At 40.9% G+C, this 128832-nt stretch overlaps 5 protein-coding genes and 1 non-coding gene across 7 annotated transcripts; 2 read left to right on the top strand and 4 right to left on the bottom strand.

The window, feature by feature from the left end:
• Window positions 1–29514: 29514 nt before the first annotated feature.
• On the bottom strand, window positions 29515–34248 carry sod2 (superoxide dismutase 2, mitochondrial). 2 transcript variants are annotated; one of them, XM_030720941.1, is made up of 6 exons: window positions 32936–32954; window positions 32642–32739; window positions 31858–32063; window positions 31577–31693; window positions 30214–30393; window positions 29515–30091 (listed from the first exon to the last, which is right to left on the bottom strand). In XM_030720941.1, the coding sequence occupies exons 2-6, from the start codon at window positions 32668–32670 to the stop codon at window positions 29946–29948; spliced, it is 678 nt and encodes a 225-aa protein (XP_030576801.1). In that variant the 5' UTR covers window positions 32671–32739; window positions 32936–32954; the 3' UTR covers window positions 29515–29945. The 2 variants fall into 2 exon arrangements, with proteins under 2 accessions (XP_030576801.1, XP_030576800.1); XM_030720940.1 differs by lacking the exons at window positions 32642–32739; window positions 32936–32954 and adding an exon at window positions 34027–34248.
• Window positions 34128–40450, top strand: wtap (WT1 associated protein). The gene is made up of 8 exons (XM_030720939.1): window positions 34128–34268; window positions 34846–34883; window positions 35009–35064; window positions 35151–35209; window positions 35372–35499; window positions 36587–36765; window positions 38989–39143; window positions 39269–40450. Exons 2-8 carry the CDS (start codon window positions 34854–34856, stop codon window positions 39925–39927), a joined length of 1266 nt encoding a protein of 421 aa, XP_030576799.1. The 5' UTR covers window positions 34128–34268; window positions 34846–34853; the 3' UTR covers window positions 39928–40450.
• Window positions 40451–40987: 537 nt separating this feature from the next.
• acat2 (acetyl-CoA acetyltransferase 2) lies at window positions 40988–46279 on the top strand. The gene is made up of 9 exons (XM_030721254.1): window positions 40988–41106; window positions 41895–42029; window positions 43038–43219; window positions 44179–44296; window positions 44390–44533; window positions 44648–44770; window positions 44875–45029; window positions 45111–45221; window positions 45376–46279. Exons 1-9 carry the CDS (start codon window positions 41058–41060, stop codon window positions 45544–45546), a joined length of 1188 nt encoding a protein of 395 aa, XP_030577114.1. The 5' UTR covers window positions 40988–41057; the 3' UTR covers window positions 45547–46279.
• A 44-nt stretch (window positions 46280–46323) lies between these two features.
• tcp1 (t-complex 1) lies at window positions 46324–52656 on the bottom strand. Its single transcript, XM_030721182.1, has 12 exons — window positions 52504–52656; window positions 51934–52019; window positions 50516–50644; window positions 50122–50219; window positions 49921–50031; window positions 49629–49810; window positions 49143–49269; window positions 48568–48743; window positions 48314–48437; window positions 47267–47459; window positions 47018–47181; window positions 46324–46722 (listed from the first exon to the last, which is right to left on the bottom strand). Exons 1-12 carry the CDS (start codon window positions 52574–52576, stop codon window positions 46509–46511), a joined length of 1677 nt encoding a protein of 558 aa, XP_030577042.1. The 5' UTR covers window positions 52577–52656; the 3' UTR covers window positions 46324–46508.
• Window positions 52115–52253, bottom strand: LOC115774983 (small nucleolar RNA SNORA29). Its single transcript, XR_004019254.1, has one exon. It is a non-coding gene; the product is annotated as a small nucleolar RNA SNORA29 (small nucleolar RNA).
• A 4414-nt stretch (window positions 52657–57070) lies between the features above and the next one.
• LOC115774774 (pleckstrin homology domain-containing family G member 1) lies at window positions 57071–91693 on the bottom strand. Its single transcript, XM_030722181.1, has 17 exons — window positions 91684–91693; window positions 81854–82425; window positions 78144–78244; window positions 76313–76382; window positions 69803–69849; window positions 66855–67005; window positions 66358–66489; window positions 65436–65618; window positions 65238–65333; window positions 64784–64870; window positions 64135–64168; window positions 63059–63151; window positions 62828–62889; window positions 62543–62731; window positions 62257–62376; window positions 60292–62155; window positions 57071–59955 (listed from the first exon to the last, which is right to left on the bottom strand). The coding sequence occupies exons 1-17, from the start codon at window positions 91691–91693 to the stop codon at window positions 58970–58972; spliced, it is 4797 nt and encodes a 1598-aa protein (XP_030578041.1). The 3' UTR covers window positions 57071–58969.
• Between the last annotated feature and the right edge of the window lie 37139 nt (window positions 91694–128832).

Raw genomic sequence — 128832 nt, 5'->3', positions numbered from 1 at the left:
TGAAGTGAGTACTCCACTTTTTTCCGGCTGAGAACCATTCCCTCAGACTTGGAGATGCTGATTCTCATTCCTGCAGCTTTATGGGGAAATTATAGTTGGAAGTCTGTGGGCAGCTTCAGACTGGCCATCTACCTGCAGAGAGGATCTGTTGTCAGAAGTGTCAAAAATATGTGGTACAACCAGTCTGTGCTCTGTCGACACTCTTCCTTCCGCTGTTCTTTGTTCAGTCAGCTGCGGAGAAGAGTAAAATTATAACATACAAATGTCATGTTGCGGCAGCATGGCAGGCAGGGTTTAGACCCAAATGCAGGACTCCAGGGATGGATGCAGTTCAAGAGCAGATTTATTAAAGAACTTCCAAACACAGCTGAACTGTAACTAATAATCAAAACTGAGAGTAACAAGAAAACATAGAACAGGGAGACACACTACTATGAGGGAATGAGGGATGACATGACAAAGAACAGAAGGAAAACTCAGGGCTTAAATACATACTGGGATAATCAGGGAAATGACTAACACAAACATAGCTGAAAATAATCAGGGAAAACAAGACAAAGGAAGCAAAGCTAAAGACGACACTCACGAGACACAAGACTAACAAAATAAAACAGGAACTACTACCAAACAGAGATGGAGACTTGACAAGACACAGGAAACATAGGGAAGGCAGGACAAACTGAAACAAAGAATCAGAGATAAAGGGCAGCACTGGTGGAGTCCAACCAAATAGCGCATAACAATGGGCCAGACACCCTGTACTCCTCAAACATTACCCAGTGAACCCCCCTGAGGGGCGTGGTCAAATTTTTTTTTCCAAGTCCACAAAACACACGGAAACTGGTTGGGCAAATTCCCATGCACCCTCGAATATCTTATAAAGAGCTGGTTCAATGTTCCACAGCTGGGACAAAAACAACATTGCTCCTCCTGAATCTGCAGTTCGACTAACAGGCTACCTTGGTGATATTTGAGAAATACACTGTTCAGAAAATTAAAGGAACACCTCGGATCTCAATGGGGGAAAAAAAAATCATGCTGGATATCTATACTGATAAGGATCAGGTAATGAGTTCAGAATGAATGGATGCCACATCGTTTAACAGAAATGAAAATTATCAAGCCATAGAGGGCTGAATTCAAAGACACCCCAAAAATCTAAGTGAAAAGAATTATGGCTAGTCCATTTTGCTGAAGTTTCATTGCAGCAACTCAAAATTGTATTCAGTAAATTATATGACTCCCACATACTTGTATGCATGCCCGACAATGTCGAGGGAATGCTCCTAATAAGACAACAGATGGAGTCCTGGTGGATCTCCTCCCAGATCTGGACCTGGGCATCACTGACCTCCTGGACAGTCTAAGGTGCAACCTGGCAAAGTTGGATGAACTGAAACATTGTGTCCTAGAGGTCTTCCAGTGGATTACGTCAGGTGAGCATTGGGGCCAGACAAAGGTATCAAAGGTTCCTTCATCTTTCAGGAAATGCCTGCTCGCCACATGAGACCGGGCACTGTCATGCACCAGAAGGAACCCAAGACCCACTGCACCAGCGTAGGGTCTGACAGTGGGTCCAAGAATTTAATCCTGATACTTAATGGCAGTCAAGGTGCCATTGCCTTGCCTGTAGAGGTCTGTGTATCCCTCCATGGATGCCTCCTCAGACCATCACTGACCCACAACCAAACATCATATTGAATGATGTTACAGGCAGCATAATGTTCTCCACAACTTCTCCACACCCTTTCACATCTGTCAAATGTGCTCAGGGTGAACCTGCTCTTATCTATGAAAAGCACAGGGCGCCAGTGGTGAACCTGCCAATTCTGGTATTGGCCAAATGGGTTTCACAGTGCCGGGTGTGAGCACAGGGTCCACTAGAGGATGTTGGACCCTGAGGGCACCCTCATGAAGTCTGTTTATGATTGTTTGGTCAGAGACATTCATGCCAGTGGCCTCTTGGAGGTCATTTTATAGGGCTTTAGCAGTGGTCATCCTATTTGTCCTTGCACAAAAGAGCAGATACCAGTCCTGCTGATGGGTTAAGAACTGTCTATGGCCCTGTTGACCTCTCCTAGATTAACTGCCTGTCTCCTGGAATCTCCTCCATGCTCTTGAGACTGTGCTGGGAGACACAACAAACATTCTGACAATGGTATGTATTAATGTGCCTAACCAAATGCAAAACTAGTGGGAAAAAAAACAGTTTTGTTTTGGGGTTGTCTCATTGTTGCCCTTTTGACAAATGTAGCTGTGATTAAAATTTCACTTGAATTAGCTCTACTAATATTGTAGATAGTGCTAAAAAAAAAAAAAAAAAAGAGACAGCATTACTTTAATTCTTTTGCAGAATTGAGGCTGTTGATGAATTTCACTTCCCTTATTCAAACAAAGGTCAAAGGTCTAGACTGCGGTCTCTTATCTGAGGAGTACAGGCGGTCATTTGTTAAGATTAGCTCAAATGTGCTGTGGCAGCCAGATTTTAAAAACAATGAATGCATAGGGAGATCTGGGAGGGCATGAATATTTCCCGTGGGCAATGACTAAGAGATAATGGTTGTTTTTGGAATCAGTAGACCAATTTGTCAGTGCTTTAGTGGGTGGTTGTCAGATTTCAAACATAGTTTCCAGGTACACCGTGTGGCTGAAAGCCTCTGCTACCATATGTTTTCAGTGAGTGATGAGAGCCCCTTTGCCCCAAAATATTTTCCTTGGCTGCAGTCTGTATTGCCATTTGACCTGAGTGGAGAATAATGTGATATTTAATTCTAAGCAGATTGGGGAACTCCATCCTTCTCTGGGACCTGAGATGTCCATTGAGACAAGGCAATTCAATACCAATCTTTATCTACACAACAGGATTTTGATCAAGAAAAATATCGCAGGATCAGAGAAACAGCAGAATATATTGCTTTCAGGCATTCAGTTTTAGAGAGATATTTAAATAACTAATGCCTTGTCAAAAATGTTTCGGCTTTTGTTAGCTCACTAAATGCAGCCAGTTTGAAAAGTTCCTTCCATGTGCAATACCAGCATAGAAAGTTACTTGCTTAATGTCAGAGTTTATACAGATTTATACTAATTTTATAGCAACAATAGCTATAATTCAGGTTGTGGCTACCAGTGATTATTTAAGATAAAGTTGTTGTAATACATATCCTTGGCACTAAGCACATTTACAGTCATGAAAAAAAAAGTTTTCAAAGGACTCTATGCAGTCCTGTGATAAATTAAGTACACCCTTATTGCTTCCACTGGAATTAACAGAATTAACAGGGTAAGTAGTAGCCAGCTGCTGCTAATCAAATGCACTTAACTGATCATCAGCAAGCATGACCATCTCTATAAAAGCAGAGGTTTGGTAGGCTGATGGTCTGGAGCATTCAGGTTAACACCATCTTTCCAGAAGTGGATATCCCAGAAAATTCTGTTGAAATATGAAGCAGTAATTTGTTCAATGGTTGTTAATGGAGTGGCTGTTGTGCTGCCATCTGTTGCGTCTGCTAAGTACTGCATCGTTGTTGTTCTGTTGTGTTAAATAAAAATGGCTGCTTTCAACAGGTTATGGGCCCAGAGCGTCGCTAAAAAAGCTCTGTAAACTTAGTTGCTGAGTCAGATAAACGGAGTTGTGGAATTCACAATGGATGATAAGACGTTTATTGACAAGCTGAGCGGACCAGAGAACTGGGCAACATGGAAGTTTCAGATGGAGCATTTGCTGAAAGCTAAAGGACTATGGGGTATGCTAACTGAGACGGATATGCTAACTGCGGATGCTAACGCACAAGCTACGGCAGAGTTTGAGAGACGGAGAGAAAGGGCATTTTCCTTGTTAGTGCTGAATGTGAGTACACCACAACTGTATTTGATAACAAGTTGCCAAACACCAAAAGAGGCTTGGGACATGCTAAAAGGACATTTTGAGAGAGACACTTTAGCAAATAAACTGTTTCTAAAGAAGAAATATTTCAGATGTGAAATGAAAGAAAAGGAAAGCTTAAATGATCATTTAAAACGAATGAAGGAACTGACTGATCAGCTAAAGGCAATAGGTGCTGTAATTGAAGAAGAAGATCAGATCGTAACACTCCTGGGTAGCTTACCACCAAGCTATGCTACAATTGTTACAGCTCTGGAGACAAAGATAGACAATTTGACACTGCAGTTTGTTCAGCAAGCTTTAATAAACGAAGAGCAAAAGAGAGCTAATGTTGATGACTACGGTGCTGCTACATCAGGTGGTGCATCAGCCATGTCAACACAAGTTCACAGAGGAATGCAGATTGATTCAAAAGTAGTGGGAGCTGAAAGACAAAGTTCATGGAGATGTTACAAGTGTGGAAAAGAAGGACACATAAAGCGTAACTGTCCAAGCTGGAAAAAACGAATCAAAAACCACAAAGCCAAAAATGTGATCTGTGAAAATGCAGAAGACTCCTCTGAAAGTGCATTCGTTGCTAAAAATGTGAATCTTACTGAAGGACCAAGACAAATTGAGTGGTTGATCGATTCCGGAGCATCAAAACACATGACGTGTGATAAAGAAATTCTTCAAGATTACCAGCAGTTCTCAAACCCACAGTCTGTAAAACTGGGTGATGGCAGAGTTGTTGAAGCCAAAGGTTTTGGCATTGTTAAACTGAACATGATCTTCAAAGTCAGTGATGCTAAACCTGCCACTATGTATGATGTGTTGTACGTTCCAAAGTTGTCTGGAAATCTCTTTTCAGTGGGAGCTGCTACAAGAAAAGGAAATACAGTGCAGTTCAAAGGATCTCGTTGCTACATACGTGACAAGGATGGAATTCTTCGAGGAATGGGAACACAAAGAGCTGATGGACTGTATCAGTTAGATGTTGAAGGAGCTTCACCTATCTGTTATAGTGCATCAAGTGCATCAGTGACAGCTAATCTGTGGCATCAGCGCTTGGGTCACACTACCAAGCTAAAGGAACTAGAAGGTCTGGTAAATGGAGTGAAATTCTCTGCAGACAAAGAGCTTCCCTTCTGTGAAGCATGTGTGGAGGGCAAGCTGACGAGACAGTCATGTAAGACAGTGGGAGAAATCCGTTCCAAACGTAAGCTGCAACTGATCCATAGTGATGTCTGTGGACCCATGCAGACTGAGTCAATAGGTGGATCAAAATACTTTGTAACATTCATTGATGACTTCTCTCGCTGCTGTAAGGTTTACTTCATGAAACAAAAAAGTGAAGTCTTAAGCAAATTCAAGGAATTTGAGAAAACATACTCCAATGAGTGTGAACACAAAGTTGCAAGACTAAGATCAGATAATGGTGGGGAGTACATTTCAAGGGAGTTTCAAGACTATCTGAAGGCTCAAGGTATCCACCATGAAATGTCTGTACCTCATACGCCTCAACAAAATGGAGTTGCAGAAAGGAAAAACAGAACATTGATTGAAGCAGCTAGAAGCATGTTGTTGCATGCTAAGCTACCAAATATGTACTGGGCTGAAGCAGTAGCAACAGCAGCCTACATACAAAACAGGTTGCCCACATCTGTTCTGAAGCAAGAGACACCTTACCAACGATGGTCTGGCAAAAAACCTGACATCAGTCATGTGAGAGTGTTTGGTTGTGTTGCTTATGCACATGTCCCAGATGCTGAAAGGCGAAAACTAGACAAGAAAGCAGTAAAGCTCAGATTTGTGGGCTATGCAAGGAACGCAAAAGGTTATCGTTTGTTTGATGAAGAGAAGAGAAGAATCCTGATTCGAAAAGATGTCATCTTTAGTGAGACAGAATTTAACTGGAAAAATGAGGTGGATGCTTCCTGTCCAGAAAAGGGAGTGACTATCATCACAGAAGAAAAGGAAACAACTGATGATGAAATCACTGTCGATGAAACTGTTAAAAAAGGGAGTAGAATCAGAAGTGCACCAAAGAGATATGGATATGATGAGTTTGCAGATATGGTGACTATTGATCATTGTGCTAATGTGTGTTCTGTCACAGAACCTGGTACACTGAAAGAAGCATTAAAGAGTCCAAATGCAAAAGAATGGCAAGAAGCGGCTGATTTGGAATACGAGTCACTGCTAGAAAATGAAACTTGGGATCTGGTGGAACTACCAAAGGACAAAGTGGTTGTAGGGTCAAGATGGGTGTTCAAAGTCAAGCATCAAAGTGATGGAGAAGTGGAGCGATACAAGTGCAGACTTGTTGCCAAAGGCTACTCACAGCTGTATGGTGCTGACTACAATGAAACCTTTTCACCTGTGATACGTTTTAGCTCAATTCGTACATTATTATCCTTTGCCATCCAGAATAACCTACATGTGCATCAAATGGATGTTGTCACTGCATTCCTAAATGGACACTTGGAGGAAGAAGTATACATGGAACAACCTGAGGGATACATCAAACCAGGTCAGGAGCACCTTGTGTGCAAGCTAAAAAAATCAATCTATGGACTAAAACAGTCTCCTCGTTGTTGGAATAAAGAATTCACACAGTTCATGAAGGATCTTGGATTTAAGCAGAGCACCTCAGATCCTTGTGTGTTTGTGAGGTCATCACAGGAGCTGGAGATCATTGCAGTCTATGTAGATGATCTGATGTTGATTACAGAGTCAACTGAAAGCATGGATGAGTTAAAACTAGCTCTCCAGGAGCACTACAAAATGAAGGACTTGGGTGAGCTGTCCTATATCCTGGGCATCTCAGTTGTTCAAGACAAAGAAGAAAACTGCATCGCTCTTCATCAGAAACAGTACATTGAAACCATTCTTCAGAAGTATGGGATGGATAAAGCAAAAACTGTTGCAACCCCCGCTGACATCAGTGTAAAGCTGAAAAAGGATGATGGTGTCAGTAATCCTGTCAATCCAAGCACTTACCAGTCCATGGTAGGAAGTCTGCTGTATGCAGCGATGACAACAAGACCAGACATAACACAAGCAGTGAGTACAGTGTCAAAATTCAGTGCAAACCCAAATACTGCACATCTGACTGCTGTAAAGAAAATTTTTCGATACTTAAAGGGCACAGTTAACCTTGCTCTGAAGTATGACTGTACAGGGAACAAAGATCTGATTGGCTTCTCTGATGCTGACTGGGCTGGAGATCAGGATGACCGGCATTCAACAACAGGCAACATATTTCTGCTGGGTGGAGGAGCAGTGAGCTGGCTAAGCAAGAAACAAGCAACAGTTGTACTTTCAACAGCAGAAGCTGAGTATGTTGCTCTCAGTCAAGCAGCTCAAGAGGGTACCTGGCTGAGAAGATTACTAAGTGATCTAGGTATGGTCACAATGCCTACAGTGATTCTGGAGGACAATCAAGGAGCTATTGCAATAGCAAAGAATCCAGTGAACCATTCAAGAACCAAGCACATAGACATTCGCTATCATTACATTCGTGAGTGTGTGCAGAACGGTGAAGTCAAGTTGGAATACTGTCCAACAGATGACATGAAGGCAGATATCTTGACAAAACCTCTTACAAGACAGAAATTTGAGTATCTCAGGAGAGAGATTGGACTTGTCCCGATGTAAATCTGTAATAGAATGTCTTGCTGTGTAAATTTGTTATAAATGGGCAATATTTTTTGTTTGATATAGCAAGACAGAAGTAAACTATAAACCGGAAGGAATAATAGGTTAGTTTTTGCAAGTTGAGTTAAATTTATTATTTCAGCATTACCTTGTGTCTTAGAACCATTGTAAAATTAAGTGGGAGTGTTGAAATATGAAGCAGTAATTTGTTCAATGGTTGTTAATGGAGTGGCTGTTGTGCTGCCATCTGTTGCGTCTGCTAAGTACTGCATCGTTGTTGTTCTGTTGTGTTAAATAAAAATGGCTGCTTTCAACAAATTCACACCAAGGCCACTCTGTGCAGGGCTCAGAGAAATTGTAAAAAACCCAATAGCTACATTATGGATTCAACAGGCTTCAGTCATGACAGTCTTAGCTCTTAGCTCTTCACAGTACAATTACAAAAAGACTTAACAAGTATGGTTTGTTTGGAAGGGTTACCAGGAGAAAGTCTCTTCCCTCTAAATGTACCAGCATGGTTTAGGTTTGCAAATTTGCATCTGAACAAACAATAGGACTTCTGGAACAATATTGCTTGGACAGAAGACACCAAAGTGGAGATATCTGGCTATAACACATAGTGCCACAGGCAGCATATCAGCACCTCACACCAATACTCAAGCATGGTGATGGAAGAGTGAAAGAGGCCAATTCGCAGGCGAGACTGTCTGCTGTGCGCGCACTGCAGCAGTTTCACGCGCCCGTGGGTGCGTGGAACAAATTTCTATTTTTTTGCTTACGCGTGACTTTTGACCTAAATATAATTCCATACTAGGCACCCTGTAGTCACCGAGTTGACCAAGAACTGTTGGTAGGCCAAAAACCTCTTGTTTGTAACTTTGGATGCAATAAAAGTCACTCAGTAGTCAGCTCTTAGTTTTGATTTCTTTATTGGCTTGCCAAAAGCATCCAAATTGAAACACTTAACATAAATTATGGATTCACCTTGCTAACCATGCTAACTAGTTAGGGCCAGCTGACATCTTAGCATATGCCCTGCCAGGCTTCTAACCTGTGTTAGTCATGTAGACAGTCCAGAAATTTTTGTTAAAGTAAATAGGATGGTAAAAACAAAAATGTTATGGAGCTATATTGAACAAGCATAGTATTTTTAACCCTTATATGCCCATCTCTGTACTGTCATTGTCACTTAGCGCTATGCAGCTAAAACCCTGTTAGCTATGAATTCTGTTTCACCAATCACTGCTGGGTCATGGGACCTTTGAAAAAATGTAGGTAATTTTTGTGTCAGTTTGTTCTTTTGGATTACAGCTTGAATCTCAATGAGTAATACACAACAGTACAAGAAGACTTAATCATAAAGATACACACCTTTTTCATGCTGTCAAAGAAGACGCTGTTAAAAGTACTTATAACATCACGTAGCCAACAAAGGCTATTAGGAATATAAGTGGCCGAGACATGAAGCGGTATTAACACTGAAACTGTGAAATACACTCACACAAAAATCTCTGAGCTAATCTATTGTGCCAAAGGAATTTAATTTATCTCGTATTAACAAATGTTCTTTTGATCAAAAGAGTATTGACTGTTGATGGTTGCAGCCTTGTGTAGTTGCTAATACTGACAAACGTCTGTTTACAACCACATTTACGTCATGTATACAGTTGTTTTCATCAGCACAGGGTGGCCTTGTTTGTTTCTTGGGGCAAAAATGTGCCATGCATACCAATTGCCCTGAAATCGTTTGGCTAACCAAGTGCTGCTGTTATTTTGTCTCCTCATTAAGAATTTACTTTCCCATTCAGCAGCATTAGACTTTGGATTTAGAACTGGACAATAATTAACTGCATCTGCTTTGTTCAAAACAGGCAGCCAAAGGCTGACATCAGAAGATAAAGAAGGGATGAAGTGATGGTTCTTATCACCCATGGACACATACAAATACACACATACACATCCTTTAAAATTTGTCCAAAGATGTTGAAATTTTGCTTTTTTTCAGCCAAGTTAACATCATTACACCCATCCATAATGACACGCCACTGAAACATTATATGTCAGCTATTTTCCAGTGTTTGGCACATTCTCTGTAAGAGTTTTCAGTTAAGGTCTCTGCACAGAGCAAACTGCTGATCCTTTATATAAAAAAAGGGCAAAAGGCCATGCTAGCTTGATTGAGTCCAGGCCCAGCTGACTTTCCACACGTGGCTCTTCCATTATAAATTTAGCTACTTCTTAAATCAGCTTTTCAGTAACAGTAAGCCACCCCTGCCATTGCTGTGGAGATTTAGAAAGAGCTCATTTCCATACATTTGGATATAACATAGAATAACTTCATTGTAGGAGCATTAAGAATGTATAAAGGAACAAAAATGTGGTTTAGAAAGAATGCAGGTCTTCTGACTGCTTTCCACATGCTGCTTTTTTTTTGTTGTTGTTTCTCTTTGATAGAAGTGGGTCACACGCTACTTGGACTGGAAAAAGTTAGACTTCATTCTAGAGAGCTGAAATCATTGCAAGAAGAATTAGTTGAAGGTTGAGGAGGGAAAACCAAAAAGAGCAGAAAAGGGTGTGAAACATGCTCAGAACCAAAAAGTTTACAAGCAATGTCATGTTTTATTCCTTTTATTTGTGTATGGAAATATTTAGGCAAGCAGCACTTGATAGGTCATAAAATTGTTACTTCTTTTTTATGATTTGATCACAAGAACTTTGTGTCTCCTGTGTTGTATACACCTTGTAGTCAGCCAGCAAAGCAAAGTTAGTTTTTTTGAAGTTATATTTATTTCACTCAGGAATAAAGCTGCAGCTGTATTGCACTGAGGGGAAACTGGCATCTGCCTTTTGTGTGATGCTGTTTCTACCTTTATAATTACTGCACATCACTGCCAAATGGTGACTCTTGATAGAAGCACAAGGTCTTTGACTTCAAAGGTCAGACACCAAAAAGTTTGCCAATTAACATTTTAAATTCTAAAACCTGCATTCATTCAGTTTACTTTAACATCTGGTAAGCAGACTACCACTGCATAAGGTTCTTGGTTCAGACTATATATGATGCCCTGACTAGTCCAGCAAACCTCCAAGCCTCGGGCAGGACTGAGACACCTCCCTGCCCTCGCTGTTTTGGAAGGGGCTCCTTGGAACACCTTCTTAGCAGCTGCCCATAAGCCCTTGTAGACTATTTTTGGCACCATGACCAGGTCCTCAAGGCTATTGCTGGTAGTGTAGCCATGACCATTAAAGACATCAGAGGCCACCATCAGGTAAATACAATGCCTTTATAAGATTTGGAGAGAAACCTCACACACAAGCTGAGCTCCTCAACATTTGGCATATGGAAGTAGATCTTCACAAGCAGCTTAAGTTCCCGACCCAGATAACGCCATCATGGCTGTGACCAGACATAATCATTGTATCTGAATTCACCCTGGGACTCACTTGGGCAAGGAAAATGAGAGAAAGTACCAGGAACTAGCAGATGCATGCAGAAGGAAATGCATCCATCTGTGAGGTAGGCTGCCAAGGATTTGCAGGGCGTTCACTCTGCAAAGAGCTTCTATTGCTAGGCATCACTGGAAGGATAAAAGGAGGGCCATTAGATCAACTACTGAAACTGCAGAGAAAGCCACTCAGTGGCTTTGGATCAAGAGGGCAGATCCAAGGACAGTTTGCTGCTGGGACGCGAGCTGGAGTCTGATCAACCCCAGTTGTGTTGCTTGGAAAAGGCCATCTGATGGTGAAAGATCTGAATCCCCTGATGATCCCAGGTTACATAACTGATGCTTCACTTCAGTATATCCTTGAGATTTGTCTATCAGTGCAGCGAAATCTAAATCTAGCGCTGTCATAATTTAATGATGTTGCCTTTTGATTGATTTATACATCAAGTAGACAAGTAGTACATTATTCTTTTGTATTTGTTTTTTTATGAATTTTAGTCCAATATAAACTTTTACTTATAGCTCTGTGTCTTTACTAACTCCTGAAGCTTATACGTCTACCTATTATATGTCCCTCTCTGTTCACCAGCGTCCATAATTTGGTATCTGGAAGGCTAACATGATTACCAAACAAACTAGGGAACAAACTACTTGGAATTTCATTCTGTGTTATATTTTTATGCAGTTATTTTTCTCTCTAAGGTGGAATAATAAGATATTCAGAGTTTTAAGGTTAAGGGCGGCTCTAATCAGCTCTAAAAAAAATGTTACCGGCATCAGAAGAGAAGCTGTGCTGGCTGGAGAGAAGATCTGCAGTGACTCATCTAACCGCAGATTACAAACAGGAGCCATAAACTATGGAGGAAAAGTAAAAATGCCCTCTCCCTTTGAACAAGCTCCTTTAAGCTCCCGACTAAAAAGATATATGAATTTCCAATTGCTCAGCGACATATTTGCCAAACTCCAAGATGATATAACATTCAGACCACATTGACAGAGACTCAGTTGTTTTGCTCTCAGCTCACTGTTCTTTTAATTGGGCTTGGATTAAAGTTGTGGCTCTGTTTTATTCACTGCTCTGAGCTCGCTGTAAAATTCAGTCAGGCCTATGAACTCAGCTTGCTGAGCCTTGCAGTTGTATCATTCTCTTGGCACATGAATGGGTCATACATAATCCTGGGAAAGCTCTGCGGGAGGGAAGAGCAAGGTCACTGTAAAGGAGTCAAAAATCATCAATATCCTAAGAAATTATTGGCACTTGTTCTTTTGTTTTTTTGGTTATCTCAGTTTAATGGATGGGGTTACACAGAACACATTAAAGTCTGAAATGTGAAATATGAACCTCACTGTCTCATTTACTATAACAAGAAGGACCTTTTTGTTGCTAGCTTTTGCCAGGAGCTTGCTCGAAAAGATTTTGGTTTTGGTTCCTCTTTATAAAGGGCCTTGAGATAACTGTAATTTTTTTTCTGAATTATTTAATAAACAAATTGAGAGCAGAAAGGTTTTTTTGGGGGGGAAGAGGTCAGTGGAAATTGGAGAGTGAAAGTCTTTAAACTCAGTTCCTATTGCCAACGTTCATCCAATCTACTTTTAAACAATGACCACACTCATAAAAGAAAAACCTATTATTTTATGTGTTGAACACACACACACACACACACACACACACACACACTTTAGAGGACATCATTCGATTCCTATTCTAACTACTTTCCTATCCCCAGCTTTAACCTGACTTCACCTTACCATAACCTCAAAATGTGCATTCACCTTAAATTATAATTATTTACATTATGGGAATTTGTTTTTTGTCTTCATAAGAAAGACATGTTCCCATCATGTGACTGGTAAACTCGGGATATATTTTTAAGGGACGCTAATGTCCAAGATAATCAGGTCAGGCTGAGAAAAAGTGCTCTATATCCCAATTCTGTAAACGGCTAAACTCATTTTAGGACGTTGATGTCTAAAATGACTGTGAGATGGAAATAAAGCTGGAAAAGCAGAGAAAATTTTAGACATCATTAACTCAAGGACAGCAGGGTATTTTCTTACACTTAAGCTTTGACAATCATTGCTTCTGACCATCCTGTGTGCCTGTGTGTGAAGTCTGATGTGCTTTTAATTTCTCTCGTGAGTCGTTATATGCACTGGCAATGTACGCTGCTCATAAACAAGTGCAGATGTATTGATGTATACAAAGTGCTACAGCTCTGTCAGATATGTGATCAAATCCACACAAATCTGATGGCTTCTGGATAATATTCTCTTTTTTGGTTAATAAACCCTGATAGTTGGGTTTAATTTGAGTAATTTGTTAATTTAATTGATTTATTTAATTAATTTAAAATGAGTGATTTGTTTGCTAGCTACCTAAAGCATTACATCATCTTATGTTACACATGTGGGTTGTATAGATCTAATAAAGTGAAAGTGAACGGCTTGGCTGTATGTCTCTGCTGTCAAAGTACATTTTAGACACTGTGATTGACTAATGAGGCTCCTAACCTACTGACTGCCAGGACTGAGAGGCACTTTAAACAAAACTGCAGCAGCTAATGCTTTTTGCAGCATTAGCTCTTAAAAAATCCAGTTCCAGGGAACAAGGAAATAGTACTGAAGGTCAAGTGAAAGAAAATTAAGCTACTAATATCCTATTTCATTGAGAAATTGAACATTAAATTTAATTTATGCTTGACACTCCAGGCAGACACAAAATGTCACATCTAAATTACATAATTAGACCACACTAATATTAACAAAGAATAGAAAAGAGTAATAAAAAAAAAAAGCTAACTTCAGTTTCAGAAAACTTGGGTCTTGTTTTTGTAATCATGCCCATCCTTTCAACTGGTTTTAATGCAGAACTCTGAAAAAGGAAGAGAGTGGTTACACACATACAGACACACACAGCTCAGTCAAACTTATGTGGATGAGAAAACAAAGGCAAAAGTCTTACCCAAACTCTGCAGTATAAATATCTATTATAGTTTACAGACAAACATCCTCTTGCACTGTTGACCCGCTATACTTTCCACAATTGTGTGCACACAAGTTTGGGTGTGTTCACTTTTCAGTGGTTCAGATTATCTAGCTATCTAGCTGAATTAGACCGACATTGTAATAAGCCAGCATTTGTCTCCCGGCAGAATGATCTCAGAGTCATTTGATCTATTGGCAGAAGTGTAACGTAAAATTCAAAATTATGTTTTCATTCATGTTCAATCACTTCAAAAGCAACATTGTTCTGTTTTTGACATTTAGAACACGTCCTCTGTAAAAAAGTATATACTCCTCTTCCACAGATTTGATTGTGTTGCACCATCGTGTTGTTACACTATCCTAAAACAGGCAAACTAAACAGTGGCTACAGAGAGGACCTTTCACATTTTTAACAGGGGAGTTAAGTTGGTTGTAACTTCATTGCTTAATTAGCTAACTGTCCCTATGTTAACACAATGCCACAATCTTTCCAGGAATGGACAGCCAGTGCTCAGAGAAATTGCAGAAAAACCCATGAGCTACATCTTAGACGCTACAGGCGTTGATTAGCATGCTAAATGTTAAAGTTCATGACATTACAATTTGAAAAATACTAAGTCTAAAATCTAAGGAGGTACTTAGTTTTTTGCATAGAGTCCTGTGAAAACTTTCTTTTTCACATTCTCTCAGTCTGACCTTACCTGTAACTGTGGATGGTAAGTGCCAAAAAATCTGGTGAATTTAGTAAAAACAATACAATATATTCAGCTATATCTGATACTGAGCTCATCTGACACTGTTTTCCAGCCCATGGGCACTTAAGGCTCATTAAAACACCTAAACTGCTCTTGTCAATTGCCAAGTTGCTCATATTTTCTATTACTTCATTATTACCCTCCTGGTCCTCACAGCAGATACAAATACATCATCGGAAAAGTCAGTGCCAATGGAAGCCAAGGCCAGGAGCAGCTATTTTGATAGTCAAAACAAAAAGCTGGCAGGGGGTATCATACCTTTGACAAGTTTATTGTTTTGGAAGGAATCTCCCTCTGTGTTAACTTTCCAGCATGGTGCCCAGTTGTTGAGTTCAAAGATAATGATTTCATCACTTATAGTTTTTAAATGGCTCTGATATTAATTCATCGTTCCAAAACACATTTTAAAAATAGTCCCATAATGATTGTTTGCAAAAAATTCCCACAGAGACAAGAACAAAGGGAAAGGTCAGCATTTTGAGAAATATTCAATTCGATTTTGTTGCCAAGAATAGCATCTATCTTCTTAGCTAACTCTTTGGAAGGATAAGCATATATCTTAAAATAAAATATACAATATATTTCCCTATAATGCAATTGCGGCATGTAGCTTTTTTTGTCTGTGGAAAGATAAAGGTAACCACTGGGTAAAATAAGCCTGCACACAGTTGGACAATTATTTGGTTTCCTTGTTTTTCTTCAAATAAGAGTGAGGAAAAGTGATTTGCCTTGTCATATTTGTTCAGTAAATTCTCTGAAGGAGTTCTTCTAACTTTTTAGGCTGTGATCAGACTGAAAATGTAAAAAATTGAGAAAAGAAAAATACATGGAGGCTGTGTTGGTACCAGTGATAAGATAAAATACAAACCAGGAAATCCAGTTTGAAGGCTTATCAGATGCCAAGACTCTGCAATGTAGTTGAGACAGGCCTTTGAGGCCAGACATTACTGTTATGGAAAGTTATCAAGGCAGTAATATTGTATATTCCAGAAGACTCCCAGATAAATGGCCAAAGAGATTCAAAGAGCTCCATATGAGCACCCCAGTCCCCTTTACTTTGGTCAGAATTGTCTGAACTGAACACTCAGATATTTGCACTCTCTTCAAGCACTGACTGATCAGGTGTGGAGATAAGAGAGGAACTGGATGCTTCTTTTAAGTTTTCTCTTTTCATTCTTTACACAATGTTATGTGTCACGTGTAAGCCTTAGTCCAACATGAGTCCCTTTCAGATAGGATGGTCTGAAATTTTGTGACTGTATATTCTTCTCTGATAGCCAGGTTTCATCTTCATTTGGTAGGATGACAAACATCCCATGATTCAGTAGTTTGTAGAACCACCTTTAGCAGCAATAACTTGAAGTGATCATTTTCTGTATGACTTCATCAGTCTCTCACAGATTGTAGAGGAATTTTGCCCCTCTCTTCTTTACAGTTCATTGAGGTTTGCGGGTATTCGTATATGCACAGCTCTCTTAAAGACCCACCACAACATTTCAATTGGGTTGAGGCCTGCACTGGGCCACTGCAACACCTTGATTTTTTTCCTTTTTCAGCCATTCCGTTGTAGATTTATTGCTGTGCTTGGGATCGTTGTCCTATTGCATAATCTAATTTGGACCAAGCTTCAGCTGTCAGACAGATGGCCTCACATTTGTCTCTAGAATATTTTGGTATACAGAGGAGTTTGTGGTCAACTCAATGATTGAAAGGTGCCCAGGGGCTGCACAACAGGCCCAAATCACCACCCCTCCACCACTATGCTTGACAGTTGGTATGAGGTGTTTGTGGTGATATACTGTGTTTGGTTTTGGCATTAAATAATGGCCAAAAATCTCCACTTTCGATTTGTCTGTCCAAAGGACACTGCTGGTAGGACGACAAACTGCATGAACTAATTCCTTTAAACTGTACATTGACATTCCAGAAGTCTTGTGGTTTGTTCTGATGCAACATTGCAAACTTAAGCCATGCTGCCGTGTTCTTTTTAGAGAGAAGAGGCTTGATCCTGGCACAGGACTACATAGAGTCCTGCGAAAGCTTTCTTTTTCACTGTATTTATACTGTAAGCTTAGCTGCTGGGTTGGCAAAAACATATTTAACATTTGTCAAATTAGTAGGATGTTACATCAGATATCTGGAATATGGTAAGAAGGAATGGTGTCACCAGAATAGATTAAACTGTAAACACACTGTAAAGCAGAGTTAGCTCTTTGATAGCATGAAGTAGACATGGCTCTGTATGCAAGTGCAGGATAGAAAGTGCTCTCTTTCTCTCTGCTCATTTGTGGACATGAGAAAATCTGACTTCTTTCTCTGCCAGGTGCTGTATGAAGGTGGAATATGTGTATTATTGTGTTGGAATTTATCCCCATATGCCTCTGAGTTATGTGATAGTGCTTCTCAGCTGCTGTGATCCTTCAAAGTCAATCAGCCTTGGCTGCAGTGGATTAGCATACAGCACAGTTGTTGCCAAATAATTATTAGCATTCATTTTAACCCACTAGAGATTGTGTAGGCTGTCAAGTGCCTATATGTCAAACACAGCTCCACACAAAATAATTTAAAAGAGTAAAGAACTGTTTCCAAATGCAGTTTGACCCAGGCTGGGAAACACCAAACTTGGGTTTAGTGGATTTTTTTTTAATCAAATACTTGAAATTACTGCTATGTGCCATCCACACTCAGTACCAGCTACTCCTCTTTTTTCAAGGTTGTAAGTGTTTCACGGACAACACAAGAACAACAATTACAAACAAGTGCAGGGGGCAGTTTTGAGCAAAGACGTAATAAATCTAGCCCTTGTGCTCACAATAGATGTTGTTACTTATCTTTTAACTGTCATTGGAAAGCACTTCAGGGACAAGATTTATTTATACACAGAGGGATACTGACAGATGTGGAATAAACAGAAACAAGTACTTCCGTGTGTGAGAGCATACGCCACCCATACGCCTGCAGAGATCACACACAAACAATATCAACAGAAAAATACATAAAGACATATAGTGTGACTCATCATTTCAGGGATCTGAAGTGATGCTTGACCCACATGTTGCCTAATGTCTTATAGCCCTCAAACTGGGAATTAAAAATATGCATTGCCCCCCCCCCCCCCCCCCCCCCCCCCCCTTGGCAAATGGATTACACCACTAAATCTTGATTTTAAAAAAAGAAGAAGAAAAGAAAAGCCTCACATCTTGAAAAGCCATTTCACAGCAAAGAGAAGTCATACATGGAAAATTTAGAATGCTGTTTCCTGAAGAGGCTTCCAGGGGAGTATTTTTACTTTAACTCTTATTAATGATTCACTGCTAAAAAACATCCTAAATAGTAGAGCTGGGAGTTGCTGCGAAAGAACAAACTGAGCTCTTCTCAGACTGATTGGTCACAGGTCAGCACGGAAAAGTCACATCACAACGGGAGATGCCTGTGTTGGCTGGCTAAGACAAGAAGATGGCCAGTAAACAGAAGCACATGGGAGAAACAAAGGCAACAAAACATAAGATGCTTATAGATGGGTGCAACATGGTTCACAACCAAAAATACTCACCACATATCTATTAAGGGAGCTGTGAAGTTGACCAGTAAAGATCAGGAGTTAAACAGGAGCTCTTTTTTTTTTTTTTTTTTTTTTTTTTACAAATACATCATTTTTAATGCAACATCTGCATTGAAATATAATATGACTTTAGTATATTTTATTCATAGTGGTGACATTTAGCCGTTTTTTGTTTTTTTTTTCCTCTGTAAAGGTTTTTATTTTGTATGTAGGTTAAAGTCAGTTTTCTATTTTTTATTTCCCCACAAATATGTAGCACCTCAATTACAAAAACAGTTATTTGACCATTGCTATTTTTAATCTCACGCACAAGCACTTTTTACATATTTGGGACATTCTGGTTATGTGCCTGTGAAAGCATGTGTGTGTGTGTGTGTGTGTGTGTGTGTGTGTGTGTGTGTGTGTGTGTGTGTCCAGCATTGCCTGCAGTATGCATTTTGAAATGTGTTATGTTTATATATCTGAAAGAATATGTGTGCACTGTGTTAATTCAATCATCAGGACTATGCGTGTGCGCGTGTGCATTCATGTGTTGACCATAACCCCTGCAGACTGCCGAAGCCCTCCGTGGTGCTCTGGTTAGTAAAACACTGCAGCAGATGTGTGAGGATGAGGTCACTCACGTGCTGCCTTAAAGAGTTACACTGATGCTGAATCACCTCACATGGATAGAGAGCAGCAGAGGGAGAGGGGGAAAGGAACAGCAAGCAAAACAGACAGCTCGCTTATGAGAAATACAAGATTTAAGTTTGCAAGAATCAAACAATACAAATGAAATGCATCTCTCAGATACTGGATGAGTGACATTAACTGCATGCTTGTTGCAGTGGAGAAACTTAATTCACAAAGTGAGAGAGGAAATAGACTAAAGTGTAAAATAGTGCACGCTAATGAAATGGATAAAAGAAAGGCGTTTGTATGAAAAAGGAGGAATGGCAGTATGAAGTTGGCTGAGTGTGAAACTAGCTGGGACAGTCAGAAGAATGCTTTGAGGGCTTCGTTTTCTATGTCTGTCTACCCGAATACTGGTTTGACTGCCAATATTGCATCTGTTTCTGAACACAGCGGTGACTATGGAAAATCCCCTGGCAGGAATAATCTCCAAACTTACACACACACACACACACACACACACACACACACACACACACACACACACACACACACACACACACACACACACACACACACACTGATATATGCAGGGAAACATGGGAATTAAACCTGTAGCTCTACCTTCTGCAGATCTCTTATATAAGAAGCTTTACCTTTACTATCATCTTCCACCAGGTCCTCTCTGGTCTCACATTTCCCTTCCTGTGGCATGAAGTGGCCACATTCAAGGGTTTTAAACTGACTTACAATCAAAGGCTGGTTCATGGCAAAGAGCTGCAGTCTAGACTAGTCTAGACTCATTTTGTCTCATTTAGTCACCATTTCTAATAATGTTCAGGTTTGTGAGGGCAGACAGCAGGAGAATCGAGGATGTAAGGTTATTAGTTAAAACAGCTCTTCCACGCCAGGTCTTTCCTATATTGAAAACTTCTGCTGATGCCTTCATGGAAAAATTATTGTTGCTCTTATCTTATCTTATCAAACTCATTGGACAAGAGGTGAAAAATCTGCCATTGTGACATTGTAAGTAGCTTTGACCACATTTTTTTTCTTTTCTTTTCAAAACCTTACCTTCTGATGTAACCCAGTCATTTTTTCCATGCTGGTTTCTGCTCCTAGTTTTCCATGTGGAGATGTGTTTAGACAGACAATGAAATATAACAGACGAGAATGATGAATGGATTCTGATGTATTCCTGCAAAAATACAGACAACTGTCTCTTCTGTCCAGCATGATCTCATTATGTATGACATATGAAGTCAGCTTAGAACTGTTTCACAGATTAAAATAGCTTGCTATGATTATTGGATCACACTCTAGATCAGTTTCAGGTAATGAGCTGATAATCGAATGCTTTCTGGGGTTATTTTCTCATGTGGCTGGTGGTCAGAGCTAAGTGGAACTGTTGTTTGACCCTAAATCAGGGGTGTCCAAACTTGCAGCCCCCGCCCACTTCCGTTCCGCAAATTGATGTCAAAAATAACATACAATTTGACCCTTTAAGTTACTTTTTTGACATTTCGCTTAACCCTCTTAATTGGAGGGGAAGGCGAAATATGTTATTTTTGACATCAATTTGTGGAACGGAAGTGGGCGGGGCCGGAAGCGGCCCGCGGGCCGCAAGTTTGGACACCCCTGCCCTAAATATTGCTATGAACTTGGTTTTTGGACACTTAAACTGCCATGAATGAAATAGTCATTTAGCAATTTCAAACCTCACTTGAAGAAACTGATGAGGCTTTACTTGACTTTATGCACAATAACTGACTGAAGTAGGTGTGTGAAGAATTAAAAAGAACTCAGAGAAGTTTAAATCCTCCCTTCAGCATATCTGGCCACCGAACAACGTAAATGTTTATTTTCATCCACTTTAGTCCATAAAAATGTCAAAACGCAGAAATATTAAAATAGTAAAAACAAACAAAAACAACCCCACCCCAGTCCCAAAAGATTGCAAATAAAGTGTAAAGTGCGAGCCATTAAATCATGCAATACTCAAGCAAAGCACACATTGCTCAAGCTTCTTCTCCAATAAAAAGAAAAATTAACATTTTCCACTGATTTGCATGCAATTTCCAAGTTTGCACCTGCATGAGTTCTCTCTAGGTACTCCAGCTTCCTCCTCCAGTCCAAAGACATGCACATTAACAAGTGTTTCTAAATGATGTGGCTCTGTGTCTCTCTGTTAACCATGAGATAGACTGGACTCTCACCCAAAGTTAGCTGAAATAATCTCTAGCTGCCCCGTGAGCCTGAAAGAAATGTACGGATTTGATTTGACTGGTGCTGTTTTCTTTTTGTCATCGCAATGAAACCTCTTTTTTAGTGTCTCATCAGATTTTATTTTTAGTAAAAAAATTTTAGTACATCTGGATAGAAATTTGACCATTGTTCTCAGAAAGTATTCCCACTGCGCTCACGTTACCTCATAAACTGTCATGTGGCATCAACATCAGTTTAAAAGCACATTAAATTAAATGCTGATGAAAGTAATCAGCACACACGCATCACAAAGACAGTGTAATAATGTGGTGCGGAGAGAACCCAAGATCAGGGTCAAATGAACAAATAATGAGCTTTTATTCAGCTTGAAATACAAAGTCCAACACTTACACAAAAAATAAATATACAGAAATACACAAACCAGGAGTACAGGAAACACCAGAGGCGGGATTATTTATACATTGAGAAGTAACTGGGAATTGGAAAGGGGGAAATGAGACACAGGTGAACGTAATGATGACAATCAGAAAGAGAGGACGTAAAATAAAAAATGAGACACCAGAGAAACCCAACTATCACTGTAAAACAGGAAACAAGCTAAAAAGACACATACTAATCACGGAGACGAGACTGGCACTAAACATGAAGATGGAGGCGAGGGAACACTGGAGGACAGAAAGACGAGACAGAGAGAGAAACAGGGAAACACTGAGGGACAAAACACGCAAACGAATAGTAGGCTCAAAGTAGGAAGTGAAGGTAACTCAAAAACGTAATGCTAACTTAACAGGCATCCAAAACACCATGAAAACTAAATAGGAACCAAAACTTAAATATTACAACAAAAATGAGACTCACCATTACAAGAATAAGACACTAAAATAGGAATCAAAGAGCAGCCTACCAAACATAAAAATCAAATTTTCAAATGACAGAGGAGCAGTGATACCTAAAAAGAAACCCAAACTCAATCATATTAAGTAAGAATTCAAAGCTCAAAAACCCTCAAAAACCCAGTGAGTGTGACAGACAGAAGTCTACGGTTTCAGTCAGGAGACATGTGCTTTGCTACGATAAGCCACAGCTTACTTTACGTTCTTATTTCTCTGCATGTGTATTTGTAAAATGACCTGCTTTCCAGATGGCGTGTGTTAGAAGGAGATTCTCCACAAGAAAATATATGTGTCTGCTGCTGCTAACACAGCCAGCTTTCCATGGTGAATTGTTAAGCATTAAGAGGGAAAAACTGCAGGCGCAGCATATATAGAATATGTCTTGTTCCACCTCAAATGATCCTCTGATTTTATTAGGATACCTCTGATCGGATCAAAGGTACAATATTTGCTTGTAGTACAAGCTGATAAATAACAAGAAATTTCATTAGAAAAACTGCTAAGAGCTAATTACACATCTCATCTAGGTTTTCAAAGAAAAAAAGAATAATAAAAAAAAAAAGAACGTTAGACATGAACAATGTGAACTGGCCAGACACTTCATTAAAGTACTATTTGCATCTAAAATCCAGCCTTTGAATGTGAATACAGTATATGTACAAAACTGGCAGTGTAAGCTAGTAGTCAAAAACAAGTACCTGAACTATATATATATATATATATATATATATATATATATATATATATATATATATATATATAGACAGAGAGAGACAGAGAGACAGAGAGAGAGAGAGAAACATATACATAAACATAAACATATATATAGAGAGAAACACATATATATAATATGTTATTGCAAATGATGTTTTATGCATAATGCAGCCAGTGAAGTAAGTTATGTAAAAGTATTATTTGCAGGCATAGAGTTTTCTTATTTTTACAGCTACTCTGAGTTATTTTGAAGTGATGTTATAAAACAAGGTCCTTCTCCTGTACGTGTGCGGTGCGTTGTGATGTAAAGTGATCTCTGATCCACACACACAGAGAGCTGCATTCAAGAATTCAAGACAGTTAAAAGTGACATCTTAACTTTCATACCTGCACTCTACATACACTACTGTGCAAAAGTCTTGGGTCACCCCTCATTTCTTTATCATTTGCTTCCAGGGAGGCACAGTTTCTTGTAATTCTTTAAAGTGGTCTTCAGCAATAGTTCTCCAGGCTTTCTGAAAGTGTTTCAATGTTTTTCTTTGTATATTGGCTGCTTTTTTCACTCATTTTCAGTCCAGTCCTTTTACCTGACCAGAGTAATGTTTCTTTTGTTTGTTAAGGTGTTTAACACTAAAATATGAATCATTTAAACATAAAAAGGCATCTAACCTAAGGGATGTGTCATGTCTAAATATAACAGATAACTTAGCAAAGAACCAAATTGTAAAATAGTATTACTGCACCAAGAAGGTGATTCTCAAAGAGCAGTTAGACTAGGTATATCTAAGCATGACAGTGGGTCCTTAAAAAACCTGGGGGAACAGGACAAGTGGAGGACAAATTATCTAAAGCAGATGAACAGTATGTGAACACTATGTCCTTAAGAAATAGGAAACAATACTGCACAGATCTGGCACTGGACCTGAAAAATGTATCTGGCCCTTCAGTTGATCCATTTACTGTTCACTGAATCGTCATCAGAAATGGTCTCAGAGGAAGGGTGGCTGTCAAGGAGCCATTTTTAAGGAAGAGAAACAGGGAGAAAGGGCTGAGGTATGGCAAAGAACTGGACTGAAACTCAGTGGAAACAGGTCTTATGGAGTAATGAATCCATCCAGTAATGAATTTTTGGTTAAAATTATCATCAATATGTATAGAAAAGCCAGGAGAGAGGTACAACAGTGAGCCAAGATGGAGGCTCTACCATGTTTTTTTTTATTACAACCACAAGAGTTGCCCCTGTTGGCAGACCTGCACACTATACCCATCTTGTGTACGGTATATAGTCTGTAGGAAGCACTTAACAATTGTTTATACCCTAGTTATAGTTTCATATATATATTTAAGGAAATCAGCCAAAAAACTCAAAGGGATTCATCTGTTTTGTTTTGTTTTTTAAGAAAGAGAAAGAAAAAATATGTTGCCTGTCATGTCTGTCACCCTTTTCAGCAATCAAAAGAATATTTGTGTGTTTAGGGTTTTTTTTTTTTCTATGAGACCACCAGAACAGACATGATTTTATACATGGTCATTTTGGACCAGGGATAGCTTCATCCCACAAGGAAGTCAAGTCTGCTGCAGATGAAGGCACCTTATTGTATTTTAATACTCTAGTGTTTGGGTATCCTCCAAATTCTCTGTTTCTTTTCAGTTTCTTTCCTCTGACATCCTGAGTACCCAGCCAAAAAGGATCTGCTGAGTGCTGACTCTGTAAAGAAGGAGAGAAGACAGCCAATTTTTTTGACAGAAAAACTTATCCGCTCTCTTGATTAAATCCAAAGAAATTATTGAATCGCATTCAAGCTTAATTGTCAAGACAAATATTAGAGAAACAGAGGAAGCAGCTTAAAAAAAATGATGGATATGGAAAAGGAAAAATACCAAGAAAATATTTCCAAACAAGTGCTTGGATTCAAAACCTCTCACTTTTAAGATTAAAAGAACACACTCCTGATGTTATATATATTCATAAATATGAAAAATGATCCACAAACTATTGTTCATTTCATGGAGACAAGGATCTTAGGCCTACAGCTTGTATCATTAAATGAGCCAGGTTTGGCAGTGAGGTGAACTTTTCATTTTTTAAAAAGAAAAGTCTGTGATCTCATGTGGATTTGTCAAGCTTGGATCAGTCCCACATAAACTCATATGACCCCAGGCCTGCAGTGATTTATCACACTCTGCTGCCTAAACGATGTCCACAAGCCTTTAGACTCACTAGCGCAAGTGACTATTACATAACTGCAAAGAATTAACCAGACACAGTCACACCCTCTCGCTAAAAAGACTCTTTTCCTTTCTTTTCTTTGTAGCTCAGACTTTTCAGAGAGTTTCATTTGTAGAAATGTTAATGCTTACATGAAACACTAACAGAAAGAGAAATATGATGTATACGCTTCCACTTTATTCAAGCTCTTGAGGATGTGTTTCAGCCCGGTCTTTTCCAAAGGCATGATGAACGAGCCACATTCTGATGGACAAACTTTCCCACAAAACCCTGCTGTCTTATACTCATCAAAATGCCTGTTTCCCGGCGCTTCGCGCCTGCTGAAGAGCTCCCTCTCTAAAGCACTCAGTTTCAGGCTCAGACCCAAACGGGTGCCCTGAATTTAGCTCCGTCGCCCTCTCTGCCAGGAACAGCGGACGCCGAATCCTGGAAAGTTTTACCTCTTGAGTGTCGACACCTCACTTTCCAGTCCAAATGGGACAATGACAGCTTGTGTAGGGCAAACAGCACAGGCAGTTCACACAGAGAAACAGCATGGGGCAGCTTTGCTGGTTGGAGGACAGTCTGGTGGATCCTAGAAATGTGATGACAAAGCTGAAAAAAGGTTTGGGAGGCAGAGAGGAGACTAAAGATGTTGACCTCTATTCAGGAAGATGTCATATGAAAAGTATGTGTTGCTTGGATGGAGGTAAATGACAAGTATACTGCAGGTATGAATGCTGTATACCAGGTTTTTCACCTATAGACACATGTAAAGTACAAAATAAAGATAGATTTATGATGCATTATAAAAGTAAGAGTTGAGAAATGAGCACACATGTTACAAGAATTCAGATGTTTATCCCACCACGGAGTTCTCTTTGCCCCCTTTTCTTCATCTACTCTCCCCTCAAGCAGCCAGGCAGTCCCTGAGGCCTTTGGGGAAGCAAAACAGAAGACACAAGGGCTGGGGCATCTAGCTTCAACTTCACCGACCCTGACCCTTTAAGGTCTGACCAAAAATATTGAGCCCTCAGCAAACAAAGGAACCCACTCCAAATAAAACCTTCACATTAAGAACTCTGGAGCGTCCCTTGAACGCATCTGTCAGCACTTTGTGTTCAAAAACACAATAAAAGACTCGAGAAGCGAAGAAAAGTGCTAAGTCTGAAAGAATATTATGTTGTTATTTTTGAAGGTTTCTGTGTTTTTCTTCTTTCTTGGCACATCCAGCATTTGTGGCTCAAATTTGTGACAACCTTAAACAGTGCTTTGGAAGAAAATGTAAAGTCTGCAAGTGTGGAAGTAAAGGCCACAGTTTTAATCAGTAAAGAGCAAAGTATTTGTTGGGCACACATTTCCACTACTTAGGCCCTGACAATAAAAATCAGGATGCGAGACACAGCCACATGCGGGTCTCGCTGCATGCTTGTGTGCAAGAAACCACAATGACAGCAGAGCTCTTTTTTCCTATGAAATGTGTGTATAAAAATGTGAAAAAAAAAAAAGTTCATACTATTTCTAAAGAAAATAGGATAATCAACAAAGCTAAATGTATATATGTGTGCTTGTCTAGATATTACCTGAGTCTTGGCTGCAGTGTTTAGGAAAAAGTACTACAAAGAGTGGAGAGTAGAGGGGTAAAGAAGAAAGGTGGTTTTGAAAAAGGAATTAAACTCAGTGACTGAGACATTTGCCCAAGATTTTCCTCTCTTCCATTCCAGAAGCTAAAGAAACTATCCCGAGTGCGTTCCATCTTTTTTACGACTTGTAGATGAGGGAAATACTTTTTGGCATGCTCAAACTTTTTCAGAGCAAAAGTAGGCCACATTTAGAGTCATCCTCTTATAAATTGGAATGCTTCTGTTTTTAAAGGCTAGCGATGTCAACGTCACAAATGAAACTACTTCAATTTTGTACGAGTTTGCAGTTATAGTCCATGTAAGAGTCCAGTAGAGTCATGCTACATCAGTGAGTAATAACCTACTGATGCATTTTCAAAGAGTTCCAATCAAAAATGACATTTTGATTTTTACTGATTTGTCCTGTAACTCATTCATTTGGCAGACTCTGACCTGACAAATAGCTAATTCAGAAAAAACAAAAACTTTGCTGATTCTATTCTCAATAATGCCCAAAGAAAGAAAAAAAAAAAGTGTCTGGTCACCTTGTGCTTGAAATCACGGTGTCCACTGAAAATCGGGTCATGTCTCTACATGATGATACTGCTGCCGGAAAAGGAGAGGATACCTAGAATGTAGCATTCCCACCGGCAGAGTCAGTCGATGAGAGAAGGACGGGAGACATTTTGATGACATGAGATAAACCAGCTGTAAGCCATTTGTCTAGAAACCTGTCACTGATATCATACTGAAAACAATATCAGACATCAGTGTTTTTAAAAAATGTACTTTAAAATGTGTAGACAAAGGTTAATACATTAAAAATTTAAATGCTTCACAGCCTTGCCTGCAATTTCTTTTGCATTAATTAGTTTCAAGCACTTTTAATATATATATATATATATATGCTATGTTTTGTCCCTTTTGATGTATACCCTCCTGTTTTTACCTCCTATGAATTTCTCCAGATGTCAGTTATTGATTTTTAATGTGGACGGTCTGTCTACCAGAGGTCTGGGAGCTTGAGGGTCCTGCGCAGTATCTTCCCAGGACTGCATTCTTCTAGGCAGAGATCTCAGATGTCGTTCCTGGAATGTAGCTAGCTCTTCTCTGAGAGCTTGGTATTTATCGAGCTTCTCGTATTCTTACTTCTTGATGTTCTTGATGTCTTCCTTCCACTACTATGTCCAGTCTCCAGACTAGTCTCAGCCACCCTTGGGGGCGTATCCCATTCTGACCTCTTGACTTCCAGGATATACTCGGCACAGATGTTCCTGTATGCTATACCAGCCACTTGGTTATGGCGTTCCATGAATGCCCTGACTTCCAGCATCTTGCTCCCTGCTGTTATGTGCTGGATTGTCTGAGCATCTCTGCACAGCCTGCACCTGGGGTCTTGCCTGGTGTGGTAGCCTCTATGGTTAGTGGCTCTGTGCTGTCTGTCAGTCCAGCTTTATCCTGCCATTGGTAGGATTTTTCTTTATCAGCCACTTGTTCTATCTGCCGGTGGTACATGCCATGCAGAGGCCTGTCCTTCCATGATGGTTCCTGTTCTTGCTCGGGTTTATGCTGCCCGAGGTATTCACTAAGCACATGATCCTTTGTGGCCATCTTCAAGATGATCCCTCATTGCTTCAACAAAGTTGAGCTCCGAGTTCTGGGGAGGCCAATCAATGACTCATAGTGATCTACAGTGGAGATTTTTTTCTATCCAGGTATTCTTTTATTGCATTGTGCAGTGTGTTTGGGATCATTGTCACGCTGCAAAATGAAGCTGTTTTTAATCAGATGCTTTCAAAATGGTATTTTATGGTGGATCAAAATCTGATGGTACTTTTGTGTTTATAATTCCATTACTTTTGACAAGACCTCCAACACCACTGGCTGAAATGCAGCACCAAACCATGACAGAAATTCCAGTGTTTTACAGATCACTGTATACATGCACTTATGTACTTCTCCTGTGTAATTTTCTATTCCTCAGCCTTTTCTCCCTATTTCCCTTCCTTAACAGCTTCTTGACAGCCACCCCTTCCACTGAGACCATTTCTAATGAGGCTTTGGTGAACAGTAGATGGATCGACTAATCTTCTCTGGATTTTTTCCTACAGGCATGAATTTCAGATGCTGTTCATCTGCTGTAGATAGTTTTTTTTTTTTTTTTAGGCCTGCTACTTTTGATCTCCACTTGTACAGTTTGCTCTTTATTCATTTTAAGGACACATCACATAAGATGCTCAGGTACAAGGACTGAACTGGAAATGAGCAAAAAAGCAACCAATGTCCACAGAAAGAAAATGAAATGCATCCAGAAAACCTGGAGAACTATTGCCTGAGACCACATTGAATTTAAAAAAAAGAGGGATGGCTCAACAATTTTGCACAAGACTATATGCATAGCCCAAACTTTTAGGAAACACTGCCCTCTTCTGGCAACATTGTATATAACGACCATTATGACAGATCATGCATGGAAACTTTTTCAGCTTCACAGAATCACCAGGTTTATATTATCTTTGTTAGAGTGTTGGAAATTACTGTCCTCCAATCAAGTACTTGTTTTCAACTAAAGTTGGCTTTATCAGCAAGGCGTGTCTGAGCTTTTTCTGCCTGGATTTGAAGCCATCTTGGCTGAACTTTAGAAGCAAGAGCAAGTATGCAGATAGCCATCATATAGCACCACATGAGCCAAAAAGACCTCTTTGATGTTGACTTGTTTCTTATAACCTCATATTCCTTGCTAAATTTTGTAAAAAAAAAAAATGCATATGGTTCTTAAACTAGCATCTTAAATCTTGAGATTCGGTGAGCAGTAATGAACACTGAAATCCGCCCTCTGATGGGGGTCATGGGGATTTAAACTTAGAGAGTTTGGAAATGCATTTTTACTCCAGCTTTCTCTTATAGCTTTGAAAACCACAGTGGCAAATTGAGAATATTACAAATACTGAAAAATGAAGAATCAAGCTTGTACAACTGAAATGCTTTTATTTTATTATAATACATCAAATACAAGGACTGCAACATTGTCTGATTTTATATGCACTCTTGTTATCTTACACCGTGTGCCTCCCATCATTTATGTGAGTGGCAAAAAGTCAGCTCTGACATTAAAGTTGTCCATTGTGCGTTTTGAAAATTACTGGTGGTTAGGAACAGACCAGTGATAAACAGCAATTGCAAAGAGCTTGCCTGCTTGCTTCAGTTTTCCACATAAAATTAATCTGTACTAAAAAAAAGAGGAAAAAAAGCATTTTAGAGACAGTTTAATCAATTTTGATGCCAGTTACGTTCTAAAGGTTTGAAGTCTGATTCTTAAAAATCAGTTTCAGTGCAGGCAGAACAGTTATTTGCAACTACCATATAATCCAGGTCCTAGTGGTTGATGTACATTAGCTTCTACTTTTTGGCCATCTGAAGACGCTCGCTTACATTCTCCCAGTTGATTACACTCCAGATAGCCTTCACATAGTCGGGACGCACATTCTTGTATTGAAGGTAATAGGCATGCTCCCATACGTCAATACCAAGGAGGGGAATGAGACCTAAGTGCCCAAAAAAAAAAAAAAAAAAAAAAATTCATAAATGGCATCATGGAGACTATTGATACCATAGTGCAGAAGGAAGATCAAGCCACATTTCTACTTCAAAGAGATTTTCAACTGACCTGTTGTCCCCTGCAAAGGATCTTGGTTAGCACAAGCAGCAGTGCGAAGTCTTCCACTCTCCTTGTCAAAACCCAGCCACCCCCAGCCTGAGCCCTGCACAGCCACAGTAATAGCAGACATCTTCTCTTTCATCTTCTGAAAGGAGCCAAAGTCCCGTTTGATTGCCTCCATTAGCTCTCCTGCAAGATGTGAAACAGATGGGTGCTTTTCAGCGAAATGGCACAAAACCGAAATCACAAATCACAAGTGTCTTCAAGCATGCTCAATAATCCAGGAAAGGAAATCCCAGAAAATTGATTCTGTTATTCTGGATGGAGTGTTTTCAGTAAGAGAAACATTTCACTCGTCCAAGTGATGATTTTGTGACTACAGCCATTCCCTAACTCTGAACAGTACTCATGGCCACTGATCAAATGTCATGACAATTTGCATAACAATCATCATGAAACTGAGCTTTTCATTAGGCAATGGTGCAAGTTTTGGTTATTTTGCAACTGTACCATTTACAAGGTTGGGGAAACCTGCAGCAACCTGAAATGCTAAAAAAACAAAACAAAACAAACAAACAAACAAACACTTCAACTAGATGAATCAACTTTTTAGCAAAAAAATAAAATAAAAATAATCATAAAATGAACTTACATTCAATAAGAGAGGTGTCTTGTAGTTTCAGAGTAAAACTAAATTATCTGATTAAAGACAAACAAGAAGATACATAATATGGTGGACTGGCCATGAATTATGCCTCTGTCTGATCATAGACCATTTCCTACCACTGGGGGGAAGGAAACTGTAACCTTGGACATACTAGCAAGTTTGCCAAGTTATTGGGGCAACTCTGCTAGAGAACAGTTAAACAGCTACTCACACATCTAACGGAGTCATTTTTGTGGCCTCCTGTTGGTTTTATGTTCAATATCCAGTCCTGAGTAGAAAATAAAATAAATGAAGTTTTGTAAACTGTGTGCATGTTTCTACCTTACTGTAACAAAGGGCTGACCCTAGATCAGCCTTTTCAATGGCACTGGAACCCAGCTGATGGGGGACTGCCGCGCTGCGCAGCATTGTGTGAGCTGTAACATTGTCAGGAAGAGAAGACGAGGGTTCTGGAGAGTGCTAGCATTGTGATCGCTGTTTGTTTGGACCTGTGTGATTTGTAGGTAGTTTCTGGCTCGATGTTAATCCCTGTGTGCGTTCAGTAACAAGTGAGTATTTGTCCAAGTTCTCTGTGTAGCTGCAGTAAGTGTTTGCATTTGTAATTAGTTACCACGAGTAAAACATAGCTTGTGTAATGGCTGCCCAGATAGCCATCACAAGGCATGTGAATATAGTCAGTTAGTGAATGTCCCACAGAACACTTACCTTGTGGTTCACCTCCACCATTTGGAGAGAGATTTGTCCAGAAGATGGTGTGGTTAATGTGGCCTCCGCCATTAAACTTGAGAGCAGGCTGGAGGGCAACCTGTGTTGTCACATCACCTAAAATGCAAACTTCTTAGGTTAAACAAATGTGTTCTTTAAATTGAAAACTAACATAAATATCAGAATATTGACTGCAACTTTACATAAAACAACTGATTTTAAAGTCTTCATTTCTAATTAGAGTTAGAGTGAACAGAACAGGTCTGTGAGTCTGCACATACCCTTTGCAAGTGCCTCTTGATACTTTTCTTCTGTGACGTTGAGGTTGTTGACATATGTTGCATGGTGCTTGCTGTGGTGCAGCTGCATGATCTCTGCACTTATGTAGGGCTCCAGGGCACCATAGTCATATGTCAGGTCGGGAAGAGTGTGCTTCTGCCTCGATGCAGCTACCTTACTGACAGTCTGGCTGAGGCTGGCTGCACACCTAAGAAACAAAATAATAAAGCATGACATCATCAAGACGCACAGTAAGGAGAGAGAGAAAGCTATTAGTCAGTTATTTAGGGACAACTTGCAGCAGAAACTTGTAACCCTTTGTTCCTAGGGGAACAAAAATAAATTTGCTAAGGAGCTATCGCTGGACCTGTGCAACTAAGCCGCACTATTTTAGTTTCCTAAAGAGTAGCTGAGGTGGGATGTTGAGTTAGTTTGCGCTTACTTAAGCAGCTGACGTAAATGTCTGGTGTTGACACTGGATTTACGCAGCTGCTGAAACAGATCATGTACATATTAGTTCACTGAACGGATGGTAAGAGCTCAGTAATAAGACATTCGGTTTAAAACTTCACACATGAGCTCATGACTGCATGGTCACGCGTTAAATAAACAAAACTGTTTTTGGTGCGCCATAAACTAACCTAGCGGAGCTGCTAAACTAAGTTAGCATTCCGGCTAGCTAACAGCAGCAATAAACAGCAGTCATGTTCATGAACAACTGCCCCCATTCCGTGTGTAGTGTGAGAGCAGTACTGGCACCAAATAATCAAATGACAACCTACTTACCTGCGTATCTGTCCAGCTCTGCAAAGCATGTTCCCAGTTGTGCTCAATGAATAGGCAGCTCAAAAGGATACACACGCTGGTAACTAACTGCCCTTGAACTGTACAATTTCAAGTTGAGAGGAGACCGCACCATTATCAGTATGGTGTGGGGGTATTCAGGAATAAGAGTAACAAATAGTCAACGACTACAGGTGAAACCCATGCACATTATTAAAGACATTGAGAGATAAGAGAGAAGGTATTAAAAAACGCATCGCGATACACTGGAATATATAAAAAAAAACTGCTCCCTACCTTCTGTGTCAATTTGCAAGTCACCCTTAGGTAGGTTTTAGTAGTGCATCATATCACTGTGTTATGAATAATGACCTTTTTTCTGCTAGTCTATTTAGTTTATTATAAATCTATTCAGAATTCATGCAAAACAAAGCATATATAACTACATGTAAAATAGTCACTGTGTAATTGTAAATATTTTATACAAGTAAGCTGTGCGTTATTATAAAACCTAAACGCAAAGAGTCACGTGAACTTTTCCCCTACAACGGTGGAGGCAATGCCGGAGATCGTCTATATTAAAACAAATGACTCACTAAGGAGCAACCAACGAGACCTCGAGTATTTGCGTTAAATCCTCAGGTCTGAATTGAGAAAATGTTTAAATTAAGAATACATTTCTATCATGCAAAAGAAGCCTCAGTTCTATGGAAGTTTGTTCCCGCTACTAGGGAAAACAAAACAAAACAAAAAAACTGCCAAGCAGAGCTAAATTTTGAGATCCTAACTTGAAATTGTGACTTATCAATGGCAAAACGATTTTTCTTCAGTGGCAGAAACAAGTTTCCATGAAACTCACGACTGATGGTGCAAAAATAACTAAAGTGACGACACATCAAGGCTTTATGTAATTTATATAGAGATTTATTTATTTAGTTAATTTAAATCACTTGGATTTTGAAGCGTCGTAATAATAATAAAAATATTTCTTTAAACTGTTCTGTCATCCAACAAGCAGCCCAAAATGAAGAGTTTTAAAATATATAATTAAATAGTGTATTTATATTTATTTAAATAAATACATTTTAAAAAAATTAAAAATGACAGAACCTGAAGAAGGAAATTTTCGGAATAATAAGTACATGATTATCCAAACACCAATAACAGACCATCAAAAATATTTAATACCGTTCAACTTGATTAGTAATTGTCCTGGATCCAAACCACACAAGTTTAAAGATGACTAAATTGTGTTTCATATAGACAAAAGTTAAAATTTAATACTATAAAAATAATAATAGAGCGTGAATATGTCAAACACATTTGTTCGAAATCACAGAAAGAATATCGACCTACTGTTACTTGAGTGGTGCATTTTAGGATCTTACAATCGCCGTGGAGGGAGAGGTCCTACTTCTTTTCGCAGCTGTGCTGGTACTCTGCGGTAAGTGCAGTGCAGCGCAGCCACAGCCATTCTGCTCCGTCGTTCGCGAGGAAGATGCTGGTGACCACGCTGAAGGGAGACGACTACATATAAATCCCCAGCAAATTTAACGAAGCCGCAGATTCTCGTCTCATAAAGATATTCTGAAGCTAAGAGGTTCCAGAAACATCGAAGGAAACGGATCTGGTAAGTGTTTTTGATGGCTGAAGGCCCGATATCTGCAACCAAAGAGCCCGCTAGTTTCAGGAAAAGAAGCGCTAGGGAGGGAGTCATTTCCTTCACCGCCATTTTGTGATAACAAGGAGCGGAAAATAGAGCCAAGAATTGTATGCTGCCAGGCTGGACGTACAGAAAAACGTGAAGCTCAGCGCTGCAGTTTTGTTGCGTGTGGTTATTTTGCTAGCGGAAACTGCTAAACCTTATGAGCAGCTCAGTGTTAACCTTGGTTAGCATATTTTCCATTTCTCGCGGTCCGTTGTTGCTGCTTGCCTGTCACACGAGCTAACACAAGGCTCGGCTGCGCTTATAAACTGCTAATATTAACTTTGATTGGGTCTGCGGGGATAGTTAAGATGTTCTTCACACGCAGTCAGGGTCATTGTTAGCTGTAAGCCAGAGCTTTTGTACCGAGTTAGCAAAGTTGTCATACGTATTGTTGTATTGCGTGCTGATAGCCATCGGTCTAAAATATAATGCAGTCCTTTGAGCACACGACTCCAGGCTGTAATTACTGCTGATTTCCTTTCCATCTTTTTACTTACAGGGTTCACAATGACCAACGAGGAGCCTCTACCCAAGAAAGTGAGTTTTTTTTTTTTTTTTTTTAATTTGCCGTTGTTGTTTATCATGTGTCGCGACCCTCCCTACAACCACCCCAATTAATTGGTTTCTTTATGTAACCAGTACTCGGGTTTTCTTTCACACAGGTTCGCCTCAGTGAATCGGACATGAAAACACTGACCAGAGAGGAGTTGTGTACGAGGTAAGGTAACAGCTCTGCTATTAGTGATTAAGTATATTGTAGGGGTGTTTTGGATGAGCTGTTAACACATATTCTGCCCATCTTAGGTGGAAACAGCATGAAGCCTATGTCCAGGTCTTGGAGGCAAAATATGCAGAGCTGTGTTGTAAGTACACGTGCTATAAGACATGACCATGATTTAATCTGGCCAGCACCTTTGACAGCAACAGTTGCAATGTTTTTGTCCAGTGTTGCTGTCTCTGGCAGCCTGTGAAAGGGATTTTTCTTCTGATGTGTTTTGCATTTCTGCACCACTTTATCGCCTCAGCCAATGACGTTCCAGGGTTGAAGGAGTCAGAGGAAAAGCTCAAGCAGCAGCAGCAGGAATCCGCGCGCAGGGAAAACATCTTGGTCATGCGACTTGCCACCAAGGAGCAGGAAATGCAAGAGTGCACAGTATGTATTTATTTCTGTGTTTTTTTTTTTTTGTTTTTTTAATTACTCCTGATATAACATACTTGAAAGGAAAATTGAACCTTTTTAACAGAATAGCTTTTTTTTTTTCTTTAAAATTACTGATGTTCTTATTAGTAAAACCTCATGAATGAGTAGTAATGTGTTACACTTTGCTATTATTGTTTGTTCCTCAGAAGTCCAACAATTGCTGTTAATCATTTTGTCTTTTTAATATATTAAATACAGATTAAAATGGATGTTAAATTGGCTGAACTGGGAAATTATTATCCTATATCCCAAATATAATGACAAAAGATGGCAAGATGCCAGTTGTGGCTTTTCACTAAATGTAAATGAACAAGCAGTTGTATATCAGAAATTAAATTCCTTTAATTTTTTATCACTGAATTATTCACAGTGCTCCAGCAGAGTGCTTTGCTTTGTAGTTGATCAGGATCATAGAAAAGAGGCTAAAAGTAAATTTCGAGCAAGACATCCTCTGCTGTTGTCAGATTGACAGCTCAGTGGATCAAACAGCTGCTTTATGGCAGCGCATGCCAGCTGAAGTGAGCTCAACACACAGGCTTTAAACTTGAAACCGTGCAGTCACATTTAAATGTAAAGCACGGGACACAGTTTTCAAAAGAGCTGCCAGAATGTTGAGCTAGTTGTGTTTGAGGCGCAGTAGTCGTTTTGCTTGCTGTGTAAAAAGATCACTTATGTGGAAGGTGATCATAACTTTGACAGGTGAGTGTCATTTGTTTGGAGCCAGTCTGATCTCCCAGAACAGGAACATAACTAACAGTTGCTCTCAAATAATTGGAAATAATTACTCACCCAGGTCTTTAGTCTTGAAATTATTGTAAATGGTAGGTGCTGTTGCTCTAAGGCGACATGCGTAAATTCCTTGAGTCCTCAATAAAATTTAATAACAGAACATGCTGATTTAAAAATTTATAGATTTATTTATTATTTTTAAAACGGGAAAACATGGAGACTGGAGTCAGACCTAAGGGTTTGCTCTAGAACCAACATGAAACACTTGTTTCTTTACCCACTACTCACGTGTGTTTGTTGTATCCTGCAGACCCAGATCCAGTACCTCAAGCAAGTCCAGCAGCCGAGTGTGGCCCAACTGCGGTCATCCATGGTGGACCCAGCCATCAACTTGTTTTTCCTCAAAATGAAGGCTGAACTGGAACAGACTAAAGACAAACTGGAGCAGGCCCAAAATGAACTGAGTGCCTGGAAATTTACACCTGATAGGTAAAGACAATCAAAATAATCCCCCTCCAAAAAAAAAAAAAAAAGTCAAGACTTCCTCATGCCCCCCACCCTCACTCTCACTGCAGACATGCAGGAACAATGGTGGGGGGGAAGGCTGACAAATGCTGTACTCACCACGAGATTCAGACTTTACAGAAAGCCAGTCACTGCAAAAAAAACCCAAACTGTTTTTGTACTCTTGCACTGTGCCAGCTACATATCACATAACCTAAAGAGAAAAGACAGTATGGTCAGGTGACACTTGTGTTTCAGCTCTCTCCCCTCGAGTCCCCTCACCGTCCAAGGGCCTGAAGGAGTCCGGACTGTTCCCGAAGAGGTGGTCACTCACTTCCCGACATGGATATGGCCTCCCCGCCCCCTCTGCTCAAACCAGACAGTTCACATATTAAAATAGGGAGGGGGTTATGGTGGAGGGTGAGTCAGGCAGGGAGCATCCCTAGCCTAAAACAGCAATTGAACATTTTAAAGACAGTTGCCATACTTGGGTTAAAAAGACATTAACTGTGGAATACACCACACAGATACCTGCTTAGTCTGCCTGAGAAATGCAGAGACTGTTTGGATAGTCTAGATACATTCCAGTAATATGAGGAAAGTTTCTAGGATTTAAAAGTAAGACTTTGGGGGGAAGAGCCACTAGAAATGACATTAAGACTGTGAGCGGAGCCAGATCCTCGGTCCACCAAGGACTATGGTTCAGGCATGAGGGTCCACTCGCCTGTGTCTTTGAGCATGGGCCTACACACGGTAGAGTGTATTTACATGTTTTATTTTGTGACTTGTTTATTTTTTATTGGTATTTAATTTGATTTTGTTTCTCTGAAACAAACACTTACTGCAGTGTGTGCAATCTAAGATACACGATTGGCCTTCCCTGAATATGTGTGTGAACATTTGCACAGGATTTAATGGTGAATTAAGCTTTACTTAATTTCTCATACCAAAACACACTGCTGTAGGTGCACTGAGTCCTGTTTTCAATTTGTGACTTCAGATGTCTTTTAACAAGTGATGTTATGAGTTTATGAGAATGTATTGATTGTATTTCTGTGTATTTTTGTGATTGACCAAACAATCTCTCCCTCAGCCATTTACACAAATGGATGATTATATTTTCCTTTCTCACTTGTGTAGCACAGCTCTTAGCACTGTGCACGCTGTGAATCCCTCATGGAGTCTGTCTGTCTTTATAAGAAACAATTTTTACTCTGCTCCCTCACCACTAAAGTGGGAGTAGGATCTGAACATCTTAAAGCACATTTCGTCCTAGCTGCAGAGGCAGTAATGGTTATAATGAGTAAGAATGGAGGTGAGTTCCAGTTAAATGATAATTGATGTAAATGCATAATTATATTGTAATGAGTATAAATAACACTCGTTCTTGATCAGGGTTCTGAGGTACTTTGAAATTACCATCATCAGTTCAGTTACTTCTTGATTAGGGCTTTTTAAAAGAACAACCACAATACCTTCTAATGTAAAATGGTGTGCTGGACTGTTGCTCTGTTTATTGACCTTTTTGTAATGCTGAGAAAGCAGCACCTAAAGCTATTTGAGTTTACTGTTGAAGCACTTACTTTGTGTGTATTTGAAGTGGTTACAGAAAACTTGTGCCTGGTTTTGCGGCGCACAATTGCTTTTTGATACTCATAGCAAAGGATGGTATTTAAATTGTCGTGGGTCATCCTAATATTACTCTACTGTGTTACATTTTTTTTTTTCATTATGCCTGTTTCTCACATCTAGTGAGGAAAAACTATTAGAAATTGAAAGTTTTGGTAGTGACAGAATTGCTACTAAAATGCTCACATTTTCTTCAACATACAGTATGGCCAGTTAAGGTAAAGTGTAACAATGTGTTGAATTTCAGCCACAGTGCAGACCATTTTCAGTACCTATCATTCAGCTTTTATTTTCACTTACAGAAAAAAAAGTCTGTTTTTCCTTCTTTTACAAGAACTAATTGACATGTTTGTACCGGACAGATTTGTGTCAGTGGGTTCCTGATCATTTTTACTTTGTTTTGAAGTCTAAAAGACTCAATGCAATTTTTGTTGTCATTAGATCAATTTAGGGACAACCAGGCTGAAGAGTTTCTGTTGACCCTTGGCAAATCGCAAAGTGGGTCATATCAACGGGACCTCTTTGCCTGTTGTTTGTCTCCTGGTTCACTGTGTGATGTGAGACTTGTTTCCCTTACAGCCAAACAGGGAAGAAACTGATGGCCAAGTGTCGAATGCTGATTCAGGAAAACCAGGAGTTGGGTCGGCAGCTGTCCCAGGGACGCATCGCCCAGCTGGAGGCTGAGCTGGCCCTGCAGAAGAAGTACAGCGAGGAGCTCAAGAGCAGCCAAGACGGTGAGAATACTGCATCTACATCTGATAGCCTGGCCAACTGATTGCATCTCGTATGTCTCTTTAATGTTTTTACAGTGGTGTTTACTTCTAACTTTTTTTGTCTGTTCCTGAATTGTCACCCCTAGAGTTGAATGACTTTATCATCCAGCTAGATGAGGAGGTGGAGGGAATGCAGAGCACCATCCTTGTCCTGCAGCAGCAGCTAAAAGAAACCCGTCAGCAGCTCTCACAGTCTCAGGGGTCTTCAGCTGGGGCAGGACCCAGTAGGACTTCACCCACTGCTTCCAGCTCATCTGTTGAACCATCCGCTCAGCCTGAGCAGGCCGGTGCGCCCTCTGAACCAATGGGCAAAGACTACGGGAGGGTCTCCAATGGTCCAAGCAATGGTAGCTCATCCCAGAGGAGTGAGACCACTACACCCAGCCTGTACCGAGAGGTCAGCAGCACAGAGGAAGACTTTCCCATGTCCCCCATGGTCTCAAGCCCTGGCGAAGCTGAGACCAAACTCTCCAACCACTCAGAGGAGGTGCCAGGGAGTCAGACTGCTGCGGGCAGAGTTGGAGGACCTGTGGGTTTCGGGAGTCAGCTGAGCGCGGGGTACGAGAGCGTGGACTCTCCAACAGGCAGCGAGACATCATTGACTCAGCACTCGAATGATACAGACTCCACCACTGACCCCCATGAAGACAAGGCTGCCCTGGTGACCAAGGGCAGCAGGACTGCTGGGTCACGGCACGCTCAGAACGGCCTGGACACCGGCACAAGCGACAGTGCGGTTTTGTAATGTACTTTGACATGTATTGTCATAATCTTTTTTTATACCGTATACAAACAAGGCAACAAATGCATAGTCTTTAACACAGCGCTGCTGTCCAAGATGTTTTGTTTTCACCTTTCTCTCCCTGCCTATTGTGATGCCTCTGTCGCATTTTTGTTGCTACACGGGGATATAACAGGAATGGTTTAATGTTAGATTTAAATTACATGGATGTATGATTCTGATGTTTATTTGAGCACGTCTAGGCTGTTCTTGTTTTAGCTCTTGACACTGAAATCAGACATCCGGTGTAAGTCATTGTCAAAAGTCAGTAAAATCACTGAACTACAGTAGCTTCGCTATATTCAAGGTCATTTTTAGATGTTGGCCTGTGTTTTCTTTTTTTCTTTTTTCTTTTTTTTTTTTTTTTTAAGTGCAATTTAAATTTTTCATTGGCATAAAAAAAATTGTTAAAAAATTATGTTGAAATGTGAGTAGTTCATATGCGATGTTCATATTATTCTGACTTCAGTCCTTTTTGTGTACTGACCAAATACCAATAAAGATTTTTAATACTATGAAGTGAAACCCATTATTACTGCATAAATGTGGAAGCTCTTTATTTTATGCAGCCATATAATCTGATGAGTCAGAGAAAACCTAAATATGTAAAAGGACTCTGACCAAATAGCATCCCCCCCTCCAGTAAATTTAGTGTATTATGAATATAAAATTAAAAACTTTATATTATGTAGAGTCCAAATTTCCTACATTTGGGTGAAATTAATTATACTATGTAAATTAAGTATAACAAACAGGCTGTTACTAAGTAGAAAAAGCTATAAAATTAGGGCATGAATTTTAAGTGCAACTTCCTCGTCATCCAGATTAAAATGCAAAATAAACATTTTAATCAAGCTTAAAGTGCAAATAATCCAAAGCACACTAAATATAAATAGTAAAATAACCTGTATCAAACAAAACGTAGTTAAATGTATTTTTTATTACTTTTTTAATGGCAATTATCCTCCGAAACACATGGGGGCGCTGTGGTTTCTCCGCAGTTCCACTTGTATAGATACCATTCAGATATTAGAGCGAGCAGACAGGAACAGCGCCCAGAGCGAGGCTACAGCTCCGAACACTTGTCTGCCAGTATGAACAACGAGAATGTTGTCATCGTTTCTGCCGCTCGGACACCAATTGGTAAAGTTTAAACCGCATTAAGTAAAAACTATCATTTATTAAGAGACGCTCCTCTTACATTGCTGCTTCACTGTTGCTATGATACGGCTTGCTGCTGACACAAGCTCCACTGGTATCTGCTGTTATTACGTTTTTCATTATTTATTATTTATTTTAGCACGAGCTGCCTTCGCTTGTCATTTTTTAAATTTATTTTCGTCCTTTAGTTGACGTCGAGTCATGCAGACCTGCTATTGGCTCACTCTTATGTCGAAAGCGTTTTCTTGCCACTGATTGGTTCATTGGTCGTAGTGCCACGGAGTGCAAACCTGCTCCCATTGGCTACCTACAACGTGTACTGTGTGCGTGTGTGTGGAGCGAGATGAGCGTGTTTCCCTGCCAGGATGTGAATGTTTTAATTTGGCAATAGAGTCCGTTATTTAACAAACTATATAAACTATAATTTTGCTACTATATGCATTTTAATATAAAATTGTAATCAACTCTAGATTTGATTTTAAGCGTTCAAATTAAATATGTTTTGACTTTTGGAAAGCTGAATGGGCTTTGCAGGGGCCAAGGACCGTGCTACAAAGGCTGAAATCGTCCCATCCTAAAGTGAAATTACTCACATTTAAGTAGTCTAAACCATTTTAACCACATGTTTAGAAAATCTTTTTCTCTTTAATGTTTGCTACGTTTAAGGATGCTGTATTGGCTTAAGTGTGTGGCATAAGTCTGCTCGCTATGTAAATGAAAACAGAGTTTCGAAGTTCTTTATTTATTTATTTTTCCCCGTTTTTACGAAGGGTCCTTGAACGGGGCTCTGTCTACGGTGCCTCTGCATGACCTGTGTTCAGCCGTGATCAAGGATTCTCTGAAGCGGGCTGGTGTGAAACCAGATGAGGTTTCCGAGGTCATCATGGGACATGTCCTGACAGCAGGTAGAAACTCCTATACACGCTGTGCTAAAATAAATATTGCCCAACATCAAAGATCTGACATCTTTTGCAGTGTTTCCACCAGTGACGTGCAGTCAGGGGAGGCAGGTGAGGCACGGCCTCACCTGTCATCGTGGAAATATAAAATTAAAAAATAAATTAAATGGTTATATTCATTCAGTGATTTGTATTTTAAAGTTCTTTTCCATTTAACTACACCATTTTTAGATTAGTTTTTTTCAAAATTGTTGAATTTTCGCATTTGCCGGTCAAATACTAAGAGACGAACGGTGAGGCACCAGCCCGGCGAGCCGCACCACGGATTGCGCAATCCGTGGTGCGGCTCAGTATAGTCATTGCCAATGACTACTAACTGTGCTGGCATGCTATGCAGTGAGACCGGATTACTTTCCCTTTGCATGTGGCTATTAAAATGTTCTAACACTTTTACTATATGAACTAAATTTCTATATTTTAGCTGGTGTATATAATGCACAGTTTTTTTTTTTTGTTTTTTCATTAACAACTGTATGTGTGTGTAATGCATTCTTGTGTTGAGCGATCATGAAACTGCTGCGAAGAGACACTAGGTGAGGCACGCAGTTCTCGTGCCTCATGGTAGGGGGCGCTGGTGATCCCAGGGACTCTACGACTCCTCGGCGGCAAGCTACCATAAACAGTTAGCAAGGCCAGTTAGTTTTTCCTGTTGCTTGGCCTTATGTTCAACATGGAAGATTACATAACTCAACTGAAAGAATTTTCTAAACTGGACTTTCAATCGAAGCAGAAGATAATAATTAAAGGAAGACCAACACCGGAGCTAAAAGGTTTGCTTCAGACTATGTTAATGTTAAACAAAACAACTGTTGCCAATCAAATGGTGAATAAGCTATATGTTTGTAAATCTGATGTGATGACGTCAGTGCCTCACCAGTTACGACCCTCACCGCACGTCACTGGTTTCCACCCAGCCATGAAGCTTGTATCACTTTTTGCTTTTCTCTCTTTAAGGTCATGGGCAGAATCCAACACGTAAAGCTAGTGTTGGGGCAGGTATCCCTTACCCTGTCCCGGCCTGGAGCTGCCAGATGGTGTGTGGCTCTGGGCTGAAGGCTGTGTGCTTGGGAGCTCAGTCCATCCAGAGTGGAGAGTCCACTGTGGTGGTGGCAGGGGGCATGGAGAGCATGAGCAGGGTAGTTAATGAATGATGGAGAAGGATATGAAAATGGAAATCGATCAGAATGTGTACAGATTTTCGAAGTTTTTTATGCAGCAATGAAGGGGTTTTGAAAATTGACAGGCAACCACTTATTATTTATTAAAATGAATTAAAAACCCTTACTATTATATACTGGTCCTGTAGCCAGCTGCTTAGGTCCCCCCCCCCTTGTTTTAGCTCCTGTCTCTTTAAGCCCTCCTCCCTAAAAAACCTACTTTCTTCTGAATAGTAGACTTTGTGTAAAAGGTCAACCTTTACCAGCATCCTGAACTGTTGATAAAAGGCAGGATGGATCCATGCTTTTATATTGTTTATGCCAGATTCAGGCCCTACTATCGAATGTTGGTTTGAAGCAGCCTGGACATTGTTTTCTGACCTCAACAAGGCATTCTCACCCAGAAAACTGCTGCTTGCTGGATATTTTCTCTTTTTCAAACCATTCTCTGTAAAACCTAGATATGGTTGAGCAGGACAATCCCAGAAGATCAGCATTTTCTGAAATACTCAGACCGGCCCGTCTGACACCAACAACCATGCCACATTTAGCGTCACGTAAACTTAACCCTGTCTACATACCTGGAAAATTGTAACTGTACTGTATGCACTCAAAACACATCCCTAAAATGAGCTTAAATGCACTGAGTTGCTGCCATGCGATTGTTTGATTATTTGAGATAACAAGCAATTGAACAAGTGTACCTAACAAAGTGGCCAGTGAGTGTCTATAATAAAAGCTTAAAATTCTCTAATATGAGAGACTGCAACAAGCAGATGTTTATTTCTTCTTAAAAATGACTAAGACCATTATTCAATCACAAAAGTAGTAGTTGCTCTAACAGCTGACTTACCAATTATCTGTTGCACCTGTGTAAAATGTACAAGTAGATCCTCTGCATGAGAAAAGAGCTGTTTGTTTCTTCTTTGTATACTCAGGCTCCTCATACACTGCATATGAGAGCAGGAGTGAAGATGGGTGACGCCTCCCTGCAGGACTCCATGGTAGCTGATGGCCTGACAGACATCTTTCACTGCTACCACATGGGCATCACAGGTATGTTTTGTATGTGTGTGTTTTCACACAGCAGCCAATGGTTGTATGTTGCATTGCGTTGTATCAGTCTTGTTGTGGTAAATCTTTCATCAGCTGAGAATGTTGCAAAGCAGTGGGGTGTCAGTCGGGAGGAGCAGGACCGGTTTGCTGTCCAGTCTCAGAACAGAACAGAGGCTGCGCAGAAGGCGGGGTACTTTGATCAGGAGATTGTCCCCATCATGGTGCCATCCAGAAGAGGTAGGTCCTTCACTGATGTACTCTCTAATCAGCAGTTCTGCACAAGATGATTATGATGATACATCATTTATCTTTGCTGTACATGTAGTGCCAACATGTCTCTCTCACCTTCAGGTCCAGTGGAGGTGAAGGTGGATGAGTTTCCTCGGCACGGTAGCAACATGGACAGCATGTCGAAACTCAAACCCTGCTTCATCAAGGACGGCAACGGCACTGTCACCGCAGGAAATGCTTCAGGTTCCAGGGTTATTCATGAACCATGACTTACACTGAGATGTTTGCCAGCAGGCTGGAGCTGAAATAAATTCATATTGTTTAAACCTGCTTTTATCTTAATACAGGTATAAATGATGGAGCAGCGGCGACTGTCCTAATGAGCCAATCGGAGGCTGCACGGCGTGGCATAAAACCCATGGCCAGAATTGTATCCTGGGCTCAAGTTGGTATTGACCCTTCTGTCATGGGAACGGGGCCAATACCAGCCATCAGGAAAGCGGTGAGAATTCAGCAGCGATTAATACATTATGCAAGTAATTTTATCATTTGTTTTTACTTCTTCACTTTTATTTCTTCTCAGGTTGAGAAAGCAGGCTGGCAGCTGGACCAGGTTGACTTATTCGAGATCAATGAAGCATTTGCTGCACAGTCAGTTGCTGTGGTCAGAGAGCTTGGCCTGAATGAAGAAAAGGTAATTCTTTTAAATTTTTTGCAAGCTGTAATTTGCTGCAGAACCTGCTGTAAAAAGTTGATATGCATTACTTCTAGATTACCATCTTTGACGTAGTCAGAATCAGCCTTTTAGAGTAACAGTGATGTTAATCGTCTTGTCCACTTTTCCTCAGGTGAATGTGAGTGGTGGTGCCATTTCTCTGGGCCATCCTATCAGTATGTCTGGCTGCAGAGTGCTGGTGACCTTGCTGCATGCTCTCCAGAGGACTGGAGGACATAAGGGAGTTGCATCCCTCTGCATTGGTGGAGGAATGGGTATTGCCATGTGTGTGGAAAGAGTTTGAGATGAATCCCTCCATGCTCATAGATTGCACTTGATCGCTTATTTTTAAAGGATACTGAACATCATTGTTTACACGGCAGGGTTAAAAGAAAGTTTACTTGGCTTCTTTCCGTCACTTTACTTGAGGCAAAATTGAGCGTGTGCTTTAATTCTCACTGTGAACTTCATTTTAAACTTAACCTTCCTCAGGTTTTAGCCTTGTAATTTTGTGACTTAATGATAGAAGTCTGAGGTCTTGTTAGTACAAATATGTAAATCTAGCCTATACTGATGGCTAATGCATAATACTAGTAGCCACTTAGCTCTCTTGTAACAGTTCTGCTAATAGATACGACACTGACACCATACTGGAAGCAGTAGTAGTTAAGCAGACAACTGATGATGTCCCATTAAAACCCAGCTGCTATCAGTTACTTGTACAACTGAATAAGGTTTAACACTAACTATGAAGTATAGCTTTTAGTACCAAGTATGGACAGGGATGTTGCTGTCTCTGCAGAGTATTATTTCTTGCTAATTTTTATTGTAGTAAGCTTGCCCTAAAAAAGAAAAATCTTATGCTGATCAACATTCCAGTATCTTTCCATGTGGATTAAAGGGACCTTCTGTAAGCAGTAGCCTTCAAAAGTGCCATAAGTATGCTTGCCTTCTCTAACCTAGTGCTTCCTGTACGTCGGCATGTTTGCAAACATTTTTCCTGTAATCTGAGAAATTAAAGAATTATAAGCTATAAACTTGAACTTATTTCAAACTCATTACCAAGGGAGTACCACAGCAGTCATTTACAACCATTGGAGCTTTATTAAGTGTCCAAAAAACAATCACTTTCTAGAAGACAGAGCTCCGAGGGAGTGGGAGAACAGTAAACAGGCAATGTGCACAGCCTACAATAGAGCAACAGCCATGAAGAGCTTCTTGAGTATAAATACAGAAGTTGAACCTATTGGGACCACTTGGAGCCTTTTAATCCTGCAGAGATCCACACTCCACAGCATCCCTGTACGACTGCCCACTCTCCTTCGGCTCTGGGAATAGTTTGATAAGGTCATCGATGCGGAGGATGGTGATGGCAGCCTCAGTGGCAAACTTGAGGCTCTTTGTCTTAACCAGGGTGGGTTCGTACACACCAGCCTGACGGTTATCTCTGGGTTTGCCATTCACCAAGTCCAGACCAATCCTACAAGACAATCAAAATATACAAGTTTACCCACCATCTAGGACAAAGTTAAACTTGAACAAAATAAAACCTTCATTCAATGCTGCCATCTCTAAAAATTATTTTAATATAACAATGTAATGTAAAAACCTGGCATATTTCAACATTTTGCAGTCAAATAGGTGAACTTAAAAGCAAGCTGATTTATTGTTATTACATGTTATTTAGTGTGCTTGTCTACAAGGACAAGCAACTTCCATTTATTAACTGAATGGAAAGACCTAGCAAGCAACTTGACAACTGAGGCAAGACTCACCACTTGAGATTCTTGCGTTCAGGGTTAACCTGAGCCTCATTGTGGAAGGCCCGCAGCTTGGCTACCAGGTCAGTTGAGTCCTGCGCTGCGTTCACAGCTAGCGTTTTGGGGATGACGAGGAGAGATCGCGCAAACTCGGCAATAGCCAGCTGCTCTCTGGAACCCTGAAGCGATAAAACAGAGTGATGAGTACATTTTACTCTTAAAAAGAACGCAGCAACCTCAGATACCCAACAGCTGCTAACTCACCATACTGGTAGCATAGTTCTCCAGATAAATTGACAGAGCTGCCTCCACAGCACCTCCTCCAGGTACTACAGACTTTGACTCCAGCACTCTCTTCACCACACAGAGAGCATCATGCAGTGAGCGCTCCATCTCGTCACACATGAAGTCATTGGCTCCGCGCAAAATGATGGAGGCTGACGTGCGTGCTTTGGTACTGAGGGCGAGAAAAGTCAGCAAATACATCTCGCAAAATTAGAACTGATCAACTCTAGATGCAGAAACATGACAGACTTAAAATCATATTTAGAGTACTGCACTGGATTAAATGCAAAACAACTATAAGCTGATCCCCCTCGTCAAACTTCCTGTCAGTCTGTGAACTTTCCACTTAAACCGAGGAGAACAGAGTCCTCACTGAATCCTCATTTTTCACATTAATGCAACAAGAAATATTTTACAGAAACCTACATAATGCATCTGATATCAGTCACGGACTCATTCTGGAAATTATTGTCTCTGAAATTAAATTCTGAGGCTGAACTCATCTGGCAGCCATATTTCTTGGCAGATTTTACTTCTGGTTCATTTCCACAGTGTGCTGTGCTATCAATTTGTTTCCATTTGTCGTAGAAAGCTTTATAAGCCTGCAGCAACTCATTCAGGATAAACTAGGCCAACTCACAGTATCAGAATAAACAGACATGGAAAAACTCAATATCCTAGCAACATTAAGGCTAAAACCCATTAATGATCAAACAATCAACTTGCTACACTGACCATGTCACTCCAGTTTTCATCAGAAAACTGACATTGTTGGAACTGCATTAATATTACTCAATCTCCTTTCAAAAACAATGCATACAAACACAGCTGTCTAGTCTGTCAACATTAAAACAGCCATCAATGGGGGGTGGGGGGGGTGTCTATTTGGACAGTTATGATACAAGGGAAAAAAAGCTTTACCCAAAGCTGCAGAAAAAGTGTACTTAATGGAATCAGTTATACTAATGCAACTGACTTAATCTTGCTTTACCACTATTTAAGTAGCTACTAGTTCTTATTTCTTACTTCTTGACAAGGATGAGTTCGTCATCACAGATGCGCTCCTGCACAACTTCCTCAGCTTGGCCAAGCATAGTGGCCTCAAACGTCTCCTCTCCTTCCAGATTGGTCAGAGAAGGGCAGAGGGTGGCTAAGAACAGACAAATACAGCCAAGGTTAAACGTGAATATTTACTGGTGCAACCAACGCATTAAAATACATAAACAGATGCTAAAAGCAGTAAATGCCTATCGACAAACTGTGGCTTACTCCCTTCTTACCTCCTGTTGCTTTAGCGATGCGTTTGAGGTCCCTCTTCAAAACACGTCTAACAGCCATGGCTCCTACATCCACAAAATACTTCAGACACATGTCATCAATGCCACCAGTGGTCAGTATAACGTTTGCGCCTGATGCCAAAATCTTCTGGATCCTTTCCTTGGTAATATCAGATTCCCTGGAACCAGACAAACAAACAAATTAATATTGATTCTGTTCCACCTCTGACATTCAGAACACCAAAATACTCAGTATTAATTACAAAGCACACACAGTAATAAACCAAACTTGCCAGCCTACCTCAGCACTCGTGTAAAACAACCCAATTCTTAATCAGTTTTGTTATCAATTTCACAGTAAATTGTAATTATTTTATAAAGGCATATTCTCCACAGTGTCCAGCCAACATTAGTCATCATGCACCTCGGAGAGGAGCTGCTGCCTTGACTTGTGGCTGCTTATGATTTCTCCCACGCGTATCATTGTGTCAGCTAATGATTCAGCAACACAACAAATTTAATGGGATTCTTAAAAAAAAAATTTGTTTTTATTGGGGGGGTGGGGGTGCATAACCCACCTTTGTCTGATCTGGTCAAGCTTCTCTGGGTCATTAATAATGACTTGTACTCCCATCTTCATTTTGGTCTTCTGCAGGCTGAAGTCCAGGCAAGCAATCTTGGCATTAACAACCCGCTTCACCATGCCTGTGAGCAAACACATCATTGGAAAAATCCAAAGGACAATAAAAACTAATTGTAACAAGTACGAAAAATGTATGAAGGGAAAAAAAAAAAGGACCGGCAACTCCTTGAACTGTTCTACTGTCAGGCCAAAAGAGAGTATGCCACAATTCACATGCTGTGACTACATTTCTTTTAAGCCTGTTTATTGTCTCCCACGCGTATCACTGCATACACCATCAGGAAAGACATAGCAGCAAATTTAAATGGGAGTCTAATCAGAAAAAAAAAATCCATCAAGACAGCATTGTTTAATGTGGTTGTACAAATTCTCAAATTTTACATTTTAAGTCTTTGAATTTCAGGCTTTGTGACAGACATACCTTGTGAACCAACTGTGCAGTTCAGTGCATATCCGTTGACCAAGAAACTCTCTTTCTGGCTGCGGCCATGAGCTTTCAGCACATTAACTGAGTTGATGGGATATTTGGCCACCCCCTTGCTGTCCACAAACTTCACAGCCATGGCAGCATCCACCACCATGTTAGCAAAGAAGTCTGCATCACTGAAGGCTTTGGTCAAGGCAGATACATGAGAGTGAGAAGAAACTTCCACATATACAAAATATAAACACTTCTAAATTTTGCTGATTTCCAGCAAACACATCCAGGATACACTCCGATGATTTTGGAAGACATGGAGGTCTTAGCTGCATTGATTAGGCATTCTCTGCCAAGGTCGTCTGTCCCAATAGTGAGATTCTCATTAATGTAGCGGACTGCTTCTCTAAAAGATAAAGGAAAGTTTGAGCATCACAAAACGAAACGATGATTTTACTGTCCATATTCAGCTAGTTTACATCTAGCATCATCTTACTTGCAAGCCAGACGATATCCACTGATGACTGATGTGGGATGAATCTTCTGCTTCACCAGCTCATCTGCACTCTTTAGCAACTCTGCAGCAAGAATTACCTAAGAGTGCAATGCAAACAATATGAGCTAAGAGCTAAGAACTGGCAATAAAACTCAAAGACATGGATGATGCACTGTACCATCATTTCATTAGGGGTGGCAGAAATGAGGCTGCTCAACCCCTTTAGACCACAATGGACAGTTTCTCTTTCCTGTTAGCATAGCCACACACCCGTAATAAAAGGCAGGTGCATAGTACTAAAACAGGACATTGTAATTCAGTTTCTGCAGCTCTGTATGATGAAAAATCTGATGAATAAGCCTTTAAAGCATTCACATCAGTGACCCTTGCTCACCACAGACGTCGTCCCATCTCCGACCTCCTTGTCCTGCAGGTCAGCCAGTTCACAGAGGACCTTTGCAGCTGGGTGCTCTACTTCCAGCAGCTTCAGGATGGTTGCTCCATCGTTGGTGATGGTCACGTCCTGTCAAAACAACCGCAAAACAAGACTAATAAGCAAATACAGTGTTTTAAGTTTACTGTTGGGGTATTATTGTTTAATTTTATTTTTGTTTTTAACTTTTGCTTGTTTTCAATTAGTTTTCAGAATGGGTTTGCTCAATTCCATGGCTTTTTGTTATTAGTCATCATCTTCTTTCAGCTGCTCCCTTTAGGGGCCACCTCAGAGGATCATCTGGTCCATCTCACCCTATTCATAGCATCCTCCTCTGTCAACACCAACCTTCCGAATGTCCTCTTTCACTACATCTATGAGTCTTCTGTGGACTTGCTCTTTTCTTCTTGCCTATATTCAACATCCTTTGTCAAGTATATCTACTATCCCTCCTCTGCACCTGTCCAAACCATCTCCGTCTTGCTTCTCTAACTTTGTCTCCCATATGCTCATTTCTAATCCCGTCCCTTCAACAAAAATCTTAACATTTTTAACTCAGCCTAATATCTTTTTTTGCCACTGTCTCCAAACAATACATTATTGCAGGGCCCAACAGCAAACACTCGATCGCCTTTCGTCTTTAAGCGTGAGGTGGAAACAGGTTAAGTCTGCCTGAGGCTGCACACTGGTTGGTATGGGAACAGCAGTTTGAGTCTATATTCTTGGGCCAGGCCATGGAAGGCTTTAAAAGTAATAAGTAAAATCTTAAAATCAGTTTTAAAAGTGATGGGCAGCCAGTGTAGAGTCATTAGGACTAGTGTAATATGTTCAGGTTTCTTAGTTCTTGTAAGATTTAGCACCATAAAGTCAATTTGATGCTTTCTGCAGTACTCCTGTTAAAAGACCGTTACGATAATCTAAGAAACAGAAGCATAAAAAAATTGCCTGAGTTTGACTAAAACTCAGTCTACTTGTACTCTATCTTGGTTCTACAGACTTTCAGTCCTCTTCTCTCCAGTCTCTAGTCTCTTCCACCTGCTCCCTACTCTCACTGCAGATCACAATGTCACCTGTGAGTATCATAGTCCAGCCTGTTATCTGTCAGCCTGTCCATCACTAGCAGTAATATTTATTTGTAGTTATTATAATATGGACTGAACTTATCAGGGCCAAGATTTAAGCAGGTTAGATATTGCAATGCAAACACAATACTACGTCAACAAGATGCTCCAATTCCTCCTTGTGCTCGTTGTGATGGTAAATCCGACCACATTCACAAAACTCTAAAAGTCAAGACATTCCTTTATGTTTGTTTGCTAAATTAACCTCGGTCATATAAACAGAGTGTGTTATAAAAACTTTCATAATGTGATACTAACCCCAATATCGTCCACCAGCATCTTGTCGAGGCCAACGGGTCCGAGGGAGCTCTTGACGATGTTGGCGATGGATGCTGCGGCCATAACTGCAGAGACAAGGAGGAAGGTATAACTGGCGTAACAATTTCAGCGGATTTAAAGAAACTCAGCAGATCCTTTGATCTTCCCGACTCAACCTCAGTCAGCCTTATCCTGTCATTTCATTCAGAGGGGCGCATATTCAGCTCGCCACACCTTCAGACCATGACAGTGTTTTTTATATCCCATTAGCATAACCCTCCATTCATGGGAGCGCGAGTGGAAGGGACTAAAATGGGATCACACAATTGCAACAAGTGCTGCAAGAGTTGAGACAAAATAGATTTGCAGTGTTGTAGATAAAATAATAATAATAATGACAATAATAGAGAGGAAGCACAATCTTGACGTTCAGATTAACTTAAGGTTAGCTAGCATTAGCGTGATCCACACGTGTGGTGCATGAATCCGGTCTCCGGCCCTTTATAATGAACACACAGCAGAAATGTTAACTTTGTCTTATGCACAAAGTTAAACAGTACAAAAACTCACCATTTTGAGTGCGAACAGATTCGCCAGTTGTCCTCTGGCCGAGCACATTTAACGGACCGTCTAATAGCGACATTTTTGGACTACCGAACAACCGAGAAGAAAGGAAGCGGCGCAGTGCACTATGGGTAAACCGGTACTTAGCAGAAGGTTCGAGAAGAAAATGTCTTAAAAATACAGGTCTTTTCAGTATGAGCGCTTTTAATGGCGTGGTAGAGCTCGGCTTTAAACGTGTACTATTTTTTTAAGTCAACCATTTACCTTGTTAAATAGGAAAACAACGTTTTTGTTAAGTCATTTCTTATGAACTTCATTTCCCAACATGCCCCGAAACAACCGCACCGCGCCCGCCTTCTTCTTCCTGGTTCTTTTGAAGCGGTTTCTTTTTCCTTAAGCTGCCAGTGCGCCTTCTGCTGTTGATACTGAGGTTAAAAATCCAACAGCTCAGTGTGGTATATCGGAATGATATTCTCAGTATTTATTTTGTTTTTGGCTTCTCTCACTTTCATGCAGTGTTTCCATCTTTTACATTACATTTGATTTATTATGAATTAGTCAACAGAAAATGAAAGCTATTTGAATTCAAAATAGTTATTGTTTCTATTGCTGCAAAAGTGAGAATTTTCTTTATAAATATTGAAATTTACAGTGTTGTAAACTGAACATTTTTAGTTTACTGCTTACAAATTAATAAAATGATATATTACAGATGTTTCCAATTCAAACACATTTACTTTTTTATTGCTCAAATGCTTTCAATTTTACAGTCATGGTAAAAAAAAAAAAAAAAAAAAAAAAAAAAAAAAAGTACACCCTCTTTAAAGGTTTTACATGTAAAATAATTTGGTCAGAATTAGTCAGAGTTGGTTGGTCAGAGTTGGTTAACAGATTTTAAAATTTGTTAACTACAACCTCAAATGAACTACAAAACATGACATATTATATGTGTCATTATTTAGCAAAAACTAAACCAGAAGCAGTGTGTGAAAATCAAAATACATGCTTACTGCTTCTTCAGGAATTAAGAGGGTAAGAGCAGCCAGGTGCTGCTAATCAAATGCACTTGATTAACTGATCATCAGCAAGTGTGAGCTCCTCTATAAAAGCAGAAGTTTTGCCAGTTTGTTGGTCCGGCACATTCACAACGACAACGAGGAAAAATCAGCTGTGATCTTGAAGCAGCCACTATTGCGGCCCATCAATCTGAGAATGGTTCTAAGGCCACTTCCAAACAATTTGAAGTCCATCATCTTACAGTGAGAAATATTATTCACTAGAGGAAAATGTTCAACAGCTGCCAATCTTCCCAGGAGTGGACATCCCAGAAAATTCACCCCAAGGTCAGACCGTGCAATGCTCAGAGAAACTACAAAAAAAACCCAACAGCTACAGGCCTCAGTTAGCATTTAAAGGTTAAAGTTCATAACAGTATAATTAGAAAAGGGCAGAACTAGTATGGATTGTTAGGAAGGCTTGCCAGGAAAAAGCTTCTAGAACAATGTCCTTTGGACAGATGAGACCAAAGTGGAGATGTTTGGCCTTAATGCAAAGCACCAAGTTTGGTAAAAAACCAAACTACATATCAGCTCAAACACCTCAAACTAACTATCAGGACAGTGGTGGAAAGGTGATGATTTGGGCTCGTTTTGCAGCCACAAGACCTGGGCACCTTGCAGTCACCGAGTCAACCATGAACTCCTCTGTATACCAAAGTATTCTAGAGTCAAATGTGAGGCCATCTGTCTGATATCTAAAGCTTGGCTGAGTCATGCAACAGGACAATGTTGCAGCAAATCTACAAAAGCATGGGTGAAAGAAAAAACGAATGAAGGTGTTGCAACAGTCCAGTCAAAGTCCAGACCTCATCACGACTCAAATGCTTTGGCGGGAACCTAAGAGAGCTGTGCACAAATAAATGCCCACAAACCTCAGCGAACTGAAGCAGCGGTGGAAAGGAGAGTGGGCCGCACCGATATAAAAAAATGACTTCAAGTTATCGCTGCTACAAGTGGTTCTACAAGCTGTCGAATCATTTTGGCTTAGTTTTGTTAAATAATGAGATGATGTAATGTGTTCATCTGAGGTTCCATTTACCCAATTTAAAAGCTGGTAAGAACTGGATAATTATGTCCTGCTATTTTAAAAAATTAGGATTGTACTTTCATTTTACCATGACTGTCATTGTCTGTGTAGATTCTCAGTCATCCAGGTCATAGTAGTCTCTGGAGCTTGAAAAAGGCGACTGGACTTCTTTTTGTTTCTTGAAGACGTTTCACCTCTCATCCGAAAGGCTTCTTCAGTTCTCAACCAAATGGTGGAGAGACCCAGGTATTTAAACCCCTGTGGGCGTAGTCCCCTGGAGGTGGTTATGACCCTCTATTGATCATGTGCTGGAACACATGTGCCCAGGTGTGAAGGGGGCGTGGGTCATATTTAATCAGTGGTTTCAGTTGAAACCAACTTAGGACTCCGCTCCATTGTTTCCTGTGGCCTATTGAGGTCTGTGGCCTTACTACCGCCTGTACCCTGGAGAAGCCACTCCATGCATTTATGGACTCCCAAAGATCCACAAAGAAGGAGTCCCACTTCGACCCATTATCAGCAGTATAAACTCGGTCACCTACAACATTTCCAAACACCTCGCCACCATCTTATCACCGCTTGTTGGCATCACACCCCACCACATTGAAAACTCTACAGATTTTACTAACAAGGTCCAGAATCTTGTACTGGATCCAGATGAAACCATGGTGTCCTTTGATGTGGTTTCACTTTTCACTTGCATACCTACAACTGAGGCAGTGGAGACCGTCAGAAGACGACTACAGGAAGACGATTCCTTACTGAACAGAACCAGCTTCACCCCAGATCAGATTTGTGCACTTTTAGATCTCTGCCTTACCACAACATATTTTAAATACAATGATGGATTCTACAGACAGAAGCATGGATGTGCCATGGGCTCCCCAGTGTCTCCCATTGTAGCCAACCTTTACATGGAGGAAGTGGAAAGTAAAGCTCTTGGTTCTTTCAAAGGGAAGGCACCTAGCCACTGGTACAGATATGTAGATGCCACCTGGGTCAAAATCAAAACCCAAGAAGTAGAAGCCTTCACTCGTCACATTAACTCAGTGGATAAATACATACGTTTTACCAGGGAGGACACCAGAGATAACAAGTTACCATTCCTGGACTGTGCGGTGCTTATCGAGGAAGATGGAAGCCTCAACATTGAAGTTTACCGGAAGCCCACACACACAGACCAGTATCTCCTCTTTGACTCCCACCACCCTCTGGAACACAAACTTGGGGTGATCAGGACCCTACAACACCGTGCGGAAAGTGTTCCCTCTAAGGCAGAAGGGAAGCATAAGGAACACACACACATTAAGAAAGCCCTCAAAACATGCGGTTACCCCAACTGGGCCTTCATCAAATCAGCTAAGATGCACAGGAATGAAGGCCAAACACAAACTACAGAGAATGGGAAGGACAAGAGGAACAACATTGTCATCCCATATGTGTCAGGCTTGTCAGAGAAACTCAGAAGAATTTTCTCCAAGCATGACATCTCAGTATACTTCAAACCAAGTCACACCCTAAGACAAAAACTGGTTCATCCCAAGGACAAACCCGCCAAACACAAGATCAGCGATGTAGTGTATGCTGTTCAGTGCAGTGAAGAGTGCTCGGACCTCTACATTGGTGAAACCAAACAGCCTCTTCACAAACGAATGGCACAACATAGAAGAGCCACTTCGACAGGACAAGATTCAGCAGTACATCTGCATCTGAAGGAAAAAGGGCACTCTTTTGAGGATGCCAATGTCCACATTTTGGACAGGGAAAACAGATGGTTTGAAAGAGGAGTGAAAGAAGCCATCTATGTCCACTGTGAACAACCATCATTGAACAGAGGAGGTGGATTACGTCACCAACTTTCCCCCGCTTACAGTGCTGTCCTGAGCTCCCTTCCCAGACGTCTTAACCCCCATTCACACCTTTGTTCCAGTGACCTCAATAGGCCACAGGAAACAATGGAGCGGAGTCCTAAGTTGGTTTCAACTGAAACCACTGATTAAATATGACCCACGCCCCCTTCACACCTGGGCACATGTGTTCCAGCACATGATCAATAGAGGGTCATAACCACCTCCAGGGGACTACGCCCACAGGGGTTTAAATACCTGGGTCTCTCCACCATTTGGTTGAGAACTGAAGAAGCCTTTCGGATGAGAGGTGAAACGTCTTCAAGAAACAAAAAGAAGTCCAGTCGCCTTTTTCAAGCTCCAGAGACCATGACTGTCATTGTTTTTACTAAATTAACCCTGACACTGCCAGTAGTTCTAAGTCAATGACCTGCATGCTAGTAGTAAAGTACACAAATAAAGGTTCCCTGATGGGTGTGAGCTCTATTATTCAGTGTAGTGTTTCTTTTTTTTGTTTTGTTTTTTTTAAATAATTTACTGACTGATAACCAGCCCCCATCCAACCCCCCCCCCCCCCCCCCCCCCCCCCCCCCCCAAAAAAAAACCACAAAGGTGAGTTCAATCTGTATTTATTACCTCCAACAGTTTGTTGAGCCATGACAACTAGCCAGTTAAAAAAATACAGTAGACTTAACTTAAACATCAAAGCATTTAAAAGCATACCTATGGCATAGAAGAATAACCCTCCTAAAATGTACATCTTTACAAAGTGTTTACAAATTCAACGTAAAAAAAAATGGACAAAAGTGCAAAAGAGGGAAAAAAAAAAGTCAATGAAAACTGACAATCCCCACCAGTGAAACAGGACAAAAATGTACAATGGAACACAAATACTTCATAGTCCTAACTTGTGTTTGGTGCAATTTTCCTGATGTGAACAACAGGCCATGATGTTGTGCTTTTTCAAATGTTTCGTGTTTTTGTATTCATCAAGCAGTGCGCGATAGAAACATCTTCTGATAATATTCACAGTATTTGATACAAATTTTGTGAGCTCCTAAATTCTAATAAAAACCATCTTTTAATAAATATATTCTAGTTTCATTTACAACCAGCCGGTGGCTCGCGGGGCAGTAATGGGTGGGGATGGTTTTTGAATAAATAGGACACATTGAGAAATGAAAACAAGTGTGGCACAACTCTTGGGTTTTGCTTTGAAAGGAGGAAACAAATGTGGCGTTTGAACCTTAAACTATCAAATGTGACTTTCTGTGAGTCAGGATGTCGTATCAGTAGTGTGGCAGTTGGGAGTGTCCCGTAAACAAGGTAAACAAACAGCTGCTGTTCCATGAGTTAAAAAAAAAACAAAAAAAAAAACTACACCATATACAGTACTGTTGTAATGCTCCTTTATGCTTTCCTTTGTGGTCCCTCTTAAAAACCAAAGGTTAAAATATGATTAAAAAAAATACACACACACACAAGCACAATTTATTTATTGGGATGAACATTTAGCTGTGCACGATGAATGGCCCCAAACGTTTACACGTTAAAAAACAAAAAAAAACAAACAAACAAAAAAAAACAAACATTTGATTTGCTCACAGATTCAAAATAAATATTTAATCCTATCTTTTCTTATTGATCTTCTAAAATATCAGCATCTTCTCTTGATTTTTAAAGCACGATACCCTAGAAAGGTGGCAGGCAGAGTGACGTACAGTAACTTCAAATAGATTTACAAGTCTATGTCTAGTTATACTTAATCTATCGGATCCCGCGGTAGCCACCTAAAGGTGAAGAATCTAGCCTGAGTAGCACATCTGAAGACTGCAAAATTTGAAGTGTGTATTTGTAAAGCTGCTCGTTCTGAACCGTTTGATACTGTAAGCAAGGTTTAGAACACTAGCCGCGACTCTGGGGTCACCTCTCCTATACGGGTAAATATTAACTAGAGGTGAAAGTGCAGTTAAAATAACCTTAAGACGACGATTGAAGAGGTACTTCTGACATGGTAGGTCACAATCTGTCTAAAGACCACCAGATGTTTGAGTAAGTCTAAGATCTCGAGCACAGAAAAGAGAACATCTCAGTCAGTATCCTGAACTACTGTACAACAGTTCACTCCAATTATGTCTACAAGGTCCACAAATAAAGCAATCAAAGAGTTTGAATATTAAACTCTCTTCAGTCACACTGGACTCCTCTCACCGACAGCTGAGAACTTTGCTTTGATAACACCTTGCAAACCCCCATCCCCCGATCTCTGGAAGTGCTAAGGCAGCTTACATGCAAGCTTTGATGTAGCATTTTGACCATTAATAGTAGCCTATTATGTTAAACTTTGAAGTATTGTAACAGAAGGCAAAGGCATTAACATGTCATTACAAACATGGCTGATCTACACCGAGAGTTGTTATATTTTCTTTATAGTTGTTTGTGTTTTATGATGTAGGGTGTTCAAGGCCAAGCAGCATTGTTCCCTTTGTTGATATATGCTGTAAGTTAATATATATTTGGCTTTTAGTTGACATGTAGTCTCAGGCAAAGCTACTGGAGCTCAGACACTGAAACTTCTCCCTCAGGGACTGGACGATGTTGGGCTGGCTCTGCTGCGGCTCGTTCCACAGGTACTTTTCCAGATGCTCGTGGTCCAGAGATCTCAGCGGGTCACATGAGCGAATCGGGGTGCACGGCAGACTCTGAGACTGGACGGGACCCCGATTCTGACCAGCAAGAACGGCTGAGCTGCCATTCTTCTCTGCCAACCGGTCTCGCTCTTGTTCACTCTCATCCTCTGAGCGGATTTCGACATAGTCGTCGTCATCTTCCCCATTGTCCTTGAAGTTGGCCAGGTAGTTCTGGGTAGCGGTGAGTATGCTCAGTGCAGAAGCCCGATTCAGGACCACCACCTTCTGGCCATCATGCAAAGTGAGCTCTGAAAGCCCCTGGGTAGACCGCTCTGGGAGGCTACTTTGCCGGCCAGCTCGGCCTAGACTTGGACCATGAAGTCTGTCTGTGGATCGATCCTCATTGAGTCCATTACATTTAAGTCCAGACTGGTTGTTGTCCTGCTGCTGGCTGCCCATAGAACTGACTGACTGAGCAGAAGGGGAGGACTTTGAGGGCAAAGATGGTGCATTAAAGGATGGATGTCTCTTAATGGAACTGTACACGTGCTCTTCTTTCTCGCTAGGCGCCGACACACATGAGCTCCATCTCTGTGATGGCGGAGTGGTTGGAGATGGAGGGAAAAAAGAAGGGGTAGAGCAGGCCGAAGTAAGCCTGCGCTGAGGAGTAGAAGACGCTCGAGCGTCCCCCGCCTCGCTAGACAAGGACACAAAGCTGGCCAGCTCTCCGTTGCTGTAGGTGGAGTGGAGCCAGTCCTCTTCCAGAGAGGTCTCAGGCATGGACGGAGAGGACGACAGACCTGGATGAGAATGATGAGGGGTAGCAGAGGTTGGACTGGGGGAATCCTTAAACATCACCTGGTCATAGAGCTGGGAGTACTCTGCTATCCTTGCACCTGAATATGGGAGAAAGAGGATGTAAAAATGAGTGAGTCAGATATGTTTGCATTTCTCAGTTTTTCTCACGAGCAATTTGAGTATCTCAAAACTGAGGCAGGGAGTATTTTTGGCCCTCACTGGGCAAAAATTTAATAATTTCCTACCATCCATAATATAAGTTTAGTATAAGAGTTTCTGGACAATAACTGGTCTTTTCATTAAAAAAAGGGTATTTTTATTGGCTGTTTTAAAAGTGCATCCCATCAGCCAATGAAAAACTTGAGTTTACTGCACGCCCCCCCCCCAAAAAAAAACAAAAAAACAAAAAACAAATTTCAAATGTAAGCTTTTACCTATGGCTGCACCTCCTTGTTTCTTCTCCTCTAAGATGGCTGCAAGGTCTTTCTGTTTCTTCTCTGCTCTGGCCCGACTACACGAGTCCCCAGGGTCCATGCTCCTCATGCGCAGCAGCTGGTTTGCTTTCTTAATCTTCTGGCTGTACTGTCGTGCCATGAGGAACACACGGCTCTTAGTTTTGTCCATCAGTTCCAGGGGAAAGTCCACAGACTCACCCAGCAGAAGAGAGGAGGATGCCAAGGGTGAGTCCAGACCTGCCAGCTCCCCCGGGAACAAACTGTGAAAGTCCTTGAGTGCATTCTCTCTCTGAGGGGTGTTTCGTTGGGGAAGCTCCACCAGATCATCGTCCTCCAGGCGAAAGCTGCCGCTGCTGAGACGAGCCAGTCTGTTGCGGATGCTCTTCACTGTTCCTGGGACAGGCTCTGGGGGGACCGGCTCTGGGGTGACAGGAAGGGGGCGTAAAGCCAGAGAAGGGCTGTGGTTTTCTTCTTCAGTAGTACCTTCACTTTGTTCAGGAAGGTTGATAACTGGGATGGTGAATGAGGGTGTGGAGGTCACAGGTGGGGGCTTGGACTGATGTGCTGGGGGACTCTTGGTTGGCCCACTAGCTGCACGAGGACTATCTACAGGAGCGTTCGTCACAGGACTGTTTTTGACAGATGAAGGCTTCTTCGGGGACTCACTGGTACTCACAGGGAATGCAGCAGGGAGTCGATCAGCTTTCTTCTCGTTGTTCTTGATGTAGTTTTCCAAGTCATTCCAAAGATCATCGACCTGCTCAGACATCTTATCGCTTTTCTGTGAGCTCTGGGAAAAGGTATCAGAGGCGGAAGAAGAGGAAAAATCTGGCTCAGAAGAACATGGGGCAAGACAGGGGGATGGTCCTTCATCCTCTCTAAAGTGGGGGCTCTCCTCAGAAACAAATGCTCCAAGACTTGCAGTCAGGTCTTGTTCTGACACCAGGAGACTGTCCCTCTCTTGTTTTAATTTATCACCTTCATTTGTTTCCTTGACCTTTGTTGATGGTGGCTCCCTAAAACGGATGGTGTCATAGATATTCTCCTCCTCCACTATTTTGAGCTCACATGTCCCAAATGACTTCCCCTCATGTGTTAATGACTTATTGTCCTCTGACAGACTGTCTGGTTCGGTCATGGACTCTTTGACCTCTGGAACATTTACTGCTCTTTCTGCCTCACTCTGGGAACCCTGTGCATCTGTAGATGTATCTTTCTGCAACTGGCTTTCTTCAGGGTCTCTTCTGATGAGGCCCATGCTCTTTAGGTCCTCATAGCTGATGTTGTCATATATATTTTCAATATCGTCCATCGTCAGCTGCTCAGCTGAGGATGATCCAGATATGTCATTGCTGGATGATTCAGTGTGGATCACTTCCAGGTTGCTGTGACTGGCCTGGTCGTCTTCAGGACTCCCTCGAGCCTCCGTAGCCTTCTCTCCCACACTGCTCGCCCGCCGCAGGACTCTGCTACCACTGGGTGGAGGTTCAATCTGCACTGTGGGCACCTGTTCTACATGCCAGCTGCAGGGTCGAGCTGTCCTGGGCGATGAGGTAGCCTCTGACCTCTCTGAAGGCACTTCAGGTTCTGGTCCATTTGGCTCTGTGGGAACAAACATCTGGTAGATGTCCTCATCCTCGTCATCAGGCTGCATTGTTCTCTGGCGGGTGGGGAACATGGCCCTGCGAGCCTGATGATCTGCCCAAATGTTCCTTACTGAGTGATCACTTTCTGTGACGATTACAGAGGGAATGGGGGAGTCTGGAGGTTCCTCTGTTACGTGAGGTGTCCTGAGGAGTGGTGGGTGGTGGCTTCCATCCCGTACTAGGGATTCTCTGGCTCTCTGAAGGACAGCAGAAAAAGTTTGTTTTACAACTGGCTGAAGTAGCTAGAAATTATTGATACAATTTTATACTGATATATCCTTCTGAATTGATACTGTACCTGTAGGTCTGATGGACTCATGTTGAAAGCTTTCCACTGTTCTATGCTATCAACAGAAGCCTGAGGGTTCAGCCTCTTTCTACTGCCTTTGCCAGGCACCCGGAGCCTCTTTCCACCTCCCTGAATAAAGAGTTTACAGCATTATCAACACCTTTGAAAGACCGGATGAACATGGAAACAGATACTCACACAAACTGGGGGTTTTCTAATCCATAATGTCACAGGTGTATTTTTTTTTTTTGACTAATTAAAATATAGGGCACAATTATTTGTAGCAAAAACCCACCAGACCACTGTCATCCTCATCATCAGCGTCCTGCTGATGTGACTCCTCCCCTTCCTCCCGGTCACTGTGGTCATAGTGATCGCCAGGATCTAAGGACTCTTGTGATTGGTTGATGAGACTACGGCTGCGACCTATAGTGCCCAGAGCCAGCTGGGACACCGGAGAAAGCAGCGTGCCTAGACTTGTTCGCTACATGGAGAAGGAGCAAGTTTTGGGTTTTGTTAAGTGAAATTTGTGTCCAAATATGTACACTGATTCATTGTTCATCGACTTTGTGTGACTCACTTTTTCTCCGTCTGTGTTGGCCGCATTTTGTTTAGCATTCTTCAGTAATTTGGATAGAGGTTCTGGGAAGACAGAAAAATGAATTTATGACCAACTTGTAGACGTGTGTACATTTCCTTCTATTTGTATTTATTTTACACACTGAGCTATGAAACAGCAACTCCTCCTCATTTAATCTTGAATGAACACAAAATTCACTCAGACTTTCCACTTAAACTATAATTTTTTCACCTTTTCTTCGTCCTCTGCGAGGAGTGGGGCCTTCCTTGGTTTGAGGAGAATCCTTCTTTTCACCGTCAGGGGTGTAACGGAACCCAGGGTGATCTGGAAAAATAAACGGAAGTAGAGCAAAACACATTAGTAATAAGTGAATTGTGTTAAATATACTGCTAAAAAAAAAAAAAAAATTAAAGGAACACTTTTTAATCAGAGTACAGCATCAAGTCAATTAAACTTCTGGGATATTGATCTGGTCAGTTAAGTAGCAGAGGGGGTTGTTATTCAGTTTCAGCTGCTTTGGTGTTAATGAAAACAACAACAGGTGCATTAGGGGCTCAACAATGCGACAACCCCCAAAACAGTTTTACAGGTAGAGGCCACTGACGTTTTTCCTTCCTCACCTTTTCCTCACTAGTTTTGCATTTGGTTAGGGTCAGTGTCACTACTGGTAGCATGAGGTGATATCTGGACCCTACAGAGGTTGCACAGGTAGTCCAACTACTCCAGGATGGCACATCAACACGTGCCATTGCCAGAAGTTTTGCTGTGTCTCCCAGCACAGCCTCAAGAGCATGGAGGAGGTCCCAGGAGATACCAGTTTGCACCTCAGACTGTCCGGGAGCTCAGTGATGCCTTGGTCCAGATTTGGGAAGAGATCCCCTAGGACACCATCTGTTGTCTCATTAGGAGCATGCCCCAACGTTATCAGGCATGCAGACGAGCAAGTGGGAGCCATACAAACTACTACCATTATGAGTTGGTGCAAAGAACTGTCGGCTAATTGGACTAGTGTGCTACATCATTTTTTCACCTTGATTTTCAGGGTTTCTTTGAATTCAGCCCTCTGTTATAATTTTCATTTCCATCAAATGGAGTGGCAGCTTTATGTTCCTAACACATTACCCAGTCCATATCAGTATAGATACCCCCCCCCCATTGAGATCTGATGTGTTTTCAAAGTGTTCCTTTAATTTTTTTGAGCAGTGTATTTTTACACCTGCAGCAAGAGAGTATTGCATACAGTAGGGTCGTTTTTCAATAAACATCACTAAGTTACAGACATATCTGTGATGTAAATTGGTACTTACGTGTTGCATCCATCTCCAAAATAGCTTGTTTGGCCTAGAATTAAAAAAAGGATTTATTTATTTTAGGAATATTACACAAATAATATTTTTTAAATTAATGAGTTGGGTGGGGAAAAAAATCTTATCTGCATTTTGACACTAGGTGGCACCACACTACAGTCTTCACTGTTTAAGTCTGACAGTTAAAGCAGCCCCTTTCTCATCGACTGCTACAGAATAGTCTCAGTTTTCATTTGCAGCATTTGCATGTCCAAAGGCAGATGAAGAGATAGAAAAGAAAGTCAGCAAAGTTCATTTATAAAGTGCTTTTCACAGACATGTTGTCACAAAGCACTTTATAAATAAACTTCACTTAGAACTTACAATAAAAAAAATTAAAAAATACGAATAATCCAAATAAAATATGTCAAACTAAAAACCAAGTTAATATCAATGCAAAACCAAATTAAAACAGAACAAAATAGAATAAAAAAATGCTTAAAAAAATGTTTCTGACAGGAAGAAGTTAGAAAGGGAAAAGGATAAGTGGGGGAAAAAAAAGGAATATGAGGAAGTAAGAGAGGGAGTGACATTTTCAGCACATCCCGCTCAACGCAGTTACGAAATGGGCGAATAAAGACAGGGCTGTCAGGAAACGAGCTCCTCTTACCTTGGCAGGGATTTTGGCAGGATGGTTTTCAAGTATGAGTCTCTTGAGGTGTAAGATCCACATGCGTTTGTCTTGCTGCGATTTGGCCTGTGGGCAGAGAGCACAATATCACAGATGAGATAATCTCATACATGTATTTTAAAGACAGTTCAAAGGCCTGAGTTAAACCCTTAAAAACTGGAGAGCGGCTTTGTTACATAAAACATATTAGCTTTCTTTTTCAGCACTTGTCGAAACAACAATGGCCGCCATTAGCCTTTAAACACTCTACGTGTCTGAGCAACTCACTGAGGTGAGCCTGGACTAAATACAAAACAATAAGACACCTGCAAATAGTCATCGCACTTTCTGACTTGCACAATGTTGTTGGTAGTGACATTCTCAAACATGTAATTAAATTCGAAAGGTGTTTGATGTTTGGTTTGACACGTCTCTTTATGTAATGTTGCTATACCTGGACTGTGTGCTGTAGTTTCGGGTTCTTGTAGTGAAACACGCTGAAACTCAGTGGTTCTTTAGGGATAACTTCCACCAGCATCAGATTACAGCACTACAAGAGACGGGCAGGAAGTCACATTCAAATACACGGCACAGACACTAATAAGCTTAATTTCTTCAGGGGGCACAAAGTTCTTCAAATTACATCACTGACCAGGATGTGAGCCTTGTACGTGTAGGTTTCTTCTCGTTTCTTAGTAATTAGCAGAAGTTTGTCAAACAGGAAGAGAGTTCTTTCATTTTTGGCTCGCTGCAGACGAAACGTTCCTTCGAGAACCAGCTCTCCATAGCCGATCAGATCAGGACCCTTCCAGTTGGTGAGAAGGCTTTGGATTTCCTGCGGGAAGCACAGAGTTACAGAGTGAGGAGAGGTTATAAGAGGACAAAAAAAAACAAACAAAAGGTGAAAGACAATCATGCACTTACAATGAAAATAGGAGAACATTAAAAACACATCGAATCAGATTGAAAACCTTTTGACCTGCAGCGCACACACAAATAATAATAAGATGAGCCAATCGGAACGTGAGTAAACCCCCGAATGAGTCTACAGGGTGGAGGGTCAAACAAAGAGAAGCCTAAATAAATGTTTCTGAAAATTAAAAAAAAGGGACAATGGAATGCACTGAAGAAAATTATACTTCAGAAAAAGCAGCAAAAAAAAGAAAAAAAAAACAAAAAACATTTCTATGACACGAATACTTTTAGTCTCTCAGGGAAATTGTTTCCCCACATTCCTGCATTCATCAGACCATTCTGTCCCCCAGCAGATAAAAGAAACAAGCTTCCCTTTTATGTGTGCTCCTTATGCAAGGCCATCATTAGCCCAGCGGAAAATGCAGCGACTTGCGTAAGATGTGGGGAACATCGGGGCCTTGGCCGATTCAAACCTGGAGCTCACTGTTGCACGGAACAATAAAAGAATTGGCTCCTTGAAAGATTTTCAAACTGCTGTGTGTCTGTTTATTCGTGGAACGCACGCAGGAGACATCATCACATGTCATGCGTGTAATGAATTATGGAAAGGTTTGGAGAAAGTGGCACAATTTTAATGCACGTGAGAGAGCTCGTTATACCTGCAACCTCACAGCATGCTCGTGCTTCCTCTTCATGTCGTTGATGTGCCACGCCACTCTCTGCATGGTGTCTATGGCTTCTTGCACAACCTCATAGGTCTCTGTGTCCTTCTCCATGTGGTTGGCTATCTCCTGCAATGGTGGCGCAAAACATAAAAACGCTGCCACTTCACAAGCATGTTCATATCACTATATTTGTTTTGTGTTCATAACAACAATTCATGCAGTGCAATATACACAGGAATACACATATTCACAGGAACATGCATGCTGAGCACCATATGTCTAAACATTTGGCTTCTCCATTGGAGGTGGGCTGGAAGCTCAGTCAAAACGCTGTTACTTAACCGTACACATGCATTTGCATTGGTGCAGATTTAAAAAAAAAAATCATTATGGCTGCACTTACATTTCTGTGGGTAAAGGGTAATTGTTTGTATTATAATGTGTGTGTGTGTGTTTTGGGCTAGACAAAAAAAAAAAAAAAAAAGACGTACATGCAATAGTAGATGGTACTTGAGGATCCTCTGCACTGGCTTGAGCAGGTAGGAGCCCAGGGGCAAGGAGTGCCTTAGAGATTCTTGGCGCTCGCGGAAAAACTTTGCCAACGCCTTGTTCCTCATGCATTCTGTGAGCACGGCAACCGACCTGTGGAGACAAAACGCAGCAAATAAGATGTCAGGGATGCGTAGGAAACTGTAATTTGACAGCAATGACGAGTGAGAACTGTAACATAATATTGAGGGGGGGGAAAGAAAAATATCACCAAAACACAGAGCGATTATTAACTGACAGAGACATAACAGGGATCAGTATGCGCCTTCATAAAAACATTTAAGGATGACAAGAGAGAGAGAGATCCCCTTTCACCTTTTAGCCTGAATAGCATGGTTAAATTAATATTATGTTAATACTGAATATTATCCATCAACATGGTGAGGAATGTAAATTAATACACAAAATCATACCCAAGTCATCATGTGTGTACTTTTTCATTGGGGTTTATATATTATTCTTGAAGCTCTGGCACCCATGCACTGTGCACCTGTGTATTTTCGCATGGGTGTAAAAATAATTTAAATACTGCTCAGATTTGTGCTCCGCTCTCACACTACACTCATCGGCCATTTTATTAAGTACACTGTTCAACTGCTCGGTAACACATGGCAGCAACTCAGTGCATTTAGGCATGCAGACATGATAAAGACGACCCACTGAATTTCAAACGGAGCATCAGAATGAGAAGGAAGGTTGATTTAAGTGACTCTGAATGTGGCATGGTTGTTTGGATTGGACTGAGCATTTCAAAAACTCCTGATGTACTGAGATCTTCCCACACAGCCATCTCTACGATTTACAGAGAATGGTCCGAAAAAGAGAAACTATCCAGTGAGCAGCAGTTGATAATGCCAGAGGTCACAGGAGAATGGCCAGACTGCTTGGAGCTGATAGGAAGGCAACGCTAACTGAAATAGCCACTCATTACAACCGAGCTATGCAGAAGAGCATCTCTGAACACACAAACACCTTGAATCTTGAAGCAGATGGGTTACAGCAGCAGCAGATCACACCAGGTGCCACTGTCAGCCAAGAACAGTAAGCTGAGGCACAGGCTCACCAAAATTGGATAAAAGAAGACTGGAGAAAAAAAATTGCCTGGTCTAATGAGTCTTGATTTTTGCTGCAACATTCAGATAGTAGGGTCAGAATTTGGTGTAAACAACATGAAAGCATGGATCGATCCTGCCTCGTATCAGTGGTTCAGGTTGCTGGTGATGGTGTAATGGTGTGGGGGATATCTCTTTGTACACTTTGGACCATTTAGGATCAACTGAGTATTGTTGCTGACCGTGTCTCTCCCTTTATAATGGATATGCAATCGACAAATCTGCAGCAACAGTGTGATACTATGGTGCCAATATGGAACAAAATCCCTGAGAAATGTTTCCAGCACCTATATATCAGACATGCACAAATACACTTTGTCAGTGTTCTTTGTTTTTAAATCAATAATTTGAACAACAGAATCTTTGTAAAAACAAAAATCCCCTGAAGGTTAACAAAGTCATTGATTAGTCCCATTTCAATCTCAGATGCCAGTCTCTAATTGCATTATTGATGCTTTTATTGTTAGCTTGGCCTATATCAACTCATTTTTGCAACATATTCTACAACGCTACAGCCTCATAAAACCAAATTTACTGCTCAATGGAGCTCATTTGCTCTCTGATCTACTGAAGAATAAAATAACTTTTTCACTACCAAATGGAGGCTGTATGTGTGAGAGTTTATGTGTACACAAACACACACAGTGGAAAAAGACAGAGGAAGACAGTTGTGAACTTGTCTCTTTCTTCTGTGTCTTGTGTAAGTGTGTGTGTGCTCATGTGCATGTCTGCATGTCTAAATTCCAGTGCAGCTCCACACAGGCCTCACATTGTTCTGGAGGAAACCCGACCTCTGAGCTCAGTATGACCATGATACGTCTACAGCTCATGAGAGTGTGTGTGTGTGTGTGTGTGTGTGTATGTGTGCGCGTGTATTCATATGTAAGTATCTCTCTGTGTGTCGTGTGTGACCTTCATAGGGGTCACCAGCTGTGGTGTGGATGTTGCAGAAAGTCAATCTTAAACAGCTGACAACAGCCCCCTTGCACACACACACCCATACACAGTCATATATATATATATATATGTACACACACACACGTACGCAATCAACATTCAATTGGTCATTAGATTGATAAAAAGGCATGTGAGGAAGGAAATATGTACAAAGACAGTGTGAGCCAGAGGAAAAGGTTTGTTTGAAAGGTGCAGTATGTAGTAGCAGGAAGAATCGCCTCACATTTCAGCTGATTTAATCATACACAATATATACATTGACACAAAGAACCCCTTTACATTATACCACACAGGTGTCAGATGGCACTGAGGCACTCACACAAAGCAGCAGAAAACATTAACGGCATTAGCTATGATAAGGTGACAACGTTAATACCCTGTCTGTCAGTATGTCAGCTGTAACTCTGTCAATAGGCCACCAATAAAGGAAAATCAGGGGGAAAAAAAACAGAAAGGAGGAGGGAGGGAGGGATTTAGAGAGACCTTGAGGCACAACTGACAGTAGACACTTTGACTCCTGCTGAGGAGGTTTCTATAGAGCGTGTCCGCTCATCAGGAAGAGGGAGAATAAGGTAATGCATTGAACAATATACACAATAGGGCTATGTGAGATGCTGGGAAGATGGCATGTGAAGGTGAGATCATGATGAGATACCAACTGTACAGTAGATCACTGAAGTGAATAAGCAGTCTCTGTCACTCACTCACACACACACACACACACACACACACACACACACACACACACACACACACACACACACACACACACACACACACACATACATACATACATACATACATAGGGGTTGCTTTCTCACCGTGGGTAGTTGGTGCAGTACTGGGTATAAATGTGGAACTCCTGACTCTGTAAAAAAAAAACAAAAAAAAAAACAAAAACAAGAGCAAATTAGTTGATGCAGATTCGTAACATGAAACGAGACAGACTGAAGAGTCTCAAAGAAAAAAAAACATGTCGGCTATTATGATGTCATGTAACGCTCGTTGGCACTTGTGTCTTAGTGGATGCATGAAGGTGTGTGATGAAGCAGAAGTACAAACCTGTACCTTGAATTAAACGCTAATCTTTGTAATGATAAGAAGCCAACAATAAAAACACTAACATGGAGCCACTTAGCATGTGTAAAGTCCACTACTTCAGCTGCGGCTGACAGGAAAGTCCATACTGTGATAGGCACTAATCAAAGATGACCTGATGATGACACTAAATGAAAGGTGGGAGAAACTGATGCCCAGATTTTATGGCAATGGCAACTTCATAGTTGTTGAGATACTGTGCTTAAGTGAACGACCAGTGGATTGACAGGCATTGTTTTCACTGCACCTAAATCTTTAAAACTGAGTATTACTGCCAAGCAAAGACTCACAGCCTTGGCTAACCACTTCAAGAGGTAGAGCAGAGACATAGAAGGCAGGCAGGCAGGCAGGCAAAAAAAACAAAAAAAAAAAAACAACCAACCAACCAACCAAAAAAAAAATAAAACAGATGTTCTCCACTGAACCATCCAAGGTGTACTCTCAGTGCCAGTGGAACAATATTAGAAGTCCCATCCAGCCAATAACCTGCCTCAGAACAACATGGAAGCTCCTGTCAGGGATCATAGCAGCCAAGATGAGCAGGCACATGAGCAGAACCCAGCAAGAAAATGGCAGATACCAGAGGAGCAAAACACCAACTACTGGTAGATAGAGCAGTCACTTGAGACTGTAAGACCCGACTGACCAACCTAGATTAATTGCAAGAAACCCTATGACAATGGATCGTGGAATGCCTAGAACTGTACAAGATGAACAGGACCCTAAGAACCTTCATCAGGAACTCAATGGGAATGTGGAGAACAAGACAATGATTGACTGATCCACACCACTAAGATCTACAGCAATGACATGGAGTCAGATGGTGACAAAGAGAGCACTAGAAAACTGTGCTCCCCTCAGTCAGAACTCAGAGGCTTGCCTGACCAGAAGGCAACATTGCAGACATTAAGGATAGTTACAAATACCTTGGAATCCCACAGGAAAATGGGAACCATGAAGAGGCCAGTAGGTAAGTCGCAACCGCCAAGTACCTGCAGAGAGTAAGGCAAGTCCTGAGGAGTCAGCTGAACAGTAAGAACAAGATCCAGGCAATCAACACTTAAGCCCTGCCAATCATTAGATACCCTGCTGGGATAATAAACTGGCCAAAGGAGGAGATAGAAGCCATTGACATCAAGATAAGAAAGCTCCTTACCGTGCATGGAGGGTTTCACCCCAAATCCAGCACCCTGAGACTGTATGCTACATCAGGAAGAAGGGCACAACCAAATGCATGCTTAGTGAATACTTCTGGCAGCATGCTAGCAGGCAGGGCATACATGGAGAGCCATAATCAAGTGGCTGGCATAGTATACAGGAACATCTGTGCTGAGTATGGGCTGGAAGTTCCGAGGTCAAAATGGGATACGCCCCCAACGGTGGTTAAGAATGACCAAGCCAAGATCCTGTGGGACTTCAAGATACAGATGGACAAACCGGTGATGGCTAACCAACCAGACATAGAACTGGTGGACAAATGGAGGAAGAAAGTCGTAGTGATAGCTGTAGCAATACCAAGCAATAGCAGCATCAGGAAGAAGGAACAAGAGAAGCTTGACAAATACCAAGGGCTGAGAGAAGAACTAGAGAGTATGTGGAAGGTGAAGGCAACAGCAGTCCCTGTGGTAATTGGAACACTCGGGGCAGTGACCCCCGAACTGGGAGAATGGCTCCACCAGATTCCAGGAACGACATCCGAGATCTTTGTCCAGTAGAGTCTTGTCTTAGGAACAGCAAAGATACTACTCAGGACCCTCAAGCTCCCAGGCCTCTGGTAGAGGACCCGAGCTTGGAGGACAAAAGACCACTCACAGGACGGGCAAAGCTTCTTGAGGAATACAGAATGAAGATGGCGCTAACAGATTTTCATATCATGCAGAAATAATTTGAAAACACATGACACAAGAGAGAACATATTTAAATTAAATCCAGCAGCATTACTGGCCAAATTATTTGTAGTAACTTAAAGTATGCCGGGCTGTGATTAAAATGGGCTCAGACGGGAAAGCTGCGGTACTGCATAATCCCTTACAGGTCAATATTTATCCACATGCTTTTTTGCCTGTTTAATCAGTGGATATAATGTATCTGCAGTGGATTGTGTCCACTTTGATGACTGGGGTTATTTTATGTTTACTCAAACCCACAGACAAGGCTTCCAGTCTTCCTTCGTTCACTGATCCTAATTGAACCTCATCCCTATAGCTTATGATTAGCCTCCATCCCGGCCTTTAATTCTCTGTTTATCCCAACAGCCCTGAGCACTCAGATTAAATATCCCCTCATACCTCACCACCGCCCCTTTAACTGAGACTTTTCCCACCTGGCATACCTCCCTGAACATCAAAAGGCATCAAAGACAGCGTGAGTTATCAAAGCTAAACCTCTTTGCTCTCATCTTCCCATCATCCCTGAAGATTATTTCTACAACACATTTTAATGTCTTCTCTTCACCGATCTCTTATGGATAATCTCTTCCATTTCATAATCCTGGATCCCTCCTTTCTCTCTTCAAGCTCTTCCTCTTCATTGCTCCCCCTTATCATACTCTCTTGGAGGCCTCATGGATGAACTCCTTTCTGTTGCATAACATGAGAATATAACTGAACTCCATTTGTGTCCATAATCAGGATGTGTACAGCTTTCAGGAAGTGCTAGCATAAACATGCAGAAGAACGCTGTCCTGGTTCATAATGTGCACTCTCACTTACACACATACATAGTAATATGAACATCTACACACATTTACAGACACTGCATTCTTAATCACTTTACAGCATGCATTCACTTTGAATGTGTGTATTTTGATTTGAACTAAGTCCAATCAGCTCGAAGCAAACAGTTCAATCTGCCTCATACAGATTGAACAGTATATCCCACCAAAATATACTGAACAGAAGAACACATACATACAGACACAGACAGACTCCCGTGATTTGTTAGCCTGAGGTGCTTCGTGGGAACCTTCCTTAATTGAAGAGCAGAGCTCTTCTCCACGTCTCCAGCAGTCTGCCGCCACAGACCAGGCCTAAACACAACCAGATGTGCCACCATCGATTTCTGATGACACAAACCAACACACTACTAATACACACTCCTAATATCCTTCTGCGCCGTGAACACAAGACCACAAAGTACATAAATACTGCTATATAATATAAATTTTGGAGTGCATGCATGAGTGTAGACATGCAAAAACTCACTCTTTGAACCTAACCAGGAAACCAGAAGACCTTGAAATAACTCACGCCTATAATACACCATCCTTTAAAATATATACAAGCTATGTTAAAATCATATAATCAACATATCGAAATATCCAAAAGTTATGAACTTTAAGCAGATGCTGCACATTATGAAAAATAAATACCCTTCTCTGGAAGATCAAGATACAAATTACATGGAAAAGACTTGTACTTATTTGAACTGTGGCCACTAATCAGCATAGAGGGAGACAAAAAAAAGTTTAAGTTTGACAGATGGCTATACGCCCACTCATCACTTTAATGGCAAGGTAATAAAGCTGCAGGTTTTATTGTTACGAGACCGGACTGGTCACAGTGAGTCATCAGGTAAGCATCGAACCCAGTAGATCATTAGGACCAAAAAAAATTCAGTGTAATTGTTCTCTCTCTGCTTCAGTCAGCATGTAGAAACCCATAAAATGCTTTAAAGGCTTACTCAACACATAGCACAGTGAAGATTTAGTCAAACAGAGAAGAACATGAGGATAGATAGCCAATTATCTACAGGGAGAGAGAGATTTACAGCTAGATCTGTCTCCTCTTCAAACATTGTGCTTGCATGTGATTCTTGGCTGCTGAGACTAGAAAAGTATTAGCAGTGTTTGTGTGTGTCTGTATGTATTTCGCTGTAGATCGTGAAAGAGAGGTTTAGCAGTTTTCTGGGGTCTTTGAAACCATGACTAACCTTTAACAATACAATGGAAGTCTAACTACAACCCATTTACCAGAAGTCAGCCTGTGAAATCACAAGGACACACACAAGCACACGGACACACAGACCAGTAGCTCTAACTGTGGTTTCTTAATGTTGAAGCAGTGGGCTGGTCAGTGGAGACTAAACATTTCCAGGTGCTGGTCCAACTCTTGAGCCCCCCTCACACAACTGTATTAAAGCTACTTGGTGACAAATCTATACAAGTCTAAACACAGTCCTTTAAAACACACACACAGAGGAATCCAAACATGAATGAATATAAATAACAAGCTTTCAATGCTAATGGATATATTGAGATTTAAAATTTGAACCACTCTCAACACAAATATGAATAAACAGAAGCGCTTAATGAACTTTAAGATTTATCTCTTAGCTCTGGAGATTATTTCTTTGTTGTCCTGAGCTAACATCAGGTGTGCACATTCATCTCTAACGTTACTCCTTCAAGGTAGAGAATGACGTCTCATTCCGAGTGAAAATGCAGCGCTTTCAACCCTTAGTGTGTGTAAAATGTGTCCTGCCAATTTCATATAGACTAAAATATTACATACATGCACTTTTTAAAAGAAATCAGTTAAATCAAGACCACGATGGATATTGTGTCACTTAGATATTGAGCTGGAAATGTCAGGTGCTTTTGTGAGAAGAAGAATCTTTACATATTGCCTTATAACTATAATTAAACTCTGTTCATAAATACTGACAGCAAGACAGGACAGGAACCTGCTCCCACTTCCAGTAAAAACAGAATCTTTTGAATGGTTTTAATGGGTTTCTGCGAGTCTTACAAGAGGAGACGTCATCAGCATGGATGTGTTTTTAGAAGCCTGAGGCTTGCTTTCAGCTGGCTGTCTCCCCAGTTTGTCCCCTGCGCAAACAACCAATAAATCACAAGATTTTTTTTTTTTTTTTTTTAAATCAGCTTTGCATGTTTAAAAGCATACAATATGATTCATTTTCAGTCCAGTAACTACTGGACGTATTTATCTGACACCAAAATATCACCAAAAAGCTTCTTTTCTACATGACTGCCATTTTTATTTTGAGACCTCTTTCTGCTAACTGTAAGATTAATCAGCTGGTTACAAGATGTCATGAAGCTGGTTTGTTTATAGTGCTCAGTTAATTATACTGAGTGGTGATGTGGGCTGCCATAAAACCAGTTTGTCTCAACAACAGCTGCTGTATTTAGAGAGTCTGTGACACAGACTGTGACTTTTTTTGTGTCCATGGTCAGACAGTTGCTCTGCGGTATTGGGTGTAATTGCAGAAGGAAAGGGAGGGAACGCAAAGTGTTTTAGACAAAGTGCTGGTATGCAGCACTTTATAATGGGACATAACATGCCGTAATTTTTAGGGCATGGAGGGACAAACAGTATAAGCTGAATCACACAGAGAGAAGGACCCCCCCCCAACACAGTGAGCAGAGCCTGAGTCCATTTTCTTTGATGAAAACTACAATTATCCCTCTTAAGCAAAAAAGGTGATTAGGTGTCATCATTCCTCCCCGCCCTGCTGTTGCTTTTAAAACTGACTCTTGCATCAGCACAATAATGCTTCAAGAAGTTTATCCCAGCAGTGTCATCACCTGATCTTGGGAAATTATCTATAATTAAGCATTTCTAGTTTCTCATTTTCTGTCTTGTGCATGTTTTTCTATGTGTGTGTGCGCATGTGTCCAAAGCAGCTGTATGGACAGGCTTCAACAAGCAGAGGGGAGTCCATGCAAGCAAAGAGACAGGGGTAGCACTTAGGACCTTTATTTAAACCCATGAAACAAAGCTAAAGTACTCCACTGCAAGTACAAGTTCATTCAAAACTCCAAAATTTTTCCTCAGTATCCTTTAGCAGTTGCTGTTCTGTGAAATATACAACAGCAGCTGAGCTTGGCCCTCAGCAGTTATTGAAATTAAAGCATCTGAGACATTCAGATCACAACTTCTAAAGATCTGAAATGTGACACTTTTTTTTGTACAAGCCTAAAAATGCATTAAACTACAACAATTTGTTGCATTTTACATTTGTTATCATATCATTTTTCTTTTCATTTATATAATCTGGAAGGTAGCGAGTAACTATAACTGTTAAATAATAATACTAAAAATTGTGGGGTAAAGCACAAAATAAAAAATATTTTAAAATGTATATACTCAAGGACCTTAAAATGCAGCACTTGACTTATTGTATTCAGTTATTTCCAAAACCGCAAACAGTGAAAAGGATGAAGAGACGGGACGAGACAGAGAGAAAGGGGAGTGGGTGGCTATCATTACCTTGGATACAAAGCACTCTGCGATGGCCACAGGGTCTGCATTGCACTTCTCAAGATCGTGAAGAAGGTCCCTGAAACAAAATATTCACATTTATTACCTTCTTTTGTTTCTTCCTTGAATACACAAATATGAATTACTCTCCTGTGGTTCATTGTTCCAACAGTGTTTCCAATTTCAGGAGTAAAATCCCTGTGTTCAAAGAGTGCTGAGGTGATAGGCCACTGAACAAATTCAAAACTTCCATGAATTCAAACAGGCAGCTCCTGTTGTGTAACTGTAAAGTTACAGTGTGGAAAAAGGAGAAAAAAAAAAGAAACTGCCACTGCTGAAGTTATTGTTTCATGGCTAAAGCATGAGGTCACTATGACCTCTTAACTGCTTTTATGCTTCCTTTTACTGGCCAGTTTGTCTGTGTGGGGTAGCTGAGAAATGAATAGGTGGGAGTGAATGTTTGTGTCTCCAGACCACCATGACTGATGCTGGACCTGCCATCTCATCTGAATACAAAACTCTCACACACAAAGACATGGTCTGGAGTGGTGATAGAGACGACAAATGTGCAGACGGGGACTGATTATACACAAGCAAACAAATGCACACACAGAGACAAACACGCACCCCTGACTGCCTTTCATAGAAAACAACAGGTGGCACAGCCCAGTTTCAGAATTAGCTGGACATGGTGGAGCCTGAGAGAGACGAGAGGCCGCCAGTGCATATACAGTAACCATCCACTTTATTAGGTACCCCTGTTCAATTGCTATTTACTGCAAATATCTAAACAGCCAATCACACGGCAGCAACCCAATGAATTAAGACACGGAGACAAGAGAACAGTAGGAGATTGAAAAAACTGCCTTTTTTTTGTCATTTTGAGCATGTCAGCGAGTTCACTGTACTCCATTAGCCTCCATAGTCACCAGATCTCAGTCCAAATAAAGCATCTTTGGGATGTAGTGCAACATGAGAGTCAAATAATTCATGTGCAGCAGCTGTGTGATGCTATCATGTCAATTTGGACCAAAATGAAGACAGTTCTGAAGGCAAAAGGGGGTCCAACCTGGCACTAGCAAGGTGTGCCCAGTAAAGTGGCTGGTGAGTGTAATGAGTGTACAGAGTTTTTGAATGCTTCATGACAAATCCAGGTTGATTTTCATGTCATCATTTAGGTCTTAGTCAAGTTCATTCCTTCCCTATTATATCCCAACAGTTACTTCCTATTTTCTTTAATCTGCAAAATTTTTACAGCTAATGCAGGTCCTACAGCTGAGTGGGAAAAAAAATGGTTATCGCTTTTTAGACCTTAATGAATTTTTTCTTGATGTTATTTTTGACTAAGACCACAGTTAGTGGGGGTGTTACAATAGTGTGCATCACATTGAAATGTGTTCTAACATTCTGCCTCTAAACTCAGACCTCAGCTTCATTAATACAGAATTTATGTGGAGCTGTTGTTGGACTGTGTAGCTGTACCAAAGAAAGAGGTGGATATATGGGTTTTTTGTTATTCACATAACCTACTGTACTTTACAGAGAAATTCCACAGGATAAACATACTCATACATTAATTGTTAATTAAGTATTAAAGAGTGAAAGGTGTTGTCAAATATGTTTAGGAATATGTGAAATTAGATCAGTTATTTAGCGACACACGGTTTCTCCATTTCAGAGTTTGCTGTTCCAGCTGTTCACCAAAAATTCGAGAAAAAAAAATTAAAATAGGAATTCTAATTGTCTTTGCTTTAAGAGTAAAGACAAGCTATGCAGTCTTATTGATCATTTTTGTGACTAAGGTCCAGCTTGAGTCCAAGTCTGAAGCTCTATGATGTACCTGTTAAAGTGGTAGATGTCCTGGATGTTGCCAAATAGTGACTTTTTATCCTCAGAGCTCAAGGCCAGTCTCGACTGGTTACTTATGCACTCCAAATAGTCCTGCAGAGAGAAAGAGAAACAGCAGAAACAGTCTGTTAGAAGGATTAGGGTTGAAATCTTAATTGGGACCAGCCTCCACACACACACACACACACACACACACACACAACAGCCCACCCACATATCCTCTTGGAGACCCTGGAAGCTTTCAGCCTCCCTTGATCAGTTGACTCTCCTCTCACTGCGTTGGCCAGACAGAAAAGAATCATACTGACAATGACATACTTAAACTCTCTAATCTTTATGCTGATGTATGTATTCTTCTTGTGAAGAAAACAAATTTATGCATTTCCCTTTTGACCTGCACAGCTTTGGCGATTTGTGTTTTAGACGCATCTGCCTTCTCTTGTATACAATGAAACCACATGGTGCTCGAACAAAACATTAAACTAAAGAGGTTCCTGTTAGTGACGGAGTTAAGGGATTTAAAGGTGCTCCGCATTTCCTTTGGCTGACAGATAAAGTCATGTATTTCATTTTTCTTTTTAGTGCTTTGCATACAGCTATACAGTAACAGTTCCATCTGTTTCCATTATTAAGATATATTAATTTATTATAGGGGTAAACAGTTCCTTCAAGCTATGAGAACATAGAAAGGAAAAAGTGTTCTGGTGGCGGCAGAGTAGCAGTTTTTAAGACCACATCATGCTTGAAACTGAGAAAATGTTACAACACTGAGAAAAGTACCAGGCTGCCTTCGACATGCACAAACACAACTCGTCATTTCAGCGCAGACAATGCTTGTGTGTTTTTAAGAGACCAAAGAGAGGGAGGGAGAGTTCTTTTTAATGTTCTATCCCTTCAGTCTAATTCACAGTCTGTTGCTACAGTTTCTGTTCCAAGTACTGTTTTTATGTATTTATTCATTATTAGCACTGTTTTACTAGCCTGAGCTGCAATCCATTAAACTGTGTTTGCATAGGCAAAGGCAAAGAAATAGAAAGACAAAGAGACAACTGAAAAAGTGAGGTGGATGTAAAGAGCGTGCAGAGTTTCACGGTAATGTTTTAGTTCAAGGAATTGAGTTAGAGAAAGAAATCTTGCTTAAAGGCAAGGCAGTGGTTATTGGCTAAGGTCATATAAGGAGATGTTTAGATTTTGCTGATGTTGGCAATAATATGTAAACTGATAGTTTATTAGCCACAGGGTCAAAGCTCTGACCTGGCCTGACCCGTTCACTCATCACACTCAGCCAAAGCCTCGGTGATCTCAACAATGGGCAGCTCACAAACACACACCTGAGGGTTCACTTCCTGCTAAGTATCAGGCTGTGCAAACTTAATACTTTCTTGTGTTAACCATTAATCTCCTCAAGCACACACTCCTTTTCTACACACAAACAAAAACATAGCTCTCCCTCTGCCCTTCAGTAGGAAACTATCCCTTCAGACACTGCTGAGGGCAAACAACGGCCTCGCTGCTTGAGCTAAGTGATGTTACTGGATCATGAGATTGTTGGTAGATGAGGATTGTGGGCTCATTACACACATGAACATTTCAAGCTAAACAGAACCATCAAGCATACAATCATACAGTGGCCCTGGGAGCTCAGTGTGCTGGAGGTTAAGAAATGTGTGCATTATATTGTTTAAAGTTAAAACTAAGAAAACATTTTTACCAATTTAAGAACACAGTTGAAGCATTTAGAAAAAAGAAAAAAAAAAAGTCCCGCAAAGCGAGAAAACACAACACTGCTGCTGAAAGATGAAACACAGGTGAGCCCAGGGGAGTCTAGGTAAATATTTGTGTTAAGGCTGTCACACCCTCCTCCCTTACAGGATGTTTGGGATTATTGAAAAGGGAGGGGGTGTAATATGGCTAACACAGGACAGTGCTAATAACTGACAAGCTGTTGCTGTGCTTGTGGTGGCCACAAGCTGTAGTTTTCTCTTCACTGTAGCTTAACTGTCATGTTAAAAGCCCTTTTCACACAGATACAAATCAGTGCAATCCATCCCTGATGCACTCACTGGAATCATTAAAAGGGTGAAGAAAGGCTGAATGCATACGTCTCTTCCAAAGTGCTAGTGACAAATTAGCTGTCTTGAAATGCAAGTGTGGCTGTCCAGGGCTGGGTGGTCTGGCTCACTGATGGCAATCAGTAGGCTGCAGAGTAGAAGCAGTAGTGGGTTATTAAGTGCAGCTTCTAAGCTCTGTTCAGTGTTTTCTTAACCTACTTTGGATACTGTTATCTCAGAGCTAATTCCCTCTTCCTATTTTCACCCTCTATCCCATTTCCTCACCTCTGATAGGAGGAGGATGGAATATATCAGGAGTGAAATGCCAAAAATCACATTACAAAAACCTTGAGATTATGCATTTTAACCCGCAAAAACACCACTGGACGGACACACACACACACACACACACACACACACACACACACACACACACACACACACACACACACACACACACACACGCACACGCCCATGAATTGATTGCTCGTCAAAAGGGGGGAGAATGTGGGAAAAGGTGGATGCAGCTCAAACGCATGCAAATGCATCATTTTTCACTCAAATGTTTTATTTCAGGATGCAACATGCAACACCAACATTTAAGTTTCAGAAAGAGCTGAAAGGAGCTGAATAGAGAAACCAAAAAGAAGGAGAAGAGAGAGCAACCTTTGATACAAAGCTCTAAACCTAATCCTTAACAAAGCCGCTCAGATACTGACTACAGGCAATGTGTATCCCTGCAGTTCAAAGCCAGCCTCACAAAAGAGTGCATTAGATTGAGTGTGTGTGCATACAGTATGTGTGCGCCTCTGCATACAGCACAAAAGACACTGGTGTCGTGTAACTTGCCCAAACCCCGCCTGCAAGTGCAGGCGACTTTATTGCATTAAAGATTTCCAGAGGGCCACAAGCAGCGCGCGTCATGTGCGTTATCTGGCAATTTAAAGCTCTCCTGCAGAGACCAGGGTCAGACATTCGCTGCACTGACACACATTTAATGACTGCCTGGGCCCGGAAGTGCATCTTTCACTTGATTTTGTTTTTTCCTTTTTTTTTTCTCCAGTATGTTCCATCTTATGATAAATGCACCAAAGAACTGCAGAACAAACACTTTTAGTGTTGATACCTTAGGTTTCATTTGCTGATTGCACTTTTGTAATTAGAATTATTTATCATTACATATTTTAATTACACACACACACACACACACACACACACACACACACACACACACACACACACACACACACGGAGAGAAGAGACAGTTGTAGTTCTTCTAACTTCTTTCCTGGTTCTCTCTCTGTTTAATGTTCTGCCAAATATGTTAATACGCTGAACCTTTGAGGCTCTGTCCATGTGCAGGATCCTTCTGTTTCTAATTTCCCTCACGTCATGTTGTGTAACAAAGTTATATTATTCATCCATCCATTTTCTTCGGCTTATCCTTTTCAGGGTCACGGGGGTGGGGGGTGGGGGGCTGGAGCCTATCCCAGCTGTCATAGGACAAGAGGCAGGACAGGTCACCAATCTGTCCCAGGCCAACATAGAGACAGACAAGCATTCACACTCACATTCACACCTACGGGCAATTTATAATAACCATTTAACGTAACCACACAAAGTTATATTATTTGGAATTTTAGTTCCTTACCTCTACAATGCTGCGTAGGTCCTGTACATAGGTTCTCTCTGTGTCCAGTATTTCCTGCACTACCCGGTCTACATATGTTCTTGGTCCCTGTCCCTGATTTGCCTGCTCACCTCCCTCTGGGCTCAGCTCAGGCTCTGAATTTTCTGCTGGAGTCTGTCCACTGCTGTACCTCCCTTGCCCTGTCCCTGTGTCCATCGCTCCATCATTTCTGTCGTCTTCCTCTCTGCATCCCAGCTGCCTTGCAGGGACCAGCTCCAACCGAATTGCCCCGGAGTCTCGGTCTGTGGTCACGGGGTTACAGTGCGGGGCAGTGACGAGAGTGGAACGGCTGCCCAGTGAGCAGTGACTGTCCCTGGAGGACGCAGAGGAAGAGGTGGAGCTGTAGCTGATGGGCCTTTCTGCGCTATCGGGAGAGGAGTCCATGCTGAGGGCAGAGCAGTAGCGAGAAGGGGCGTGGCGGAAGGTCGGGTTGCGGAGGCAGCGAGCTGGAATGTCAACAGAGCTCAGGACTGACCCGGTGTCCGGGACCTCAGGAAGAGGAGGCAATGCATCAGGCAGGTAGCTGTAATCGTCTAGAAGGAAAATCAAGCAAAGGAAGAGATAGTCATTAATTCCCAAGTGTTGAAATTAGAGTCACATTCCTCCATGTTGAGGTCCTAGTTGTTGAGTTTTAAGGGTCCAACAATGGCAAATAAATAATAATAATAAAAAAATACACACAAGCTTCATTTATTACAATCAACCTTCTGGCTTGGGACACTGCTGAGGGCTCCATGGTGTCTGGGTAGAAAAACAAACCAAACCAAAAAAACCACAAAACAAAACAAAACAAAACAAAAAAACCCTCTATGGTTTGAATTTTCCTGCAGTGCATTGTCAGTGGGTTGGCCAAATGGCGCAAATGGTTGAATGCCTGATAGAAATTACATTTGGCTGACTTTCTTTTTACCCTGGAAGCACTGAAGTGACCAAAGAACCATCCAGAGTTGTATCAAGCTGGGCACACATTACATAAACCACTATGTTTCATCTTGCTGTTTAATAACAGAACTTAAAACTGGACTTCTTCATTTGTGTTCCATCATCTGTCTCAAGTAATCTATAGCAATTCAGCCACAACATTGGACATATCATACATGATTCCCCAGCATAACACAAAATAAGATCATGGTTTATATAACATATATTGGAATTTTTGTGCTAGTCTCTAAAAGGCTGCATGTGCAATACATGTTGATGTCATCCGTCTCAGTGACATTTTTGTTCTTTCAGTCTTTCGCCATGAACCTTTGGAAGACCCTCAAAATGTGAAGTATGTTTGGAGTTAGAGGAAAGAGCCCCTGTCGTTGGACTAAAAGGCACAAAATATATAGTGCAGTATTGGTGCCAAATCAGTTCAGCTCTATCAATACTGACATACAACCTCCTCGCTTAACACTACCACTTTCATATTCTTACAGTCTATCTGTTTAGCATCCCAATTCCTTACATTCCTGCTGACCACAGTCCAACTGACCACCCATCACCAACCCTCACAGATTTGTCCTCACTTCCATCCAAAGAAAAGTTTTCACTCACAAGGAGTCGACAGTAATTACGATTCCATATGGGAACACATACACAACCACAAGAAACTGAACCTTTTGAATTCGTATTTATTTATGTAAATGATGATTATATGTTTGTGTGTGTAGACATTTTTGCAAGAACACAAAGAGACTGAGTTAAAGATTAACAGTGTAATGCTGAAAGCACTCCACTTAGAGCTATGAATGAAAGTCCTATTTCCATGGAAGGCTGACGAGTTTGTGTGTGTGTGTGTACCTACGGGAGACTATTTGGCATCCAGCTGATGCCAAACTGGCTCAAGACCTTGTGTTTGTGGAGAGATCCGTTAAGATATGATTACCAGCTCCCAAGGCCCCACAGTCAGGCTAGCTGAAGTGAAACCACAAATGCAGCATATCAGACAGCAGCCTTCCAAGTTTCCTTCAATGTTTTCCAAGGTCTTGCTTCACAGAAAGGCTTTGACGGCAACAACAGAGAGCAAATGTGATGAAGTAAAGGAAAGGACAACGTGAGAGAGACTTATAACAGCTCTGTGGGGGTCTGACATCATCAAAGCTAGAAGCACCAGTGAACCAGCAGCTGCCATGTTGTGGCAACAATGATATCCAGTGCTGTTCAGCACCGTGTAGCTCACTTGCTGCCAGCAGCATCTACTCACCCTAAACCCATCTCACTTCAAAGGCTCAGAGATCACAGGTTCAGGTTCAAAAACATGAAACATGAACCTGAGAACAAGCTCAAAGAATCCTGGTAAAAACCCACTCTCTCACCTTTCAAACAGGTACCTCGGAGGGCTTTTTGTTATAGCAACACCTTTTTTTGAGCGGCTTTGCACTAGCCAGACTGGTCTGTGATAAGAGGATCACATTAGAGTCCAGCAGCTTTTATAGCATCGATACTGAGTAAAAAAAACAAAAAACTTCACATCCTACTGGCATCTGGTAACTTTCATTTTCTTGCTGATTTCTGAAGGGACATTGTGCTTAACACTGTGGAGTATGGAGGTTCATTTAGCAAGATTTAGATGAGATAATGTGTCTGTGTGATAAGCATTAAGCTGACCCCAAGAGATACTTTGCATATAGATGGAAATATGATACCGTGCTAGCCTAGCTCTGATCAAGTACAAAAAAAATATATCATTCACCATGCCTAACACTCTAACTGGGGGCAAAGCAGTGAAATTGCAAAAGCACACCTAGTATTTCTACCTTTCAGATTTTCAGTCATTTGCTTATTCCACCGCATCAAATGGGAAGTGCGATCATCTGTCAGGAACCGTTTCATACACTGACCACAGCCAACTTCACACCCTTTACAGATCTGAAGGTACCTTTCATTTACTTGGGGGAAAAAAAATTCCTGGGACTAAAAAGTTCCACAGACGTTGGCTGGAAAGGCAAATAAATAAGCACATTTGCTGATAGAGTTTTAAAAGAGGCACGTGAAGCTAAAAGAACTGCAGTCTGGTGATAATGCCTCACTGGCTGTGGCACACCTTTCAGATGACACATTTATCTGGTCCTTTGCTAACAGATACAAATTAGCAGCGCTTTACATCAGGACATTTACTTAACCCCTGTGATGTTATCAGCCATGTGCTTCCTCACTCTTCACTTAATCATGTTTTTAGGGGAATTAAAAAAAGCTAATTGCCTAAATCCACCTCTCAAAAACAACAACAACAAAAAAAAAAAACAAAAAAAAAAATCAAGAATGAGGTCTAACAAGCTCCATCATATCTTTCTTTAGTTTTAATTTTGCTCCACTGCCATGCCAAGAAAAACAGGAATGAGCTGGAGCATCCATGTCCATGCAAATATCTGCAGTGCAGGGCTTGACCCTTTTTTTAAAAAAAAAAAAAAAAAACAATTAAAAGATCAGAAAGCAGTGAAAGAATTTACTGGGCAAAATCACTACATGCAAAAGGCCTTGGATTTTTGATAAGCAGCAAACCGTTTTCAAGTTACCGTACATAATGCCCAAAGGGCTGTATAACACGTCACACTATTAATAGGTAACAGACTATTTTCTTTGCACTTTAACAAATCTATGATACATTATTCCTTATCATAGCTGGTAATGTATGTGTATCTAATGTGTGTGCATGTTTCACACAAAATGCATTAGGTTTATCATTCCAAAGATAAGACTAACTGAGCTCATAACTTAATGGTCCTTACACCAGCCATCACAGCTAGATACGTTCAGGCAGGGTGCACACATGTGCAACACACACACACACACACACACGGACGAGGAGAGCAAATACAGAGAAGCCAAGCTTGGAGTGAAACCCAAACATCACAGAAAGAGATTGCCCCATCTTGTGTTTGCCTAGCCCCTCCTTACCACCTTCCAGCTTCATGTTTGGGGCACACCCTGTCCGTTTCCTGGGTGAAATGGTTCCCTCTCTCACACACACACTCTCTCACACACACACACACAGCAATGATGGCCAGTCTTTAGTTACCTCCTGTCCAGATTATGTTCAACTTGATCCTTGTAAATGATCTCTAATTATGGTCCTAAGCATGCAGGTTGGGACTGTCTCCTCTGTATGTGTGTCAAATGTCTGTGAATGTGAGGATTAGGCTAGTGTGCGAGGGCTAAGTTTTCTGCCAGAGCAGAGGGAGAGAGAATCACTGAGTGCCGGAGCAACCTGGCTTCAATCTCTGGCTTTCATTTAACTTTGTAAAGCACCCCAGCACAAAGAGCTGGGGTGCTTTACAATTCAGCTACGTTTAATATGTTGAACGACAGCAACAACCAGAAGGAACCAGACTACAGACTGTGCACAGATTATATGGTAAAAATGAGTCACATTTTGTGTTTTACTCTTTAAAGAATGTAGTGGCGGTATTATAGCACCCACTACAAAAGAATCTTTTGGTAAACTGAGGGTCAGTCAAGTTTATTGACATTTTTCTCTTCACTTGCAATTAACTGAAGCATTTTCAGAGCTGAATCAGCGCACAAAATCAGCTGAATCAGCCTCAAACAAACTGTTAAACTCCAATCGTCACTTCAACCATGCAGAAACTCAGGAAATGCACCTTCTCGGCTGGTTTTTGTTTCCAATCGCTTTCTGCAGGGTAGGATTAACTGAATTTGACATAGTAATTCTGCATGTAGCAGAGCAACAGAGCATGCAAAAAGCAACCTAAGTTATGAATAACTATAGATCTGCAAGACCAAAACAATGACAACAATGGAGGGGGAACTGAGATGGTTGCTGAACTACAGTTTATTGTTGGGCTTATTGTGTCAGAATGAGCAGCAGCTGTTTTTTGTTTTGCTTCTGCAACGTTTTTCAAAAATGGCACTTATTTTAAGTGAAATCAGCCAGGTCAGCAGCATTTCAGGGCTAAACAGAAGTACCTACATTAGATACCCCCTCGATTAATCCATTCTGCTCTTGAGGGACAGGCAAACAGGCAAAAAAATCCAAACCCAAACAAACAACAACAACAACAACAAAAAACTCTTTCAGGGCTTTAAAAAAAAAAAAAAACCCTGGAAGAAGTTCAACAGGGGCATTTCCTGTAACTCACACCAAAAGTGCAAGCAAACATTTAACCAACTTAACTGTCTTATTATCATTAACAAGCAATACTGAAGATGTAAACCCAGCCAGCATAATTGCATATTGCATACTGTGTGAGAAATGCACTGAAGTGACAATAACAACATTTTATTCTAAATTTAAAGGAGTCAACACCACTTTTCCTTATTAATGTGCATTCAGACTATTTTAATCTATAAATCTTTGGAGTGAGTTATGTTTACAAGATTGTCACTAAAACACAGCCCAAACACAGAGTGCATTCACATTCCCACCATAACCTGCTGCAGTGACAGTTTTGCTCCATTTACAAAGTTGGTCACACAAGCCTCACTACCAGTTCAGCCAGGTTTAATGACTCTTGCTGCTTAACCGGCCCATTTCAGTAACACACTTTATGGTTACCTGAAGCGCTCTTTGTTCTGGAGAGGTCAGCAAACAGCCGTTAGCAACCTTCTCTCTTTATGGCCCTCAGGATTCTTACAAGTAGCTCAGCCATCACAAACTGCCATGTGAGTGCTTTGTTATGAACATATGAACATCCCCTGAAGAGTAAACAAGGTCAAAATGTTTCAAAGTATTACATCATCTTCTGATTTTGGACTGCAAAACAATTCGCATTGTTTATTTTAAGTTAAGTGGTATCCGTAATCACAGGGTTTGTACAAGAGTAGTAAACTGAGCGCAGTACGGTGGTTCCAGAAACAAAGCTGCCATGGGACTTCCAGGGAGTATTCCTCAGCAATAAAATACAGTCCTGGGAATATGAAAGAGGGGATTTTTTAAAATGTATTTATTTTTGATTTACAAAATGACTGGAAATACAGAAAATGTGCACTTGTATGGCTAACCTGGTTTGGTGGAAAAGATGGTCCACCCTGATATTTAAACAGATGACGGACCCTCTTTGAAATACAGATGCAGAAAGTAGAAACTGACTTTTTTTTTTTTTAGGACGTGAATTAAAGTCAAAAATTTACCAAAAACATAATGCGGTTATGAAAGGAAATGACAGATTGGTATTATTTGAGGAATGGGCTCCCATATTAGCTGTCTATGTGGTTTCACAGTATTCATCCCATTCCTGATGAAAAATAATTAGCCATCAATCAAACGTTCTTATTCACAGCCAATTTGGCATGAACAAAACTAATTACAAGCAAAGGCAGCCACTGCAACAACCCTCAAGAAATCGTTCCAAGCCACTTGCTTTGTGAGGATGAGTTAAAGGTTAAAGATTAACATAGACAGAAGGACACGACAACAATTTGCACCATCGAGCATCGAAAATCGAGCATATCAGAAAGCTCCCCCCTTCCCTCAAACCATTCCTGCTTCCGCTTGTTTGCCCACTCCTTTTTCCATTTAGATCAGTTTCATGAAATTCTCACAACTATCCTGCCCCTCTCCTCATTCCGGCCATTTTCTTTCTCCCTTCCTGTCATTCTTCTCTTCCCACCTCCCATTATACATTCAATCTCTGACTATGTTTGGCAGATCATAAAGTAAGTCTGCCGGGTTCACAGTGTGTAAATATGAGCTGTACATTACTTTCCTACAGTCTCAAACCATGCTTCTACAAGCATATACTTTACTATGTAAAAATACACAGTGACCACTATGCAGATAGCACATGGCTGCAGACCACCAGGGTTCATATTTGCTTTTGGAGCGCATGTGTTCATAACACTCGCCATTCATGCAGCTTTCCTTTTGTACAGCTAAGACTGTATTCCAACCCTTAAGAACATTTAATGCACTACAAAATTGAGAGCTGCCAGGTCTAAACTGCTGCACATTAATTGACCTGTTTGAGATGCAAACTGATAACTTAATAAACAGCCTTGAAAAATAAAAGGCGCTTAAATATGTACCTGTAAAGAACCAGAAATTATGGAGGAAATGAAATTTTAATCCCAGACAGGGGTGAGCGCACCAGACATGACTTGACCACACACTTCGCACATCTCAAAAAGGCTTCAATCAAAGCTGTTTGCTCGTGTGTGTTCTTGTTTATTCTTCACCCAGCCTACCAGATGGCAAATGAGTTCAATGCCAGGCGGCCTGTTGCTGACTATGCATTTCTCAGCTATCCAAGAGCGCTGAAAATGTAACTAAATCCAGAAGGTGTCATGATGAGCGACAAGAACGTAAGAAGCACTGTCAGAATGTAAGCACAAGATGGAAGTGAGGCCGCTCTCTGGCTTGCAGCCCAGTCGTCTTCACTTTGGCAGCATCTTTGCAAACTCTTCAAGCCATCAGACTCATGCGACTGCTACAGAGTGAGAAATGAGGAGGAGAGATCCCAGAGGAATGAAAGTAGGAAGAAAAGATGAGAAGAGAGGCCAAAGGTCAAGAAACACCCACTCCTTAGCTTTTTTCTCATTTCCATTTCCCACTCTCTCTCATTTTGAATTCTGCCTTTTGTAGTACTTTAACCAACACATTTCTGCTCCAAATCAACACCTAAACATTTTGCCTGAAGTTGCATCATTTATCAAACTTTGGGGAGGTGTGTCTCCTGTTAGCTGAGTGGAGACACAGCAGCACAGTGTAGCATCTAAAGTACTTGCTCTCTAGGCCTCTTGATCTTCTGTCGCATCCACTTAAGGTCAACCTCTGCTTCTGATAGAGATATAGACTTGATTTCAACTGACGCTAAGGACCTTAAATTGTCAGCCTGGATTTCACACTCCAGTCAAACAACTGAAGAGAGCAGAAGAAGAAGATATGTGTGTGTGTGTGTTGGGGGGGGGGGGGGGGGGGGGGGGGGGGGGGGGCAGTGGTGGGACAGACAGAGGCGAAGGATGGGATTTGAGACATGGGGCGGGGTTTCCAATGAACAGCTTCCCATTAGACCAACAATGACCCACACATATGTTGTAATGCAGACATTTTGGAGGATTGATGGAGGAAAATTAAGCCTTCATTCTTGAACGCCTTTCTGTGCAACAAGCTGCACATCCTAAACACAATTTAAAACATCCCTTTGCACATTATCACTGGTAAAAACTGAAGTTTGAACTCAGCCTGTGACTCAGACTCCTACGGTTTCATGGCCTCACAAAAATGGTTAAAGTCAACAAACACAGCTGGCAGGATAATTACCAACAAATGGCTTCTTTCACATAATGAAGTAAAACCCTTTAAATGATTAAACAACCACCACGCATAGGTACATTTACACACATTATGTACACAGATTAACACGTCTTATCTTCAGGTTTACAAGATGTGAGTTAAAAGCTGAGCCTCTGGCTGAGATTCTTTGTTACTGATACTGTGGACTTGAGGAATGTGCAGTGTACTTTTAGTTGACAGCACCGGTGTTTAGCTGTGGGAAAAGCATTCACCAACAAGCCATCTCTATTTTCAGACAGTGTCGCACCCACTCTTGGGACACCCATGCGACCCTTGCTGCACACACCCTTCACCTTCCTCTGAGTGTGACACACTAGCCTCATTCTCTGACCTGGCTGGGTTCCAGCCTACTTTCTGCAAAGATTCATCGCTTCCCAACCTTTGTTTTTATATACACACACATGTCGGATGAGGCTAAGGCATGAAATCTCATTTGGTTAAATTGCCCCGAACCTCCACGCATCTAGCTGCTGTGTGCCTGGAGTGTCTTGCACTAAGTGCTCGTGACAGGGGGGGCAGATGTCTGACCAGATGACTGGACAAGCAGGGTGGAAGGAGGAGGACGGAGGGGTCCATTGTCTCCTGCACCTCTAAACCAAAGAGTTTGCTCTAAACAGTAATTATTCCCCCTCCTCTCCCTTATGCCCATTTGTAGCCTCCCCCAACTGCTGTCTTCAAGGCTCTAATTTGGGTCACAGGCTGTAGAATGGCATCTCAACACTCAGTCAAACCTACACCCAGTCAGAGGAAACTGAGACATGTTGGCTTTCAGAACAGGACATGTAAGCAAAGTAGAAAATAATTTTTTGTTTATTTTTGTGAGGAATAATTTACATGAGAATTTGAATGGATGCTTTGAATTTAACTATTAGTGACGTTCTATTTAAGTAAATACACACACCTCAAGTTTGATAGTGTTCTGCAGCAGTTGAACTGCATCTGTAACGGCCAACAAGAGAATAAAATTTATAACCACTGTAAAAGAACACCAAAGGCTGCGTGCACCATCATCTCAGGAATTGAACTCACAAAGTCTGCGAGAAAACAAACACGCACCATTCAAAGGCAGAGGTGAGGGGACCAACCAGAAGACACCGTTCATTGAACAGCGCTGACAAGAGACCAACGCTCCAAATACGCTTCACACAGCGCTGTCAGCTGTGGACAAATATTACACACACCCAGCAAATGAGCTAACAGGATAAACAACCAGCCCTTCAGAGGCTAGTAAGCAGACCTTGTAATCATATCATCATGTCTGATGTTTGACCAGATGCCACTTGAAAAGGACTGTTTTATACTTTTTGAGTTTACTGATCAAACATTCACCACAGAGTTCCTTTCACCAAACAGAAACAATAAGCCAGATATTATTCTACATGAACATGGTTTTAAAGCCCCTTGAAGAGATATTCAGACGTGCAAAAACCTTTGTGCGCAAAAGCCAGTCCCGGCACTTCATAAAACTCTGGGAAAATGTTCGTTCAACTTAGACATTCTGGGAAATATCACTGAATATATTTTAAAATAATAATAATGAAGAGCTCCTGCTTACCAGTAGGCATTTTGGCTTAGCTCTCCCTCAATAAAAATTTAAGTGAGTGAAGGTTGAAAAGTGACCAACGGGTTCAGAAAGGAAGGCAGAATTTCCAATGGGGGTCACATATTCAGATTATTCCAAACAGCATTCCCAGCAGAGCCTGGAAAAAAGTAATCTCCTAGATTTCCAAGTTTTTCCCAGTCATTGTGAATCCTTCTTCGAGGAATCCAACATGCAGTCTGCTCCACTAAAACACACACAGGAGCAAACACTCTGAGGCTGGATTTTCTTCTGAACACACTCCTCAGGCTGATGTTCTCTCTTTTCTTTCTCTTAGTTCAGCTGGCTGAGGATCTCCTGTCTGCCTGCCTTTCTGAATGCCTCTCTCCCTCCCTCTCTTCTGTGGCAGTTCGTCTATTTTGTGCATGTGTATGTCTATAAGAGTTCATGTGTGTGCCTGCATGAGAGTGAGTGTCGGAGTGAATGGCCTCTGCTCTCCTGCTCCCTCCCTGCTGGGTATTCCCCTCCCCCTGACTCCTCCTCTCTCTCTCTCGCAGCAAATTACAAGGAGCTGGGGGTTCCACATTGAGTGTCTCCTCTCCTCTTTTCCTTCTTTCATCTTTCCCCTACTTTATTTCTCCCTGTTCTTTTACTCTTGTACTCCAAAATAAAACTTTTAGCGTGGCCCACAATGCTTTGTAGGGCAGGCGGCAGCCTTTTGTGCGTGTGTGTGCATGTCCATCAAGCTCAGCAGGCAGCTGAACTGCTGTTGTTAGTGTACAGCTTCACAGATCACACTCATATACGCACTTTACAAGGAAGAGTGGGGGTTATGGCTGATCAATAGACTGCAAGCCAGCTTAGACAAAAGCTCCTCATCCACCGCACTGCTCATTGTACCCAGATTAGAGAAAGGCTGGAGGGAACGAGCGCACAAAAACTCAGAAATGGAAGGATGTGACAGCAGATGCCACCTTAAACCAGATTTTATACTTTTGCACTCTATCATGTCTTCTGTGGCCCTTCTAAAGTTTGAAAACTTTAAGATCATTAGGGTGAATATGTCTTGGGTTTAACATTCATATATTCATAGGTTTTGTGGGTCTACTTAAAGAATAAAGCTAGAATTGTATTTCTGTGGACATTCACATAAACTTTTTTGTAAATCTCCTCAGAGAAAAGTGAAAATATTTTTTCCCCCCTTTCAGGCACTTAAATGCTCATCAGTCTCTCATCCTTTGTGGCGGATAAATATCTTTACAGTCATTTCATAACGTTAGTCTCATTTGTGCTGTCTTTACATTGTGGTTTGCTGAGTGTGACGCTCCCAAGAAACATGCTTGAAAAATTTAGTTTAAATGCAGCTTCATTAAGACCTCATTAATCAGTACATGACAAGTGTTGAGGTTTAACACACAGCCCTATCTTAAAGGAACATAATGTTAGTTTAGGCGCGCCACCAAGTCAGACTCTGTTGATATCCTCCTACACATCCAGGTGATAAATCTCCTACAGGCCGCTCCATTAACCTGCTTTATCCTGTGCACATTTGCTGCACAACTGCAAACCCCTTTGTAAAGCATCTCCATCCCTGCTAACTTAATTAATCAACGCTATATTTGCTGTCATTGATGTCTGCTCTGTTCTCTACAGGAGTCTTACTGCTGCTCCTACTGCCTCCATCTTTCTATGTATGCATGTGGAAAGGCACAGCGGTTCCAAAAAATGACTATACTGCCAAATACAAGTTACTGCAGATGGAAATAATGTTCCTCATTTACTAACAGTGCATATGCACAAATCTCTGCCTAAATTACACATACAAATATTTCAGGCACAACTCAGTGGTTTATCAATATTTTTGCACCTGATTTTGTTCATAGTTTAAGAACAAATTTCAAAGTGCCTCTGACCATGTGTACAAACAAATGAAGGCCTGGTTGGCCACTACTACCAGCACAACTAGTCACAACTATTACTGCTATTTTTACTATTGCTTTTTGGTCATTATTTACATTTTTTCAAAACACTGTAAGCCACAAAATGCTCAGAATTACAATTTCTTAAAAAGAAAAACAAAATGCATCAAAAGAAAAACTATATGTAAAGTTGTAGGCTTCAACATTTCAATTTAAACATATTCCAGTATTATTTATGCCATCTTATAATCATTATGTCGTCTTTCAATAAAAATGACTTATCTTCGTGCCAGGTGTCATCAGCATAATGTTTTCCACCTGTTTTCTTCCTTTTCTTGTAGCCTGTTAGTTTTTTTTTTTTTTTTTTTAAATATATCAACTTTGATGTTAAACCTTTTTCTTATTTTTCCACTTGAGCCACAGCCACAGTGAGTGTCTTAGGGGAAATGATATTTAGAATCTGCATTATTTCAGCCAGAGCTTCACACTTTAAAAAACAAAACAATCAAAGAAAACAAACAAACCAAACCATGTCACTCCAGTGGAAACTCTTTGGAAAGTTGCGCCTTTTCTGGCTTCCTCTTTGGACACAATTGTTTCAGTTTCTTCAGTCAAACCTTCACCTGTTTTTTCTGCCTTAGAGGTGCAGGCTTCTCTCTTGCAACACTGTCACCACTTTCTCTGCATCGCCTGGGGGTAAATGTGTTTCCTTATATGGGGAAATGGGGGCTGGCAGTATTCAGATAGTATATATCGTATGCAGATTGTATAAGCCTGTTGGTTCAGAATGATTCTGATTTACTAACATACCTGGTGGTAAGAACAAAACAGGCTGGTGCTCAGGTTTTATAAATCTGATGGTAATCTTGTGTACATACTTGTTTTTTTGCTCAAGGTAAGAATGTTTCTACGTACATATTAGTATTATTAGTTATTAGTTACATATTAGTTATTGGTTTTGATCAGCTGATTCATAGAAGTGTGTAAATTAATTTTTCCTCTTACCTATTATTTAAGAGCTTTAAAAAAAAAAAAAAGTCAAATGGTTCCCAACACAGCAAATGCTTTGATAAAGATTTGGCATTTTTAAGCAGAAAAAAAAGTGATACCTCAGATTCATCACGCAACCCTTGTGGATATCACAACACTCAGCTTGGGAACCACTGCTCTTAAAAGGTGCTCTCTGTTTAAGTTTACAGGGCACTTATAAATCAAGACATGTCGTGTGTCCCATCAGGATGGCACATGTGACACAATGGACCATCAGTTTCACACACTAAAGAAAATATGTTGCCTATTTGTTGTCTCTCTTTAACGATGAGGACAGGTCCCAGCGGCATGGGGTCCTGCTAACGGCCAACCTCTTCTTCTCACAAATACTATGAGACCCCTTGGACTTTTCTCTCTCTGTCTCTCTCACACAAACACAAACACACAAGGACCAGACTTCAAGAAGCACGACCCTTCTTTCTCTAATGACTTCAGGGTTCATTGACCCCTAAAGCTCCATTCTAAATCCAAACTATCCACCTGCCACTCCCCTCTCTGCTACCTTCCACCCCTCTCTCTCGCTCTCTCTCTCTCTCTCACACACACACACACACAGACACACACACACACACACACACACACACACTCTTCCAGCTTGGCAAACATGCAGCCGGAATGATTAAACTCCTCAGTTCAGCTGAGCACGAATTCCTGATGACAGAAACCTATTGCCATAGTCCTCCTTATCTGATACCTTCTGTATGCTCCTCCCTTGCATGATGTTAACTAGAAAAATAACCCAGTACACCTCTTTTAATAAATATAATTATCACTGCAATACATATAGATGGTGCTTCAAAGGGGAGATGTTAAAGTTATAGTGGATAGTGATTGGGGGGGGGGGGGGGGGGGTGACTGGTTTAACAATTTAGCTGTTAATTTCACAAAATTTAAAATAAAAATAACTCATCTGGTAGACACTGAAATATTTTTTTCAATTAAGAAAAAAAACAAAGACCGCAGCTTATGGTTCTCATGCTCTATAAAACAGGGGTGTCAAACTCAAATACACAATGTGTCACGGTGCGCGACCGGGCTGTATGGCTGTGTATGGAGGTAAGGACCTAACAGCGGGACGCAGGAGACGGCAGGTAAGAGTGATGAGAGGCGGATCTTTATTTAGGTAAAAGTGCAGTGGCAACAGAAACCAAAAGATGAGGCAAACAGATGATAAAACCTAGACTGGGAATAAACTAAAAATATCCTGGAAACAGGGAGCCAGAGAGCAGACACAGCCGTAAAACAACAACAATCCGACAAAGGACAATGGGAAGACAGACTATAAATACGCAAGGTAATTAGGGAATGGGCGACAGGTGAGGGCACAGCTGAAACTAATTACACAAATGAGAAGGGGAAGTAAAACTAAACACAGAGCACAAGGGACAAGAACTGACAAAATAAAACAGGAAACAACAAGGCGAAGACTGAAATGCAGACTTGACACTACACAGGAAGTAACACCACAATACACAGAAGACCAGAGACATGAAAAGGAACAAAACAAACACAGGGGTACCACAAAGGGAACACTATTAATAACAAATAAGGACCACAACACAACTGGGACACTAAATGAATAAACTAAGAAACACCATAACACCAAATCATGAGAAGGAAAACACAAAATGCTGGGCATAAGGCCCAGGATCATGACACAGTGGGCCAAAATTCAAAACTGGGACAAAGTCACGGGCCAACATTGATATTTATTGAAAGAAATCTTCCTCCGGATATAACAATGAACCTTAACTAGTTTTGCTTAAAAACTGAATATGGAACAAGCAAAGCTTAATACTATACAATATATAACTTAATATTGCACACATGCAAAATCGAAACTCAAATAGATAAATAAATAAAAATAAAAAAATCGTATGCCTCTTTTTATTTGCAGCCTTCTGAATTAAATTTCAACAGTTACCTTTTTCCACAGGCTAATAACAAATGGAAAAATAAAATAACAATAATAAACTAACTAATAATAATATCCTTCAATGAACGTGAAACCATTCAAGCCCATGTCATGGAGTAGCAAGAAAAAGTGCATAAAGAAAATGTTTATTATAGCTCAGTTTGCTACACACTGATGTGTCCAAGCCAGATACCTAGCATCTCTTCTTGGATGCTAGTTCCTCAATGTCTGGGCTCAGGCTCTGAGCGGAAGAAATCCTCAGGATCGACTTAGGCAATTATGGTATTAGGCTAACGATATGTAAACAGATATTCTGCCTCCCACCTGCCTAAAAAGCTCCTATTTTCTGCCTTTCTTTTTGCAATTTTTTGGAGGGGAGCATGGTGCCAATATTAGCATAAGGTTGCTATGACTACTGCCAACAGAGGAGAGGGTGTTTATGGGTCCTGTCATGATTTTTGCACCAAAACACCAGCAGAGCATTCTGGGATTTGTAGTATTAGCAGTACATGCGCTGTAGGCTATAATACTGGCGGGCCAGCTCCAACTGTCATTTGGTATGGCTTCACAGGCCAAATATAATTACACTGCGGGCCAAATCTGGCCCGCGGGCCAGAGTTTGACACCTATGCTATAAAACATCAGGATCCAGCAAGAGCCTAAAACAGAAAGAAAACTAGGGAATCTCAGGGATTACTTACTGAGCCTGTGCAGTCTTGTATTATACAAAATACATATTATTATTTGACTATATATATAATCATTTTGAATAAGAGTTGAATAAAAGTTGGGATATGGGTATATTTTCCACTGTGTTGTCTCTTTTTAAAAAAAAAAAAAAAAAAAAAAACAAACAAAAAAACAACAACAGCCTGTAAGCTTATTTGGTACTCAGTGGAACATCTTTTTAACAATTAACATGTAATTAATATGTATCTAAATTCACACAATATAATATTTGTTCCCATTCGCAGCTAATACTCTACACCCAAATCGTTTGCTGCACCACCGCCCTCACTCAGCTCTGCTCCAGTGTCATTTCCCTTCTGTGTCTCAGTCCTCTCCCTCGGTGATTTCCCAACAGGCCGCCCTCCTTTTCAAGGCCATCAATAACCTATAACAATACAGTAAGAGTTCAAGACTCCATTCGTCCATCCACAGTCAGAACTGATGGTTTGAAGGTTTGTGGGGTTGCCAAGCTAATCGGGCCCATTGCTATAGTGGTCACTATGACAACATCGAGGTATCCATCTCCATGGCTGAGACACATGTGGAAAGACAGTGAGGGAGAGAGAGGGAGGGAGCGAGGAAAGAAAATGCTTATTGTCAATAAGCCACTCCATTCCTCATAACACATGGATAGTGCAAACACTGGAGGAGGGCACAGGGTTCATACACACTCATATCAGCTTTTATTGCTGCACACACACACACACACACACACACACACACACACACACACACACACACACACACACACACACACACACACACACACACACAAAAAATCATAACAGTGCTGGAAACTCATGACTTAAAAGACCACAGCCATTGGAAAATGTTTTATTGTGTGAGTGTGTAATCAGATATAAAAACTGTCCTCAACCTCTTTTGCATGAGGAGGGCTGCAGGCGGAGAACTAATGTGATGGCTGTTATTTAAGCGGGCAGTGGGTGACTGAATGTGCGTGAAATCCGGTCCAATCTCCAGCTCGGACAGCCTGACAGGTTCTTCATTTTCTCAGCTGTTCACATTTTAAAGTGAGGGCTGAATGTTTCTGTGGTAACAAGGAAACGTAAAGTGAGAATACAGAGAGAAACGGAGTCAGAGAACGAGTACAACTAATGACAAGAGTTGGTGGGTGGAGGGGTCATTCATATACAGTTTCCTCTTCCCTGTGTGACTCTGTCTTTGTCATTACTGAGATACATCATTGACACACACACACACACACACACACACACACACACACACACACACACACACACACACACACACACACACACTTTCCTTCCCCTTACACAGACTAAGTGCCACAAACACTTAAAGCTTTTGTTCTTGCCGCCTGAGCTCTTCATTAACCCTTCAAAAGACAGCTTTGTCCCTTTTCCCCCCAAAAGCCAAAAAATGATTCCCCTGTCTCTGACAATATCACACACTGCATATGTTGTATCCAACACATCTTCCAAATTAAAATCCAACAGAAGCAATATCACTACAGCTATGTTAAGGTTCGGGTAGCTTGGGTTAAAATGTGTCTTCATAGGAGACCTTTGTCATCACAGTTAGAACAACAACCATGTGGACAAGATTAGGGAAATATCATTGTCAAAGTTTGAAAAATGTTTACTCACAGTTGGGAATAAAGGAAACAGATGCGTATCCAAAAGTTTTTTGCACTCTCCTGACTTCCTCCTCCCCTCCTGCTGTTAGGGGGCTTTGTCATATGAACGTTAAAAAAAAGGTAAAAACATCTGATGCCTTTGTTCTTTGTCTTAACCTGTTCCATATATTATGTTAATGCTTTTATTGTTTCAAATTAAACCTAAGAATACATGTTTTGCTTTGTTTATTATGCAGAACGTATCTATATAAAAGCAGCTGTTCAATAATCATTAGCCCAATAAGCAGACAGAATGGTAATATCTTGCTGGAAGTGGATCCAATCAATCAGTAACGAGCATAATTTATCGTTGATAAGGAAGTCGAAGTAACGGCTGCGAGAAACATCAGTAGCTGTCCAGGAGTCGATACACAGTCAAACACTATATTAGGAAATGTTGTTTTAACAGACCTGAAGGGGGCATCATCTTGGGAATGCTTTTCAGTATAATGCAGCTCAATATACAGTGCTGCACTATCCTTAGAGACTCAATAATATGACTACAATTTCTGACAATGCCAACAAAAATGAAAGAAAATCTATAAAAATGGTATTTAAACAAAATGTATGGCAGAGAACTGATCACTCATTATTAAATATAAAGCTGCAGACAGCTTAGCGAAGACACCGCCAGATCCCACCTTAAATCAAGGTAACAAAATCCACCTACAGTACCAGCACCACTAACCTAGTGTGTGTTTAACAATGAAACAACCAACAGAAAGTGGTTAGATTACAGTTCAACTTAACAGCAGTTTGTATACAACTGCATCCATCTGATCCATGCTTGCTGACAGTTTTCTGCTGTAATATGCAGTAACTCTTTTAGTCGCCATCTGGATTGTTTATCTGCATGTTACTAAAAGCTGTTCACACCTGATTGGTCAGTACCTACTTGTACTGCAAGTGAACTAAAAGCAGAAACCAGAAACCTTTCACCACCTAAAATATTGTCTGCTGCATACATATTCTGCTTATATGCACAATATGTATGTACAGATTATGAATAATCAACTGCTTCTCCAAGTGGTTGCTGCAAAGGTTGTTCTGCACAACACTTTAATTCACTGGGCATGTATAATTCAGAGTTATGGAAAACTAACTTGCAAGAATTTGAAGCAAGCTTAGGTGAACAGCATGAGTTTGCAACAACTGACCCACATGCAGACCAGTTAAGTCTTTTTAAGTGACACAGACTGACTGTGCTTAACACACCACCTGTGATGTGAGAAGTTGTTATCCACTGACTGCCTGTCTTATGCATCAACACAGCCTATAAATCATGAGCAGATGTATGGAAATTCTAGCAGTCGCTGTGTTAGGCCTAATTTCATAAAGTAGGAGATCCAAATCTACAGTCTTGATTATCTTATGTGATACAGCAATTTTTCCCACTTCCTCAGATTTATGAGTCTTTCAGTTTCTCGGATGGTATTCCCTCAGTGCCAGAACAAGTTCAGGAATTTCTGCCTCTTCCCAGCCAGAAATCGGACCGAGGCGCAAGATACAGCTTTTAAAAGAGCAGGAATCCCTCAAAGTTGGCCGGAGAAGCTGCAGGGAGAGTCCAGGAAAGCAAGGAGTGTCTTCGCCATTCCAGCAGACAAAACAACAACAGCGACACAGAAATAACTCAAGCATCTACGTCAAGAAGAGCTACGTCAACAGCAACAGCCGCAGCTAATGATAGAGCTGGGTGGCAGCAAGGCCGGAGCAGAACCCGGGAAAAGAATTTATGATAGGAGGCAATTTCAGTATTTAACTATGCAGTAAATACTGCAAAAGGCAGAAGCAAACTAAAGAAATCAAGCACAGGCTTTCAGAAGTTAGATTTGTCTGTGGGGGTTGTTCAACAAGCTTTCTTTGACAGATAAAATGTCACATTTTTAAAGTGTAAATCTCTGAAACAGAAGAGAGCCGTGCGCAGGGCCACCGTGTGTGTGTGTGTGCGCACTATATGTATATACACAAATATTGTGTGTGGAGTTAGTATGTGAGCATGTGTGGCTATCAGGAGGAAGCTGTGTTTGGCCTCAGATTAAAATGCATGACAGGGGTCCTGCTCCAGGAAAGGAGACCAGACGGGGATTTTTCTCCCATTAGGGAAACACATGACATATATTTAAATAATATACACATATATATAAAGTTCTTCCACATATGGCAATGCATCTAATAAACATACTTATGCATCTCATTGTAATTTTAGAGACAAAATTAAATATAAACTTATAAATTATCCTTGAATTGTCATGTCAAAAAGTTACTAGTGGTATTCTACGGCTAAACAGAATTAAACAGTATTTGAATGCATACATACTGGATATTTTAATGGTAACTTTATTGGGTCAGTTCACTTTCTTTTGGGGAGAAAGCAAAAATGTAAGTCTAAATCTGTGCCCGTCAGAAGCTGGGTGCTCCAGTTAGGGCTCCAAAAATGAGGACACACCACAAAGGAGAAGACACGGGTACGTGCGCTCACACACACACACACACACACACACACACACACACACACACACACACACACACACACACACACACACACACACACACACACACACTTAGGTAAGAGAGAGTGTGTGTCTGCATGTATGTCATTCTATTACAGTGTTTCAGTTACAAGCTGTCAAATATGATTTGTGTTTAACACCCACTTTATTGACATCTTTTCAAGGTCTGAAAACACTGAAGAATCTGTTAAAATTAGATCTACAGGCAAAGACAGGGGAGAATCACACTGTCACTACACGCTCATAATTTTAATACAGAAATAACGGTCAGCGTCTCCCAAGCTGAAACAGAAACTAACTACAGCAGGCTGCCGGGCTGTCTAATTAGACAAGTTGGCAAAAGGTGCCATTAGAGTTATGCTAAATTGAAACTTTGGGTTGTATAATTGCCGGTCAGACTGGGGTTGGAGGAACAACCTCTGCAATTATGATTAAGCAAAGACCCTGCCTTTTAAAAAGGAAAAAAAACAAACAAACTTGGTGTTCTGTAATGTCTGAGTGTGTCAAGAGAGCAGACATACTGAGGTGTAGCCCTATTTACAATAGTTATTAAAGCATTAAAGCAGTTTGCACATCCAAAGCCTGAGCCCACGCTCTGTCAGTTTACCGATCCGCACAAAGGCTATGATAACCTGTCACTCACCTCAGAGAGACCATTCCTATGATTAGCCTTTCCTCAGCTGCTGATTTCCCAGTATCCTTTCACAGGTTAGATCCATTTGGAAAGTTTCACTGTCTTAGAATGCTGACTGACTTTGAGAGGTAGGTACAGCTTCGCGTCAAGGCGGCCCAGTCCGTGGTCCACACTTCTACAGTATGAGGTCAGTTTAGAGAGAAAGAGAGACACTGAGAGTGAAGAGGGAGAGCGTGGAGGGGGGGACAGATGGAAGCAAAATGCAACGGAACTGACTGCCCACTGGGAGGTGAGGGAGGGGAGGGGATGGGGGGGGAGAAGAGCTCGTAGATCCAAGCAGCCCACTTCCTGACCAATTACTGCTGCAAGACTAGTCGCTCTCCCTCTTTCCAACCGGGGCCCTTGCTCTGCCCCCTCTCTCACTTTGCGGTGTGGAATCGCCGCAAGAACTGGAGAGCTGCCAGCACTGCAGGCGACACATGTGACAGAAATTACACTGGAACAAGTGAGCGGTGCTATCACTGAAACTGTGACAACACGCCTAGAGGCCGAACAGAAGTGATGATGATGAAGAGGTAATGAGAAATAACGATCAGGAGCGTGGGTAGGCGAGACAAGCCGATGCACAGGGAGAGAAAGAAAAAAGAAAAAAAAAAAAAAAGGAGGGCGCAAGGATGAGCTGCCTCATCTAACCCCAAAACACACACCAACAAGTGGGTCACATCACATATAGCAGCACTCTGAAGCCTCATTTTCTGTCCCCTTGTTGTTCTTTACTCTTTAGGGTAACTTTCAACCACAGAGTTTCTGGGAGGCTGGAGGTCAAAGTTTGGGCAAAGAAAAGAAGAGATTTCAGGGTTTAGAGCTGGAAGTGCAACCTGCTGCAAACAGCTCTGTATGAGCACACACAACAAATATTCAAGCCAGTGGTCATTGTGTGTGCATAACTCATTTAGTCATTGTTCTGCATCCTAACAGAGCAGGATGGAGGAAAGTCCCTTTTCTGGAAGCCAGTGGCTATGTTCCTGCCTCCTGGTAGCGAGGCTTCCTGGGATTGATAAAGCAGGTCTTGGCCCCGTCAGTGCTCACACTTTCTTCCACATTTACTGCTCCGAGGATTTTCCAGGAAAAACAAAACTGCACGTGGTTCTACAGAAGTCGCATATGGTGGTAAACACTGACCTTTGACAAGAAACCAACTAAAATACACAACTCTAATGACCTTAATGTTCTGAAAAATACATTTTTTTGAGTGCACGTTGGAGTGTGCACAAGCTATTAGGATACATCAAACAACCCAAGGAATAGTTTTAACTCTTATCTGCGACCTACTGTAGCAGTGACCAGTGACCAAACAAACAGGAGTGATTTGGGTCAGTAACTGGCTGCCATTATTCCAATCAGGAAAACACACAGGTACTGTGCTAAGGCCCCTGTAAGCGAACACCACACCTTGCACTTTAAAACCTGCAGAGACAATGACAGACTCTAGCATGAGGGCCTAACAGAAAGCAAGCTGATAAGACAATGCTTTTAATTCCACTTCAAGAACAAGGTGGCTAAAGTGTTGGGTAGCTTGTCAAACCCAGAAAAGTAGACCAAAATAACTGAAGTCGGTAGACTAACAGTTAAGTAGTTAAAGTAATCCTTGAATATATGTATTCTGCTTTGATATTCTAAAGAATAATGATTAATGATTAAGTTTATCAATAATAATAATAGTGCAAAGCCAAAAAATACATTGAAATAATATGCTAATAATCACATAACATGCTAATAATCACAGACCCCCCCCCCACCAAAAAAAAAAAAAAAATGTATTGGCAGTCAAAGCCTGTACTGATGTCATAGGCATTATTCAGCTGTGTGATTATTTAAAGGAAATAAGTCATATCCCATTCCCTAATATTAGGTGTGTCTCTCCACAAGCCAAAAATGCTACATTAAATTGGTGTACCTTATGGAAAAAGTGAAAAAGGTCAACATATTTTTGTCTAGAGTGGCTAGAAAGAGATCATTTAACTGTTCATCAGTAGATATTTGGTTTAAAGTGTAAATGAAACGTACAGAGAAACAACTACAACAACAGGAAAGTCCCTCCCCTCCTGTCCCGCAACCATTTCCTACTTATCTTCTGTTTCTTGTTTACAAATGAACAAATCAAACAGGATGTGATGTCATTATGCAGGTGATTCATACTCATGTAACTTTGAGAGATTTCCTGGGGTCATCTAAATGACAAGAAAGGACGTGATATGAGATCATAGTTTCTTGTTTGCTACTCTGACCTCATTCTGAAAGTAACCTTGAGAGACACTCAAACAGTGCAAAGCCTCCAGAGATACGTCATATCTTCTGAATTAAACAAGAGATGTCCACTGTGGTTTCATTTCAGCTACTAATGTGAATAGGTCAGTATGAGAGACTTAAACTATTTCCTCCAGATCTGATGATTGAATACTGAATGATTAAATCCTGGTTTCTGGATTCTGCATTTTGAAGTTTCAGTGTTAGCATTTTGGTAAGCACCATGGTATTTTTTTTAGAGCCACAAGCTAATATATTTCAGTGGAAGTTACTGGCTAAGGCTATCAAGCTTGGTTAGCAATCTGCATCAAAAGGTGCATACACATGCAGGGTTCTAGCCAGCAGTTGATTGCCCGGCATTGCGCCATGCTGAGGTTGTCTTGGGCTGAGAATTTTACAGGTTCACTATTGGAACTCTTCTATCACTGCAATTAACAAGCAGGCGCCACCCCTCGCACTCCAACCCGTCACCAATACCAGACTCAGATTTTTTTTTTTTCTCTCTCTCACTAGATTGCAGATTGCTGTGAAATAATACTACAGTGCAGCAATCTACCACCGGCTTGGCCAGTTTCGTTCACAATGTGCCCCCGCGATCTCGGACGGTCCTGTTCACGCTTGATTTTGCGGGGCTACAGAAAGCAAAATGACGACCAGCGTGAATGCGAGGGGGAAGAAGAGGAAAAGGGAGCTCGAAAGGACAATTTCCGGCTTCCTATTAAACATAAAATCCCAGGAGCTGTGAGAGGCCGGATACTCTAACTTAGGGAGTGCTTTTAGCAGCTGATCGGATCGATAAAACATCTGGATTATGTTTTTGTTGTGTACACTTTTTATGTGATTTCTGTAAACCAATTAGTGGAAGGAAACAGCACTCTGGGGCACGCTGAATGCATGATATGTAAGTGTAACTCTTCTGGTTTATATGCAAAAAGAATTATTGTTCTATAATCAAATAAGGACTGAATTAGAGTTCTGCCTCCCTACGTAACCGGAAATCCCCTGTGAACCCTATGCTGTAACATACTACGAAATACTCAGAAATATAAGTACAGCTATATACATACATACATGAATACATCCACAAGGATTGTGACTACAGCACAGGCTTCAGAGGAGATTTCTGGTTACCTGCAAAGACCAGAGGCAGAAGTCTAATTCAGGCCTAACTGTTCACCATCACTCAATTAGCAAGCGGGCGTGGCATGTTTAACATTGGCAAGCAAATGCTAAGTAAAAAAAAATAAAAAATGTTTTTTTTAAAAAGTAGAATTTCACTCACCAAAACTGAAGCACACACTTCTTTGATAGGCTGTACCACACAGCTCCCCATACATGGTCAAGAGGTTCAGTTCACTGACTCAAATTAGTGGATATGAGGCCTAGCTGGTTCAGAATGGTTTTTATCATTTAAGGAATATCTAAAAAACTCAGATTACTGGTGTCAAAGGCTGAGCTTGAGATGATTATTCATGCTTTTATCTCTTCCCGTCTGGATTATTGTAATGGTCTTTTTACTTGTTTTAACAAATCAGCTTTGGATCACCTTCAAACTGTGCAGAATGCTGCAGCAAGACTTTTAACTGGCACCAATAGAAGATCTCATATCACTCCAGTTTTGGCCTCTCTTCATTGGTTGCCGGTAAATTTTAGATTTCATTTTAAAATTTTAGTTTTAATCTTTAGGGCCTGACATGACCAAGCCCCCCAGTATATCTCTGACCTGTTGAAACCATATTCTTCATCCCGAGCTCTTAGATCATCAGGTCAAAGGTTACTGTTGGTCGCTCGCACTCGTTTCAAAACTCGTGGGGATCGGGCTTTTGGGGCTGTGGCACCAAGGTTGTGGAATTCTCTTCCACTGTCTTTACACTGTACAGACTCCATTGACTCTTTTAAAAAGCAGCTGAAGACATTTTTATACAGACAAGCTTTTAATTAACATGTTATATTGTATTCTATTGTTTTATATTGTTATACTTTTATTTTTGTTTTTTGTTGTGAAGCACTTTGTGATTTTTATCTGTGATAAGTGCTATATAAATAAATTTTACTTACTTACTTACTAGCAGACAGTGATTGGCCCTGTGCCAGCACACCCTTCAGTAAAGGCAGCCACACCCACACACGGCTGCTATCCAAAAGACCAAAACAGGAAATGCACTTTTTTGGCACTTTTATATTTTAATAGCTCTGAAGGTTGCTTCTCAGCCAAAACAGTGACCCTTTGATTAGATTTTTACAGTTCAGGTGGTCTGCGCTAAACGTTCCCCCTCAGACTCAGGTTACAGTAGAACTGTTAATGCTCCCGCTCACACTCCAACCTGACGCACCATCTTTGGGCTCGGAGGGCACAGACTCTTCCACTGAAACCTGCTCTTGGTCATGAGCTGAAGAGCTCTCAGCACCAGTGATAATCCTCAACATGAAAGTTCCCACTTTTTAAATCAGGTGTGAGTTTTGATTTTCAAAGGTTCATGTTAAGCAACAATAACAGATACATGATTCTGTTGACAAAATAGTATTGCAGAGTAAAAAAGAAAAAAGACTCTCATAACCTATTTGATAAGTCAGCACCACTTTACATGGGCAGTTCTAAAATACTCAAAGTTAGATTAAAATAGTTTTTTTTTTTTGTGTGGTTTTACTACAAGAAACTGATACTAGCACCCCTGCTATAAATATGAATGGGACATCTTAGTAAGTACATGTGTTTGGGATTAAGATTAAAAGATTTAAATTGCAGTTAGAAACCGAGACGAGGCCGCAACTCAACCGCTGGGCTGCTCTCGTCAGAAGTAGGAGCCAAAAACGCGACTGCTCGGACTAAGATAAAGGTGGGGTGAGTAAAGCTGTCTGCATCTGACTACAGCTGATGGCAAAATACTGATGTGTGTGCAGGCGCCACAATCTGTCTATGGCGGTATGTGTGCGTATGCCTGCATCTGTGCAGGCATGTGGGTTTGAGTGGGATAAAGAGCCATGAGTGTGTGTTGGCAGGATCCCTTTGACCTGTGGAGGCTTTATTTTCCCTCATATTCATATTGGGCTAATACTCTGCCTTTCCCATGCCAGTGAAAACCCTGGAAGCCGAGCCCTCTCCGGCCCTCTTCTCTCTTAGGGAACCTAAGATGTCACTGCACACAAAAGGAGCCATGAAAGCCGTCCAACTCAAGCAGGGGCTATTATTTACATTAAAAAAAAAAAAGAAAAAAAAGGAAAATCGCTTTTCTCCCAAACGCCAGCCCCCCCTCCCCCACAAGCGTCAGCCGTCTGTTTCCTTCCAGTGCTTCCCTTTTTTTGCCCTTTTCCAGTCCCTTCATTTCTCTTTAATTCCTCTCTTTCCTTCAGTCATGTCTCTTTCTCTTTATAGCCCTCTGCCCCCATAACATAATAAAGTAAATTGTGGGTTTTGCAGCCAGTAAGCCCAAAATTAGGCACAAGCCCCAAACTGAAGCTTTGCCAATCTTCATTGAGCCATTCAAAGCCAACAGAAAAATCCTTGCCGATCATATAATTCCCTCTAAGAGGAGAAACTCCACGTGGTGAACTTTGTTTAAAATAAATAAATAAAGGCTTTTCACAACAGCTTACCTTTTCTAAACTTCACAAACCATTTGAAACTAACAGCAACTGTAGATTATTCAAATCCCAAATTTCAGAGGTAACCGGGTCTTTTCATGCCGTTGCACGCATTAAATTAGCCTCATCCTTTAAAGTTTGTGACAAATACAAAGAAATCTAAATTATGAAAGGAAAGCTGTACTTAAAAAAAAAAAAAATGCAAGTTGATAAACATATCATTAGCTTAGGCTCCAGCCACACAGGTCTAGAGACCAGTAGATGAATTCCCAGCAACCCAAAATCCTTGCATCTTTTCATTTGCTGCTGTAAGAAAATGCACATTTTTCCCCTAGCGATGCATGGTTGCTAGGGGTTGGCCAAACAGGACTTTAGGGGAAGCTCATCAACTGATGGCTCACCCTCTGTACATCCAACTGGCAAATCTCATATAGAGCACACCATTTAAGTTGATTTAGCCTGCCTGTAGTTGCTGCACTTCTGCAGGCAACTACAGGCAGGCTAAATGCACCCCCCCATTTCCTGCTTTTTAAGCCATGTCTGACTTAATCTCTTTCAACATCAATCTGTTATCATTAATGTCCGCTCTGTTCTGCACTGGAGGGGCTTGCTGCTGCTCCCCCCACTCTCTGTTTTACCACGTCAGTATATTTAAAAGGACAAAGAAGACCCTGAATAGAACCATACATGAGTTACTGCAAATGCAAAATATAATGCTCAGAAAATACTGGTAAACTGGCACTACACCATCTTCACACTGTTGCCATTTAAGTTATACAGTACAGTACAGATGAGTAATAATCATGGAGTCTGAGTCCTGCTCATGCGTGGCTGAAGTTATCAGAGGGATATTTATTTCAGTTATTTGCATAGCAGGTTTTTAATGTTGCTAAGCAGCATTATCCTCAAATCTGCTGCGGTATCGACAGAGCAGCCAACTCCTGCTCCAGCTTGTTGATCGGAAGCTACTGTATGAACAGTAAAGTGTGGTCCAGTTATGGGCTCAGTGTTACTGCGGGTTTGTGCTGACAGAAAAAAAAAAATGAGATCACGTGTTGCTGTAATTACAGCTAGAGACCAAGACCAGAAGTATGTGACAGTCGGACCAAGGAATGTTTTCAGAAGGCTGAGGAACAAGAAAAAGTTTCTGGCCGTTGTGTTTACAGTAAGCACAGATGTTAGTGACAGGTCCTAACTTGACACAGATGTGATGGAGAGAAGAAGGGCCCCATAAACGCAGCAGCAACCAAACACATCCTGACACAGCACTTTCTACACCCTAAATAAAAAAAAAAAAAAAAAAAAAAAAAAAAAAAGAACTAATATGCAAAAAAACTTCAGTCTCAACCTAAAATGCAAATACTGCAAATACTGAGGTGAATAACACTCACTGTCATTTCAGCTGCAGTAATTAACAAAGCCATGGTTCATTACTGCAGAGTAATGGCAGAATGCATCTGATGCAGACTGACTGCCCAACAATTCTCAGATGTGTATAATCATTCTATAATCTCTCAAGTTGGGAAAAATGTTATCACGAGGTCCAAATCAATAACTATTCTGTATACGCCGAAACAGAATTGACATTTGTGCTGCATTTAAAGTTAAAAATGACCTGCAGTTCTCAACATACAGAAAGATCTGCGTCAAATTCAGGCACGAGCCAAAAAGCATTAACCCCGAGATACCCCAGTAGATTTTATTCCATTTTATCTCACATCTTGACTGTAACTCTACCTTTAATTATCTCCTATCCTTTTTCTCGTTATCTCTGGTGAGGTTCACTGTAGTGTTCGCCACCTGTATAATGTTTTAGTGAAGTGTGTTGCTAATATAAGCCAGAAGGATTCAATGACAACACCCAGGTGCCGAGCCCAGGCCAGACCCCCAAACCTGCAACGCATACGGACACACACACACACACCACACACACACACACACACACACACACACACACACACACACACACACACACACACACACACACACACACACACACACACGTCCCCATGGAGCTGTAACAGAACTCGGGATCTAGGACATGACAGAGTGAGAGAGATGTAGAGTTAGAGAGAAAACGGCTTGAAACTGAAACCATCGAAAGGAGATATCTACTGTTTACATAGTCATTTATACAAGATAAATTTTATACACTTTATCAGAGTTTTATCTTACTGATCAAATAGTGACACAGTTTACACCATCATGACTCATTTTAAACAGCACAGACTTCAGTAGGTATTTTGGAACAGTTATTTATGTTTTTCTCTATTTCACAGGGGTGCAGCTAATAATGATTCTTGTTCTGATTTGTTTCTCTTTTGTTTGCTTAATGATTTAAACCATAAAATAACAGCTAACAGTGGAAAAACATGTATCATAGGATGCAAGGTATTATTTAAAACCTCTGTTTGGAATTGGAAAGAAAGGTGATTTAAGTGAACTTGGATGTGGCATAGTTATTGGTGCCAGGTGAGTATTTCTACATTAGCACTGTTGTCAACTCACCAAATAACGTTACAACGTTACAACCAAGATATGCAGAAGAGCATCTCTGAATCCAAAACACAGCAGCAGAAGAGCACACTCAGTGCCACTCCTGTTAGCTAAGAACAGGAAACTGAGATTACAAATAACACAGGCTCACTAAAATTGCTGCAACACTCAGATGGTAGGGTCAGAATCTGGCATAAACAACATGAAAACATTGACTCATCCTGCCTTGTGTCAGCAGTTCAGGCTGGTGGTGGTGGTGGTATAATGGTGTTAGGGAGATTTTCTTGGCACACTTTGGGCCCCTTTGTACCAACTGAGCATCATTTAAAGGTCACAGCCTATCTGAGTGTTGTTGCTGACCATGTCCATCTAGTTTCACCCTCTAATAAAGTGACCAGTGCATGTATATTGTACTGTTGCCAACTCCAGTACAATTCATTTGAGCAACTATTAAGAAACTATGTCCACTGTAAACTACAGTATTACCTAGCATAGTACATCTGCATGAATGTAGGTATACAAGCTGCTGGCCATGGTAATCCTTACCAAATGTTATGAGCAAAAATGAGAGAAAAACTCTACATGAATGTGCTTGTGATGTGAGATAAACCACATAAGGATGCAGGTCTACGTGTGACCAGGCTACAAAAGAGACAAGGAGAAAGCTAGATGGAAGAGGGAGTAGGCTCATTTATTTTTAGGCCTGGTCCCCATGCACACTTATCACCAGGATGTGATTTAGAGACGGGTTTCTGAGCTTCACAGCTCATTATGAGCTGTCTGTAGGTCCTTATGAAGGACTGCAAAGCTTTTACAGAGCGCTGATATTGAGCCTTTGAGTACCTGCATGTTCTCAGGTGAGAATAATTCACAAGAAAAGAAAAACTGCAAAAAAGACACACCGGGCATAAAAATCGAAGCCATACAAAACATTGGTGTTCTGGGAATGTACAACTGTACATGAAAGTCTACCAAATGGCACCTGTGGAGGGCTCAGTACTGTGCAACTTCCTATCGTACAATTCATTTGAATCAAACAGGATCTCTCTCTCACACACACACACACACACACACACACACACACACACACGTAAGAGGCTATTTATATACCACTTCCTTTTATTTACCCAGCTTATTGTTCAGACCACATCTGCTGAGGACCAAAGGCACAATGGCCAATCCATATATGTAGCTGACCACACACACACACACACACACACACACACACACACACACACACACACACACACACACACACACACACACACACACACACACACACACGAGAGCAGCACAAAGAGTAAGGCAGCAGCCTCACACAACACAGCATTCAGGAAAACTGACAGCCTTTGTTCAGTGTCCAATTGGCAAAAAAGCTGATGCCACCTGTTAGTCAGAATGACATTCTTGAACTAGCGTTCAGCTTTGCACATATGTGTGCGTAATGTCATAGACCTGGACACAAAACTTTTTTAATGAATTAATTCACACACACACCTGCACACAAACGAGTACGGATTCACTGTTCTACTGACTATTTCCATAGTTGGACACTGGGTTTAAATGCTGGATATATCAGCTCATAGCAGAACGTGCCAGCCTTAATACAACTGAGCCCCTCGTGGTCCAGCACAGACCTAGGGCCTGACCCAGTTGCTCCTAAACAAAGTATATATGCAGATACATGTATAATAAGCTCTGATTCCCTAAATTTTATAACACTGCAACCCTTTCAGCAAGTTATTTCCCATGAGTCCAGGAGCTGCCCAAAATGGCCTCTGTAGTGTAAACAGCTTAGACAATTATCTTTCCAACCCTCCACCAGCAACCCACAGGGGTACAGCGGTGGGAGAGAGTAGGGGAACAGGAAACCAGCATGGTTTAATTTTCAAACCACTAACCTACCATCCCACCACAGAAACCCATAAATCACATCCAGGTACACAATAATCCATCCATCTATAAAAACCTTCAATCTAAGGTAGTTTACAACTTCTAAAAATATCTGTACTTAAACTGACAAGAGCCACATAAACACACCACCTATACAGACATTTTCTAAATTGGATTCTGAAATAAGAAAAACTGACTAAGAAAAAAGTTGAAATCTGGTGATGCGCTGATTAAATTAATCATTCAACATTTAAAAAGTGAAAGTAAGACTTATGGTCTGAAACCAGTTCAGCAATCCTAAAGAGGAACAAATATGCACACATATACAGCACAGGGATCTTCTTGAAGGCAGTGCTGATAGGTGGTTAGAGGATAAACACACATCCTTAGGTTTTCATTTGGGTTCTGTACTTGTACTTTTGGCTGGCAATGTAGGAACGCAAGCTGCTCCAGATTTTTTTTTTCTCCCTCCCTCTTCTGCACATATTTTCTCCTCGGTACAGGAAACAGTCATTTGTCAACACCACAAATAAATGTTGTTTGTTTCCTGCCCTAGACTGGGGATTTTTTTTTTTGGACCAGCATTGCAGATCTTGATCTCCTGCGTTGTGCTGACATGTGATACATGTTTTACTAAGCCAAGCAAACCTATAAAAATATGAAACAGCGACTTTATTTACAAAGTATGTAAAACATACATAGTTAGCAACAAGGGTTGCAATTCAGTTTCAAGAGATGTTTTTCCCACTATTCCTGGGACATACAAAAACATTTCGTCACATTAATCACAGGCTTGTTTGACATGGTAAAAAATAAATAAATAATAGGACTATACTATGCAAAATGGTGAAAATGTTCTTACTTAAAATCTTAGCACAGAAAGGTGGCAAAAGTAACAGCTTAAACTCATCATAAAGCTCATTTAGAAACCAAATGTCCAACTGGCTCCACTGATCCTCTGCTTGTTTGGGCATCCACAATGCTACACCCCAGTGCTCAGAGGGAGTCGGACCCCTGCTCCACTCCAGACGGGGGTTTCCGTGCCAAACGCTGCACAACAATAAAACAAAGCCATCACACTGGGGCTGGAGGTTGGAGGAGCGGGGTGGGCATGGAGGGACGGAGGGTGGGGTGGAGTGAGGGTGGAAAGTGAGAGGAACAGCTGCTGAGTGGGAGAGCTGGATTGGGGGGGGGCACATTGGAGAAAAAAGAAAGCTGGAGGAAGGGGGAGCTTTTCTCTTTTCTCTGTCAGTGAAATAAATTACTTTTATGTTTGCAGCCTGTTCAGGCTGAGCTATCGTTAGGGATAGACACCCCCCCCCTTAACGGCCACCTCTGGTCTCTTTGAGCATACACAAATTAACAAAAGATGCAGCTTTTAGCTACACTATTCTTTCCAGTGTGGAAAATCCAGAATAGATAGTCCTATACCTCTGAGGAATTTTTCATATTACAATCAGTGTGTCACTCTGTGGTTGAACTTACTGAGCGCTGACAGATCAGCTAAATACAGGAATGGAGATGACAACTAGGAACTGCTGTTAACTCAAGAGCTGTAGGCCAGCTGTATGTGTGTGTGTGTCTATCAAGCTTCTACACACCAGAATTGAACCATAACCCTTCTCTTATATCAAGGCTTAATAGCTAGAGCTAATTATTAAAGATACACCATCTAGACAAAATTGAGGTGACCCCAACTCACTTATTGTGACATAATCAGCCACAAGATTAAAACAACTGACAGATGAAAAAATATTGATTATGCTGAATTCAGGTGTTTTCAGTCGGTGCTGTTACAATGCAATAAGGGAACCCTTGTGTCCTGTTATTCATATGGATATAATGAATACCACCACACCACCAACTTAAACACTGAAATAAAAAACAGATTCCAAGATACATTTAATCCATTTTAACACTGCATATAAAGCATTGTGCTGCTCTCAGAACAGTTGTCTTTATGACAGCAGACATGTTGATGCTCAAGGGCAGTTCTCGGAAATGTTATCTTATAAATTTACAGCATGACCCTGATTGTTTTAGTACTTTACATATTCAACAAAACAAAGTGCAAAGTTGTACTAGATTTTAAAGTCCATTTGACAGCCTGTTAGTTATCTGAATGTTTCTAAGACAAACCAATGAGGTACAAGTATTTGAGCTAGGTAGTAGACAGCCTGCACACTGTCGTGCCTTCTGGATCACTTGGCTTGACCCATAGAGGTCACACACCTGATGTCTGAGCTGGTACAGCCTTTGGGAACATCCAAATATAGCTGTTCCCTCCACCTAACCTCTTGTGAAAACACAAGTGAGCAAATAAAAGCACTCAGATTTGCAAGTGGAACCCCAAAACAAAATGTATTTGGGATATTTTGGTCAAATAAAAGGAAGTTGTTTGGCCTGTAATTTAGTACAGAAGCTTTAAAAAAAAAAAAAAAAAAAATTGTTAGTTTCAACTTGCCAACTTCCTTGCCACAGCTTTCCATTTGTTCTTCGCACTTTCAACAGGCTCACTCTTTTTCTTTTGCCCTCTGCATCGTTCAGTTGTCAGTGCTGTACATTAAAATGAATGGATGCCAGAAATAGTGCAGGGTATTTTGGGGTGGGACTGCAGACATAACAAAAATCAGCGAGGAAAGAAGCCAGTCACACAGAAGGGGACTTGAGGGGCACACTGGCAAGAAGGGAGGGAGGCACTCGGGTCAACAATGACACACATTCACTTTCTGCTTCAGCTGAGTGGCATTTTGCAGATGTTAAGTGCAACACACCACATGGAGTACAGAAGCTTTAAAAACCACAGTTCAGTTCAGTTTTATAGTGCAATTCAATTCAATAAGACCAAATCATAACAACAGTTGCCAAAATAGCAGTTTGATTACTCAAGCTCTACTTTTATTTTACAGTATAACGCTACACTAGGTATAGAATAAGCAGTCATATTACTTGTAGCAAATAGTATAGTATAGTTAATTTATAGTCATTTATTTATTGTAATTTCATATAAATTCAATCAATTTTTAGTCATTCTTGTTATTTCTTATGTGACTTAAACAAAACATTTGCCTGAAAATGGTCAGGTACAAGGACTGGACTGAAAATGAGTGAAAAAGCAGCCAATGTCCAAAGAAAAACTTTGAACCTGGAGAACCATGGCTCAAGACTTAAAAAAATATACAAGAAATTTTTTTTTTTAAAACGGCTCAAGAGTTTTGCACAGTAATCTATGTACAGAAACCAATTTCAAATATGTGATTAAGTATATCAGTTTGCCAACAGCAGGAACAAACCAAACAATACAGCAGCACAGGAATGTAGCATTGCATATAAAACATATGTGTAAGCCTAAGTTGATAGTGTAATCTTTTACTGGGTTTTCAATTAGGGGGGGGCGGGGGCTTCTGAAATCCTTGCCCTCACATTCACCAGCAGGTTCCCACCACCAATCCAGGACTTAATGGGTATTTAAATAAAACTAGAGAAATCTAGTTTTAGCCACAGCATTTACCTCTGCATAGTTTCCCAATAAGAGTTCACCAAACTGATAAACTTAGCAACAATATGCCTGCCTGGTACAAAAATATAATTGGTTTTCATGGGACATTCTTTGGGTATGTTGAGCTTGTAACCTCCTGACCCACTGGGGAACTCACCCTCTCCTTCTTCTCTCTCTCTCTCACCCAATAGACATTATTTTATTGCATGACTTTGTTTTTTTCAAACTGATGAACATGATAAAGTAAGAAGAAAAAGCCTCGGGAGGGTCTGTTTTCAGTGTGGAGCATGGGAACTTGGCTCAATCCTTCACTAAGACTTTGGCAATTAAAAGCAAACAGCTCCTCCAAAACTGCTTCACCCACTTAAAGCAAAGAAACCAGCAAGGTTTGTTTTTTACTGAACATCAGATGTGCCTCACATTCTGCACTTCTTTAAAGAATTTGGACTTGCGAGCCTTCCTTGTATCATTTCACTGATCGTTGCTGCATGGCAACAAATGTGTTTCATTTAAATTAAATGCTAAACTACGGCAAACTGATCAGTGTCAAGATACAACAAAAACATCAAAATACAATATACAAGTACAAAAATACAAATATGTGTTAGTTATTTATACATACTTGTCTAACTTTAGAATATGTCTTAAATGTAAATAGTATTGGTTTATTGGCAGTGCTGTGATTTCCATGTTTTTAAATGGATGAATAAACTGAACTTTGCACCAGCAACTGGGTAAAGTAGGCACACACCTGCACACACCACGTGCACACACAAAGGACAAAGTGCCATAATTAGCCACTTGATAAGCATGCATGTTTACATGCCCTTATTACAGTGAATTAGCTCTCTACTGCTACACACTGAGTACAGACCAGGACACAGATGGGACTCGAGATGCACTTAGTAACAAATGCAAACCGAAACATTCAGCCCCGATAATGTTGACACACCTTTAAAATGCAGTGATAGTGTCAGGAGGGAGCTCTACTCCCATATATAGACTTCAATCAGGATTCCTTTCTTACAACCGGGAATTAAACTGCTGCATTCACAGCAGCATTTCAGCAAGTATTTCAGTCTCACCCTGGCCCTGACCTCCAACCTTTTAGCCTTTAGTTTACATGGCACAACCAGCAGGGAGCAATGGGGTGGGACACGCAAGTGCATGGACTAATCCTTTGAAAAGCCGACCCGATTGCGGGCTGAGAGACTCATCTGGCCCTGCTACTGTTCACCAAAGCCTCATTAGAAATGGTCTCTGTCAAGTGGCTGTCAAGAAGTCATTTTTAAAGAAAGGAAACAGGGAGAAAAGGCTGAAACTACACAAGAACTGGACTGAAAAATCAGTGGCAACAGGTCTGATGGAGTGATGAATCCAAATTGGAAATCTTTGATCCAAATTGTCATATGTAGAGGAGGTCAGGAGAGACATTCAACAGTGAGTGTCTGCAGCCATGTGTAAAACATGATGGAGGCTCCACCATGGTTTGGGGCTGCATTTTAGTCAGTGGTGTTGGGGAGTTTATCAAAATTGATGGAATTATGAATGCAGAAAAATATCATCAGATTTTGATCCACTATGCAATACCATCTCAATGAACCCAAATACTAAATTTGAGTAAAACCATACCTGGAGAGAGAAACACATAATGGAACACTATCAGTCATGGATTGGCCTCCCCAGAGCCCAGGCCTCAACACTATTAAGTGTGGAATCATCTTGACAGAACAGATGAAAAGGCAGCCAAGATCCAAAGACCAGCTTTGAATGTCCTTCAAGAACTATTCCTGAAGACTACTTAAAGAAATGACAAGAAAGCTGCCTAAGAGAGTACAGGCTGTGTTGAAGAATAAATGTAGACATACGAAATACTGACTTTCAAGCTCCTTGGAATTGTACAAACTCTGATTTTGCCTTATATACTATATGTCCATGTATGTTTGCACATTTCAATAAATCATTGAAGCTATTTCCCATTTTCCTAGCAAAATATAAAGAAAGTGCACACTTGTGCACAGTACTGTATATACTGTACTACTTGTCATTTATGTACAGATTAATCACCAATAATGGTTTCATCAATAGTAACTAGTTTAGCATATCAAAAAGTGTTAACTAAAATTTTGACCTGATGATGACGCTAGGTGTAGTCGCCTTGTACTGCATCTGAGCATGACTGTTTCTCCTTCCAAATACGTTCCAGGTTGTCTCAGGATCTCAACCCTTGCGCTCTTTCTTGAAGCACAATAAGGTTCACGATTATAAAGCATGTATTGTGTAGCTTAATTTGGGCCAGTTTAGAGATCCTCTCACATACCTGATACATCTAGTAATTAATTTACAAAACATTTCCACTGAGGCAGCTGTAAGAAGCAATGGTGTTTTGTGCTTGGGTGCAATTAAGTGCTCACAGTACATGAGCACCACACATTAATGCAACTGAACCACATAATACAGGCCCTTCCTCATGAAGCGAGCTGGTATGCTTGCCAAACAAACTGGACTTCGGGTATCAAATGTGCTCGAGCATTGTGTGGATCTTGTGAGCACAGAAGTTCAGACAAATGTCAATATACAATTGATGCTAGAGTAAATATTGAGATAGCAAAAAATATCTAGAATTTATTCTTCAGGGACCACGTTTTTAGAAAATCAAACTGTAATCCACACAACAGAAGTAGTAATTTTTCAAAAAGAGAGATTGATTAGTACTATCTGCTTTTTTACTACATATTTACCTACATTCTTGCTAATCCCTTAACATATCTTGTTCAACCAGGCAGGTCTTAAAGTTATTGTGAAACAAACATATTAAAGTATTTTCATGCTTGTACCTTATGCCAAATGCTAAAGTCAGTGGGCCAAACTTTCCCTCGCTTGTCACAAACCTTGTAATTAGGTGAAACATGTTTTTACAGCAAATCTCCAAGTACTTTAAGTAGTGGTTAGTAGTATAGAAAAAGCTTGAGCAGACACACGCACTTAAATCAGAGACTACAGACATGCCTCCTGGAATGTCTTTCCCTGCTGAGCAAATACAGAAAGAAACCCATCTGTGTTATCTGATGCACAGAATGGTTTATGACATACAGTGCATTTACACAAATAAGCCCAGCCACGCTTCATTTAACTTGTGAAGTAGATGCATGAAGTGTGCAAAGGTGTGCCACTTGTCAGACTGCTCAAGTAAAATGTGCATTTTGTAATCCGAGTGTCTCCCTTCCTCTGTCATTTTCTCTACTACTTTATTTGTCATGATACAGAATGTACAATGAGATCGGAAGCGTGTTCAGTCATTCTCTAACTCCTCTGTAGATGGTAACTTCAACAAACTATGTTTGGCCAGTTTCAGTTTACTGATTTAGTGTGTTCCCCTCTTTGCAGGCAGGCAATTCTACACCCTAATCAACTCAAAGTTCTTTATGTGAGTCATCTGTATTTAGCCCTTAGGTAAGAAGGTTAGATCAGTTTTATAGCTAGATAGTATTGACAGCAAACAGTTCTTTTGTTCACATCAAGAGAATATTTTATCCTCAAGTGCAGTGAACTATTTTCCTGCAGGTGTTTCCATGAAACCACCTGGTCACTTTTTCCTCCACTGTCAGCACACACAACAAAAATACTGTATGCAAACTTCTACACTATGAATAGAATGGTAACAGCCTAGTGATAAACAGACAATCCAGCAACTCAGACCTGTAGGGGGAAAAAAAAATCATTTCGTTTTGAAAAGGAAGTTGAAAAGTTCCTTTGGCTGTCTGTCTCACAGTAACAACAGTCCAAAAATATCCCTGTTCAGCACAAAGTAGGTCTCTGCCATGGAAGCATAGCTTGGAAATGAAGACACACACACACACACACACACACACACACACACACACACACACACACACACACACACACACACACACACCTTCCTATATAATAGGAAGCACATGGTGATATTCATCAACCTTTTTGTGGACTGACGTTCACGCACACAGACATACAGACAATCACAGGCATTTTGGAAATTATAACAGGAAGCTGCAGTCAGAACAGCACAAGCTCATCCATCAAAGAAGCAACAGGACGGCATTTTTAAAAACACACAAACATGCACAGGGGTGATCAGAACCTATCCAAATAAACCAAACATTCATGTGTGCCCTTCTCCTTGCACAGCTTTGCATGTTAAAGGACATGCTTTGCATTTCAGACAAGACCAGCACCACTGTTTGCATCTCCACTCACGGCAGGTAGAAAGAAAATTACAGGCATTTGAAATCTCTGAAAAAAGGCAGCGGTATCCTTTATTAAACACTTCACAGATGAATGTCTTGATAGAAAGGTGTCGGTAAACCTTCACGCACTATTAGGCAAAAGGTTATTAACATTACCCATATTCTATGCACAATGTAAGAATTTTGCGAGACAGTGTGCAGCCTGTAAGAGGCTTAATTTAAAGCTGGATGTGCTGTTAGCACAGCTCATTTCCTTTTCCTGTATGACAAGCAAGAAAGGTCATTCAGCTGTGCAGCTGAAGCCCATGCTGCCTGATTAAGACAAAGTCAGGTGATGATAGAAGCTGGAGGCCTCTCATGGAAACAGCTGTGTTTTATTTTTTATCATCAGTTTTCATCCACTCACTGTTGTAGCAATCTTCGTGCATACCATATGCAGAAGTCACTGCTGCTTTGAGTCGGCTAAAAATGATCTATAAACAATAGTGTTGAAAGATATTAAAAAGTATAAACAGCTGACACGCAAATAAACTTTTTGCCTCTACTCCTGACTTCCTCCTCTGCCATCTTTTTCAACCCCTTCTCTTCCCATCCTCCTTTGACACCCCCTCCTCTTGTCGACTCCTTCACGCCTCAGCTCCTACACGTGACCTCCCAGCAGGGAAGATTGCCAGCAGCAGGTGAAAGATCATGACCCCAAACACAAAGGCTCACTGCCCTCCTCCTCAGCTTCAGCAGAGATGGGAAAAACAGGAGGCTATCACATCTCTCAACACTGACAATTTACCAGGGACAATTTCAAAATACCAACAATGGTAGCCTTAAGCAGAAAATGGAGATTCAACAAATCCTAACGCCAAACTGCTGTGATGCTGCTTCTATAGTTGAGGTTGCTATAAAATGAAACAGAAGAGCCAAGATGAAAACAATGGATAAAAAAAAAAAGCCCTTTCCTTTTTTCTTTTTTTTTTTTTTTTGTTAAATCAACTCTGCTTCTGTATCAGTCTCCCAGAAAGCGCTTCTCTTCAGGAATACTCCACATACGTGCCAAGGCTCCTATGGAGTCTTTTCCACCTGCAGTGCATTTGAACTCCACATGCTATCTGGAACTGCTTCAGGCAAAACAGAGATAAAAGTGTTGGATTACAGTGGACATCGGGGAAGGTATGAACATTATCCTTAAACATAGGCATGTACACGCACACTTGCCACACATTCAAACCAATCCATTTTTCCTAACATTTCGAGCGTACATTCGCACACACATGCACGCATCACCTGGACCTGTGTATAAATAAGGTGCGTTGAGCAGTGATTTAAGATCATCTTTGAGGGAGAGAAACTCAGTACAGCGTTGGACCAAAGACATTCTGTGGAGCCATCTGTCTGAAAGTACTTCAGTAAAAACATCACTCAGGAGACACAGAGAGAAAGCTACTTGACAGGTGCAGCTCAACCTAAACTGAAGTATAAGATGAGCTAAATCAGCCCATATTATGTTTTCCAGTCTGACCAGCCTTTTCATCCCTTGGCCTATGCTAACAAAAAGTCCCTATGGCTGCATAATACATAATCTTAGGGGCCACACTGTTATATGAAGACAAGCGGAAGGTAATAAATCAGTAGGACCAAACTACTGACAGGATATGAAAGGGGAAGGTCCTGTCTTTCCTGGGTTTAACATTACATGGTGGCACACAGGGGGTGAAGGTGCTAAGGTCACCAAATCTCAGGTTACATTCTCACGAGATTTAGAATAGAACTGCACCTGCCATCCTTCTCTAACCGTGAGGAAAGAAGGCAATACAGACGGCTTAACCGAATGTCAACACAATCCGATTTTTTTTCCTGTGTGATGATATTGAGTGAGACGCTTCCTGTTAAGATCTTGGCTGATTGAAATCTATGTTTAAAATATCAGTTTTGCTGATAGATAATGCTGCTAATATTGATATTTCTTCCATTTATCTTGATCTTGCGTTCATGTGTGTCAGGAACAAAAGTTCCCATTTTAAAGAAAATGCAGCATGTTTGAACATTTAACCAGGTTTAAGCAATAAACATCAGTAAATGTCATCGTGTTTGCTGACTGACTAACATCAGTCAACAAAGAAATACCGGACAATACCAGACACCCTATAATACCATATTATCACAATATTTGACTCACAATACAGTATTTTCCCATTTCTGACATTTTGCTATATGCGGAGTATTGCAATAACATATTGTGATTCATCACCTTTTTAAAAAATACAAATTATGTCCTTAAAGTTAAACTTTGTATTTGTTTTATCCAATGAGATAAAGTTATCTCACTTTGGTTGAGATTGTCAAGCAGACCAGCACTGTCACTAAAACCTACCATAAATGTTGCCATAAGACAGAGTCAGTCTGCTATCAGTCTGCAATTGAATGGGGTCAAGTTGGCAATTATATGCAATCTGTTTGTGATAATACAGAAACAGATTGCATATAATTATAATTTAACTGTGATAAACGGTCAAAAATCACATCTGTTGCTGTCTACATGGACAGAATTCACTCTTGTTCATAGTATTCCGAATGATTTTCATTTTTTAATAAAATATCGATATTTGGCGTCACTGTATTGATACAATATTGCCACGCAAAATATCACAATTCTATGCTGTATTGTTTGTTTTGTTTTGTTTTTATTCGAGCCCTATTAGCTATATTACTTAGTCCTCTTCGTCCCTTTTGGGACATAAGGCCGCTATCAGCTGCCTCCGTTTTTGGCATCTGTTGCGGTTTCCGTAACAAGATATTGTTTTTACGGAGTAGGGCTGTTAGCCCTATGTCCAACCTCCAACCTGGAGGACCAGGAGCTTAAGCCCCCGCCTATATAGCTCTCAAGGGTCATTGAGACACACAAGCTCCTCTACCACGACAAGGTATCAGCGCACGAGGGAGCTATATACTACACATCAATCAGCTCAGTGACAGTTTGACGTGGTACTAGTACACTACACTGAGTACACCATGTGCCCAACTATTGGAGTGACTGAATGGTAAATGGACTGGTACTTAAATAGCACCCTTCTACTCGGTTGGCCACTCAAAGCGCTTTCTACTGCAAGCTTCTTTCACGCAGTCTCACACACACATCCATACAAAGCTTTTACTTATGCCTTTCTAACATTTGCACACACTCGCACTCCAATGGATGCATCAAAAGTAACTCGAGGTTCATTATCTTGCCCAAGGATACTTCAGTGTGCAGTGGAGTTGGAGATCGATCCACCAACTTTCTCATTTGTAGACAGTCCGCTCTACCACCATCTTTCAGATATTTTGACAACTGAACTAACCAGAAAAGACTGCAAGACTTGATAGCTGCCACATTTTACAGTGCAAAAATGATTACAGATAACTGAATTAACCTCCTAAATGACTGATTCTCTGCAACAACAGGTTAGTGGTACTTTGGTAAACAACACTGCTTCGCACAGATGTGCAGACACCTGCAGCTTTCTTGGTTGACAACTACTAACTGGTTGCTGGTCCTTCTCTTTCCCTTCCCCCTCATACTGGAAGTGAGAGTACAGAGGAACACCAGACAGGCAAGGACCATTAATTCAAATCTGCTGGTGTTATCTTTGAGTCCTGTATCTATTTCTCAATAATGCATCCATGGGGGCAAAGTGTTGCATCAGTAACCTGTTGGTTTCCTGGCAGCTGGAACAAAATTAGCCATTTCCCTCAACCTGCACATAAGCAGCAGCGATATCATTCCTTTCATCTAACCCTCAGCAAGTAAGCAAACACCCCGAAAGCCCAAACTATCCCTTTAATCCAGTATGCAAGAGTAGGCACAGTTGCAGTGATGGCAACAGGGCCTTGTCAATCATAGACGCAAAGCTTAGTATATTATTTGTGGTGATGTTCAGCATTAATCATTATTTATCAAGATTAAAGCGATTCAGTGTGAAAGTCACCTGTGAGTGGTAAAAAGAAAAAGAAAAAAAAGCTGTGGTGAAATTATACTTCCTTCAGCCATCTGCTGCGGTTTCATAACAGCCTGGAGTCTGTCCAAGTTTTAGTCTGACTCAAAACTGTCAGTTCTTTCTTACTACAGCGTCCAGAGAACAGCAGTCTTTACCCAGAGTGTTGTTTTGCAAAAATTATTTTCAAAAAGGTCAGAGTTAATCATGTCTCATCACAGGATCAAAACATTATTAAACGCATAACTTCATGTTCGTTCTGTCATTCTCATAGCTTACCACTAGCTACGTCATCTCATAATCAGTGTTATTGATTCATGGTCATTCTCATGCAACCTGTTCCGCCAACAGTCCCTTCGTTATCTCCTATCAGCGTTCATCTGCCAGCAATTATCTTTGTTATCCAGTCCTGCGGGCTGACCTCCAGGATGTTCACACGCACCGTAGCCCGCCTGCGCAGCACACCTGTTTCTGAAATCAGTGCGCTGATAAAAACACGGGATCCGCGTTTCAACTTTGCCTTTGGCCAATTCATCAGATGCACGGAAGGGGTAGAAGGGACTTGCTCGAAAAGTGCACAGAGGCAGTTTCAACTCACTGTTTTCTTCTGCGGGTGTCTTTGCAAAGGGCACATGAGGAAATTCTCGTCCTCCCACAGCCACCGGAGACAAGTCGTTCTTCATTTGAAGAGCTCCTCCTCACCACGTTACTAAACATCAGCCACACTGGTCCACCTGTTAACTTTGCCAAGACCGCGGTCCTCGTTTACCTGGTCGTATAACCTCAGTGACGTTACCTTTGCGTGGCGTCATTTTCCAGCTCACCTGATCAGCGTTGATTTTCAGCAGTTTAACTTTACAGGAGCAAAATATCACAAAAAGTGTGTATATATATATATATATATATATATATATATATATATATATATATTAAAAAAATTTTTTTTTATCTATACATGCAGATGCCAAGGGCAGAAATTATATATGCACTTGGTTGTGCATGCATGGACAGTACCACATTCACTAACCCATAAATATTTGCTTTTATTTGTGCCATTATTCAATAAACATAAAAATATATAGCTTAAGTACAATTTAGTGCATCCCCCAAAAGACTAAACAACATGTTCACATACAATTATGCCATAACAAAGCTTCATGAGTTACAACCATGATTTCTTTACACAAACAGCTTAGAACAAAATCTTTAGGTTTTCTTCAGATGATCAAAAATATGCTAAAGACAGAATCTATTTAGCCTACCTCTCCACCATGATCTGATGACGCTTCTTCGGTTTAAATCACAGTCTCCATGCTGCACCTAACATGCAGCCAATTGCTATCCGTTTGACAATTTCTGTTGCGAAGCAGGAAGCAGTTTACTGTTACTAAGAAGGAAAACGGGGGATCTACGTGGAATTTGAGACTCCTTAAGGTCCTTGTAGGACTCACATACAGTAGCTGAGGGCACATTGTTCTACCTCAGGTGAAGTTTCGGGTTTTATCTCTTGGGAAGCAATCTGTGTAAGAATATACTTTTCTGTTCATATTTGTTTCATTTATTTATTTATTTTAAATCTGCACTTAAAAGGTTATGCAGACCTTTTATTGAAAAGTCAATAAAAAGAGACTTCTGTTGGCATTTTGCTTTAGTTGTGTGTTTTTACAGGATTCCACTGCTGAAGTAATAATTTTCTGCATGACTTTATCAGTCTCTCACATTGTTGTGCAGGAATTTAGGTCTTCCCTTTTTATAGTGTTGCTTCAGTTCATTGAGGTTTGCAGGCATTTGCTTATGCACAGCTCGTTTAAGGTCCCACCACAGCATTTTAGAAAGGCTGAGATCTGGACTTTAACTGGGTCATTGCAACACCTTGATTCTTTTCTTTTTCAGGCATTCTGTTGTAGATTTGCTGCTGCATTTGGGATCGTTGTCCTGTTGCATGATTCATTTTCATCCAAGCTTTAGCTATCAGACAGATGGCCTCACATTTGACTCTAGAATATTTTGGTATACAAAGGAGTTCATGGTCGGCTCAATGACTGCCAGGTGCCCAGATCCTGTGGCTGCAAAACAAGTTTGTGGCCAGACATCTCCACTTTGGTCACATCTGCTCAAAGAACATTGCTCCAGAAGTCTTGTGGTTTGTTAAGATGCAACTTTGCAAACCAAAGCTGTGTGCTGTGTTCATTTTATAAAGAAAAGGCGTTCTTCTGGCAGTCCTTCCAAAAGCCATGCTAGTTCAGTCTTTTTATTTGTTCTTTAATTGATTCTTTTCAATAAAAACACCAAACACTCAAGCAATCAAATCTATTGATTTATGTGTGTTTGTGTATCTGTTTCACGCCATTGTAAATTGACTGTCTTTGTATTTTGGACTAGGAAACTCCAAACTAAGCTGCCCTTCCCACTGTACAAATAGTCTATTATTAGGCACAAAACAGAATGAGGGCTAGGACACATCTGTGATAGCTCATTTATAGCCATACTGAAGAACCCATAGTGCTAGAGCTCCACAGTGCTGTGCCTATTTCTCATGTTCTTGCCTCTTCTTACTGTTTGCCTCACTCACACAATGACAGTTTTTTTTATGGTTAAATGTTTCACTGTGATCATGTACTTCACTGGAGTCTCATTCATTCTCTTCTTTTCATGTTTGCTGCTTGTGTGACTCACTGAAACACATTCTTTTGTCTGTACAGCTTTGCCAAAAAAATAGCCTTCCTTCACATTTTGATTTATAGGCGTCATGCTTCCTATCGTCTGGTGAGCATTACCTTTGTCACTGGGGAAGTCATGGCCTGAATGATTATTCCACAGGGGACAGGCTCAGCCACTGAGCCTTTCTCCATAATATCGGTTTTCACCGAGCAAGATGACTTCATTGTCAACTGAAACTGCTGATGTCCTGAGAGTGATGAAGATTTTCCCCTCAGGGTAAAGCTGACAAACAATGCTAAAGCTGTCTATATACATCGCTGCCCTCTCAGCATGTCAGTGTCTAGTTTTCAGCAGAAGAAAATATAGCAGGCTAATAACTGTTTCCCCCTGTACATGTAGAGGCACGCCTGATCATTTTTGGTTAAGTGGAAGTCCCAAATAGTCCAAATAGTTTTGAATCCATGTCAGCAGCCATGCACCTAAGTTTAAGAGCAGACTGAGAACCTGCTATGCTGATGGTGACGGATAAAATTAGTTCCTTTGGTTTCATTTTAAAAGTCTACAGGCATTAATGCAGTTCGGCATTTGTTTTGATAACACATTTTTATCATTTTGATAGTGAACACCATTTTTAAGCACTGAAATATTAAAGCAGTATCCCATTAAAAAAAATTAAAAAAGTGTTTGATCTCATGTCACCTTACAGGCTTCACTGGGACTAATGTGTCATGTGGCGTTCTGTGACACAAGAAAATTATGTGCTGCTCAAAACAGGCATTTATCTCAGATGATTCAGGCTGCGGGATACACAAAATGACTTCCTGACAACCTGATAAAAATTTCCTGCATTTAACATTGTTTATGCATGCCTAATTAGGCGCATGCATAAGATGTTGTTTTATTCTTGCTTTCTGGTGATCTATTTTTACTAGTTTTCTTTTAAACAATTTATTTTTCACCATTTTATGTCTTTTCTTGTCAAAAGCTTTTTGACATTACAGCTGGAATTTAACTCTCATTGTGAATTTTGGAATCACCAAACAATGGGATGTCAAACTCATTTTGCATTGTGGGCCACATACAGCCCACTTTGATCAGTGTAAAGATGTTTAACTACACATTAAATCCTTGAGATATCTTAATATAAGAAAATTCATTTCAGTAGTATGACTCAGTTTTTATACATGATAAAGAAATGCTGCTGTAGTAGGTCTTTCATCAGGAAAAGCTGTAAAAATTGTGAATAAAACAGTTAAAAGTCCAAAATCTTTGTTAAACTCAAAGCTGTCCAGTGGGCCGGGCTGGCCCCTGGGCCTTATGTTTGACACCCCTGGTCTGAATGCTCTTGTTGATCAAAAACCTGCGCCTTCCTCCACTGGTGATGCTTTGATTCTAGCCAGTATAAGGATTCTGTCATAAGACAGGAGGTGGGATAGACCTACACAGGTTGCCAGTCTGTTGCAGGGCTAACACGGAAAGACAGACAACCACTCACACCTACAACAAATTTATGATCATAATTAATCTAACAAATATGTCTTTTGACAGTGGGAAGACGCCAGAGTACGCAGAGAGAACCCACACAGGCCCCATCCAACTCGTGGATTTAAACCCAGGACCTGCCTCCTGTGAGGCAACAGTGCTAACCACTTCTCCACCCTTATTGTGCATTTAATGTCAGTCTAACACAACATGTCATTAATAATTATGTAAACAGTTCCTGTTATTAATGAAATGTAGACAATATGTGACAAGGCGACGGAGTTGTTAGCAATGTTGACTCACAGCAAGAGAGTTCCTGGTTTTGCATTGAGTTTGCAATGTCTCCCTGTGTCTGTGTGGACTTTTTCCCACAGTTCCAAGACAGACACTTGGATGTTAGGTGCTAGAGGTATTTCCAATAACTTCCTGAGTGAATGTATAGCTAAAATATGACTTGTAGGCTAAAGTGTATTGAGCAGTCAGTAAGTGCTCTATAAATTTGAGTACAATACATTACAATAATACTAAAAAAATGTGAAGATTAGCCAGATGGTCAGAACTATCCAGATTAACACCAGGAAAAACCTGCTACTTTTTTTATGCTTGTGAAATCCTTTGCAGTCGCACATCTGCAAAATGAAA

Source organism: Archocentrus centrarchus, chromosome 24 (assembly GCF_007364275.1).
Source record: "Archocentrus centrarchus isolate MPI-CPG fArcCen1 chromosome 24, fArcCen1, whole genome shotgun sequence".
In the NCBI taxonomy this organism is placed as follows: domain Eukaryota; kingdom Metazoa; phylum Chordata; class Actinopteri; order Cichliformes; family Cichlidae; genus Archocentrus; species Archocentrus centrarchus.
This window is presented reverse-complemented; position numbering and strand designations above follow the sequence as displayed.

Bases quoted from the DNA above. Each gene is read 5' to 3' on its own strand.
- sod2 (XM_030720940.1), bottom strand. From the start codon at position 34,112: ATGGCTGTGGCTGCGCTGCACTGCACTTACCGCAGAGTACCAGCACAG. The intron at 31,694-31,857 runs GTATGTGCAGAC...TTTGCATTTTAG, and splicing joins TCAAGAGGCACTTGCAAAGG to GTGATGTGACAACACAGGTT. The intron at 30,394-31,576 runs GTAAGTGTTCTG...CACATCTTGCAG, and splicing joins TGGTGGAGGTGAACCACAAG to GAGAGCTAATGGAGGCAATC.
- wtap (XM_030720939.1), top strand. From the start codon at position 34,854: ATGACCAACGAGGAGCCTCTACCCAAGAAA. The intron at 35,210-35,371 runs GTAAGTACACGT...TTATCGCCTCAG, and splicing joins AAAATATGCAGAGCTGTGTT to CCAATGACGTTCCAGGGTTG. The intron at 39,144-39,268 runs GTGAGAATACTG...TGTCACCCCTAG, and splicing joins GCTCAAGAGCAGCCAAGACG to AGTTGAATGACTTTATCATC.
- acat2 (XM_030721254.1), top strand. From the start codon at position 41,058: ATGAACAACGAGAATGTTGTCATCGTTTCTGCCGCTCGGACACCAATT. The intron at 41,107-41,894 runs GTAAAGTTTAAA...GTTTTTACGAAG, and splicing joins TGCCGCTCGGACACCAATTG to GGTCCTTGAACGGGGCTCTG. The intron at 42,030-43,037 runs GTAGAAACTCCT...TCTCTCTTTAAG, and splicing joins GGGACATGTCCTGACAGCAG to GTCATGGGCAGAATCCAACA.
- tcp1 (XM_030721182.1), bottom strand. From the start codon at position 52,576: ATGTCGCTATTAGACGGTCCGTTAAATGTGCTCGGCCAGAGGACAACT. The intron at 50,645-51,933 runs GTTAGTATCACA...TTGTTTTGACAG, and splicing joins TGCTGGTGGACGATATTGGG to GACGTGACCATCACCAACGA. The intron at 50,220-50,515 runs GTGAGCAAGGGT...TTGCACTCTTAG, and splicing joins GAGATGGGACGACGTCTGTG to GTAATTCTTGCTGCAGAGTT.
- LOC115774774 (XM_030722181.1), bottom strand. The intron at 64,169-64,783 runs GTAAGAGGAGCT...TTTTAATTCTAG, and splicing joins CTGCCAAAATCCCTGCCAAG to GCCAAACAAGCTATTTTGGA. The intron at 62,890-63,058 runs GTGAAAAAATTA...CTGTCTTCCCAG, and splicing joins TCGCAGAGGACGAAGAAAAG to AACCTCTATCCAAATTACTG.